The 110,855-nt window shown below is 42.8% G+C and overlaps 1 protein-coding gene across 1 annotated transcript; it reads right to left on the bottom strand.

Annotated features, from left to right (window-relative positions):
* Positions 1–3,779: 3,779 nt before the first annotated feature.
* Positions 3,780–90,461, bottom strand: LTK (leukocyte receptor tyrosine kinase). Its single transcript, XM_063118458.1, has 29 exons — positions 90,446–90,461; positions 86,643–86,753; positions 80,467–80,619; positions 76,946–77,162; positions 72,458–72,597; positions 69,480–69,617; positions 68,342–68,491; positions 66,407–66,507; positions 63,664–63,830; positions 59,314–59,408; positions 54,607–54,708; positions 48,305–48,482; positions 47,323–47,473; positions 43,415–43,546; positions 40,928–41,084; positions 38,133–38,315; positions 36,989–37,087; positions 36,059–36,211; positions 35,505–35,606; positions 32,878–33,064; positions 28,679–28,769; positions 24,210–24,274; positions 19,159–19,288; positions 15,231–15,328; positions 11,675–11,767; positions 10,617–10,718; positions 7,319–7,453; positions 6,622–6,712; positions 3,780–5,758 (listed from the first exon to the last, which is right to left on the bottom strand). The coding sequence occupies exons 1-29, from the start codon at positions 90,459–90,461 to the stop codon at positions 5,003–5,005; spliced, it is 4,293 nt and encodes a 1,430-aa protein (XP_062974528.1). The 3' UTR covers positions 3,780–5,002.
* Between the last annotated feature and the right edge of the window lie 20,394 nt (positions 90,462–110,855).

Raw genomic sequence — 110,855 nt, 5'->3', positions numbered from 1 at the left:
CAACCACACATGCTAAATGCAAATAGTAACTTGCTGGGGGAGAATAATGAGGAGTAGGATCCCAGGAGGCAGAGGGGAGGAATTCAACCATTCCCTCTCCTGCTGTGGACCAGAGGAAACTCCATCTTCTACATCTGCTATTTTTATTAGAGCAAATCCTTGACTGTGAGCTGACACACTCCAAATAGGCTATGATGTCTTTTGCCACCAAATGACTCAGGGTGAAATCCTATTCAGGTTTAGAAAGGAAAAAGTCCTGTAACTTCCAGCATGCCTCAGCCAGCGATGCTGGGAAATGTAGGATGTTTTTCTTGTCTAAACATGCATAGGATTGTGCCCTAAACAGTTTAGTGGCAATGCCAATAGTTTATTTTATTTATTAAAATAAATATCACTGGGATCTCAGGGCAGCATTACTGTGTTATACCATATTGACCCTGTTCAGACAACACGCTAAACCATGGTGGTTAAGCATTTTGAGCTAAACGTTCGGGCTCAGCGTGTCATGTGAACAATTTCTAACCATGATGGCTACATAACCATGAGTTAAACATGCTCACTAACCATTTGCTACAAAAGGGTTAGTGGCTTAACTATGGCTTACTGTGTTGTCTGAACAGGTCCATTGACAAACTGAGCTCTTACCAACCCCTCTGGACTAAAGAGTGCAGAGAACTGGCTTTGCTAGTTAAAGTTGCAAAAGTGTTCAACAATATATACACTGGAGTGTCACAAACATCTGTCAGCAGTGTACAAATGTTAAAAATAGTTCAGCAATAAAATCATTCTCTTAAATGATAAAATAAGTCTGAAAATTTGTGTTTGAATACTGCAAACGAAAAAAGAGATGAAAACTTTTTCTTTTCTTTTCAGAAATGGCATTCTTCTTATTTCCTTATATCCATCGAGAGTTAGTTGTCAACAGAGAAGACTGAACAGCTGTGATAGGATGTCTTTATTTCTGTGTTGCAAATATAGAAGTATACATCTCTTATCTGATTTGAAATTGCATAGAAGCAGGCTTGTTACTCACATATTTACAGTGACCCCAAAGGCCAAGATGGCAAGCAGTGTTGCCATTCTTAGAGGTAATCATAGATCAAAAGCAATTTATGTAAGTATAAAGTGTGAAGAGGGCGGAATCTCTCTTAAATTCATCATGGTACGTTGTAGTCTGGGTTCTTTGTGCTAGTGCAGAAAAAGGGACAGAGGAAATGCAGCTGATCACAGCAAGATTTAAAGGTGAGGGGGGGGTTAACCTGGAAGAGAGATGGAACAGGGTTGTGGTTTAAATGGTGTCCACATAAATTAAATGTGAGTGAGAATAACACAGGACATAGTGTAGTGTGAGGAAAAATTGGGAGAAAGGGAAAATGGACTGTATGGGATGGGAGGAAGTCATGATGCAAACAGGATTTATTAGAAGGAATCGCACAGAAAAAACCCCCAACAATTTAAACTCCGTTCTGTGTGTGTGTGTGTTAGTATCTCTGTTACAAAGCCTGAAATGTATTTTACAAAATTTTAAAGCTTAGATCACACAAACATAACATGGAACACATAGTGCGCTATCAGCCAGGGCCTTCTTTTCCCCGAAAAACCTAGTACAAAATGGTCCTTCATAATTGAGTTTAGCAAAGGAAGGAAAAGTGCTTTTGCACCATAAATGTCACTACCTCTTCCCTGAACCAACATATGACTTGAATCAGATTTGATTACTTGTTATGTATTTGGGCCTGATCCACCTCTCTCTCTGAGAGCCAACTGAAAGAGGCCCATTAGTGTCAATATGGGTGATGTAAGAACTTTTAATCTACAATGAAAATGGCACACAAATATTATATTTAATACCAAATCATGAGATAAATAATACCTTAAAGGATCTTAACTGAATGCACAGATAGTTCTCCCTTGGGGGTGTTCTCAAACTGAACACAGTAAGAGGAGTCTGCTTTCTGTAGTTTTAGGAAGCTTCACACAAAATAGGTACAGCAAAGTTTATTGTTGTTATTGATTTTTAGGAAAAGCCAGTCTCTTGGCTTGAAAAGCTGTCTCATTGCTATAGTAGGATGCTGAAAGTACCTAAGTTCATTTACTATTGATTTCAGTGGATCTTGTTTCTTCTAAGAGGACAATCCTATGGGGGTGAAAGAGGGAACATCCAAGGCAAAGGAACCATTATATTCAAAGCCCTGGTGAACCCACACCTCTAGGGCAGGGAAAGTGTCCTCTTTTCACTTCCATGGGTTCCCCCACCCCCGGGGTCGCGTCAGGGAAACAGGAGGGCTTTGGATATGGCACATCCAAGATCTCTAGTAAGCCCATGGCATGCTCTCATTTGCCCATTACTGCCATTGGTGCACCCACGCTGGAGTGGCAAGAGCATTGGATACTTCCATCCTGTGCGGAGGCAAAATGTCCTTTGCCCATAGGCAGAGAGAGGCTTCCAGGGACCACAGGGTTGTATCCTAAATACACTTAAGATTGTAACCAAAATGTTCAAAGTTTGGATTAATGGGAATGTGAGAGAGAAGGTCAAGGAGGCAAATAGCCAATTCTGACAAGCAGGATAATTGGCAATGGGATATTAGGGGCATTAACTACTTGCTCCCATGTGCTGATTGCAGGACCTGGAACACCGTTATGCAATGTAATGGCCTTCGACTGGAGGTTAGGGTAGTGTGAGGTTCCATTTAATAATTATGGGGTATAAATATAATCTGTGTGAATGTAGTTTTTCTCAATATAAGTTCCTTTTTCAGATGCATGGCTACTATACTAACTGGTGATTCGAACAGGTAATTTTGAAGCAAGTGATCATTCTGTACCACCTGCCGATGTCAAATAACCAGGTGAATGTAAAGGCAGGTTTTCATCTGCAGAGAAACCTGGCACTATGGAGTTCTCTTTCTTTGTCTTTTCTCTTTTCTTTTTTTGCTAGTGTGATCCAAGATTCCCCCCTCCCCCAGTTCTGTGTTTTCCCATCATGAGACTTATTCTACTAGTACAGGCGAAATGGAGCACCTGCACCACAGAGTTTCTTCTGCATGCTGTGGCCAGTTATGTGTGAAAGCCACGTATGTACAATATGTGTTCTGTGAGATGAACCTACCTTCTTACCTGAAAGATATAAGCTAAATTTCTTCTATTATGTTGGTAAAGAGGCTCATCAGAGGTGACTTTCTTTCAAAATCCCTGGGTTCAAAGCATGTATTTCAGAGATCTGTCTGGGCCAAGGGCATTCTGCATTTGGCAAAACACTACATTCTCTTCAAATGTGTGAGACACATGAACATACAAGCCACTCCAAAGCCACTCCAGAGCTCTGAAATGGGTGATACTCGCCTACAATGATGGTCACCCAGGCTGGGTTTTTTTTTCCTTTTGTAAAATTGGGGGGGGGGGCAGAGGGGGTAGTATCCCTGCAGAGACTTGTGCAATAACGGGGCTTTCCATAACGATCCAAGGGTACTTCCAGATAAAGCTTTTATTATCCAATGTCCCTGCCTTTATTCATGAAATGTTATTCAGATGATGGCATCTTCCAATTTTAACCCTCCCATGTTTTCCCACCACTTCTTCCAACTTTTTTACTTTCCAAAAAAGAAAAAAGAGAAAGAGAAAGATGAAATAGCTGCACAAAGTCTTTTGACTGGTAGCGCTAGGAGCCTTCCGTCTGAAAGTATTCTATATTTTAAGGAGCTCTTCATCAGGGCCATGCTGGATCAGATCAAGGATAATAATAATAATAATAACATTAATAATAATAATAACATTTAGTCCAGCATTCTGTTCACACAGTGGCCAACCAGCTGTTGACAAGGGACCACAAAGCTGACCACAGGTGCAACAGCACCCTCCCACCCATGTTCCCCAGAAACTGGTGTAAATAGCATTACTGCCTCTGATACTGGAGGTATCTATTTAGATCAACATGGATTCAAAATATCTTTTCATGCCCCAGCTTGTCTTGCCAATAGCAAGTACGTATCATAACCCATGGTTAGTAGCTATTTGATAACGAGACCAAAACAAATACCAGTCTCGACTTATTAAATCAGGGTAACTCCTTAAAAATTTGACCTTGCACCGAGCAATGGCCTTTGTCACATTTCACATTAGAATAACTTTCATGTTATATACATATAAAAATTGCACCCTAAATTTTCAGTTTCCAAAAAGTATTCTTACCGAAGTGTGAATGATTATTGTTGAACTCAAGAGTGCTTTTAAAAACAGTTCCGGGTAAGTTCATTGAAAGAAAACGTCCAGCTCATTATAGACACTGACAGGTAACTCCTGAGACCTCCAGGGCCAGGCATTGGGAATTAAATTGGGCTGTGGTGCAGCTTTCAGTAATGAAAAGGATGTTATCAACTCAACTTGCTCCTTTAAATCTTTTGGGGGTGGGGCAGGGTTCTGAGTGTTTAATGCTCTTGCTGAAGGACCCAAATATTTGTCTGTGGCCTCTTTAACTTCGGCTCCTTTTTATCATGAATACACTAGTCTCTCTTGTTGTTACTATACTTTTTGTCTATTGTGTCCAATACAAACCCAGTTGATTTGATTTCTTACTCAGTGCACCAGCATGACTGTTGAATCAGATGGAAAGTACAACAGTTTACAGGCCACTCTGGCCTATGTGGGTAGATCAGAGTTTTGCCATTTCTAACCTATCCTATTTAAGAATTGAGACAACTTTTCACTAACGATGATTGGGTGTGACCATCTCTACGGATATTAAACCCAGAATCATTGTAACAAGGGCATCATTGCGTCCTGTAACCCCTGGCCTTGGCTTAACAGGTTGGAGCCACTTTTACCATTTTGAAGAACTTCATTGGGCATTCACACTGCTGGAGGCCAGAGCAAGACAACACAAACCCATCTGTTTCTAGAGCACGGAGGGAGGGAGGAAGACAACCACAAATGCCATTTTGATTGCTCTTGCAGACATACTCACTCCCAGAGCGAAGGCCTGACCCAGGCAGAGCATTCCTTGTTATACAGGTGTAACGCTCAGGTCATCCGACAAGGAGAGGCCAGAGTCTCTCTCTCTTGAGGTTTGCTCTGGCTTCGAGGAAAGCTTGCCACTTCTGTGCAGGCTGGCGCTCCTCAAGACTGTAGCCGGCTCGGCTGCCAGAGGGAACGCCTGGCCTGTTTCGTAGCACAGATCATCATAAGCATAGTTCACGTTGCCACAGGGGAAATTCTGTAGCTTCACTAGTTCAATCCCACCAATGTCAATGTGAGGAGAATGGCTTTGGCCTGGAGATGACGGTGATGCCCGAGAACTCGGGGAGGAACTGCAGTTTCCGTCAAACCCTGAATCTTCTCGCTCTTGCGTCGGGTGGAGTTTGGAACTGGGCTGGCAAATGCTCTCCAGGACCCAGGACCCATACGTTGGGTTCCAAAGGTTTTTGGTTTTATTTTTCAACTTGGGTGCTGGCTGGCTGGTGGAATCCAGTTTTGGCTGGGCCCACGCCTCGCTGCTGGATTCACTGAAGCAAGGCGTGTTCGGCCCTCTGGTGATCCAGTTGCCAAGGTTCTCCACTAGCAGCTCTTGAGGACATTGTCCATATTTGTTCCCTGAGTTATGGCCTTCTGGTGCACTGGGGTTCATGGGAGGTGTAATGGGAGGGTTCCCTAGCAAAGGACCCATCCCAGTGGAACTATTGGGATGCAACACAGTGCTTCCTTCATCCTCTGGTGTTGGGGTGCATTCAATGGGCAGTTCTGTATTGATCACATCAGGATCCTGAAAGACAAGTAAGTATGTTGGATTTCTCAAGTATGAACAGTTAACACTTTCTCACGCGTGCCTAGTAGACATTACTGACGGCTGCATGACCCTTTTTTCAATTTGGAAAAAATGGAGACTGGAGAAATGATGGTGTATGTGTGACTGCTTAACCCTTTCCTTACCTGCCATTTCCTCAGGGGTGGAGAGAACCATCTCTTTCCTTCTTGCTACAGCAACTTGTGCCACTGAATGGCTGATCTGAAACATCATTCAGTGCCGGCTCCAGGTATTTGAAGACCCTTTGACAAGACACCCTCAATAGCTCTGGTCCCTCAGCAAGTCCCCCTTCCTGCTGCCATTGTCACCGGCTGCCCTCGCTCCTCCTCCTCCTCTTTCTCATCATTGCTACCACTAGCTTGCTTGCTAGGCAGAGAGCCGGTGAGCAAGTAGACCGTGGCATCTGCTGCTCTTCCTCCTCACTCCCAATGTTGTCTGGGCCTGAGCAAGAGGCAGCTGAACCAGCAAGTGGCAATGGCAAGGAAGAGAAGCAAATCCAGGGGACGCTTGCCAAGAGGCCCCTGCTGGGGGGATGGAGGGGGCTTGCTGCTGGCTCTGAGGTCATTGGCCCTTCAGAAGAATCTTCTCAGGGGTGCAAGAGACTGCATTAGGAAGGAGGGTAAAGGCTCCTGGTACAGTTCGCGACCATCAGTGGGCTAGATGGACCAATAGTATGGCCCCAGTGTAAACCAGCTTCATACAGGCAGGGGAAGCCTGAAATGCCATGGTGCACATGAGGACTAGTGTGACAAGAGGATCCCTTGGGTGCCTACCACTACACCAGATTAAAGGCAGCCATATTGCATAAGAAGAACACTTACCTGAGTGCAATATTTGATTCTTTCCAGAATGGTGGTGAAGTTGGGTCGGTACTCAGGACTGTGCTGCCAACACTGTGTCATGATCCGATAACTTGGGAGAAGAATTTTTAAAAGAATGCTTAGCATTAGAAAGATGAGAGGGGGAAATTACCTAGTCACATTTCCTCCTTCTCTCAAAGAGCTGGCTTCTGAGCTTCAAAACACTGACTTTAACCAAGATGCATCCAGCAGGGTAAGGATTCTTGCCAAAATCAGTTCCTTAGTGGATATGTCTTTGGGTCAAAGAGTGAGAAATTATGGAGGCCCTCTGGCAATTTCCCAGTTGGTGGGCAAGTGGCCAGATTTTAGACTGGAATTTAAAAATGAGAGATGCCAAAAACTGTGAGAGCATCTGCATTACAGCACCAATAAGATACCCTGCCAGTGAAAGAGGAATGCTATTAAGGAAAATACGAAGCTGAATTCCCCCGCCCCCATGCCCTGCACTGCAAACTGACGCAAATTCGTACAATCTGCAATTTCTGCAAAGTGTGTAGGTGGTAAATGCAACATTTATCAGTTGCCAGGGATTTTGCTATCTCCGTGGGCTCTTTGAAGTCTGCGTGTATTTTATCCTCGATGTAGACTGTGTAATCACTGTAAATATTTTCTTTTCTTTCTTTTCTTTCTTTTTTGTTAAGAATGAAGCTATACTCACACAGGTCCTGGGCAGTTTTTTGGTGGATCCATTCGCCCCCCACTGGTGACAAACTCTAGCACTTCCTGGTTGGTTTTGCAAGGGTAAGGCATATAGCCCAAGGAGAAGATCTCCCAAAGCAGCACTCCAAAAGACCTAGGAGAGAACCAGTGAACACAACCCCATTACCCTTTGCTCCGTACCTTAGCAGCCTTCTGCCTGCAGAGCACATGGCAGTATGTTGCCCGTTCCTTTGCTTTTGTGGCCACTGCCTTGGCTGGTCTGATCTCCACTGTCCCAGGTCAATGAAATTCAGAGAAACAGAAATATGCTGGCAGCACACTCTTAAGGGCATGCTTTGGGCCAGGCAATTTGGGAACCTGAGATCATCCAATGATAGCTGAATAGTGGGAGATTCAGGTCAGACAAAAAGAAATAGTACCTCTTCTCACAGCACGTAGTTAAACTATGGTCTTAGCTCCTTCTAGATGTGGTGGTGGCTGCCAGCCTAGACTGCTTTAAAAGGGGAATAGACAAATTTATGGAGCATAAGGCTATTGATGGTTACTAGTCATAATGGCTTATCAGTATCGGAAGAAGTGGGTCTCGCAATATTAGTTGCTGGAATGGCACTACTGCACTCCTATTCTGCTGTGGGCTTCACAAAGGCTTGGCCACTATGGGAACAGAATACGGGATGAGACAGACCTTTGGCCTGATCCATACAGCTCTTCTTAGGTTCGAACCATTGCAAAGTGCTGCTGAAATTCTCATCTGAAATTCCAACTCAAGAGTACATGGAAAGACAGCTGATGAAATGCAGTTTCCTCAGCAACAACCTGGCACTTCTACTAAGGCTGGCAGCATTTTGAATTTCATTGGACCAGCTTTAAAATGCATAGGAAGCTGCCTCTGATTGTCTGACCATTGGACTATCTAGGTCAGTATTGTCTGCACTATTGGCAGGTTTTCAGACAGAGAGATCTTTTCTAGCCCTCTCTGGAGATGCCAAGGACTGAACCTGGGAACTTTGGCATGCAAAGTTTGTGCTCCACCACTGAGCTATGATCCTCCCCTTAGGTAACAGAGGAACAACACACACCATCATTCCAACAGCAATTCCACAGAAGCCATAAGCACTCTTTTCACCCCAGAGAGCCATGCTGCATTCCGTGGGAAGCAGGGCTGGGCAGAGGGGGGGGGGAGCGGGGCCAGTTGGCATGGGCCTATGATTTTGAGGAGGCCTACTCTGAGTCCCCCTGGGCAAAGTTATTATTATTATTATTATTTATTTATATAGCACCATCAGTGTACATGGTGCTGTACAGAGTAAAACAGTAAATAGCAAGACCCTGCCGCATAGGCTTACAATCTAATAAAATCATAGTAAAACAATAAGGAGGGGAAGAGAATGCAAACAGGTACAGGGTAGGGTAAAACTAACAGTAGAAAGTAACAGTAGAAGTCTGCACAACATCAAGTTTTAAAAGCTTTAGGAAAAAGAAAAGTTTTTAGTTGAGCTTTAAAAGCTGCGGTTGAACTTGTAGTTCTCAAATGTTCTGGAAGAGCGTTCCAGGCGTAAGGGACAGCAGAAGAGAATGGACGAAGCCGAGCAAGGGAAGTAGAGGCCCTTGGGCAGGCGAGAAACATGGCATCAGAGGAGCGAAGAGCACGAGCGGGGCAATAGTGTGAGATGAGAGAGGAGAGATAGGAAGGAGCTAGACCGTGAAAAGCTTTGAAGGTTAACAGGAGAAGTTTATATTGGATTCTGTAGTGAATTGGAAGCCAATGAAGAGATTTCAGAAGCGGAGTAACATGGTCGGAGCGGCGAGCCAAGAAGATGATCTTTGCGGCAGAGTGGTGAACAGAAACCAGCGGACTGATGTGAGAAGAAGGAAGGCCAGAGAGAAGAAGGTTGCAGTAGTCCAACCGTGAAATAACCAGCGCATGAACAAGCGTTTTGGCAGAAGAGACAGACAAAAATTTGTTTTATATTTTATGATTTTATCTGTACGCCACCCTGAGATCCTAGTGATAGAGGGTGAGATACAAATGTTTTAAATAAATAAATATGTGCTTGTTGTGTTAAATAGAACCCAGGTAAGTTATATGGCAGAAAGTGAGTGAGAGGTGGGAGGGGCTTGTGTGTGTGTGTGAGGAGACAGAGAGCAGTTAGTTAGATATGAGACAGAGATCAGATTTGGGAGATAGGTCCTTAAGAAATGATGAGGCTACAACTAGTTAGTGGGAATTAGAGTAGGCAGGGTAAGACTGAGAACTGAGTGACTGGTTCTATGATATAACGTCTCTTGTTTTAAATAAACTTTAATTTGTTTGCTTTTAAATCATAAAATCCTACATCTTGTTCATCTTTCTGCGCTATCAATAGCGTTCATATTTCCCTTTACCCTCTCCTGGTTGGTTAAAGGCAACCAACATATTGGGTGTCTCTTTTACCTGGTGAATATAGGGGCTGAAGCTTGTGGGGCAATGAGGACAGCTGTCCTATTGCAGCTTGATTGTTGCTTGATTTTTCTGTTGATGATGAATTTTCCCAAAGAAAAGCACGTAAAGCATTTCTGAATGTGAAGAAGTGATATCTTATATAGATCTTGAATAAAAGTGCTTGCCATCACCTTTTTAATAAATCATTCTAGTTCATATGTATTTAGAACTGATTAAAAATACTTAATGAGCAGTTTGAAATGGGGCCTACATTTCCGATCTGGCCCGGGCCTATTACCAGCTTTGCCCAGCCCTGGTGGGAAGGGGTGGGAGGGGGGCTCGCGCACAAGGTCTTTACTCTGGAATTTCTACTATTTGTCCTTGCTATCTATATGACAACATTTTCAAATTGTCGTACTCATGTGTTTTTTCTGTGCTGCTGCCGTTTCTCTAAGGAAATCGCAAAATGACTTTTCCATAAAACAGCAACTCAGCACCTTGAAGAGGTGTAGTTTTGACGTCTGCAGCACCATTTTAGCCAGTTGAGGCCTATTGCCTCTTCACCTCAGCACACCTTCATTCTTACCTTTCCGGTCAGTGCTTTTTTAGCAGCATGCTTGTTTCCATTCCATTGATTTTTAAAATTTTGCACTCAAATGCTTTTAAAAAATTTTTTTTGACTAAAATATATGCACATGAGCACTCAAAAGAAAAGGCATTTAAGTTACAATTTTAAAACTGAATTATAAAAAATAACCCTTGTGACTTAAGCTGCAAATCCTATACACAGTTACTTGGAAGTAAGCCTCATTGCACCCAATGGGACTTACTTCTGAGTAGTCACACAGAGGAGAGTGCTGTTAAAGGCATTTACCAGGTGTCAGTCTTGGAGGTGAAGATTCCTTCTAGGAAAGCTTCTGGGGGCATCCACTTCACTGGAAGCATGGCTCTTCCACCTTTGCGATAGTAGCTTGCCCTGGAAGAAAGAGAAGAATTAAGGCCTACAAAAAGAGGCCTGTATGAAAGTAGAAGGCCCTGCTTTTCCTACGTCCCAGCATATATATTTTTACTGCAAATGCAATAAATCCAAACAGGTTTGAGTGTCTGTTCCTAAAACCAGGAACATACTTCTCCTTCATTACCATCAACATAAAGCCATTTTCATAGAATCATAGATATAAGGCCATCAAGTCCAACCCCCTGCTCAATGCAGGAATCCACCCTAAAGCATCCCTGACAGATGGCTGTCCAGCTGCCTCTTGAATGCCTCTAGTGTGGGACAGCCCACAACCTCCCTAGGTAACTGGTTCCATTGTTGTACTGCTCTAACAGTCAGGAAGTTTTTCCTGCTGTCTGGAAGATGCATGCTGCTCTACCATTGTGCAATGCCTGCCTTCCAATCTTTCATGCAGGGCCAGCCCAAGACATTTTGCTGCCTGAGGTGAAGAACAAGAGGTGCCCCCTCCCATTCCACGTACAAAAGTCAACTTGAGGGGCAGTTGGATTTTTCTTCAACACTGACAATGGGACAGCATCCTCCACCACACCTGAAAATAAGCTAGCTTAGGGGATACAGGGCAGGCCACGTGGCAAAGAATCCCTCCAAGACCTTGCTCCTGCTTCTCTGCGCTTGCTGCTTGAGGCAATTGTCTCATTTTACCTAATGATAGGGCCAGCTCTTCTCCATAGTCTGCAGCTGAAATGCCTGTGAGACCAAACTACAGGGGAAGGTACCTTTAGGTACCGCTGTTACTACTGTGAGGGAGATAAGATGTATTGGGGGAAGGAGGAAAACAAAGAAAAGGTCACATGGTTGCTTTCCTAATTTTATGTTTTCAGATAAGCAGATCAATCAATCAAATTCATTTTGGGCATCCCATTAATGGGATGAAATTTCATTCAGGCCCCTCATCTGCTGCTTTCATATCTTACCTGTAGATATCTCGAGCCATTCCAAAGTCACCAATTTTGGCCACTCGTCCAGGTCCAGTGCAGGTTAGAAGGCAGTTTCTTGCAGCAATATCTCTTTAAAAAAGCAGACATGCATAAGGTGGAAACCAGTCGTTTTGAATCTCAAGTGGGCACAATAAAAACGCACTTCAAGCAATCCTCCAAGCATTACATAAATGGGTTATTTCTGCAAGGATAGGCCCTGCTGTACTGTTATCAAGTGATTTACACTTTCTCATTCAAATGCCATTTACCATTAATAGACTCTGTGCTGTAACTTTGGAGACTGTCAAAGAGTGCCACAGAATGCAACAGCTGCTTCTTTATTTTGGAATGCTGCACCTTCATAGAACCAGAGCAGAATATCAAGAGTCCTGTGTTCTGAACACTCCCAATCAGGTGACGATGGGAGTGATAAAGACTCCTGCAATTTGCACCACCCATGAGTTTGTGGCATTCACATACATCCTACAGCAAAACCAGATCACACTGCAGGGAAGTGGTTCCCATGACACTGAGGGTGGGTGTCAAGCGGACCACTACTAAAAGCTTTAAAGGGGTGTTGTCCATTTCCCAGTCCCTACTGCATAAGGAGGAGGAACTGAGTGAAGCATGCCTCCTCCCGTATGTACCTGCCTGGACCCTAAGGTCATCCTCAGGGGTCCTTCTCCGTGAGCCCCTGCCAAAGGAAGTGAGGCAGGTGGCTACCAGGAGGAGGGCCTTCTTTGCTGTGGCATCCTGGTTGTGGAATGAGCTCCCTAAGGAGGTTCGCCTGGCACCTACACTATATTCTTCTAGACGCCTTTTTATTCTATCAGTATTTTAACAGTTTATAAATTAATTTTAACTTTGCTGTTTAAAATTTGTATTTTAAATTTGTATTTCTGCACTGCTGCTGATTTTATCCTGGTTGTGCTTTTATATTGTATTTTATATCATGGTTTTATACTGTTGTTTTATACTTTGAATGGTTTTCATTTTTGTGAACTGCCCAGAGAGCTTCGGCTATTAGGCGGTATAGAAATGAAATGAAATGAAATGAAATAAATAAAATAAGGATCGCCTTTATTGATTGCATATGCAAATGAACAGGATGCAACCAGTTGATGACTACATGAAAAAATGAGTTTAGCACTGAAGTCAGCATAAAGGGATCAGATATGCTGAGGAAGCTGTTAATATGCTTAGCCATAAGTTTGGAGGAGCAGCACACCTCGAGGCAAGATGTGAAAACCTTTTCTTTTTTAAAAAAATCTAATTCATTTACATGCAATATAGCAATTACAAAGGGCAAGATAATCAACTGTTGCTTGTAAGACTTGCAAACTGGCTGTGCTGATCGCTTTCATTCAGCCGGCTTCCATTGCTGTAGAAATAAGCAGTCTCTTTGATTACACGACATTCATAGGCAGGCAAAATAAAAAGGGTCACACTTCTCAGTAACCCCACTAAGAAATGTGTATTTTAAAAGAGTCAGAATACTCCAGCTGAGTGGATTGCATATGTACACATTTACTACTTTAATTAATAATCCTGTCATTGCATGAATTGCAGGAGCAGGGTGAGATTACCCCAGTAGTTACTGTTTTTAGGAGAGCTACAAGTAGTGGCAGTGGAGACTGGTGGCCTCAATGTCCGTGGGGCAGTGAATCTGGTCCAGGTTTCAGTCAGAACCGGTCGGAACTCTAAAGGAGCCCTCCAAGGCACACCTGAGATCGCTTCTTTAGAATTCCGACTGAAACCCGGAGCGGATTCACCACCCCACTGACGTCGGAGCCACCGGTCTCCACTGACTGGTGGGGGTCAGAGGTGGGGCTTGTGGAGTTAATCAATAGCATGTCTTATCTTTTCTGCCATCATTTGAGCCCTGACGTTAATTTGTACTTATTTCATCACAAGGGAAAGTGTCTGTAAATATTTGAAGACAGACGTACAAATAATCTGTAGACAGGAATTGCGACTGCAGGGTGGTGGTGGGGGCACCCCTCTGACACAAACTTCCTTTCGGATGTGGTTTAGCATCTGAAATGTTTAATGCAGGTTGGGTTTGCCACTGGCCAATTTCTGATGAGGTGGCCCAGTTTTTTTAAATATCTGAGCAGGTGGGCAATAAAAAAAGGGTCTGTTCCCTTGCCTGAGCCACTCTAACAGTTTCCCTTCCCCAGCAGCTGAGCTGCACTGTGACCAGGACCAGCCTTGGATTGTATGCAGAATTGCAAGAAAGAAACTCATCTACCCTCGATCAGTGCTCGGTTTTGAATGGCACACGGAGATTGAGAGAGAGAGAGAGAGAGAGGTTGGAAGCAAGAAAAGGACACTCCTTCCAAAGTCACTTCACTTCACGTTGGTCCTGACTGATGGCACATCGGTTAGGTGGTGGTGAGGACAAGGGCCTGGACTGAATCTGGATTCCCCTTTCCTACCCCACATTAACTCAAAATGATGCACAATGTAGAGAAAGTGGACAGGGAGAACATTTTGCTTTCTCTTTCTCTCATAAAAATAGAATCCGTGGTCATCCCATGAAGGTGATTGGTGGGAAATTCAGGACAGCTTAAAGGAAGGACTTCCTCACACAGCGCATAGTTAAACTATGGAATCCTCTTCCACAAGAGGTAGTGATGGCCACCAATTTGGATGGCTCTAAAAGAGGATTGGATAAATTCATGGAGGACAAGGCTATCAATGGCTACTAGTCATGATGGCTGTATGTTCCCTCCAGTATCAGAGGCCATGTGCTCTGTATTCCAGTTGCTATTGAACATGAGTGTGAGTGTGCGCACGTGTGCTGCTGCACTCATGTGCTGCTTATAGGACTTCTCACAGGCAGCTGGTTGGCTATTGTGTGAACAGAATGCTGGACTAGATAGGCCTTTCATCTGACCCAGCATGACTCTTCTTAATGTTCTCAAACCTTGTTAGAGATGCTAATATATATCAATACCTACACACACACACACACACACACATTCATCTGCTAAAGGGAAAACAAGGCGGAGAAGTACATTATCTTAATCCTACGATGTAACACTACCATCTAGTGGGCAAAGGAGAGAACCTCACAGAGTTGGTAGAGTTGATCAAAGAAGGCATTATCAAATCAGATGTTTTATATCAATACAATATGCTGCCTTATACTGAGTCAAATTGATCTCGTAGCCCAGCATTGTCTGCTCTGACTAGCAGTGACTGTCTCCAGGGTCCCCAGCAGAGTTCTTTCCCAGCACCTACTAACTGAACCTTTTAACTGGAGATGGTGGGGACTGTCTTCAGGGTTTCCTGGAATTCATGGTTCTTCCTAATACATATGGGATGATTTTAAAGCTGATCTCAGAAAGAGCACTTAAGTCACAGACTCCCACAGTTCTCTCAAAATCAAGTCAGAAACACATTTCTCTGGCAGATGATACAACCCCAACCGTCTTTGGAGACGTAAGCCCATTTAGGGCCAGTGTACTGAAGAAGACATCTGGGATTCCTTGGGGAATAAACCAAGGAAAACAACATGAAGATCATTACGTGGAGGACCCTCTCTTACCTGTGGATAAAGTGGTTCTCCTCTAAATATTTGCAACCACAAGCAATGTCTCTGGCTATATTTAGCAGGTCCTGCATTGTCAAAGTGGATGGTTGATTCTGCATGAGAAAAAGGAAAACAAAGAAGGTGAAATAGAGAAGTTTGGAGTGAAAGGAAAACATACAACGCATGCTGAAGGGACCACTTGTCTTGTATGAACCTGTCCTGTTATTTGAAGCTGCAGGAGTGGCCGTGAGAAGGTTTTCTCCTGTATTGCTCCCAAACTGTGGAATGCGCTCCCCTGGGAGTTAGGATCCATCACCCCTCTCTTTTATTAGAAAAGGTGCCAACATGCATCTTTGTAATTTGGCCATTTAAAATGTTTTCAGTGGCCTTTATTGTCATCTTTCATTTTATAATGAAGGCGGTATTGCTCATTTTAACATTTACGTTGTTGTACACCGCCTTGATGGTTGTTACAGAAAAGCAGTATAAAAATACTTTAAATAAACAAATCAGCACGCAAGCAAACTAGCAAGCATAACAAACAAGCTCTGTTGACTTCTGCCCCATTTGGGAAACAAGCATTTCGCTCATTTCTGTTTATGGCAAGATCTGCTAGCTTCCTGTTGTGCTAGTGGTGGGTCCTGCCAGCATGGGGAGTGCTGAATACCGCCTGTTAAATATTGACTACTTGCCACCCCCTACTTGTGCCCAGGACCTGCTGCTTGAGGTGGCTGCCGCATTCTCCCTTAAATTAAAAATGGGGTTATACAGGACATGAAAGCAACAGGACATCTGTCAATTCCAACTCTGAATTAAGTAAAAACAAAAACCCAGACACATCATCAATCCAGTCCTGCAAAAGGTGTAAAAACAAGTCAATTCAAAAAATCTCTTCTGTCAGTAACTGAGCTGTATGAAAATAAAGACAGCTTTTGGGCAGGGTGGGCAGGGCTGAAATCCATTTTGGATTAGTTCTCCAGATTCCAGTGGTGGGCGAGACCACAGGAAAAAGGACAAGTGAAAAAAATACCAGCCCGTATTTTAGCTTCAAGCGCTTTCTGCCAGTAATTAAGCCCTTCAGGGGGGCATTTCAACCTTTTAGAATCGGGCAAAATATGCACAAAAGCTGGCAAACCACCAAATGGCAGACTGTCCAGGGAAAGGCAAAGGGGAACCCAGAAGGTTTACTGAGGTTCTGAACCACTGTGTTTGGAGCCCAAAAAGAGAGAAGGCAGCTGGTTTCCTGGACTGCTAAGTGGCTATGGAATGCTATAAAACACGCCTTTTCATCAAGGGCGTGCCAGCAGCATTATAGATGATTAAAGCATTAGTACACCCAAACATGCAAAGTCTATAGACAGAAAGACCCCTCTGAAGTTCACGTTGGCTCTTCAGCTTGCTCACAGGGGCAAATAAAGAACAGGGGTGGGTGGCCACATTAGCAGGCTGGTTCGCTCTTGCCCACAGCACTGCAGAACCAGCATAAGATGTCAGCCCAAAGGAATCCAGCTTCTCAAAGGGGAGCCAATGGATTCCGCTTAGCTGCATCTTTCCCTGTGGGGGGAATTCCTTGGTGTATCACCAGGAAAGCCCTTCTGCTTCAGTGTGCTCCCACTGCTGGGTATGGCGGGGTGGGGAGAGGAGAATTACCACTACACTGAGTGAAGTCTCAGAAATTGACGGAGCGGAAAGGTTCTTGCCCTGTGCCTTTAGCTATGCATTTAGCACTCCAGGGGTTTCAAATGGGTGTATTACACCATTGTGAATCATGCTGCTTTTTCTTCTTTAACAACAACAACAAAAATCCTGGCTTGGATGTAAGGATGCCTTGCATGAGTAGAAAGGCCACTAACTGAGCCATAGGTGAAGCCTTTCAACCTTTTAGAATGGGGCAAACACTGCACAAAAACTGCGAAGCCACCATTCACGTGAGGCCTGGACTTCGCTCATCCCCGTTGCCTCCCTTCGCATGGAGTCCCCTCAACCTGCAGGAGCAGCTTCTGGAGGGCGTGTAGGGACCAGGTCAGCCCTGTAGTGGGAGGGGAGTTCTGCTCGTGCGTCTCTGAACCCAACCCATGGCTATTTCCTACAAAATGACATTGTTATGGGATGGAGGTTGGACAAGATGACCCCTCAGGATCCCTTCCAACTCTTTGATTCTTGCCCCTAAGATTTTTTGTGGGGAGAGCTATCAGTTTGGGTTGCCTTGAGATAATACCTCTTAATACTTGATAAAGCCTGGTTATTGAGAGCTTGTAATATTCATATCAATATTGACATGTCTCAGTGGGAGCTAAGATGACCCAAGGAGGCCTAGGTGACTCATCATTATTCAGTGTCAGTGCCAAGTTTTGGAGGGTCCTCAGTGGCCCTGCCTTCTTACTGGCATTGTCAATGGCAGCTCCTCCTCCCGGTCCTCTTCCTCATCATACAGCCAGGCAGAGAGAGTGCCATCCACTGCCATTCCCTGCTTCTCCTTCACACCATTACCACTGCCAGGGCCAGAGCAAGAGGAGAGTGAAGAAGTAGGTTGCAATGGGAAGAGAAGGAGTAGGCTCAGGGAGCTCTTATCAGTCATCCCCCTGCTGGGATATAGGCCAATGGCAGGTGCCTGACAATGCCCACCCTTAATGTCAGATCACCATCATCCCCACCAGTGCACCACTAAACAAGGATTAGCACCAAGTTACACAGCAGGAAGGTGAACACAACCATGCCCTGCTATTCTGGGCATTTTTAGTGTGGCCTTGTGCTACTGTAGCACCTCCACCTGCTATGTGTAGTAAGGCTGCTCCTACATTCCATACAGAGACTTCTGAATTTACGTTGCCTTAATTCTCCTGCCTTTTGTTGTCCTGGGTCTATGTGATGGAGAACCATTTGTCTGGATTTCGACAGGCTCTGACTGCCAAGGCTGGCACACTTAAACAGCGATAAAGCCTGGGAGAGCCTATCTAGTTCTCAGCAGAACAGTATGGACACCAGGCAGGATCTACACTACTGCTTTAAAACAGTTTATAATGGTATTGACAACTGTGGGAGCCCAGGACACATTTCATATACCGTTTTCAAACCGTTTCTAGAGTGTTATATCTTGCTTGGTGTAGATCTGGCCCTGATAATCTGTTAGAGTTGGTAGTGTAAAAAGTGAGTAGCCTGGAGAGTTTTGGACTACAGTGTGTTTACACCTAATGGAAATGACCCCATTAATGGCCAATTTAGTCTGTAATTTGTGTGTGTGTGTGTGTGTGTGTGTGTGTGGGAGAGAGAGAGAGAGAGAGAGAGAGAGAGAAACAGGTTTGGTGCCATGATCAATTACATAAAAGGACTTGGGTCCATCCTCTGATTATCAGTAGACTTTATCCTTTTGTTGTTGTATAACTCTCCACTTTCTAACAGAATAAACTCCGTAAAGTCTGTAACAGATCACTCCTTTGTTAATGCTCCCTCATGACGTGCTCCCTCAACCATACACCCAATGGACTGGATCCAAGATTTGTCTTCCATTGGCAGAAGAGCTCCTCTCACAAAAGGCGCATCTGCCTGATTCTCAGGGATCTACCCTTCTCTACCCACAGAGCTCACCCCATTGAGCAGGACACCCTGACCCTCTGCATAGTATTTTCAGGAGGCTGGTGGGGCTGCTATGGAGGAGGGGGTGGAAACATCCGCTTCTACCAGTGGAAGTAGTGGCTCTGATGTCAATGGGACAGTGAATCCACGCTGGGTTTCAGTCAGAACTCTAAAGGAACTATCCAAGAACTCTAAAGGAGCTTTGCACCTTGGATAGCTCCTTTTGCATTCTACTGGTTCTGACTGAAACTTGGAGCAGATTCACTGCTCCATTGGCTTCCACGAGCCCAGTTGCACAACCCTAAATCTGGATCCCATCTTACATCAACAAGACATCAGACACCCAGGGGGAAAACTAGTGCTGACTCACCATTCGAGGCCGATTCTGCCGAAGGAAGCTCTTCATATCTCCACCAGTCATAAGCTCCAACAGGATGAAGCGAGGCAAGGTCTGCAGGCTTACTCCAATACACTGCACAATATTCTGGTGACTGAACTTACTGCACATGAGACACCACACAGCAGCACGGCAGAGAGAAGAGAACATTGATATCCATGTGAGATATTGGCCAAGAGCCTTAACTAAATCTCTGGCTAAACACTGGTTAATGAAGTGATATTGTCCTTGCAAAATTCTATGAAGCTTAGAGTTTTTAGACCTGGGAGTTGCTCCGCTAAATGGATGTTAATTAATTTTTACTGGAGGCCTAACTTTAAGTAGGCCAGGCCCTCATTACCACTCCCCCAAAGCAAACTGCCATAGACCCTTCTTGCTTCTGGGTTGGCAACTGAGAGATCCGTCATGGGCAGAATTTGGCCTAACCTACGCCATTTTTTTTAATGAAAGGGAAAACTGTGGTGAATATCTTAAGCTCTGCTACAAAATGTTACTGCAGACGGAGCTTATGAAGCCATTAGAACTTCCAGAGTTGTGTTACTCAGGTAGCACCTTAAAGAGTAACATATTAATGTGGAATAAGCAATTATGGGATTACACTTGATGAAGTCCACAAAAAGCTTATGCCACAGAAGTTTTAGTCTTTAAGGTGCTACAAGACTCTTTGTTGTTCATGCGTGAAGAAGATATTTATTGTTTTCTTCTTCACACAAATATTTATGGAGATATTCATTTACTCAATGGAATCTAGCTGTCTTCCCTCAAAGAAGTACTGTTGTTTGTTTTTTATTTATTTACAATATTTATATACCACTCCCCACCCAAAAGCTTTTGAAGCAGGGAACAACAAATAGAATAAAAGAATAAAAACACCATATTAAAATTAAATTTTAAAAGAACAATTACATTTTTAAAAGAAAAAAAGTTCTGATGAAAACCATGGCCGACTGTTCAAAGAAAGCTGCAAACATTTCTCAAGCTGCTAACATTTTTAATCTGGGAAAACAGGATTCCTCCCCAGCGAGTGTCTTCTTGGTTTTATAAGTGCTGGGTTAGATCTAGATTTATTCTTAGTTAAGAGTAATCCCATTGAAAACATTAGGACAAATTAGTCATGATTAACATATGTTTCATTGAATTCCACAGATCTACTCCAAGTGTGAATAAATCTGGATCCAAATTAGTAGTTACAGTGTGATTAGAACAACACACTTGGAAGGGACATCAGTGTTTATCTAACTAAGGTCTTGCTGATGCAACAGCATTCTCGATAGGTGGCCATCCAGCCTCTGTTTAAAAATCTGTTCTATGGTCAAACAGCTCACACTGCCCAGAAGTCCTTCCTATAGCTGAAACCCATTTTCTTGTCATTTTAACCTGTCGGTATAGGTCCTACTCTCTGGAACAACAGGGAATAAATTTGCTTCATCATCTATGTGACAAGCATTTGAAAACGGAGATCATGAAGATGGTTGTACATGACAATTAGTGCATGTGATATCATCTTTGATAGAAATTACAAAAAATTACAACACTAGTAACATTTGAAAGAGTGGTATATAGGCGCCATTCATGAATAGATTTATATTTGGATATTTGGTCTGTCTTTATTGAAGTTTATATGTAATTTACTTTTTTTTTACTTTTTTTTAAGGATATTTTAATATTTGAAATGGAGGCCTTTAAAGTATGTTGTTACACTTGCAGGTGTTGTTGTTGTTTTGTTGAAACTTATAATAAAAAACTGATTGAAAAACCTTTGAAAAAAGTTCTAAAAATAATTTTAACTAGTGCTGGGGTTGAGTACATCCTTGGTGCAGCACATCAGCACGGGGCTTACCCTACTGAAATACCCTACTATTTCACAAATGTTGGCTTTTAAATAGCTTTACTTAACCATCCAAGGCTATTCCCTGACTGTCCCCATATGCTGGTATGTACACTTGCCCTTGGCCTAATATCCTATGCCCAGCCCCTGCAACACACATACATTTAGTATACCTGGAGGTGGTGGGCTCTCCCACACTAGAGGCCTTCAAGAGGCAGCTGGACAACCATCTGTCAGGGATGCTTTCGGGTGGATTCCCGCATTGAGCAGGGGGTTGGACTCGATGGCCTTGTAGGCCCCTTCCAACTCTGCTATTCTATGATTCTATGCCTGCCAGTGATACTGGAGTGGAAACTTCTCTCCCAGGGCTAATAGCAGCTTTGGGGGAAAGTCTGGTAGGACTGTGGCATGGGGGAAAAGAGTGAATACATTTTAAAATGTTTTACCAATGTGTACGTGTGTTGTGCAGAGTATCACTAGTGCAAAGTATTGATTCAAACAGAAACAGTATCTAACACAGTGTAGCGATGTAGCACTATTCCTGTGTTGCACAGTAATGCTGCAATGAAATTGCTCTTTGGGGAAGTTTGCTCCAATACTGGGAGTAGCTACTTATGAGAGGAGAATTGCAATTTAGGGTGATTCATATGCTGTGAAACAGCAATTTAATGCTAAATCGAAGTAATGGCCCCCATCGGTTGTTTAGAAATGCTGAACTGAGATTCAGTTGTTTGGATGAGTAGAGGATAAAGACATATAACAATGTAGTGAGTGGAGAAGCAACAGTAGTGAGAAGTATAAACACAGGGGAGGGGAAATAAATAGAGATAGCTCTGACTTCTGCTGTACCCCACTACAGAATGGCGCTCAAAACCAACCAGGGGGGAAACAAAGGGACGGAACCACCTCTTGATCAAGGTCACCGAGGTCACTGCCAGGTGAAAGACACACCCTAGGAATGCCTAGCGTGGTGACTGTAATGGGGAGGAGTATGGCACACAGCTGCTTAACCACATGGGAGCCAGGATTAAACATTAAAAACTGAGTAAAGTACTCTTCAAAAGGGAGGGTTTCCCCCCCTTTCTACAGAGGGGGGCGGGATAGAGGAGGGGGGAGGGCAAACAAGGATCCCAGGATGACACTTATACAGGCTGTTGGGACGCCACTTAAATCTTTGGAAAATAAAGTGGAATAGAGTGCAGTGTGACTGCTGTAACTGCCTGGTTTGGGAGAGGCATAGCCCACTTTTTCCAGTTCTGTGGGACCGTGTTGGAACAGAGCCCAAATCAGAATAAAATGGAGAAAAGGTGCAAGTGATTCCCGTTGCATTGCCATGACGAAAGCCCCACGGTCTTGGGGAAGGAGAGAAGAGATCTGAGAAGAAACCTGAGGGTGGAGAGATCTTGAGGTGAGGAACTAATTGCCCCAATCCAAAAAATCCAGTCTCAGAGGAATATGTCATATATATTTTCATTGAATTGATACCCACTCAAAGTCTCCAAGGTTAGGAATGTCAAGAAATACAATTCAATTTCTTCCAATACAACCTCTACTTTTCTAGTACTTACAAGGCAACGATGCCTAGAAAAATATCCACAGCAGCTAGGCTGCGTTAGATGTGAACTTCTGGTTCCCTCATGAGATGGGAGTAATGAATAATTCAACTGCATTTGAAAGTATTTGCACGGCAGATTGAAAAAACACACCAACAACAACAACCAGGCATGAGCACTCCTTTTCATTGAGTTGTCACTCAAAGCTCTGTCAGTTTGTGAGGGAGGCAGACAGTGGTCACTGGTTTAGTCCCAGAAGCTTGTCTGAGCCAGAGGCGGAGAAATGGCAAACTCCCACAAATGCCTCAAGGCGTGTTTTTACTCCAAACATTCAGGGGGAGGCAGAGAGCAATTAACGTGGATTAGCCTAGCCATAAATCATGTAATCACTCAGATTTACTTGGTAGTTTAACGTGTAAAAACTTGCAAGAAACTTCACTAAGGTGTGTCTCACTCTTGTAGTTAAGGAGAAGAAGAGGCAAAGAGTCTCACAGCTCAGCTTTGGGACTCTCTGTTAGGTGGAATCAGTCCTGCCAACAGTTTTACTCTAGAGTAAGCACAGGGCTCCTGATTCAGATTGGGATTCTAGCGGCTGGGGCTTTAACCCTTTCGTCCCCACACTAGCGCCCATCCAATTGGTCCCCCTGTACTTGCAATGTATATTGCCAAATGTTGTTGATGTTATTTACAATATTTATATACTGCTCAATTATCTAACACAGATTCCAGAGCGGTGGACAATAAAAAAATAGTGGTGTAATGTAGTGTGGGCTTTGGCCCATTAGCTAAAGGGCTCCCAATCTGGGCGTAATGTGCATTTTGGTGCTCACACTCACCTGGGATGCAGGACCACATCTCAGCGGAGGCTGGTGGCTCCTATTTCAGTGGGCCTATGAAATCTGCTCTGGGCTTTGGTCAGAACCAGCCATAACTCTAAAGGAGCTATCCAAGGTGCTGAACCCATTTTAGGGATAGGTTTCAGCACTTTGGCTAGCTTCTTTAGGGCCCTAGCTGAAATCCAGAGTGGATTCACTGACCCAGTGAAATAGGAGCCACCAGCCTCCACTGACACATCTCATGTTACACAAAAGACAAGTTCCTCTGCTCATAATCTAATCTCCATAGTGAACACTGTGACATGTGAAAAGTGTGCACACAGGAGCTCTGGCTAATTTGGACAGACTCTTCCTCTCCACCACATGTTCTGGTATCTACCACAGAGTGATGTAGGAACAGCAATACATTCAGCATGGATGTTTGCAAAGGGTCACCTATGTGCGAGTACCTGAATGTGCACAGGCATGTGCATGTCCACGTGGTGCGGAGCATCAATGCACATGCAGCAGATCACCTGTAAGCACCTCTTTGCACACCTCCATGCTGAACCCAGATGCCAAGGGAGCAGGGCCAGCGGAGTGAGAACCCACAGGAGTAAGGATAGCCATGCAATCCAGCTGCCCGTACTCCATATGATAGCACTTCATGTGAGTAATGTGTTAACAGGGTTAGGGCTCCTCAGCTGGGGCTCTGCTAGAGCTGGGTGAGCCCTTCGCCCCCTTCATCAGAACAAAGGTGGGAGGGGGGACTTGGTCACAAAGCTGTTAAGCAGTCGATCCTTCCAAGGAGGAAAGTTTGAAACGCACCTGATTATCAACGCTTCCATTAGGAAATCCATCTCATCTTGCTCGGAACAGATTTCTGGCAATGTCTGTTGAGAAGAAGAAAAGTCTGACTTCATTATAAAGAAACAAAATGGCATGAGATCATAAGAAGTCAGAGCAGCTGAAGTCTTTTGCTAGAGTATCTCTTTGAGGTTCTTCAGACGGGGGCAGAGGGGAAATCATGCTTCCCTCCCGTCGCTTTGAATCATGTTTGCGGGAGGGAAACTACACAGCGTACTGAAGGCACACGCAAGCGCCTTCAGTGCGCCCTGAAAACGCCTGTGTAGATCCTGCCTTCCGAGCCGCAGGAAGAGGCGGAGGAGGAGGCAGCTGGGGAACCGGCCGCGTCCTGGCCGCCGCCTCTCCACCGGCCTCCTGCTGCCGGGGTAAAAGACACCCGGGTTGGAGAGCTCGGCTTCCGCTTCCGCCGAGCTCTCCGACCTGGGTGGCTCTTACCCCAGCAGCAGGAGGCCAGCGGGAGAGGTGGCGGCGGAGGAGGAGGAGGAGGAGGAGACGGCTGGGGAACCTTGCTGCCGCCGCCTCCTCCCCGCCAGCCTCCTGCTGCCGCCGAGCTCTCCGACCTGGGTGGCTCTTACCTCGGCAGCGGCAAGGACACGGCCGGTTCCCCAGCCGCCGCCTCCTCCTCCTCCTCTTCCTGCGCCTCGGAAGGCAGGATCTACACAGGCGTTTTTGGGGCGCACTGAAGGCGCTTGCGTACACCTTCAGTACGCTGTGTAGATTCCCTCCCTGTCCCACAATAGGGACGAGCAGCTTCCTCTTTCTTCAGACGCTGAAGAAAGAGAAGCAGCAATGATCACGTGGGCGTCTTTTTCGCGCTGCTTTCCTGAGCACAGCAGGAAATGGTGGCAAGTTTCCCTTCAAACCAAAAAAGACGCATTTTCTGGGTCTTATTTTTTTCACTGAAAAAGGACCAGAAGGAGCAGGAGACGCAGGAGAGGCAGACGGCGGTGTCAAAAGGACCCATGGACATCTGTAAGTGGCCAGCAGCGAGCATGCTATAAAACGCTCATCTGATGATTTTCTTTGTGCATTTTTTAAAATTCTGCTTTTAAGCCCAAAAATGCCACCAAGGTAGCGAAGAAAACAAAACTATAACAAGATACCTAACCCTCTAAAAGCAAATGAAAACAACACTATCATAACTTTAAGTTCATGATATTGGAGGTTAAATACAGCAGCAGTATCTGCAGTAAACTATCTCCCAATCCAAATAGTGCAGATTGTAGCAGATCGTTCTGTGGAGTTTCTGAGCGGGAACGATGGGGGAAGGGGAGAAAGCGGGGGTGGGAGATGTACATTCAAGTGAGTTTTCAAAGAATACTTATGCTCACCCACACAAAGGCTGGCTACAGTCTGTCTCTACACATTATCAAAGCTGAAGAAAATAATAAAATAGGATAGAATTTTCTCTCGTATCTCCTGCTAGTTTGCTCTGTACCTCAGGGGTGGGCTGATCTTCCTTTTGAATACTCACAAAAACCAGGTGGGTTTTCCTCACCTTCTGTCCCATATGAATTTCCCATTCCAAGCAGGGTGGTGGTGAGTAACCTGGCAGCAGGAGGGCACACAGTCCCCTTTCTGCTACCCCCTCCCTTGTCCTCCCATGGAAAGACCCTTTTTCCAGAGGGGAAAATACTCTCCACTGTCTGCAAATGAGTGGAATCTCATTTCCTGCTAGGGATGTAGCCAAACTTTATGATCCTTGGAGGCAAACGGCACACAATCTTTACTGCTACGGCTTGCTCAACCTCTCTGGAGGCCTCCACACCCTGGTACCCCCCTCCCCAAGTCTCTAGAGCAGAGTTTCAGGGGACACAGGGAATGGCAGAGGGTGGGGGGGGAACTGTTAAAGATTGCCTCGTCCCCTGTTCAGCCAGCAGAAAAACCGCTGGATCAAAAGTCTCCTGCAGACAGATAGAAGGAGCCCTTCTGTCTATGGGAGGCTTTTCCTGTATCCAACATATTGACTGGGCCTGCACGATTATTATTTATTTATTTATTTATTTATTTATTTATTTATTTAATTTATTTATTTATATAGCACCATCTATGTACATGGTGCTGTACAGAGTAAAACAGTAAATAGCAAGACCCTGCCGCATAGGCTTACATTCTATTAAAATCATAGTAAAGCGATAAGGAGGGGAAGAGAATGCAAACAGGCACTGGGTAGGGTAAACAGGCACAGGGTAGGGTAATGCAACAATGCAACGATGCAACAACCCATCATGGGCAGCTAGCCATGGTGGGTTGTAGGGCTGGGCGAACTCACCCGCATCTGATTTGTCGCATGCTTGTCCCATAGCCACCGACATTTGCTCCTGCTTGTGATACTGCATGAGCTTCTGTTCCAGCGCAGCAAATTATTTTATTCATTTATTGCATTTATACTCTACCTTTTCCCTCCAAGGAACCCAAGGCGGTGCACATAATCCTCCCTCCTTTCTATTTTATCCTCACAACAACAACAACCCTGTGAGGTAAGCTGGACTGAGAGTCTGTGACTGGCCCAATGTCACCCAGTGGGTTGAGTGGAGACTAGAATCCAGATCTCCCAACTCCCAGTCCAACACTTTAGCCACTACACCACACCGGCAAGTATCTGATCCTCCATTATGCACAACCATGGAGGCTCCGGAAATTGCACGTTTCCCCTGTTGAGGAAATGACACCCGTAAAAGCCCCATTTACACAGCTGGGGAAATTACATAATTTCTGGAGCCTCCATTCCATGCACAATGGAGGCTCCAGATGAGGAGCTCGTCAGCCCACGTGAGCACTCGACCCATGGGCACCTGACTGGGGGTAGACAGGGGGAGTCCATCAGTCTCCCAGACCCAATTGGATGCCCACAACATCCCCAGTTATCGTGTCATCCAGACCGAGCACATTCTCTGCAGGGTGGCATATTATTTATCGTGAACAATCAACCATTGGAACGCAGTAACCGCAGCAGTAACTGCTCAGAAAAGGAGCAGCAAAAAGAGGGAGGGTTAATATCATGCCTTTCTGGAGTAGCTGGAAACTCATGGAATTATTGAAAAAGTGGAGGACACTGAGAAGTGCTAGATCAACCCTTAAAAGCGAGATGATTGATTGCTCAAAGTTGTTTTTAGATTTATGTAGTCTCTGCTTAGACTGTCTGTTTGTGTGTGTTTTTGTAAGTGTTTTTTGAACTTTGTATACTATATTTTAATGATTTTTAATCTTTGTAAACTGCCCAGAGAGCTTCAGCTATGGGGCAGTATAGAAAAGTCAGAGATCAGCATCAGCATCACCACGACCACATTGCCAGTGCACTTACTCCATTTGCCTTTTTAAACCATTTTCAGTGCTTCTGAATTGTGCTACTGGGTCCATCCTTTCTCTTACTGTTATTTCTCCTCTGGTCCTTCCCTGGTTCTTCACAATGGTGTGCAAATTAGCCTCTACGCAGCTTTGTCTTGCCAGTTTCCTTGTATGTTACCTACCCCACTTCCCTGCTCCCTTTGACAGCAGAAATCTTCAAGGAACTTGACCAGGCAAGACCAGACACATTGGACAGCCATTAAGTGGATACATGAGTCTCCGCTGTGGCACCCCGGTTGTGGAATGAGCTCCCCAGAGAGGTCCGCCTGGCGCCTACACTGTACTCCTTTCGTCGCCAGCTGAAGACCTTTTTATTCACTCAGTATTTTAACACTTAATTTTTAACTTAAATTTAAATTATACTGTTTTAACTCTGTATTCAACCTTATATCAATTTTGCTGCATGGTTTTATCCTGGTTGTGCTTTTTATATTGTATTTTGTATTTGTGCTTTTAACTTGTTGGTTGTTTTATGATGGTTTTAATTTTTGTGAACCGCCCAGAGAGCTTCGGCTATTGGGCGGTATAAAAATGTAATAAATAAATAAATAAATAAATTGTGAAAGTATGACCAAAAAAGGACCCCACTTGCACATCTTTGAGACACCTCTTTTTTAAAAAGAAAAGAAGGCGGAGAATCAAAAGGGGCAGCAATCGGAGTTGGGAGGGGGCCAGGGTGAGGAGACAAGATGGGTTCTGCTGCAAAGGCATCTGGGATATGTGCTGTTGCTGGCTGGAAGACTGAGGGAAAAGGAGGGGGAGAAGCAGCCATGGTAAGTCCGATCATCTGTTGGGCGTGCCCTGGATTGTTCTGCCAACAGCCAAAACACTGTGGCTTATTCACAGAGCAGCTTAGCGTGACGTGTGAACCCACCCATGGTTCTGTGTCCATTTTTTGCTGCTACTTTTGGGGTGATGGTTAGGGTCATGGGTTCAAAATGACTTGTTATTATATCTATCTATATAAATTGGTTTGTAAGCTACCTTCACGGATATTGTGGTGGAAAGGCCTGATAAAAATCTCAGAAAGAAAGAAAGAAAAAGAAAAAGTGAATTGCTGACCATCAGCTGTAGACACTAACCTTGATAGCAACTTGCAGAGGGCTGGGATCTCCGGTGATTCCTACCACTGTGCCTTCATAAACCTCACCAAATGCCCCATGTCCAAGTGCCCTGTAAGAGGGGAAGGAGAGAGAGAGCGCAAGAGAGAGAGAGAGCATGCATGGCGTTGTGCACAGCCCACATCTGTGTCAAACAAACACTATGTATTGCAAAAAGTAGGAAGATCCAGGGCTAGAGGATGCATGCTCAGCTTCCTTGTGGGGAGAGTACCAGGGGCCTGCCATGTTTTGGGCTTTTTATTTACAAATATACAAGTTAAGCATCAGGTAGCAGATAAGCATCCAGTCAGCACTAGATGTTCAGCAACCATTCCCCCAAAAGCAAACTGTATGCACTTGGGGCCTTCCAGCTGGCTGTAAAACTCTGGCTTTTCTCTCCTGCATTCCAATTCCCAAAGTGTTTGCTTCCAACATGTACAGGAGTGTGTATATAGGGAGGGAGACGGATCGTCAGTGGAGGCTGATGGCTCCATTGTCAGTGGGGCAGTGAATCTGCTCCAAGTTTCAATCAGATACAGTCAGAATTCTGCTTACACACCTTGGATCGCTCCTTTAGGGTTCTGACTGAAACCCAGAGTGGATTCACTGCCTCGCTGACCTTGGAGCCACCAGACTCTACTAGTTCTCACAAATTCCTTTAGGTAGTAGATAGCGGTTATTGAACACTACTAGACAAGCACCTTCATTTAGGTTTAGAAACATCAGGGTCCCGTTATAGAGAATAAGACCAGCTCTTCACTTGACACAATAATATAGCTTGGTGCAAGAATGCCTATTGTGCCTTCTTATACAACCAGAAGTCAAAATCACCAGGCCTTTTTCGTCAACACCTCTGGAGTTATATTACTGACTGAAACAATATCTATTGTGCTTCCCATAGTGTTAAAATTAGTAGTTCCTGTTATTCTAATAGTCCAGTAAAAAGGTTTAGTTGAACATCATCCAGGAAACAATCAGCCTTCGTGTGAATGTTTCTGGAAAAAACACCATCTAGAAGCTCTTCACATGTGGCAAGCCAATCACCACAAGGATGTTTTATGCTGGCCTAAACACTGCTCCAATGTCTAGTTACACTAGACTAGGCACTTCTCCATCTGAATGGAAACCTATGTATAAGGAGGCAGCATTTATGTAGGACAATTTGGGGCCAATTCATGTATTACAGGAGCCCTTCTCCGTGAGCCCCTGCCAAAGGAAGTGAGGCAGGTGGCTACTAGGGGGAGGGCTTTCTCCGCTGTGGCACCACGGCTGTGGAATGAGCTCCCCAGAGAGGTCCGCCTGGCGCCTACACTGTACTGATTTCATCGCCAGCTGAAGACCTTTTTATTCTCACAGTATTTTAACACTTAATTTTAACTTAAATTTAAATCTTACTGTTTTAACTCTGTATTTTAATCTTATATCAATTTTGCTGTGTGGTTTTATCCTGGCTGTGCTTTTTATACTGTATTTTGTAATTGTGCTTTTAACCTGTTGGATTGTTTTATTGTGATTTTAATTTTTGTGAACCGCCCAGAGAGCTTCGGCTATTGGGCGGTATAAAAATGTAATTAAATAAATAAATAAATATTAGCCAAATGGTGTGGGGGTTACTTTTATGTGGCTGGATCCTAGCTTTCTCAGCTAACATCTGACAGGAAGAACCATATTTGTGGATGAAGGGAGACAGTGGGGGGAAAGAAAAGAAAACATTATAATTGGATCTGTAAAGGCATTTTGACAAGAATAAATGGCTTAAATAAAGCTAAGAAAGAAGTGACAGTCAGGTATCCAAGGAACTTTCTCCATAGGAAACCTTATCAACCAGACAAATGAGAGCTATCTGTTCTCAAAATTTAATATTTTCTTAAAATGATGTCTGGATTTAATTCTAACATTTGCCTAGTAGGGGCATATCTGTATTGCTACCAAGTATATCCATGGGCAGTTGTGGAATAGTGACTGTAAGAAGCAGTGTGTCGTTTCTCATCCATGTACTGACAGCTTCACCTGTGAAACTTGTGGCAGGTCTTGCAGATTCAGAATTGGCCATTTCAGCAATCAAAGGATGTGTATAATGAGTTTGAAACCAGAAGAAATGGTGAGGAGTCAGGTCTGGGGTTGAACTTACACAGTTGTCCTAAATGCCGTTTATTAAATGTTTAAAGGCCTGTTAAAATGGCAGTTTTCTGGCCCAGATATATTGGGCAACTGTGTTGGGTACCAAGTAAGCAGGCATCAACACACATGATAGCAATTGCTAGCTGTCTGTCACTCATAAGGGTGCAATCCTCATGTAAGCAACTGTCTAATTTCTTCTGTTTGCTTTACTTTTCTATCGCACTGAGGAAATGAGGATTCCCCCCCCCCCAATGTTGGAGTGTTGGGATCTACTAGTCATAGGGAAAGGTGATTCATTTACCTGCCCACAATGTTTCAAACACATACAAAATATTGGAAAAGGGTATATATGATGGATCTGAGGCATAACCAATTTGGATTCCCTCCATGGAGAATGTGCACAACCAACCTGGAGAACTTGGGATTCTAGGAACGATCTCTAATTGCTGTTGGTTTGGAGCTCCAGCAAATGCCAACTCTTTGGGAGTAGCTACCTCTGTGGGCTAAAGAGATGTGTGAGCTTTCTTTGTTTTTTGTTATTTTTCGTCCATTTTCTATCGAACTGTTATTTCTTTCACAAGTGGACTATTTTCATCTTGGTAGTCTAAAGAATTTACTCTGAGATTCATCAGATGAGCATTTTATCGCACGCTCACTACTGCCCACTTAGGTAACGACGTCCGCCTTCCGTGCGCCTTCTACTCATTTTCCCATTGCAAACTAGACCCTTTTTAATCCAACTTTTCTATTAAAACGGAATGTGGCGCGATCTCCTGCTGTGTGCAGGAAAAATGGCGCAATAACAACAGCCCCTGGATGGGCCATGTGGTCTTTGCTTACTTCCTCTTTCCCCTCCAGGCAGAAAGAGGAAGTAATGAGGGACAATAGAGGGGGCGGAGAAGCGATGGTAAAGAAACACGATTTTCTCCTGTGTGATGACGCTCTCTGACTGGGTCCTGAATGTATCAGGCCTCCAGAATAACACAACATGCAGTTCAAGTCAATCCACACTCTCCAAAGAACAACCCATTATCTTACAAAGCCAGCTTAAGAAAATATCAAGATGATGCACAGGTCTTGTAAGTAGTAGATCTAGAAGTCAAGGTCATGGCAGCACCTCTAATTCAAGATCTATTGATTTCCATTACAATAGGAGACCTTAAAAAAAAGCAACATTTTAACCTCAGTTGCTAAAGGGAAAAGCTGGAGCTGGTTCTTTTGCTTAACCCAAAGACAACAAACCAACACATGAAGCTACTTAAATCCCATTGAAATTTCTAGTTAGAAATGAGAAGAAATGTAGGGGGGAAATTAAGACAATCACTACAACAACAACAACAACAACAACAACAATAATAATAATAATAATAATAATAATAAATTTATTTGTTACCCGCCTCTTCCTCTGGATCGAGGCAGGGTACAACACTAATAAAAACACCATAAAATACATACAACTAATGCAAACGCTTAAAACCAGTGCATCAAATAATAATAATAATAATAATAATAATAATAATAATAATAATATCCTCGCTTAGAACAAATTCCAGTTCCTCCTTGTGTTCCAAATTCCTCTTTCTCTGCTCATCTAGGGTCAGTTAGGGAGAGTGTCTCCTCAGTGGTGGCACCCTGTTTTTGGAATTCTCTTCCTACGGAGACTTGCCTATACCTTTTCAGTGCCAGGCCAACCCACCACCCCTTTTTTACTCTTATGAACATTTTGTGTCCCAAACTTTCTCTCTCAGCATCTGGAAGAAAGGATATCCAAAACTAAATTCTTCAAAGACATCCCAGAACAATACACGCAACCAAAAGATGCATTCAGACTAAGTTAATGAATACATCTGCTCCTAATTGAGGGCATAACTGTTGTTTGTTTGTTTGTTTCTAAGCAAAGTACTTGATATATAATAAGTGCAGAATGCTACGCCTTCTGGTCAACACATTGATATCAGAGTCACTAGAATTAAAAGAAATTGCCACCGCTGCTGACCCAAGGCTATGATTCCTCCACCCAAATGAGCCAAAATGCTCTGTAATCAGTAGTCAGGCCTTACCGAAGCAGGGAGATGTTCTTCCGCGGGATCTCCTTGAGTTCGCTGAGCGTTGCTGCCTTCCCTGCAAAGCTGTAGTTGGGGTTATAATCTGTCATGATGGTGGATGTGCGGATTTTGCTCAGATTATATTCTGGACTTTGCAGACGGGCTCTGGCCCCTTCTACTTGCTGCTTCTTACGGTGATAAACTGAAAAGAGCACAGAGATCAAGGGGGAAATAACTCACAACTGGAAAGAGCAAAGGAGAAATGAAGCAATGCAAGACATAGTAATTTTCCAATGTTCCCCCTGGACATATTTTTTGCTCTTAAAATCCTGTTTTTGGTTAGTATTTTCTAATATGATCATGGCCTTTTTGTAGAATCAGAGGGTTGTGAGGCAGACTCATCTAACTCATTATACCCAAGTAATCTACCAGAATGGTGTTGAACTTATTTCAGGCCAAAGTCAATTCCAGGGAAGCTTGTGGGGGCCTCATTCCAGTAGTGGGTGTGGCCAAAGTCAAAGAAGGTGGGGCCAAAATATAAAAAATAAGAGCATATTTTACCTCAAAGCTCTTACTGCCTTCATTTCCACCTTTTAGAATGTGAAAAAACTCATGTCAAAATCAAGAAGCTACCCAATGACCAGATGGTCGAGGAAAGGGGGTGGCCTTTTTGGGGAGCCCCAGAGAGCCAGCTTGGGGCATGAGAATGGTGAGATTTGGCCCGTGGCCTTCAGGTTCTGCACCCACATACTACAGTATGTGACCCAGGTAGAGGGCAGAGTTATATGGTGTGAGGAGACAAATTAAATGCCTGAAAAAACTGCAATGGATGTTCTATTTTGCAAAAATTTAAGCAAGCTGTGAATCTTTGACTGTTTTGTACAAAACAGCAGTAGCATACAAAAATGACAAGTGCTGTTATACTTTATGAATTAATGGTGTGGACAATATTATATATTATTGTTGTTTTCTTCAATGTAGGGTTATTAGAGTACCTAAAGTCCATTCAGATAAGAATCATGCTTGATTGTTTCTACATAGGATGTATTGAGTTGTAAAGCCAATTCGGTGTTTTAGTCACACAATGTGATATATGTATTTCAACACTAATGGTATGAATATATAACTTTATCAAGTATTATATCTATAAAGGATTACACCAGCTTTGTCATCCACTGTTTGCGGTCCTTTCCTATTTGGGTTATACATGTTTCAGTTGAGAGTTCCTTTTTCATTTTCCCATACAAAAATGTTAAAACATAAACCCACACTCTTCAGGCCAGCTTAAAGATATTTTCTTTCTGCTTCTGTGATATCCCTGGTGCTTTGGGGAATGTATGGTCTTTTTGCAAAGGTGAACAAAAGAATTCAGGAAGCTCCAAACACACACCAACTGTGTGTTGTCTGTGGTTAATAGCATTGCCAAAGGCTGTTTGGATTGGGGCCATGGTGCAAAGGAAAGGATTAATGACACCATACCAATGGCTCTGATCAAAACTGGGGGCCCTGAGGCTACTTTAGAAGAAAATGATCTCCACAGATCTAATCACGCAAAACATCCACTTAGGCCTGAAAGGCAAATTGAGGTTTTAAGTGACTACTGAATACAGCTTACTGAATTATTTGTTTATCCTAGAAAAGGGCCATTAGACCAAACATTTATCAGGGTTTTACAACAGCAAACATGGTATTTTAACACTTGATCAAACAGTGTGGGTTTATAACAAATACTTTATATTTCATAATTTTGGGACACTGCAGCTGTTGTAATTCAGATGTCATCTGTTGCCAGAGCACTGTTGACCCTGTTTTTGAACCGTGGGTTAGTGTGTTGTCTGAACCCAGGACATATTCCACAGTGTGGCCTGTTAACCACACAGTGTAGCTTATTTTTCCTTGCACAAGCCACCTTGAGAACTCATGATTTCTTGTCGGATTGTTCAGGGTGGATAACAAGCCACAGTGCATGGTTAACAGCCCAGCCTACTGAAAATGTCTTGGGTTCAGACAACACGCTAACCCACAATTCAACAAACAATCCATAGTTCAACAACAACCTATACTTTACCACTGAGCCTGGGTTAGTATGTTCATAGAATCATAGAATCATAGAATAGCAGAGTTGGAAGGGGCCTACAAGGCCATCGAGTCCAACCCCCTGCTCAATGCAGGAATCCACCCTAAAGCATCCCTGACAGATGGTTGTGTAAACAGTCCCATTGAGTTGGATGCAGAATGTAACTGGAAGGGCTCCTTCTATTTGCTGTGGTAACCAGGATCCAGCAGAGGATGAAAGCTAGAGAAAAGGGGTGAAGAACTTGCCATTTTCGCCTATTCCCCCTTTCTCCTGCAGCCCCCTGCACCACTTCCCATGCTCTGTTGACGGTCCCCCCAACCCCATGGAGCAGCTTTTTAGAGGGCACAGGGGGCTGCAGAGAGAAAGGGGGAATTGGCAAATTCTCCCTTCCTCCAGGACCAATGGTGCTCCACTGAACACAAGTCTAGATCCAACCCACTGTTTTCCAGGCACTTTCCTGTTGGGTTCAATATTCATCCACGAGAATCGTGAAAAAGGCCAAGCCAGAAATGTGAATAGACGAGGTCAGCAGACGCACACACAAAGTAGAACAGATGCTTCTTACCAATTGAGAGGCTGCCACAAGTCAGGGTCATTCCGAGCACCACAATAACAGCAACCACTGCCAAGAGGAGTGGGAGAGGCAGGTGTCCTTGACCACGGAGGACTGGTCAAAACACAATAGGTACACATAAACTTATCAGCATGTACACAAAGCATATATCACAGTATTTATAAAGGAGCTCATAATATTTACAACAATTATTAGCATGTAAAAACTCAACAGAAAAACAAGCAAAACTTAGCCAAGACTTTCAATCTATAGCCACTCAGTTTCAAGAGTTCTCTTTCCCTGGGGAAAGAGAATTATTATTAAATCTATTAGGACCTAGGCTGATGTACAATTTAACTGATTTAATAATAGTTAAATCATGTGGCACAAAAAGGAAGGGATGTGGGAAGAAACAGGGCAGTCGCAAAATATGGCCAGATGTTGTGGCCATGAGGTTGGCAGTTTAGGTCTTTACATGCATTTCCTCTTTAATCTGTTCCTGGTGAGGCTAGGAGAAAGCAAAGATGAAACAGCATTTTATTTGGGTAGAATGCTTAATGTTTTACCTGTACATGATACATTGTCACTAGCCAAGATGGCCCCGACTGCACAAATGCAGACTGGTAGGTGGGTGTCAGTGTTTTGCTTGCAGATACCTGATTGGCAGTGATTACAATTCAAGTAGACTTCAATCACCACTTCACCATGACTCTCCATAACTGAATAAGAAGGAAGTGGATGGTAACGAGACTTTAGACTCACATCGCAAACAAGAAAGTGCACTTGTCATCCGCTAATGAAGAACAGATGTAACTCGTTGCAGGAAGAAGGAAATGAGTGAATAGTGATCATTTCCTCATTATGTCCTTGTATCTATGCCCTTCCTCCTACCAAAGTCAGAAATATTTAATAAGGCTACAATACTGATACGTATTTGTGAAGAATGCTCAGAACAGAGTAAATGTATACTGTGGAGGCTACTAAAAAACAGCCTTGCATAGCAGCACAAACATGTTATAGCATAAGCTTAAGTAGGCTGAAGTCCACTTCATCAGTTACATGAAACAAGCTAATCCCTAATCCATGAAAGTTTATGCCATAATAATCTAAAATCCACAATTGGGCAATATTTTTATTAGGACCAATGAAAATGCTACACAAGTGTGCAAGTGGTTGAGTTTCCTGGAACTCTTCAACAGCCTCAGTAGTACAAAATGCAGGGGATGGGGGTAGAAATAGAAAAACCTAAAGATTTGGTCAAATGTTGTAGTTACGAGGTCTGCAGCACAGATGCAGTCTCAATTGTGAACCGCCCAGAGAGCTTCGGCTATTGGGCGGTATAGAAATGTAATAAATAAATAAATAAATTGGCAGACTGAATGAATTAGTCATTGATAAGTGTTCAGGTATCAGATTATTATACCTCTATCCCAGAATGGATTGCTACGTATAATTCATTCAGTTTCCATTGCTGAGAGAGTAAGTATCTCTCTTACCTGCCAGGGGATTCAAGAAGACCTCCCCCACTAAATTCACAAAGGAAACACCATGACGCCCATCAGCTGTGAGGTCATCCATTTCAGAGGCATGGCCACCTAGATGAAGAAGAAAGGGTCACTCTTTCAAATGTTCCTAAGGGATACGATGGAGGATCAATCGGTTGTCTGGACTGCACATTTATCTCAAGTCTTTTAAGAACTGGAATTAAGACATGTTTTTTGTAGTGAGATCAAGTTACTGGTCCTTTCCATGCTGGGCCCTTTAGTGCTGCTGAGGCATTGCTCTTCTTCATTCTGCTAGAGACAGATGTATCACTATAGTTCAACAGAGCCCTTAAAATAGTGCTATATTCTCCATTCTAATCTCACAGTCCCTATTCCCATGGCAAAGGTGGGAAGCTAAAAATGATTGATTTTTTTATTCAGATTCATTGCAACACCCATGGTTTTAACTTTCTCAAATGATTGAACACTATCCAAATACTGTTTTGCCTGTTTATCAGAAACGGAAAAGGTTAACATTGTTTGCTGACGGCTAAGATTACAGTGGTGCCCAACTGTTTTGGGTCAGTGGGCACATTGGGAATTTTGAACGAGTGTGTGGGCATTCTCACAAAATGGATACCATAGGGGAGGTTTGCTCATTGATAAAATGGCTGCCATGGTGGGTGTGGCCAGTCACAAAAGACCCATTTCCCAAAAGGCAAACTGGTGAGGCTAAGAGAAAAGTAACTTGCCCAAGAACCTAAATACTTGGCAGAGGTGGGATCCAAACCACAAAACACAAAATTACTCTTTTAAACCCAAATAAAGATAGTGCTGGAGGGCAGCACTTTATTTTATTTACTTTAATTGGGAGGGCAACCTTCCAATTATATTTTTTTTTAAATCTAAAATAAAATTAGATTCAGGAGGGGTATGTTGGGTACCAAAAGAGGTGCCTGTGGGCACGCCAACACAATGGAGACGCCAGTTTATACAGTAGGATTAAATGAGTATCCGCATCATGCCTTGTCAATACATCATTCATTTCCCTCCTTCATCGATTGCCCTGGATTTGGGCCAGCACACTAAACATTGAATGAAATAAAATGAAAGTTGAGCCTGACATAGTGCGAAATCAAAGTTTTGCCTAACATACCCTTATAGCCTCCACCTCCTCCGCCAGATGTACAAGCTCCTCCTCCACCACCAAAGCCACCTGAGGTGTCCCAGTGAAGTTTCTCTATCGCTTGGTGGCAGGCCTCACCACCTTCTCCACCCTCTAGAAGTGATTTCCCAGCCCAAGGAAACTGGGCAGTGTCTCCCCAACCACCACCTCCACCTGTAAAAAAATGAACATAAGGGGAAAGAGAGAGATCATGGCTTTCACAGGCAGAGGTATTTAGGTTAATTCTTTCATAAATGTAACAAATTGAAATTGTCCATCATTTTGACAGTTCTGGAGGACAAAAAAGCACCTGCAAATACTTTTAAGAATAAATAAATATCAGTTTCCCAATTTTTTGCTTCTATATTCTGATAATACTAAGAACATAAGAAGTGCTATGCTGGATTAGACCAAAAGTCCATCTAGTCAAGCACTCTGTTCACACAGTGGCCAATCAGCCATCGACCAGGGACCAACAAAGCAGGACATGGTGCAACAACACCCTCCCACCCATGTTCTCCAGCAACTGGTGCACACAGACTTACTTCCTCAGATACTGGAGACAGCACATAGTAGCCATTAATAGCCTTCGCCTCCAGGAATTTAACCAACCCCCTTGTAAACCCATCCAAATTGGTGGCCCTCACTACATCTTGTAGTAGTGAATTCCATAATTTAACTATGCGCTGTGTGAAGAAGTACTTCCTTTTATTTGTCCTGAATCTCCCACCAATCAACTCCATGGGATGACCCTGGGTTCTAGTATTTTGAGAGAGGGAGAAAAATGTCTCCCTATCCACATTCTTCATACCATGCATAATTTTGTACACCTCTATCATGTCTCCCCTTAGCTTCCTTTTTTCCAAGCTAAACAATCCCAGCAGTTGTAACTTTCCCTCATAAGGGAGATGCTCCAGCCCCTTAATAATTTTAGTTGCCCTTTTCTGCACTTTTTCCAGCTCTATAATATCCTTTTTAGGTGTGGTGACCAGAACTGTACACAGTATTCTATGTGTAGTCTCACCATAGATTTGTATAAAGGGAGCATGATACCAGCAGTTTTATTCTCAATTCCTTTTCTTATAATGCCTAACATGGAGTTTCCCTTCTTTACAGCAGCCGCACACTGAGTTGACATTTTCATCGAGCTGTCCACCACAACCCCAAGATTTTTTTCTTGTTCTGTCTCAACCAACTCAGATCCCATCAGGTTATACTTGAAGTTGGGGTTTTCTGCCCAAACGTGCATCACCTTACACTTGCTTACATTGAACTGCATCTGCCATTTGGATGCCCACTCTCCCAGCTTGGAGAGATCCCTTTGGACTTCTTCACAATCCCTTTGTGTTTTAACAACCTTAAATAATTTGGTGCCGTCAGCAAATTTGGCCACTTCACTGCTCACTCCTAATTTCAGTTCATTTATGAACAAGTTGAAAAGAGTTGGTCCCAATACTAATCCCTGCGGGACCCCACTATTTACTTCCCTCAATCGGGAGAATTGACCATTTATTCCTACTCTCTGCTTTCTGTTCTCTAACCAGTTACTGATCCATAAGAAGACCTCTCCTCTTACTCCATGATTACTAAGTTTGTTCAGGAGTCTTTCGTGAGGGACTTTATCAAAAGCCTTTTGGAAGTCCAAGTAAATAATGTCCACCGGATCATCCCTGTCTACATGTTTGTTGACATGTTGTTGTTGTTGTTGTTATTTTTATTATTATTTCAATTTATGCGTTGCCCACAAAATGAAGCTCTCAGGGTGACATACATAATAATTTTGAATTAATTATGCTGTTTTTAAAAGTTTAAGAATTCTTTTTAAAAATGTGTTTTATCATTTGTTTATTTGTTTTTATTTTGTATGTCACCGTGAGCAGCTAAAACATAGGAAAAATACTACTTGTAAACATATCATTAAAAATTAAACAAAGGCCTTTCACAAAAGTTGCCTGTTGCCAAAAAAATAAATGACAAAGCAGGTGCGAGTCGGATCTCCTTCAGGAGGGCATTCCACAGTTTGCAGGACAGCACAAGTTGTGATAAAATGATAAGCTTGATTTGGATTTCTTTGGGGAGAGGTTCAAAATTCAGTTATTTAAAAAGAAATCTTTGCATGACTTCCTGGAATTATGGGTGCATCTTCTGGAAACAGAAGTATCACTACTGTTTGTTAGTTATTTATTTTTGAATTTATTAAACTCATAAATACATTCTCTAGGCATTTCTCAGCATACACTGGCAAAAGTAATGAAACGCCATTACCGAAATTTCCATGTGACGAACACAAATTCTAGGGACCTTCTGTAGAAAGAATTCTTCTGAGAAAGAATAGCCTGTAGTTTTTCTCCCCCACCTCACAAATGCTTTAGAACTGAGAATTCTGAGCATTGCCTCTGTAAGCACAGACTCAATGTTGCTGTCCATACATTTGAAATCCACCGTGGTTTGCCTTGCCATTGAACACATTTGTAGCGATGGATCATATCCCGCCGATGAAGCATTTTCCCCCATTGTGAAATATGATCTCATTGTTTAAATCTGACCCAGTTCCCTAATTACTGCACAACTATCCCCCTGCCATGCCCAAAGGCTCCATGGATTTCCCTTGCTCTCTGTATTGAAATATGGGGGGCATTTTTGCAAACTGCTAAATTGTCCACCCCCTCCCCAAAACTTACAGCAATCCAAAATATACATAGTTTCAGAGACTAGTTTCTAAAATCTGCAAATGTTGTTTGTTCAGCTGCTAAATCTACTGCATATGATCACCTACGGATCCTCACCTGCTGCCCCAGTTCTCCCACTGACACCAGGTACTGCTGTGCTGTTCACATACTGTTCCAGGAACACATCATCCAGGGAGCCATCCTGATTTTTCAAGTAAGCCTTCCCTCCACCTCCTGCCGCAACAAGCAAAGGTTCAAAAGCTCCATCCTTCTGCTGTTCAATGCATTAAGGAAACAGGGTGGGGGGAAACACAGCAGGTCCAAAGTCAGACTCCAATTTTAAAAAAAGAAAACTCAGATAGGAATGCCTGGAAAATCTATGAAATGCAATGCAGTAAGGCTTGAGCAATGTTGCATGTGAGTCCAGCACCAATAGATAGCTGCAATCATGCTGTGGAATCTGTGACCCTTCAGATGTTGTTGGACCACAACTCCCATCACCCTTGACCACTAGCCATGCTGACTGGAGCTGATGGGAGTTGGAGTCCAACAAGATCTGGAAGGTCTATATATGATATAGTATATTTTTGTGAACTGCCCGGAGAGCTTCAGCTATTGGGTGGTATAGAAATGCAGTAAATACATAAATAAATAATATAATGAATAAATAAATAAATAAAATCATGTGAAATTTCATTACTTAGGATTTTACAGTTTTTGGTTCATAAAACAATAATAACGAGCCATTTTCTTTGGGGCATAGCTACTCCACAGAGTTAAACTGATTTATTAGACATTTTCCTATCCCAAGGGAATCCTGGGAACTCCAGCTCAGTGCTGGAAGGCATGCATGCATCATCTTCAAAGGACAGCACAAAAGTGTTGTGAGTGCTGGTAAAATTTGATATCCCTGCAACAGAAGCCCAACCTTGAGAAAAGAAATCTGGATTCCCTATAAGAAACTGGTAATAATTTTCCTGGAAAAACTCTAAGACATCCAGAGTTAGGCAAATAACTTTGTTAACCCAGGTACATGCAATGGAAAATGGCTGAAGCAAATGGATGTTTTAATCATGTATTCTATGTCTTTATTCAGTTTTTAATGTGTTTTATATTCATTGTTGTTCCCCGCCTTGATCTGGTTGGAGAGGTGGGTAAGAAATATATTATTATTATTATTATTATTATTATTATTATTATTATTATTCTGCACTAAACATTGCTTTGTTTCTTTCTCATAACTTCACATTGGTCACAAAGTATTTGTAACTGGATAGTTGCTCTTTCTACCATTTCTGTATTCAAAGCCTGCCCAGTGTTTTGTTTCGTTTTGTGGGACCACAGGGCTGCCCCTAAGGAAAAGTGTGTTCAGTTTGGTATCTGCCACAGTTTTAGGGCCCAGCTTCTGCTTTATACACTCCAGAGAGAATTGTATGACTGCAAATTTCATGTATCAGTCTCATGTACTTGTAAGAACATAAGAAACACTTCTGAAATCTCTTCATTGGCTTCCAATTCACTCCAGAATCCAATATAAACTTCTCCTGTTGACCTTCAAAGCTTTTCACGGTCTAGCTCCTGCCTATCTCTCCTCTCTCATCTCACACTATTGCCCCGCTCGTGCTCTCCGCTCCTCTGATGCCATGCTTCTCGCCTGCCCAAGGACCTCCACTTCCCTTACTCGGCTTCGTCCTTTTTCTTCTGCTGCCCCTTACGTCTGGAACGCTCTTCCAGAACACTTGAGAACTACTAACTCAATCACAGCTTTTAAAACTCAGCTAAAAAAATTTCTTTTCCCTATAGCCTTCAAATATTGAGTTTGTTCTGACTCTATACTGTTAGCTTCACCCCACCCGATGCCTGTTTACACTTCCCTGTGCCTGTTTGCATTCTCTTTCCCTCCTTATTGTTTACTACAACTTTATTAGATTGTAAGCCTATGCGGCAGGGTCTTGCTATTTACTGTGTAATCTGTACAGCACCATGTACATTGATGGTGCTATATAAATAAATAATAATAATAATAAGAAGAAGAAGTACCTTTCACAACATTGCAAAGTTGCTCTAGCTACTTTGCCTCCACACAAACATACACACCACTGTCACCACAACACACACACACACACACACACCCCTTCACTTTTTGAACCAGACAGAGTGGACAAAGATCTGCAGGTCCAGGGAGGAAAGTTTGCATCAAAATGCGAACGGAATGTATTCCTGCCCTCCCCACTGCCTTGGTTAAAAACTGCAGGCTGCAGAAAAACAAAATTAGTTGTCATAAAAATACTCAGAGGCCACCTTCTGGCCCTAAAAAACATCTACGTGGTTCCAACTTGGAGCTTCGGTGCAAGCTGCTTGCCATGTGGTTTGGGCTGATGACGTGGAGAATCTCCACATCAGTGCTGAACATTCCTGGTGGCCTCCGGTGTTATGACTCTTGAGAAAACAGGCCGAATTGTTTGTGGTAAACCAGCATGATTTTAAAAAGAAACAAAAACCCTATCTCCACATGGGTGCTGCAGTGTTTCCGTTGGCCTTTACTCAAATACTACTACTTTGATGCTTTTGGGGACGAAGTTAGAAAGAAACACGAAAACTTACTCTAAAGATGTAAGTGGCTCCTCCACCTCCACCCCCTCCTCCAGCCCATTCAGTTAGTCCCTTTTCTTTCTTGTATTCTTCTTCAATTTCTGATGATTCCCCCAGGCAGATCTGCTTCGTCTGAGAGTTACTCTGAAAGGGGAAATAAAAGCAGTAGCTCAAAACTGGTGAAGCGGGAATGGTAGGTCATTGATAAAGAGATTTTTCTTCTTGAAACCAGGGATGAAGTTGATTAATACATTTACATACTGCAAGACTTCTGTGAAGTTGCCTTTCTGAGAATCCTGAAGAAAGATAGTGATAATTTATTTTAAATGTGAGATTAAAAATAAAAACAAAATTTAATAGCTGTTTGATGAAAAGGGCACTTTTAATACTTCCCTTTTTTCTACACGTTTTGAATGCAGAACGTTTCCCCAAAACACACCAGACACAATTGTTTTAGAAATAAACACGGTCAGGACCCATCAATATGGTGAACGATTTGGGTTGAATGATGTCTAATTTTGAGCTCAATCAGATGAGTGTTTTATTGCACGATCGTTACTGGGCACTCACGGATTTTCACGGGTTTCTCTCATGACGTCGTCTGCCTCCCGTGCGCCTCCTGCCCCTTCTTGCTTTCTTTGCACCACAAAAAAAACACCCCAGGAAGTCTGATTTAAAATAAAGATGGAAGGTGCCTTTATCTCTTGCTGTGTGCAGGAGAAGCAGAACGATCAAAACAGCCCACTGAATGGGCCACTGGCATATTGTTTACTTCCTCTTTCAAAAGAGGAAGTAATGAGGGACAAATGTGTGGGCAGAGAAGCGACGGTAAGTAATTGTGATTTTTCCCTGTGTGATGACGCTTGATGTCTAGTTTCTTTTACTTGTTGTTCTCATGTGTAGAAGGAGGGTTGTAGAAACTGAACCATTAGTGGCCAAATATTTCAAAGCTTTGGACAGAAAATGGAAGGAATGGCAGTGTTTAAGTTTCCATGAGGCTGCTGGTGAAGATAGCCAAGAAGCTATGACTGATTCAAAACAAGGCTGCCCTAATGGAAATTGAAAGGTGACATTGATGGTGCTATATAAATAAATAAATAATAATAATAATAACAGGTTGCCATTTTACTTTCAGGATGAATTCAAGGGACTAGTCTTTACTTTTAAAGCTGTTCATGGTCTGGGATCCACGTAGCTTTGAGACCACCTCTCCTTATATGGCCACCACAAAAGCTTCCCTGCATGGACTGAGCTTTCCTCCAAGTACCTTTATGAGCTCTCCTCCAAATACCTTCTAAGCTAAGAATATCTGTTCCATGGAGCGAATTCACAGTCACTGTAGCTCTGGGATGTCTTCCCTAATGAGGTATGAAGTTCCGGCTTATGCTATTGTTGCAATGGTTTAATTCTCTTGTATTTGTTTGTTTGTATCATTTTATCTTTGTATTTTGTTCATCTCCATGAGCCTTGGAAAGGGAGGGTAAAAATATCTTAAACAAACAAACAAACAAACATTAGGCTCAGGTTCTGACACCATTTCATCACATTTGGTACTGGGAGGAAAGAGATTGCAAATCTCTGTGGCCTGGATGGTGATGAGCCCTGAAAGTAGGGACTGGCATCTGGTAGTCCACAGCAGACTATGGGCCACAGAAGGCTGCCAGCTAGTCCTAAAAGTGGATGTTTGCTGCTGCTTAAATTAAGGTACAGTGGCACTGCAAAAATTTCATCTGGGTTTATCACTGATGGGCTGATGAAGTATAACTGGAAAGGGAGGTGGGGGGAAATTATGCACACGCTTGCTGTTGAGGACATGCAACCGTACACAGGGGCTCCTTAAAGAAAAGGGAAGAGAAATATAGAAGATACCTCTGCACATATCTACCACATGTCCTTGTTAATTTCTCCTTTAAACATCACATTTAGCAGGGCACAAATGACACAGAATTGGCAAACTGGTCTGGTTACTTCTTTAATGAGCCCATGAGTGAACTTTTGATGCAATGTCACAGTACCACAAAGTACATTATAGTAATAAATTGTTTCCTAAATTTAGGTTTAGTTGTGACTCTAACCATGTTCTGTTGTTTAGTATTTTTAGTATCTCTTTGTAAAGAACATCCAAATGCTTGTTAGAATACTGAAAAGACCTCTATTAAGTTTATGTGATAATAATTTATGGGATCTGGATATGATCACTAGACTCTATGTTCTTTGTAGACAGGAAGTAATTTTATTTTCCCTTTCTACAAAGCCAAACACAATGAGGAGTTGACATTCCTGTTTAAATAACAGTGAGGTCAGCAAAATCCAGTTTGGGGAGAAAGATGTTTTGCATGAAGGCTAATGTTCAGATCACAGCTCTTCACTAAGTAGGATTGCTCCATTAAGGCAAATGAGAAAGGAGCAAACTTTCCTTTGAACACAATGGGGATTTGATCCTGATGGCAACATTTCAATGCTAATGTGTAAGTAACAGTAAAGACCTACAATTCCTTGGCAGAAGATGCAATTAAGTCCAACCTAGAGAGCAATATGGTTTACATGAAGGACAGTATGTGGTAGCTTCATTAAAGCATATATAAAAGAAGGAACAAAGCAGACAAGTCAATTTTGGATTCCAGAGTCAATATTTTAAAATAGACTTGCTGTGGCTATTTTTCTTTTTGCCGTTTTTCCACAGGTTTGTTGTTATTTTAACATCTCCTAGAACCAATTTATGCATTCAGCAGAATCAAGTGATAAAGTTCTTCATGGGTTGTACCACTTCAGGCAGGTGGTAGGTCTTCCCCATGCAAAACCATCTCTTCCCTCCCTACACATCGAAAAACACAGCATGACAGGCAGAAAGCTTGGCTGAACCTTCCCCCCTGAAATGCTATGTATGCATGTGCAAGGTCTTATTTCGGGCGGATATCCAAGCAAGCGGTCCCCCACCTGCAGTCTGAAAGTAGGCTGCCTCAGGCCTGGGGTCTCAATCTGGCCCTCTGGGGTTTCTCAGAAGGCCTCCCTTCCTCTGCCCACTCCTTCCTCCAATCACTGATCATTGGATGGTTCCCTGGTTCTTGTGCAGTCCCCCCCACTTTATCCTAAAAGGTTGAAATTCCTCTTCTAAGGCCTAAGTTACTGGCAACAGGAGCCTTAAGCTAAAACAAGCTAGTATTTTGGGCTCACCCCTTTTTGCCTTTGCCCCCCCCCCCCCACCATTAGAATGCATCCACCTGAGAGCCTCTCCGAAATAGAGTTCCACCCTCGGGCTAAAAGAGCTCCCCCACCCCTGTGTTACAGCCTGGGAAAAGCTTTACTTGATTATGCTGCATGTATAACATTGCTCTTGCAATTCCTTCTTTTGGGATGACTTGCTGGCTCCTCCAAGTCTCCCAGTGCAACAGCTCCTAGTCCAAGGTAGATGGAAATGAACCCGAGGGCATATCTACACCAAATACTCAGAAGTGATACAACAACGTGTGTGCGTGTAGGAGTCTCTAAAGAGAATCCACAGCACTTCACGCAGCTACAATTCCAATGGTTCATTGGGGGAAGCCATAGTGGTTGCCGTCATATGTAATAGCAACGAGGGTTTGTAGTGTAGATATGACTTAATAGCCTGTTGAGATGGAAGAATCGGCACTTTTGACACCTGCGATCCAAAGGAAAAGATTTCTATTGCTACTCCAAAGTGGCTAAAATATTCTGCACAGGAGGCACTTGGTGGGAACCCAGCAAAGCTAGTGCTGAACCTCCATGCTAGGGAGTGCCTCTCCGGGGAGGCACTTCCTGTCCCACTTCCTGTTTAGGCACCACCGTCACTGGGAAAGCTGCTTTCTGCAAGGATGTTAACCCTAAATCCACCTAATGCTACAATTTGACAGTTTGTCAGGAGCTATTGTGCTTAGTGTGGCAAGTCTTGTGTTCCTCACCCCTGGGCAGGCGTCTTCCCCTTGTTGCCCCACCAAGATGTAGAGGAGCTCATCTTTCTCAAGTTGGAAGTTAGCAGAAATAAAGACGCCATGGGATCGCATGTTGTGGTTCTTGGCTCCTTTTCCGCCAGCTGCTCCGTATGCTGAAATCCTGAAAAAGAGCAGCAGCAATTAGGAAGGAACGCTACAGCACCACAGTCAGGTCCCAAAGGAGCTCCAGCTGTGAACTCCTCATAGCCACACCAACGATTCAAAGCCTTCAAATTGACTACAGCTAGGTACTATCATAACTTCTCTAAACAAGCAATTTCTAGCAAGCTTGTGATTGGCCACACACGGAGGTTTGAGGGTCTATAACACAACCTTGTTAGGAGCCAGGACATCTCCCACATTATCCCCTGGAAATTACACATTTGAAAAAAATCACAGATAACGTGGTAATATCAGGCAAAAGCGGGTGCTGTCTCATTAAACCACAATGGGGCCTTCTTCGGAAGGGAACAAATCACGTGGTTGTGCTTCAAGGTGCGCTCACAATGGTGGGATTACTGTGAGGAGGAAAGCTACAGTAAGGCTCAGGATTTTTTGTATGTGTACAGAAGCTGTCAGTATCCTCACCCTTCACCCCATCTTCAATATGGGGATAACAGTACGGGGATATCTGACAGGCGACGTAGACCAATAAAACACATAAAACTAATCAATTATTAAGAGCACAATAAAACAGTGAGAACACAGCAAAGCCAGCAATGAAATCAGCAACACAAAAATACACTTAAAAACAGGGGTGCGGAACCTGTGTTGCTCCGGATATTGTTGGACTACAACTCCTATGATCCTGACCATTGGTCATGCTGGCTGAGGCTGATGGGAGGTAACAGTCCACTACATCTGGAGGACCACAAGTTCTCTATCCCTGACCTAAAAATGACGGCATGAAGGCTAAGGATCGCTATTATTGCCACACTACAACAATACTCACGTATACCGGTTTGATGCTGGCACTTTCCATACTTGCACCCCTCGTAGCCGTCCCTCTTTTTCCACGGTCACTGAAACGCTGGTGTTGCGATAGGCGCTATCACACTGTGCTTGCGTTGGCCCTCGAGGCCCACTGGCCCCACAGGATGAAAACCACCAAGAAATGCCACGCCCTTCCCCTAGGAGCAGGAAAACATCCAGAGTTGTGACTTGACGTGCCAAGCTTCTGTATATTCCCCAGGCTATTGCCGCATTCTCACAAGCTGCCCATGATAGCAAGGAAATCCATCATTTTCACAACAGTCATCCTCCCAGTTCCTCATTGGCTACACCAGGAGGCTCATGAACAGACAAGCTTGACTGCAAATTCCATTCCTTGGCCAGCAATGGAAACTGTTATTTGTAACAAGGTGACTTACACCAACACCATCGGCTACCTGCCAAGTTTTTTTTAAACCACGTGCCATGTAGATTTTCATTGTGTTACAGCCTCGTTGCAACTGAAATCAAAACCGGAGAGTTTGGTCCATCAGAGAATTGAGCTGAAAGTCAATTGAAGTCTAAAGAAGTATAATTATGAGCTTGTCTATTCACTTCGGCAGACAGATCTCAGATTCTGATTGATAAGGATTCTCATATTGAGGGCCAAAGAGACATTTTCTTGAAGAGCTGGGTACGAAGTCACCTGCTACGGCAGAATTCATGTTTCAAGAATCCTATCTTTTGTCTACAACATACCTCAGAATTGTTCTTGAATCTGCATTTCCTTTGGGAAAACATATTTTGTTCAGAAAGAAAACCCATCATGGGTTGCTTGAGGGTAAGTATCTTTGAAGTATATGGTACTACTATTGTCCAACATCTCTTTTCTGTTAACGCAAGGGTGTTGGACTGTTTCAGCTTGAGGGCCAATACCCATTTTGGAGAAACTCTATGGGGTCATGTTCTAGTGGTGGGTGGGTCTGGATAAAATGGGGGTGGGGCTAAAATACCAGCTTATTTGAGCTTAAAGCTCATTCTGCTAATGATGAAGTGTTAGGAGAGTCATTTCAACCTTTTTGAATGGGGAGAATTGAACAAAAGTCAGGAAACCATAAAACAAGTAGTGGTCTGGGGGTGGGGTCAGAGAAAAGGGGTGTGGCCATCTGGGAAACTCTGAATGGTCAAAGAACACCTAATTTCCTTGAATGAGTTCAAATCTCCAGGGCCTGATGAACTGCATCCTAGAGTAATGAAGGAGCTAGCGGAAGAACTCTCGGAACCTTTGTCTATTATCTTTGCAAAATCATGGAAGACGAGTGAGGTGCCGGATGACTGGAGGAGGGCTAACGTTGTCCCTATCTTCAAAAAGGGCAAAAAGGAGGAACCTGGGAACTACAGACCAGTCAGTCTGACATCCATCCCTGGGAAAATTCTGGAGCAGATTATAAAGAAGTCAATCTGTAAACACCTTGAAATCAATGCAGTGATTACTAGAAGCCAACATGGATTTGTCAGGAACAAATCCTGTCAGACTAATTTGATCTCATTTTTTGATCGGGTAACCTCCCTTGTGGACTGTGGGAATGCTGTGGACGTCATATATCTTGACTTCAGCTAAGCTTTTGACAAAGTGCCCCATGATATTCTGATTAACAAACTAGCTAAAAGTGGGCTAGATGGAACAACTATTAGGTGGATTCACAGTTGGCTACAGAATCAGACTCAAAGAGTACTTATCAATGGAACCTTCTCAAACTGGGAAGAGGCAACAAGGCTGGAGTGCTGGGCTGAAAACAACAGAATGAAATTTAATAGAGATAAATGCCAAGTTCTACATTTAGGAAATAGAAACCAAATGCACAGTTACAAGATGGGGGATACTTGGCTCAGCAATACCACAAACGAGAAGGATCTTGGAATTGTTGTAGATCACAAGCTGAATATGAGCCAACAGTGCGATATGGCTGCAAGAAGGGCAAATGCTATTTTGGGCTGCATTAATAGAAGTATAGCTTCCAAATTGCGTGAGGTACTGGTTCCTCTCTGTTCGGCCCTGGTTAGGCCTCATCTACAGAACAGTCCAGTTCTGGGCTCCACAATTCAAGAAGGATGCAGACAAGCTGGAGCGTGTTCAGAGGAGGGCAACCAGGATGATCAGGGGTCTGGAAACAAAGCCCTATGAAGAGAGACTGAAAGAACTGGGCATGTTTAGCCTGGAGAAGAGAAGATTGAGGGGAGACATGATAGCACTCTTCAAATACTTAAAAGGTTGTCACACAGAGGAGGGCCAGGATCTCTTCTTGATCCTCCCAGAGTGCAGGACACGGAATAACGGGCTCAAGTTAAAGGAAGCCAGATTCCGGCTGGACATCAGGAAAAACATCCTGACTGTTAGAGCAGTACGACAATGGAACCAGTTACCTAGGGAGGTTGTGGACTCTCCCACACTAGAGGCCTTCAAGAGGCAGCTGGACAACCATCTGTCAGGGATGCTTCAGGGTGGATTCCTGCACTGAGCAGGGGGTTGGACTCAATGGCCTTGTAGGCCCCTTCCAACTCTGCTATTCTATGATTCTATGATTCTATGAATGGCTGGGTTGGGACCCCAGGAAGGCCAAATTTGGATCCAAGGCCTGAGGCTCCTCCTACATCCTGCCATCCTCCTGCCATCAGGTTTTCAGCAGCCTCCAGAGTACAGGACATTTTTTCTGACTGAACAAATGGCCCCGTTCTTTAGGACACACTGCAGTCTTGAATATTCTTCCTGGCTTTAGATCAGGGCTTTCTCTGTTCTTGCTCAAGTTAACTTTCCTTCCTATCCTGCCTCATCTTCCAGCACAACCTAGTTATCCTTCTTCCCTGCTGTGCCTTGTTGGATCCATTTCCTAACTCTCATATTTACTTGCCAATCAGGCTGCTAGTGAAGAGTCTTTTTTTTGCAAATGGGGCTGCACACATTTTTCTGATGATACTGATTACAGCAGGATATTGGCCTGGCATATGGGATAATGCATAATGTTCTACACTGGTTCTCAACTTCTGCATTCAGGCTGAAAGAGAAAACAAAAAGTAGAACTGTTCAAAAAATTATGTATGATTTGTAATCTGATTCAGGGTCCGATTCATGCATGCCATCTACTGCAAAAGTGGCCACTTAAAAATCAATTTAAAATTGCTTTTGAAAGGATTCCTTAAATAGTTCCATCAATTAAAACATGCTAACGCAAACTATAAAAAACCAAAACAAGACAGGGTTTGCATATTTTGTAAGTGAAATAACTTTCACCGCAAAAACTGGCGCCATGCGGAGCGGTCTTCATTTCAATTAGCCACCTATGAGGCAGGTTGCCTATATGAATTTTCTTTAGGTTCACAGCTCTGTCTTTTGAACAAAACAAAGTGCTCTGCACCAAAATGTAAGCATGTACAATGGATTAATCTGTTTGAGGAACAAACTAGATGCAATGCCATTCATGGAATTAGCAACGGTGCAAATGACATTTTAAAAATAATAATAGAATAGTAGAGTTGGAAGGGGCCTAAAAGGCCATCGAGTCCAGCTCAATGCAAGAATCCACCCTAAAGCATCCCTGACAGATAGTTGTCCAGCTGCCTCTTGAAGGCCTCTAGTGTGGGAGAGGCCACAACCTCCCTAGGTAACTGGTTCCATTGTCGTACTGCTCTAACAGTCAGGAAGTTTAGGTGGGATAGGAGGCTCCTATCCAGATTAGGACTCTGGCAGTAGCTAGTGAGGCCTTTAACCTTTTGCCCATTGCCCATCCTTCATATACACACATCTGCTATTTATTTATTTATTTATTTATTTATTTGTTTTTAAAACCATTCATCCAAATGACATGTCTAATTTGGCCGTCAGAAGATAGGCTTGCGGGACACCTAATAGTGTTAAGAGCCAGAGATACCATAAGGGTAAATTCAAATCATAGTATGTATCTTCAACTCATAGTATGTATCTCTTCATTCTACTGACTCGAGAGGTCTAGGATCCTTTCCCCTCACCCTGCTCAGATGTGGCCCTGCACAGGCATTCTAGGGTAGGGATACTGCTGGAATATTCCCTGGAGTTTTAAATTACCTTGTCTTTTTTCTGATTTGGAACTGATGCATCAGGAATTCTCCATTGTTCCTTTTTTTTTAAGCCCCACATTTTTCTTCAATGAGCTGGGCATGCTCAATTTGCTGCAGCTTTCAGGTCCTTTGTGCCTCCCCATCCTCCACACTAATGATGTATGTGTGAGCATTGACAGAACACCGCAAAAGCAATCTCGACGTGAGAACACCTATGACTACATCAAAATTGGTTTTTTTGCAGCGTTTTATCAATGCACTCATTTGCATCAGTATCACAGAGCTGGGGAAAAGTCAGGAATTAACTGGAAGAACTGAATTGGTAGCAAAGTGGTATATGCTCCAATTCCAGAATTAATCTCCAATTAAACAGGAAATCATGAGAAGTTGCATGGAGGGGCAGAGGAAACCTATGAAACAAGAAAAGGGTAGGGCAGTGGTGGGTGTGGGGAATCCTTGATTCCACCCCAGCTTCCTTATTATTATTTATAATAAATAAATAAATAAATAGTATTGACCCTTTTAGGACCAAAACAGCATGATGGTTTACTGTTCATACATCCAGTATGCTCACATACAAGCTGCTGTCTTCATAGCCATTAGTCATAATGTTGGAAGCCAAGTAAAGTCTTACTTCTTGCTGAGCATCTGAGAAGAATACTATCTACACAAATATTTCTTTATAGCTCTGCTAGTAAAAGCCAAAGTAGATGTGACTGGGGCAGCTGCATTTATTCTTCAGGTGTCTGTCCCAGTTACGTATGAAGTGGAGAGTGTTGAATGTGGGTGGGGTGTCTGCAATTTAGAGATGGGCGGGGATTTATCTTTTGGATGATGCACTTTTCCAGATTTTGCAATGCAGTTCCTGACGGCAAGAACATGCATATTAGGAAAGTTGCACACAAAGATGTGTATACTAAGGAAAGCTGCATGCACAGAGTATTTGAATTATGAAATGGTGTATGAAAATAAATGCATATTTTCATGCTTTTTAAAAGACAGACTGATGTGGAAATTGTACAGAAAGGAGTTATGATGAAATACATGTGAAACTGACACAGACTGGAAATAGACTGATTTGTCCATCCTGGTGTGATAACACCTTCACTTCAGGCACTTTCCTCTTCCACTATCAGCAAGGTTGGGAGAAAAGTGCCTGGTTTGGGGTAAAAGCTCCATCGCACTGGGGGGAAACACGCTCCCTACCGTCGTTTCTCCGCCCCAGTTTTTGTTCCTCAGTTACTTCCTCTTTCAAAAGAGGACGTACGCAATGAGCACACAAGGCCCATTGAGTCCACTGTTCTAATGGCGCTGCTTCTCCTGCACATAGCCGAGTCGAGTGGAGACATGTTAGCAATGAGATCTTCAGATCAGGGTCTCATGGTTGCCCCATTGCCTACCCAAGCACATCTGATGACAACCAGGGGGGCGGCCTTATCTGTTGTGACACCATTTTTGACAGTCTCTCCCCACTGCAGTGTAGCAGGTGCCATTCTTGACTGTGTTTAGGCACTTGTTGAAAACGTATCTGCATACTCAGGCATTTCTTAATCTAGCTCAATTGATTTTCTTTTCTGCTGGTTTTAAATTGTCATTTTAATACATTTTTCACACCATCCTGTGATTTAAATAAGTAAATAAATAATAAGAGATGTAAGCGGCTGAGGGAGGGGAAGGCATTTTCTGGGCCCTCACACAGGTGAGTTTCATTTCTATACTAAGCACAGAGCAAGGGGCTTCCCTCCTCTGGCAGCCTGCTTGGTTTCTATGCCAGAGGAAGGATGGGAGCACTTCATCTTTGCTCTGCCAGCCTGCTGACTCACCTGAATGGAACGCCTGGGCACCTTTGGTGGACAAACTAATGCTTAAATACAAGGCTCTTAAGCAATCTGCATCTCCTCAACCACCAAACCCTTTGTGCCGAAGAAAGTATCAGGGCTATTTAATATTCTCTTACAGGAAATATAGAAGAGGCTGCAAATTAAAAATGACAACACTCTTTCCAACTATTTCTGTTCAAGAGGACAGAAATAGTTTCTGAGGCCTGAGCTGTCTTCACTGTCCTTGAAAAACTAGTTTATCTCAAATGTCTAGATCTACTGCCAGCTCTTCAAACAGTACTTACATAAGATTTAGCATTGTGAGCATATTAATCTTAACATGGAAAGATAAACTTAGCTGTAAGCTAGTGATAAAGCCATCCTGTGGATACACAGCTGGTAAACTAATCACCTAAAGAAAGGGGCTCTCCCAATGGATTAAAGTCATGCTCATTGGGTACATCGCTTTCCCATGGGTAGTGTTGCTTTTCGTCAGGATGACTTTGTCTTCTTCCTGCCAGAATTTGAGAATGAGTGAGATGAAAAGATAAGAGAAAAAAGAAGGGGTTAAGGTAAAGAAGCAGCCGCTCCATTTTGCCTAAAATCAAGACATCCTAAAATCAAGAAATCAATGACTACTTGTCCTGATGGCTAAATGCTACCTCCAGTATCAGAGGCAGTATGCCTATATACATCAGTTGCTGGGGAACATGGGCAGGAGGGTGCTGTTGCACTCATGTCCTGCTTGCGGGTTCCTGGTTACCAGCTGGTTGGCCACTGTGTAAACAGAGTGCTGGACTAGATGGACCCTCAGTCTGATCTAGCATGGCACTTCTTAAGTTCTTATGAGTACTCTAACTACACCCTCTTCTAAACCAGAAGGATGGTAAGAAGAGGGTGGTGGGAGATCCTCACACCAGGTGACTCTGCAGTTGCCCCTTACAGTTCAGACACATAAGGGACCAGAACAGGCTAAAGTTCTTGATCCTGTGGGATGCATCACCAGTGACTGGCCATAGCTAATAGGCACCCATGAATTGCATGACCATATTTCATACTTTAGTCTCAGATAGATGTATCAGCTGGAAGGGGCCAAGGGGCTGTCTTTATGCAGGGAGAGCCCTGCGGTGGCTGCGGATCTGCGCTGCATCAGTTATATGGCGCAGCTGCAGCTTCACAGCCACCGCAGGGCTTTCCCGCGAAGCTGTGCACTGAAAAAGTCAGGGAGTTACCCTGACTTTTTCAATGGGATCAAGGTCAGTACGGCTCTTCCGTCATCTGACATCACTCCGGTCCTTGGTGGAAGGTGACTGGCGATTGGTCGCTTTCCACTAGGAAGAGGGTGGGGAGGCTCCGGTACCTGGATGGCCACTGGAAACCCCACACTCCTTCCCGACAGGAGAGGAAAACCGTGGAGTTTCTGAGAGAGGCAGTGCCAACTCGACGTCGTGAAGACAGCCCCTGGAGATGCATGAAATGTGCACCGAATCCCTGTAAAATTCCCCACACAGGTCGGTGATAGTAAAAGATACTTGTGCTGCACAGTTCTCAGTTCTCATACTGTATCTAAGCTGTGGCCAATGAAAGCTAGCTTTTCCAGTAGGGCTATCAGGCCACCAACTATGACAAGAAGTGAAATTAATGTAAAATAAACTATCTGGATGAAAGGAAAACCAAATAAAGTGACTTTACACTGAGCACAAAGAGGCTCTTGGTCTTCTTGGCTTTCAAATGAATTTCTTAGGAAGCTCAAGGTCATGAACTCCTTTCAGCTCAGCTGCTGATATCCAGAGATGCACAATAAACTCAGTCACTTTCACAGGATGTGGATCACTCTTCAGAACACTGCCTTCGTCTGTATTTCTGGTTCTGTCTGTAATGCAGCAGCAGCCCAACCGGCTGTCCTCAGGCAGTTCTTCTTCTCCAAACAAACAGCCTTTCCTCCGTTTCCTAAACAGCCCCAAATCCTCACGCATTATGTTTCTTATGGGGTTTATTTATTTAAAGCATTTTAACCCCAATTTCACCTGGAAAAGGTTCCTGGAGGGGCTGTTCCTAAATAGCCCCACATCCTTATGGGTTCTCTGTCTTGCTCACAGAGAACAAAATATTCCTGGCCCCTGCTGGGGACTGTGTTACCCACGCTCATGATGAATTCTTAGAATTGTGGGGTTTTAAACAGAGAATGAGAATCAATCCGAAGAAACAGCGTGCCTTGCCTTTCATGATGAGCATAGGCTGACCACAGCCTATTTTCACAAGCATGTTGCCTGGTGCTGTGACAGTGGAGTTTCATCCTCTGCCCGACAGTTCCAGAGACAACATTTCAAGCCCATCCATGTATGTGGATCTCTATACCCCACCCTTTTCAACACACACACACACACACACACACACACATACTTCCTGCATCTCATTTTGAAGACAATGGTTGTGAACTGAACATCCGGAACTCGAGGAAATTAGCATTTCCATCTGAGCAAGAAGTAAATTTTGCTTTCCTTCCTGCTTTCCTTCCTTTCTCTCCCCTTCCCCACTACTCTCTTCCGCTAAGTTTCCAGCATAACCTCTTTGCCTGCTCGTTAATTGGCTCTATCATGACACCCAAAACCTCTCCTGGCAAAGGGGGATGTAATTTTATTTACTGAAAGCCAAACAGAGCTGCTGGGCTTCTCCAAGACCTAATTGAATTAAAAGGATGAGATGATGAATGAAATGGCTTGTATTCAGAGGAAAGACAATGCCAGCTTACAGGAATTCAAGTAACAGTTACAAACTTGGGTGTTTTGAGAACCATGGATCCTTAGCTTGTACGGAGTGTCAAAAACCAACAACATACACACTAAGGCTGGCTGGGAACGCTCAGAGCTATACAGTCTTTTTCTGTCTAAACATGCATAGGATTGCGCTCTATCTTTAGCAGTTACTAGGGACAGTTCCTATTTTCTGGTACCTCTCCTGGAAAATCCGAGTTCCTATTTTTCCTTTTGGGGAGATGCTGGAGATGACCTTTAAAGCTCCTGGTAGCACATACACACTTCAGTTCTTCAAGTTACATTTGTCACCTCCTTTGTAAAGCGCCAGTGGGCTTGAACCTAGGAGCCATAGGAAGGTGCCTACAGCAAATTAGACTATTTGTCCATCTAGTCCAGTATTGTTTATTCTGACTGACACCAGGGGCATGTCTACACCAGCCCTATATCCCAGAGTAGTCCCTGGATTGTCCCTGTGAGCCCAAATGACGCATAGGGGATCCCGGGGGAAACCCAATACGACCAGGGACTTTCCCAGGGTTATCTGCTTCAGGGGGAGAAATGCTGTTCCACCAAGGGTGAGCTATTCCACCTGCTCCCCTCCCCCCCAACCTGGAGACTTTAAAAGCAAGGCTGGAGCTGAAGGGAGGCGCTGTTTCAGGGGGAGAAATGCTGTTCGAACCAAGCTTTCTTTTCCTTTTATCTTCTTATCTGGTTTGTTTTGCTGTGAACTTGTATTTAGTATATTTTTGAGTATTATTGTGATGTTGTTGATTAGTACATTGTTAAATATTGTTGTAGTTCTAATTTTTGTAAACCACCCAGAGAGCTTCGGCTATTGAGCGGTATAAAAATGCAATAAATGAAATGAAATGAAATATCTGGGACCGCAGAAAAGCCAAGTTTTCGGTGGTCCTGGGACCATCCTGAAGAGCACGGGCCGTGTGGCCGCTGCTCCCAGGTCAGCCCTTCCTCCCCATGAGTAGAGGGGCTCTTAAAATGGACATGGAGCTGTGCAGGGGCAGTCCATGCCCATCAGGGGTGAGGAGGTGGGGAGCGGGTTCGGGTTGTTGTTGTTTTTAAAAACAACCTCACTTTTTTGGTGTAGCGCAATTGTGTTCTTCTCCTTTGTTTTTAAAAAATGGTCCCTCTTTCCTTCTGGGATGTTGCGCTGCCGTTTGGACGCTGGGTGAGGATCGTGGAAGCAGGTAAGTCCATGATCCTCCCCCCTCCCTCCCTCATGCCCGAACTTTCCAAAATCTCAGAGAACTTTCCTATCCTCTACTACCCAATGCTTTCCTTCTTCTTTTTAACAGGACAGCCTGTGGACAGGGCCTGGGAACTTGTGCTGGCAAAACAGGTGTTTGACCACTGCTCTTTTTTGGTGCTCTGAGCCAGATTGAACTGCAGCTTGTTAGCCCAGCCAGATCAGATGATTTGGGCAGCTAGAAGGGGTCCTGCTAAGTCTACATAATTGCATCAGGCTTAGCTGCCCGGTCTTGAGCGACTTGCCTCCAACAGTAGTTGCTCTATGGCAGCCTCCCCCAGAGGTGTTGAACTACATCTCCCGTCCTATTTTGATGTGAACTTACCTAATCCCGCACTTTTGAAGCAATACATGAATTGAAACTCAATTATCCTTCAAAATGCACACTTTCCCGAATAGATTGCCAAAACTGTGTACATTAGGCAATTTTGCATACAATATTAGAAGAAATTTGCACAAAAATATGTACAGATTTTCATGCAAACTTTGAAAAAATTCTCAAAGTTTAGAACAAACCAAACTTAAGACTGGAAAAATGAGAAACTGCAAGAAACTGAATTTGACAGATTCATCTATCTCTAGCAAAAACTATCAAACCACTTTCTCTTGTATGCTGAGAATATAAACATAATAGAGATTACTTGAATTCCTGGCATGCTGGCAGAGCACCTCTCTTGGTATGAACCTACTGGTATACTACAATCAACATCTGAGGTCCACCTCCGAGTGCCTCCTCTGAAGGCAGTTTGGAAATTGGCATCAAGGGAGAAGGCTTTTCAGTGGTGGCTCCCTGACTGTGAGGCCTGCATGGCCCCAACATGGTAATCTTTTCAGCACCAATCAACAATTTCCTCAACTTCCAGGCATTTAAAGGCATAGGATGGGCTTTTTATGCAACAGTTGTTTTCGCTGTGGTCTGTACTGATGTTTAAGAATAATTTTAGCTGTTTTATATATTGTATATTTTAATAAGTTTATTTTTAGTCATCTGGGAGTGGTTAAAAGAAAGGAAACCAAGAAAATAATAATAATAATAATAATAATAATAATAATAATAATAATAATAATTTCAAAGTTTTCTCAATTTGAAGAAACTCACCATCAGAAAAGCAATCGAGACCAAATGTAATATTGTCCACAGCAATGTCAGCTTGGGAATTCCAGCCCCAAGAGGCCAGGAGCTGCAGGTAAAAGCTTTTTAAGGAAGCAGACATTGGAGAAGGAGAGAGTCAGACAAAGAGTAAATTCATTAAAACATTTACAACCAATATATGACAGTAGACTGAATCAGATGTGCCAAAAAGTTAGCGACTTCAGATTACTTCTTTAGGGTTGCTCAAGTGTTGCATAAGGATAAGCCCCTCACAAATGAAAGCTACAAATCATACAAATTACTTGAAAAATAAGCATGTTCCATACATTGTTTGCATTTCACTGGTTCCATGTGGTAGAATTAACCAGTAAATTAAGCACCGGAGGGTGGGGGGAATACTTGAAAGCCCTGAATTTTCCTATCACAAAGTAGAGGTCAACAGAATTAGATGAAATCATCAAAAGGACCCATACTTGAAAGTGACAGAAGCCCTATGCAGCTATTCGCCTGCTTGTGTGGTGAGCTAAACTGTGTAGGGGTACATGGGTGTGCATGTAAGCCCCACCCCAACATCTCCGCACACCCGGCTTCCATGTAGACCTTGGTACGCTGAGCCCAAAGGTTTGTATAGGGTTGTGTAATCTCGTTCAGCTGAACACCATTACAGAGTTCCCATGATCAGAAACCATGATAAGGCAGGGTTTGCAGTCATAGAAATTCTGTAACTGTGTTCAGCTGAATGTGATTCCAGAGCCCTATTAAAATCTTCAGGCCCAACAACATGCAAAGCCCTAGTCGCAAGCCAGGCATGCAGTGATGATTGTGGTGAGGCTTACAGGCTAGACATTTGTTTTTGTACAATATGCTATTGCACTTTTAATGCAATACTATTGTTAATCTTAACTTTTTTCTTGTACATTAAATACTATTGTTCTACTGTATATATATCCTTAACTTTTTGTTTAGTATTACATGGTTGTTTGTTAAAGACTCCACCTTTCTTTGCTCTTGGCACGCCCATGTCCCCCTACACAGTTTAGCTCTACATGTGAGCAGGCAAACACCTGCATAGGGCTTTAGTATTTGCTCACATTTGTGGTCAGTAACGCAAACTAGTACACAGGAAGGAGTCAATATCCTCTAAATAGCTGCAGTAGCCACAGCAATAGTCCTAGGTCAAGGTCTGCACATTAACTTGTTTATCTAGGAGGACAGCAAGATCAATAATGCACCAAATAAAGACACAATTGTGCACACTGCTGATTCAGAATGGCTAAAAATAAGTCCCCTTCCTAATGAAGAGAGAGCTGAACAGTTTTTGATTAGGATCATAAACAGACACAGATCCTTAAATACGTAATACCCTTGGAGAATATTGAAACTACTCAGCACAGCAGACTTGTATCTGTTAGTGAGGATGATGCCACCAGTGATTTATGAGGGAATGCTCCATTGATAAGAAGTGCTAGTGCTGCTTAATGTATTATCCAACTAGGAAGCAGTCTTGTTCTAAACAGAGGAGAGAGAGAGAATATATACACACTCGACAAAAACTGGGCAAGCCCAACAGGCTGGGACTTCTTATGGGAAAAAGCTCTCCGTGAATAAAATCTAACAGGCCAGAACATCCAACTCATAATAGAGTGAAACTCAAGAAGCATTTCTTAATATGACCAAATACATTTATGTGAGGTATTTTATGAGGCGTATTTAATCTCACACTTCAATAGCCAGCAGACCTTAGAAAGGATGGGAGAGGGTCTATGGTTTTGAACCTCTCTATCCCAACTGCACACATTTCAAGATACCCCATAAAATAATCAACATAAATATACCCATTGAAGGGGCAGAGCCAAAACAGGAGTCCTTTTAGCAAATTGTTTTACCCTCTGCAAAAGGCACCCTACAGGTGCTGGGGCAGAGGGTTTGAAAAGAGGCAAACATATCATAGAATCATAGAACAGCAGAGTTGGAAGGGGCCTACAAGGCCATCGAGTCCAACCCCCTGCTCAGTCCAACTCCTTGCTCATGGTGCTAAGTGTCAAGGGGGAGGGGGAAATGGTGATTTTGATCTGGGATGAAGAAAAACTCAGAAGCTTTAAAAGATTGCCTCCCATTAGAGGTGGGTTTTTATTAGGGATGGGGGACAAATGAGTTAGGTTCACATTTAATGTGAATTTACCTAATTTCTCACTTTTGAACCACCCATGTGAACCAACCCAGTTATCCTTCAAAATTTGCACTTCCCTGGATTTTTCAATGGCCTTCTCCAGTCAAAAAAGGCATTCAAATATTAGCGAAAATAACATTTCCCAAAGGGGTTATGTTAAGAAAACTGCTTGCAAAAATGTGTGCACTAGGCAAAAACGCATACATGCGTAATTTATTAGGAGAAATGTGCTTTAAAATGCTTACGAATCTTCATGCAAACTTCTTTTTAAAAAGTAAGATTAGAAAATGAGAAACTTCAAAGGAAAAGAAATTGACAGAATTGCCCATCCCTAGCTTCTATAAATCCCTATTTGTATGTGAGCCTGTCTCAGAAGAACTTCAGTGGCACCTCTCTGTATATCACTGTAGATGCATCAACCCCGATTTCTAAAGTTCTAAAATTATCGTTTATTGTATACCACTTTCCCAGAAGATTGTGCTGAGAGTGGCTCACAACATATTAAATGAATAACAATAAATAGTATAATTCCAAAAAACATAAAAAGAACAATCACAAATAACCACAAATCACAAATATTGTACTGAATAAAATAATACAAATAAACTGACCTAATCCAATAGGAACTAAACAGGAAAGAGAATAAAGCCTAACACAGGAATAAAAAATGTACTACATAAAAGGCCAAAAAGATATCCATTCCACAAAAACAACACAGGGTTCTGCACAAATAACCTACGAACACTGGCTGGCAGCCCCCATCTCTCACACTTTTGGCAGGCTTCCTTCTAGCTCCCACCTGGGTCTCCTCTTTCAGTCCCTTCCCCACCTCTCATTTGAGGAGCTAAAGATTGCCAGTCCTCCTTCAAACACCACATACATTCATAGTTTAATATTCCTCCCTCCCTCCACCAAGCACAGGGCCGGCGCTTCCATAGAGGCCAGTTAGGCGGCCGCCTAGAGCGCCAAGGTAAGGGGGCGCCGAAAGGAGCACCCGGAAGTCATCCTCCCACTCCCAGAGCCGCTCTGGCTGAGTGAGGGCAGCTTTTGGGCGCGCCGTTCCGAAGCCTTCCGCCCCGCCCCCCAGCGTCCCTGGCTTGGCTTCAGCTGGGCGCCCGCCCAGCAGCCAAAGCCAACCCGGGACACTGGGGGGCGGGGGCGGATGGCTCCACATTCTGACGTCCAGTGCGCGCCGAAAGTCAGAACGTGGAGCCGTCTGACTGCCCTCCCCCAGCTTCCCAGCTTGGCTTTGGCTGGGCCCTCCCAGCCAAAGCCAAGCCGGGACGCTGGGGTGGCGAATGGACAGAATTGGAACTGCCCGCCCACCCCACCGCAATATCCCACCAAGCCAGGAGGACTTCAGGCGAGGGACAGGTAACCTGTCTCCGCCTACCTGGGGTGGGGTGGGGATATGGTGGTGTGTGGTGTGTGAAAGCAGCTCACCTTGCCTAGGGCACAAAAAAGCCTGGCACCGGCCCTGAGCAAGCATGCCTTCCAGTGCTATCTTCAAGGCAACTTGAAGGAGGAGAAGGCTATCAATGGCTACTAGCCCTGATGGCTATGTGCTACCTCCAGTATCCGAGGCAGTAAGCCTGTGTGCACCAGTTGCTGGGGAACACGGGCAGGAGGGTGCTGTTGCACCATGTCCTGCTTTGTTGGTCCCTGGCTGACATTTGGTTGGCCACTGTGTGAACAGAGCGCTGGACTAGATGGACCCTCGGTCTGATCCAGCAGGGCTCTTCTTATGTTCTTAACTTTATCACACTCAGCCCCTTGATGTTTGTCTCCCTCCATCAAGCACCATCCAACACACCTATTTACTCTTGTTGCCCCTTATGCCTGGACCACCCTCTCCCCCTCTCTTCCTTCAAAAACCCTTCTCAAAACACACCTTGATTGTGTGTGAAGTCTTTGACACAACCTCGTAATCCTTACTAAGCCTTAATGTATTTCACTGAACTGAAAGCACATTCTTCTCTGCAGTCGCTTGAGTGTCAAAGTTTGGATTGTAAGCTTCTTAGGGCAGGGACCTTTCTTTTCATCATTGCTTTGGAAAGTGTCTTGCACACTGACGATGCAATATATTTTATTTTATTTATTTATTATTTATTTATTACATTTTTATACCGCCCAACAGCCGAATTTTAAGTTATGTTCATAACGAATACACCAGATAGTATGCTTACTTGTTCTGAAGCCTTGGCATTTCTACACTTATGAGAAACCAGTGATCACTCCAGCTTCCTGTTCTTTCCCACACCACTGGTGTGGCATGGATTCCCTCTGCCTCTTCTTGAACAATGAGCGATACGGTGCCATTGTAACTGCCAAAAATGTACACTGAAAATTGGACCTAAAGTGAGGGACAAAGGCAAAATAAAGAGCGGAACTTTCAGTAAGATTTTTTTCCCTGATCTGTGTATCACATTTGAAGACTATCTGCTTGATTTGTATATCAAGGTGCTTACTCTGAGGGAAGCTTGGAGGACAGCAACAAGGGAGAGGGCCTTTTCTGTGGTGCCCCCCCCCCCAATTATGGAATGATCTCCCCAATGAGGTCTGCATGGTGCCAACGTTGATGTCTTTTTGGCACCAAGTTAAAACTTTTCTCTTTTCCCAGGCATTTAGTAATATGTGATGCGCTTTACTGATCCTAGATTTGTTTTTAAAGCTGTTTATAGTTGTTTTAAATGTCTGTTTCTGTGCATGTTGTATATTTTTGTAGTTTTAAATTTTGTACATTGTTTTTAAGTGTTTTAATCTTATGTAAACGGCCCAGATAGCTTTGGCTATGGGGTGTAATAATAATAATAATAATAATAATAATAATAATAATAATAATAATAGAGAGAGGTCCTAGGCAGTGGAGGCTGGTGGCTCCTATTTCACTGGGTCAGTGAATCTGCTCGGGGTTCTTACTAGAACCCCAAAGGAGGTATCCAAAGTGCTGAACCCTATTCCTAAAATGGGTTCAGCACATGGATAACTCCTTTAGAGTTCTGGCTGGTTCTAACTAAAACACAGTATGACATTATCACCCCTTCAAAACTGGAGATACCAGACTCTACTGGTCCTAGGCCTACTCGCATGCAGGGGGATCCCTGCTGTTATCTTCAATCTCCAATCAGAGACAACCTGAGATTTCTCCAGAAGGTATCCACGGGCTGGATGGGGAACCTCTTCAGGCTGGATCAGGCCCACAGGCTGGAGGTTGCCCATTCTTGACCTAGGGCCACAACTATGGGGAGGAAGTAATGTATAGGCTGACAAGATTACATAGTTTTCAGATAGTGCTTCATGCAAGTATGGGAAGTAAAACAAATCGATTCCACACTCATGCACATCAGCTCCAGAGAGCTGTGCATTTTCCTTGATCCATATATTACTTTCTCCGTGTGGCTGACAGCAGGCACTGTAAGGGTGTGTAAATTGGGATTGAAAATTGGGAGTTTAGGATAAAGTGTTTACACATGTTAAAATCACCCAGACAGAGCAGTTCCTGAATTCAGCTGCATGGAGGAAGTAATATATGAGTTGTATACACAGTTCTCTAGAGCCAATATGCATGAATATAGGAGCACACCCCATGCTCGTGCAAATCTGGAAAACTGTGGGATCTTGTCAGTTTATACATCACTTACATGGATGTATGTGCACAAAGTGGGCATTTTATAGCACAACTTGGACTGCACATGGTAGGAAACCTTGACAAATCTTTAGGATGTTTCTAAAATGTTTTAGGATGTTTTAACAATGTATATTATGTTTTAATTCAGTTTTATGTATTTTATATTTACTGTCATTCCCCGCCTCAATCAAAATGGAGAGGCGGGTAAGAAATAAATTATTATTATTATTATTATTGTTATTATTATTATTATTATTATTATTATTACATATTTCAGAAGAATCCAGGTTTTCCAAGGTTTATTTTTAAACAGATTAACTGGGAAAAGGAGCGAGTGAAGCACAGGAGACTCACAACATCATCAAAATTACTTGCAAACTTCCCTGAGTGGCCAGTCACAAGCGTGCTAACAATCACTCGTTTGAAATGCTCACTGTGATCCGGGCTGGGGAAAAGGCTGGCTGGCTGCATACAGCTTATCGGACTAGTGCCAGTTCTCTGTGTGTTTATCACAGTAACCCCAACATGCAGAAAGTATCATGTCTTGATACAATCTGAACAGAAATTCATTTCCAGAGATTAAAAGGGGATTGTTTCCCCCTCACTTTATTATCAACTTTTGGTTTTGCCATACTACCAAGACTATGGCTGAGTTCAGATGTTCCTGTCAGTAAACTAAGCTCACTAAGCTGAAATATGAATGAACATTTTGCGACGTGAGCAAAACAAACCAGGAAACTTCGAATTAACCATAGTTTTCCATTTTGTCCAAATTAGGACAGCTTTGGGACTAGCTAGGATACTAAACCATGTTTTGAGACTGATTTAATATCCTGCCTTATTCCAAAGCTAGTAGCCATAGCTTCCTGGTTTGGATAAAACAGGATTTTTTGTTTGTTTGCCTTGAGCACAAAGGGAGGAATGAAATGGGCATCCTACTAGGGGTGTGCGCTCTGCCCTGGAATTATCTGGTAACCGCGATCATCTGCGGAGCATTCAATCTTCCAGAGCAGAGATTGGCTGCTTCCAAACCCTTCAATTAATATCAGAACGGAGACATGTCCAATCAGAGCTTCTAATGTCTCCAAAATTATCTGACTGTTTTTCAGGCATCAATGGTGTGTGTGTGTGTGTGTGTTGACTGTCTCCATATTTGGAAGACGCTGACTGGGGTGAGGGGTAGCTTTCATATTAACATCTGTGGCTAACCAATTAGGAATTGCCACAGCACTGTCCGTGACTGTGTTTTCCTCCAATTGCAGTGTTCAAGATTAATTCCATAAGAAGGAGAAACAACGTACCTGATAGGTTTCACTGGTGAGACTGGCTGGGAGACTCGTGCTGTATGCCCTAGCAACACCACCTGTGAGATTGCTATCTACGCGCAGATACAAAAAGTGACCTGGAAAAGAAGTTTTAAATGGATTTCAGTGGTGGATTTGGGTCTGCACTCTGGTGGAACTCTCAGCAAATTAGACCTAAGATTTGCCATTGACTGCTAGTGGGACCATCAGCTTCCCAAGCCATTTCAGCACCAAATGATGCATTATTTGATGGTCAAGAGCACCCATTCTCTATGGATTGAATAGTCTTCCACATGCTAGAGTGAGTTCAACTCTTATTGCATGGCCTCCCTTGGAGACACCTGATGACACAGTCTTCGCAGTAACTTAGGTTCATACCCCAAGTAAGATCCAAATAAAGTATTGTATTTATTGATTTCATTTATTTATTTCTTAGGCAGCTTTCAAGACCATTGTCTTCTTAAGTAAAAACAGTACAATTCAGCATCACATTCATAAAGTATCATTAAACATAAACAATTAAAAAAACCAATTACAAATTTGAATACTATATAATTTCAGCAGCAAATACCAAAACAACTTTCAATTAAAAACCAAAGAGAATAGATGAGCGGCTGTAGATGGGGCCAGAGGTGTATCTTTTCCATATGGTAAGAGCCACCACTGAGAAGTCCTTACTGATCTTAGTGGTGGCCTCCAAACATTATCTAAAAACACAGTTGCTTTGGAGGTGAGAGAGGCTGAGACTGCCAGGAATCACTGTAGACCCAGTGTGGTGTAGTGGTTAGAGTGTAGGGCTGGGAATCAGGAGATCCAGGTTCTAGTCCCCACTGAGCCATGGAAGCTCACTGGGTGACTTTGGGCCAGTCCCAGATTCTCAGCCCAATTTACCTCACAAGGTTGTTGTTGTGAGGATAAAAATGAAAAGGAGGAGGATTATATAGGCTGCCTTGAGTTCCTTGGATAACAAAGGCAGGTTATAAACGAAATAATTAAATAAATATGTTGCATACTCATAACCTTTCATATGGAGCTTGACCTCTAAGAACATGGCCAAAAATCAAGCTTTGAACACCAGCTATTTACATAATCTAGCTAACATTGGTGTGATAAGCTATTAAAGATAATGCCTTTCAAAGATAATTTAGTCTCTCAGCTCTTTGAAAAAGCTAAAATAATAATAATAATAATCCAGCTTGGCTTTAAAGATAGCTGTCTCATCATGGAGGCTGATGCTTTTCTCATATAGAGCCCTAGGCTCAATTAGTCTTTCAAAACAAAGCCAGCCTGCCTTCCTGTTGTATGGCTTCACACACAGGACTCCTTGTCTTCTCCTCCTTCCACCACCCCTTCCTTTTGTCCATGATAAGTTTTATATTTTTCTCTTTGGTGTTGTACGTAGTACATTTTTCTGTTTGTGGCCTGGCCTCATTAGCTGCCCGTGACTGCCAGCTCCCACCGCCTTTGGAAATGCTACAATTACTTCCAGGGGCACTCCCACACGTCATACTCAGGGCGCTTCCATCCGCCCCCAGTGCACCCCGAAAACGATCGTGTAACTTGCCTGTAAAAGAGACGAGGAAGAGGCGTCCTTGCCAGCGGTGCCGGCGCCACCCACCTCCCTCCTCGCCGGCCGGCTCAGAGAGCTCGGCAGAAGAAGGCGGGGTGGAGAGCCGCTCTCCACCCCGCCTTCTTCCGCCGAGCTCTCCGTCCCGGCCGTCGAAGAGGGAGGTGGGTGGCAGTGGCGCCGGCGCCGCCGGCAAGGACACCTCTTCCTCGTCTCTTTTACAGGCAAGTTACACGATCGTTTTCGGGGTGCACTGGGGGCGGATGGAAGCGCCCTGAGTACGATGTGTGGGAGTGCCCCTGGGGAAGTAGTGAGGCCAGCCAAAGCTCCACCCATGCATGGAAGAGGGCAAATATGGAACTTACCTCTAGTGGTGTGTAAGGCATTTCCTCCAAGCTGGTCTTCATGCACTTTTGAAAAGCCAGTAATACTCCAGGAAAAAATCACATTGCCCTCCAACATCCAGCCACAGGGACCTTCCTCAAAAGAACAATGTGCCCCTTCTGGTAGACTGTCTGCAAGGAAAAGAGGGGTGGTAGTGGAGAGAAATAGAAGTCTCATTAAGAAACAAAGCAGGATGGCCCTGTTCAGACAACACACTAAGCCACGGTTAGGCCACTAATCCATTTGCAGTAAATGTTTATTGAGTGTGTTTAAACCGTGGTTATGTAGCTACCATGGCTAGGAATCGTTCACATGACACGGTAAGCTATAATATTTAGCTCAAAATGCTTAACCAAAGTGGCTTAGCATGTCGTCTGAACAGGTTTCATGTGTGTTGTACACTGAGCTATGGTTTCTCTTGTTGAGTTTGGTTAGAAAACAAAAGCAGGTACGACTTACATTTCTACAAAGGGGTTATTTAAGGTCTTATTTCATCTCATTCTCTATGCAGTGCTACAACCAAGTTATCCTACTGTCTTGTTTTTAGCAAGGCCCCCAAGGCAGATTACAGTAAAAACAAGATTATTATTTTTAACAACAACAACAGCTCTCCAAAACACAGTCCTGCCAAAAGGAGGAAACTATCTCATGACTTCTTTCTGGGGAGCAGGACTCTGGTATTGGATATGGAGAGGGGAGAGCTTCAGCTATAGACCCTTCAGGTGGTGGCTGCAAGGACTTAGGGGCCTTTCACTGGTTATATACTACCTCTAGTATCAGAGGCAGTATGACTATGTACACCAGTTTCTGGGGAACATGGGCAGAAGGGTGCTGTTGCACTCATGTCCTGCTTGTAAGTTTCCCGTGAGTAGTTGGTTGGCCACTGTGTGAACAGAATGCTGGACTAGATGGACCTTTGGTCTGATCCAGCAGGGCTCTTCTTATGTTCTTATGACAGGGTCAAGCAATATCTGCTTTTCTTCTACCATAGCTAGTTTCCTTTGCTGCCTTTAGGGGATGAGTAAGGCTGGAGGGAATGGGATCAAAATTCTCATGCAACAAAGTTGATGAGTGAGAACCCATCGCAAGAGCATATGAGGTAGATAGAATCATACTTACCACAGACAGATTCATCATCTTCTTTGGTGGGGCAATCTGTGTTGAAATTACAGATGTGCAGGTGGCTGACACAGCGCCCATGTGTGCAGGGGACAGTTGAACTCTTGTCATATTTGGAAAGATGAGGACCTTCTTTGCCTAAAGTGAATCACATTTATTATTATTATTATTATTATTATTATTATTATTATTATTGATTCAATTTATATCCTGCCTATATACAGGATACCCAAGGCAGCATAAGAATGCCTAGAACAAAGTGATGATAGGCCCATTGTGACGTCCTCTCCCCTTTACACACATGGCAGTGGAAGGAGATGGCAAGGATACATTGATTGAGATGTACACAAGAGTGAATTCTTGAAAAAGCATGAAAAGATCAATTGCAGTTATTTACTTTGTGTAAATAACTTCAACCAAATCTAAGCTGCAAGGATGGATACATCCACAGTTAATGTTGGATTTTTTTACATATACAGAGCTCGAAGGCTGCATGGTTGGTAAAGAAAATCTGTATACAGAAGGAGTCCTGCATTTTAGGCATGGGATTGAGGTGCTCAGATCTCTCCCAGTCTACTGGAACTCTAGCAACAATTGTATCATAAATACCAGGAAGCACAGCTAATGTTCAAGAAGAGCAAATACAAAAACATTTCACATTTTTGTCATCCCCTGGCTCTGCACTGAGTGGGAAACTGTTCAAAAAGACTTTGGTTGTGTTGACACGGAAAGCAGTAATGAATCTGTGATGGCTGATTCATACATGAAACTGATAATTTACATTTCATGCAGGGGTGGGGAACCTAGATCCAGGCCCCCATTTAATTTCATCCACCTCCAGCTCCTCCCACCAGGGGAAGGGCCACTGAGGAGAGTGGCCAGTTGGGAGACACTGCTCGTAGGCACTCTGAGCACATTTCAACAACGGTGTCCAACCCTACCCTGCACCTTTCGAGCTCCAGTGGAAATATTCCCTGACAGAAGGAGCAGGTATATGTCTTCACCTGCCTCCTTCTCTAGGGATAATTATAGTCTTGTTTCTGTTGGATAGCAGATCACAGTTTGAGTAGCCAGAGATTCAGGGAGAAGGTACCTCAGCACAATCTTCCTAAACATTAGTCTTTATTTGTTTATGATATTTATGATACAATTAAGAGCATACAATACAATTAATTAATGCCATGTGACCCCCTGATTGATTTTATTCTGTGGGACACTGAGCCTTATTAGAAACAAAAAGGTTAAGAGCACATGGGTTTGCATTGCCTCCCACTCTGGTGCTAACAAGGAAGACAGTGTTATAAAGTTTATTTTATTTTATTTATCTTTATATCCCATCTTTCCTCCAAGGAGCCCAAGGCAGCATACATGATCCTCCTCCTCCTCTGCTCCGCATTCCCTCAAAACCTTGTGCTTTTATTCCTGAGGGGTTACGCCAGATAATCCCCACACCAAGGTAGCATGGGGCATTCCGGCATCCATTCTGCTTGCCGGCCGGCCTCCCCCCCCCTCCCCCCGGCAGACAGCGACCACACAGGGGTCACCATCTGCCACGAACAACCCTGGAGCAGCTCCGGAGCATGGACAGGCCTGCAGAAGAGCCGGGCTTCCCTTACTCTGGCTGGAAAAGTCAGGCTAAGTCCCCAACTTTTCAGCCACGCATTTTTGGCTCTTTGCCCCAGGGTAGCTTCGAATCTGTGGCTGCATCATCTAACTGATGCTGCACAGATTCGGAGCCGCCCTGAGGCAAAGAAGACATCAAGACAGCCGCCCAGTGAGGTATGTAAAGCTGAGAGGCAGTGAATGGCCCAAAGTTACCAAGTGAGCTTCATGGCAGAGTGGGGAATAGAACCTGGATCTCCCAACTCCCAATCCAATACTCTAATTACTATACCACACTAACTTGCAGACCATTTCTTTCCATTGTTGAACGGGCTGTACTGTGGCTTTCAGTTTCCACACTGAAATTAAAGTGTAGTACTGGAAGACATCCTTTCAGAAAGATAGATTATTATTATTATTAAAGATCGAGATGATATGTAAGTAAGTAAGTCCTAGAAGTTCAATCCATGGATAACAAAGACGTGACCTTTGCAGGTGCTAGATTTACCACTGCTTCCCAGCACAAAATCCCCTTGGGGTGGCAGTTGAGTAATCAATGAGCAAAATTTATAGTTCTCTTTTTCAGTTCTTCCCTCATCCTGTCACAATATTTCTCTGTATTTGCATTATACTCCAATTAAAGACATCATTCAGTTTGGCTTAAATCATTCAAGTTCCCTTCCACTTTTATATATTTTTCACTAAATAATTTCCTGGCATAAATATTTAAAGTATCTGACCCACAGGAAGAATAAATCCTTTACAAGTTATTGCTCCTAAAAACAAATGTGCATGCATATACAAAGAGAGAGAGACATAGGAAAGGAAGGGTAATAAATAAATAAATCTAATAAAGCCAGAATTCCAACTATGACATTTTGAAAGTAGTGTATTTATTTTAAGTTCTACTAAGTTTGCATTAAAATTATGTCCCTTGTCCATGTATCTACTGAGAATTGCTGATTTAAAATTTAAATGCAATTTTGGACCTAAAAATTGTTTATGCTTGACTTAATTTAAGAAGGATATACAGTATGTAGAGTATATGTATATTTTATATATTTATGCTGTAGCTGCACCATTACAACATATGAATGGTGTTGTCTTTCTCTCCTTTTGTACATTTTAAAATATATTTAAGCAAAAGAACCAAAATGAATCTCTGAACCCAAGCATATTCTTCTGCAAAATATCCCTATAAGAAAAAAATACATATTTATTTGTTTTTACGACAATATTGGGGTTCATAAGCAGATTTTTTAAAGTTGCTCCATCTCATTGTGGAAGCATAGCCATTCCTTAGGTTTTTCTTGTGCATTGATTATTCAGAGCAATGTATTGACTGCCCAAATTTGAACAGTTATATTAAGACCTACCATGAAAGCAGTTTCTCAGTTGCAAAGAGCCCAGTGCCAAAAGCCCAGAAGTCTTTTCTTTACAGCTTGAATATAGCAAAGTGATCTCAAAGGGCCTTTCCATTTGTCCAACTGAACCTATCAGCACTTTCCACTTTACCCTGAAAATAATAATAATAATAATAATAATAATAATAATGTGTTGTAATGACTCCCCCCCCCCGATACTTCACATTAATATAGAGCTTTAGAGTGCTCAAAGTATTTCACATACACTTGTAACCTCTTGAGACTCCTTTGGGTTTTAAAAACAACCACAACTCCTCCAAACACATCAACTAGTTCTAAAACTACCAAAAGCAGAGAAATTCACTGAAGCCTCAAAGTTCTGTTGTAAACAGAAGGACACCGCTAGATACAACTATATATATTTATGTAATCTATCTGCATGGGAATACGTATCTCACCATATTTACATTCTGTTGTACTCATGCTTTAGTAAAATTATAAAACTATTCATTTTATACAGATATAGGCAAACTAGATAAGAGTCATGGTAGATTGGTGATGTCGTCCTCAGAGAACATGTTGACCAGCTTTTTGCACTTTAAACCATAGCTGTTATGTACTAGATCCTCCAGTACTGGAGGACCAGTACCCTTTTTGTTGCTTCTGCACACTGCCCAGTTCACCAGGTCTGATTTTTCATTGTATAGGGTGACCATATGGAAAAGAGGACAGGGCCCCTGTATCTTTAAGGGTTGTACAGAAAAGGGAATTTCAGCAGATGTTGTTTGTATGAGTGCAGCACCCGGTGAAATTCCCTCTTCATCATAACAGTTAAAGCTGCAGGAGCCCTGCCTATCATGACCAGATACAAAAGAGGGCAGGGCTCCTGCAGCTTTAACTGTTGTGATGAAGAGGGAATTTGATCAGGTGCTGCATGCATACAAATGACACCTGCTGAAATTCCCTTTTCTGTCCAACTGTTAAAGATACAGAAGCCCTGTCCTCCTTTCCATATGGCCACCCTATCGTTGTATCACTTGTGTTATAGTGCATCATAGCAGCCAGAAACCTGTAGCATTGAGTCACTCCACATTAAACTATTGTAATTTAGAGCAAAGCAACCAAACAGCCTTCAAAATGTAATCATGAGTACATTACATTCGGAATACAATCACAGCACTCTATCTAGTCAACTCCAGTAGCATCTCTGCAACATGATCTTAACAGCACAGCATCCAGAATGTGAAAGAGCTTCGCATTTCCAAAAATAAACTTGTAAACAACCTACCACTATCGTGGAGCTCTGGTCAAGGATTTGCTTGTGTAGCTGGATTCTGACAAACCCTAAACTGCTAAATCTAACTGCAGCAGCCTCTCTCCTGTGCCATAAATAAGGCCCCTTCTATACTTGGTCCAAGCAGGAACACTTTGAAGCCAATTTAATTTCCTTAATGGAACCCAGAACAAGGCCCTTTGTATACACAGTAGAAGATGGATTGTGGCAGCACTAATTCAGATGAACTCAGCCTGGCAATACTTTTACTATTGATTTTATGTCAGGAGGACACATCTTGTTAAATGGGCTAATATTACTCCTAGTCTAAATACAGACATTAAAGCTGGTATGTTGTGCTTAAGAAGTCTCTGGGCATTGCGCATAAAAAGAATTTTGGGGCAGTAAACAAAGCTCAAACTGAGTCAAGTTGAGGTAGATAGATTTAGGGTATTATGCTGCAGTAGCTACTAGACCATGTTGCTGGGGAGTGGGGTGCACGCACGCACACACACACACTATTAATATGTTTTCAGCAGTTGTCTGTAACTCATACAAGAGATTCCAAGATGCAGTGTGAGAATGCAACTGGCTGTTCTACCTTCCTTCATGGGTTGTTTCATAATATCGGGAGCCTTGTGTGTCTTCTCTGTCTCCTAACATTAATCTAAAGCGCAGCGCAAGCTAAACTCAGGCCGTGTCTTTTCAAGCAGAGACAACTACCAAATTGGAAAAGTTAAGGGCATGATCTTATGCATGTCTAGAGAGATAAAAAGGCCTACAACTCCTAGAATTCCCCAGCCAGCATGGCTGACAAAAAGACAACCACTCGACATGGCTCAGGGAGTTGCAGCAAGGTTCCCCATGTCACATCAGGATGGTTGTCTCTTCCAGCTTTGCATTCCTATGGGTGTTGGCTATGCAAAGCTGTTGAAAGGCAGTGCAACATGAGAATCTTCACTGGGACTCCCCTAAGCCAGGCTTTCTGTACCCTGAATGTGGTGCATGGGTGAGCTCTCCAAAGTCAGGCTGTGATAAGCAGCAACTATGCCTTGGAAGACCCTGGACTGACAAAGGGACTCACGGGAGAGCTTTCCGGATAAGTGCATACTCATGCGTTTGTTAGACTCCCTGGCAATTGATTCTATGGACTGCAGTTTTTCCAGGAATCAAGGTTCTTCATAGGGGGGAAATGTGTAATCGACTCTGCATAGAATCTGGGAATGTAGGCTCCCCCAACTCAACCCAATGCATTTCCTCTGACCCACATAAGACTTTGCCATAGTTTGTTATAAACTCAGTGTAACTCAGTTTAAAACAATTTCACCTCCCCTGCTATAATGAGGTTAACTCCATCATACCAACATGCATTGAAAATAAAATTTATTATATATATCGCCAATACTATCAATAAAATCAATAAAAGCAGTAACCAATTATTAAAACCAAAAATCAAAACAAAAAGAAAGACCCAAAAAGAACAAAAGAAAGGATCAGTCCTATCTCTCTTGCTTTACATTTCTCAATGGAGCAATACAGCGTATTACAGGCTCCTCTATCTATAATGTACTATTACTCCATACCTAGCGCACACACACGCACACACACACACACACACACACACAGAGAGAGAGAGAGAGAGAGAGAGAGAGAGAGAGAGAGAGAGAGAGAGAGAGAGAGATTTATTCTCCTTCAGGCTTGAGGTGATGGTGGTTGCAACTCAGCGTTTCTTCAGCTTCACTCCCAATAACGTCATGTTTCATCCTCAACTGAAGGAGGGGCACAGAGACAGTTTCCAGCAGTTTATAGTGGCTTGTAGAGATTTATGAGATTTCTCATAGTTACTGCCCTCCTTCCTACTCCAGACTGTTCTATACACAAGATGGTTCAGGGAGTTCTCACATTGGCTCTTTTGATTTCCTTCTAGTTGGAGGAGAATGATGTCCAAAAACCTGCTTTAGTCAAGAGACAAATAACTTCTCTTGCAAACACATTTATCTAGACCTTTTGCTCCTTCAGTGCACTGCAGTTAATCAAAGTGCAAATGAGAGCTTCTAAATTCCTGCCTTTGACCACATAGTAACTAGAAGGATCTAATCCAATGGCTCTGTGTTCAGCTTCGTCAAGCTGGAAACTCCATTTTCAAACTCATCGAAAATATTCCCTCAAATACAAGCAGATATCAGCCAGGTAAAGTAAAAAAAAAAAATGCTTTCATCTAGCGAAAATAATTAACACAGCAACCCTTGCTCAGTTTCCTGCACATGGCCATCACCATCTAGTTAATCCCAGCAGCACTGCAACCTCCTAAAACTGATACGTCCTTCTTTCAACCGTTCAAATTTCAGGTTATAGGATTCTCATTTGAACAAAACCTACTGGAGCCATTCCATGGATGCAAAATACTAGCCTAGGCCTGAATCAAAGTTATTTAACTCCTCCTCGGGAAATGAGGTATATGTGACAATGATAAACTCACAACATCTGTTAAAAAGGCCCATCCTTTAGATGGCAACAAATTTAATATATTATTTCAATTCTATTAAGCCTATTAAAGATCCAAGTGTTTTTGACTGTTAGAAAAGAGCAAACATTATTAGATCTACAGTTGCTAATAAACTCCCATTTTTAAGTTGGATTTGGGAGGATCTGGTCATTTTGGTCCAATTTCAATTGCCCAGCACAGGGATGGAAAAGACCCAGACCATTCCCTGAAGCCACTAGTTCCTAGCATGTGCCCAGGAGGGAAGAAGGCAATAAAACTGGGCAACCTGGCTCTGTAATTAATTCAACTTACTCATCCCTTAGTTAGGACTAAGAGCACCATCAGATGGGGGAAATCATGCTTGCCTACCATTACTTCTCTGCCCCCACTTTTGTTGCTTGATACTTCCACTTTCTCTCAGGGAGAGGAAACAGGAAGTAAACAATGTGCACATGGCCCATTCATGGGCCGTCTTTATTGCGCCGCTTCTCCTGCACACAGGAGATAGCGGCAACTTCCATCTTTAAAAATAATACAGACTTACTGGGGGCTTTTTTGGTTGAGCGAAGAAGGCTAGAAGAGGCGGGAGGTGTGTAGGAGGCCAGAAACGATGTGAGAGGGGACCGTGAAAATCTGTGAGTGCCCAATAACGAGCGTGCAATAAACTGTTCATCTGATGGAGCGCTAGAGCTCTTTGGGGGAAAGTTATAAAAGTCTAATACATTGCAGGGCCAAGTCTTACCCAGCATGTTGTTCATGTCCTTCTTGCAGATGGATGGTCAAACTCTGATTAGTGTCCACATATCGCATTTCAGCAGAAAGTCCTCCTAGACTGGTGCCCTGTGAATACACAGCAAGCTCTAACAGGCAGGAACTGGAGCTCCAAGGCAGGATAGGGCTGTGGAGACTGAACGTGCACCTGTCTGAGATCCTGCTAGTGTTCAGGAGAAGGATATCTCCTGCAGGGGAGGAAAAAAGAGAAATAGTTAGGAACAAACAAACAAATAAACCAACGTAACTCCAAGAATGAATGGCTGAAAGCTTGAGATCTCAGGAAACAGAGAAGAAAGCATTCAGAGAAAGGAGGATGAGAAGCAGAAAGATCCATTTAGTTTGTAAAAACAATGCATATTAATAAAGAAGGCAAAGAGAAATTGACGAGGAGGAAGAGGAGGAAGATGATGAGAATAAGCAGGAAAAAATGAGTGAAATCATGTTTGGATTCATGTAGGGATCCAGATGTTCTGTGGCAGGGATTCTGAAGGATGCAGTCTGATCTTATGGATATTGGGGCAGAAGTTAAGCCCCACCAAAGTCAGTAAGACTGACTCTCACGTAAGTGTGGATAAGGTTGCAGTCTTAGTCATTAAATCAAGAAACCAACATTTTAGAATGTTTTAAAGACGTTTTAATGTTTTAAAGATGTTTTAATCATGTATGGTATGTTTTTAATCAGTTTTTAATGTGTATTTTATATTATGTTTTTATACTGTTTGTTTTATACTTTGATTGGTTTTAGTTTTTGTGAACTGCCCAGGGAGCTTCAGCTGTTGGGAGGTATAAAAATGCAATTAATAATAATAATAACAACAACAGCAACAACAACTGTTTGAGTGTTCTGCTATCATAACGAGAATCAAGCAAAAGTCAGGATGGGATTGTTCTGAAAGGGCATCTTATGACTTAGTCAAAATATTAGCAGGGAGCGCTCAAGAAGGAACTGTCTTCCTGGGTAACTGTCTGTTCTTCCATAGAAGTTAGCTAAAAGCAAATTATCTTAGTTTCAAGAAAAGTAATTTAAATGAGACTGATTCAGAACCAGGCCAGATCTACACCTCGTGTCATATGGCAATGCTATACCCCTCTCACGCATTTATACCTCGTACTGCAGACAATGACGTCTGTTGCAGTGTTTTGGATAATACAGAATAAAAAGCAGGAAACGATGCTAGAAAAGTGGTATATGGAAAGTGTAATGTGCTCCAACTGTTATCAGTGCACTGCAATACCGCTAAAAAGCACTAGTGTAGCTCTGGCTCTAGTGTGGGTACCAGAAGCTTGTACTACCTGTAATACGTTTCTCCATGTAATGTTTTCAGATAATGAGAGACATTATCCCCATATATAAAAATGTATATATGCATCCACCTTATGCATGCAACGGTTGTGGGAGCTGGTTAGAGTCATCAACGATATTATGGGATGAGAAGTGAGTGGAAGTAAGACCAAGCCAAGAAGATTACATAGAATCAAATGTGGCAAGTCCTGAAGAGTGCCCTAACACCTGCCAGAAGATTATTTAAGTGCAACCAACCTACACTTTAAGGTTTCAGGGGGGAAATCCACTTGCCAGAGACAACCCAGAGGGATGGAGATCCCTTCATGAGAAATTCACAGAGGCTATAAAACAGCCTTCCCTAATTTGGTGCCCTCCAAATGTGTTGGACTATAGTTCCCAGATTCTCCAACCAGCATGTAATCCCAGAATTCCCCAGCCAGATTCAGAGACTTGAAGGCAGCAAGTTGGCAAAGGCTGCCTTAGAACCAGGAGGAGATCTATTATGTCACACTGAACATTGAGTCTTCTGCCTGCTTCAAAGTTCAGAGCAATAGAGGAAGTCACTCCCAGTCCCGCTTCCGAATGGGAGAGAACGGGAAGGAGGAACTCCCCTGTGTCCCTCCGCCCCCCCTCCCCGAACCAGTTGAGGACCCACAATCCAAGCACTCGCATGGCCTGACGAGTACTCATCAGCCTCCACTGTGTGTCACTATGGAAGCTACAGAAATTGAGCATTTCCCCTGTTGTGCAAATGGCGACTGTAAAGGCCCCATTTACACAATGGGGGGAAATACATCATTTCCAGAGTGAGGGCAGATGGCTGCCGAGCACTCGTCAGACCCTGACGAGCCTCAAAAGAAGCTCACACAGCCTGATGAGCAGGGGCAGATGGTGTCAGGGAAGAGGCGAGCGTCCGATGAAACAGATGCAGGTGAGTTTGCCCATTCCTAAGGTTTATTCTGTCATGATGAGCTTCAGAGCTGAGCATGACAAAGTGAACGGCTCCTTCCCTGTTCCTGCACAGAAGAAGGATGGTACCAGTTCTTGGTGTTGAATGTTGGAAAGTCTGGTTTGTGACTTACCTTAAAGCGTGGCAACATATAGAGAAAGTGTGACAACACAGCATTTAATATTGGAGGCAATACATGCAGGCTAGAGCCAATTTAAAAGAAGTTCAAATCAACTTACTTTATTAGGGCTTTTATACACAATCATCAGAGAAGGCTATCAAACACTGTTTAACTTCAAGCACCCTCTAAAGCTGGGTGTGTGAGCGTCAGTTATTGAAGTCATGAGATAAGGTTACTTGCTTCCGTCAGGGAGCAGAGCTGCATGGCACTTGTTGCAGAGGTAGAGGAGAATGAGGAGGAGGAAGGGGGAGTGAGCAAGAAATAGGGACTGATTAAGCTACAGAACATTCTCTACTGCCCCCTAGTGTCTGGAAGCATGTGGAGCTGTTCCCACTATCCAACTTTGTGCTGAGCCGTAAAGCAGGAAAAAGTAACATGGGAGACTCGGACTGTTTCTGGCTAAAGGCAACATGTCACAACAGACCCCTTTTTCCAACCCAAACTCCTCTGAGGACATAGGGGAAAGCTCAATGGTGAACACAAAAAATGGCTGGCACTGAGCTAAGCCAATGTTTTGGACCACTGGACATTTGGGGGGGGGGGATGATTTTGTACTACCAGAACATTGCCCAGGCAGGATGAAGGGTAATAATTGCATGACAAGGAACCATTTCCTTGAACTGGGCCATATGGCTCCTGGATGTGGATACTGAAGCAGTAACATATGAATTGGCCCTTAGTTTCAGCTTTCTATGGAAAGAAACGTGAGGATTCTAATAAAGAAAGGAAGAGACAGTTCTCCCAAACTGAGTTTCCATATAAGAACCTACAATATGCCTTTTGTATTCATTATAATTATTTTAATATATAAACAGCATTTAGCACATGATATAGTATAATGAATGGAGAGTTCTCATTTAGAAAATATACTATTTGTCTGTGCTATGTATGGGAGCCAATGACTAATAGGCATGAAAAAAATCAATTTGCGTTTCAATTCATAACTTTTTTTTAGTGAGATGTACTCAAGACTACAGTATTGGATGCCATAGTGTATCCAGTTAAGAAAGAAAGCAGGCTATGAAGGCACGGATGCTTCGTCATAAATGTGAGTGTAGTGCACAAATGAACAACCTTCTCGATCTCTGTTGGATGAGCTGTTCTCCATGATCTGCTGATCTTCCTGAGAAGTCAGATCAATAACAGAAGACAGTAACCAGTCTGGTTTTCCAGAGGCATTGGTAGATGTAACCCAGGAGCAATTCAATCCAAATTTACATGGGATTTCTGTTATAAGAAACAAAGAAGAAGCATTAGGCTCTATGATTAGAGCAATCAGTCAAGTTATTATTATAATTGATGTTGATGATTTAAATATCATTTTAACGCTTTGCTTTTACAAGACAGGACACAGATTTTTTTTAATTACTGTTGTGAAATAAAATACTAGATATGGGTCTGACTAGATATGCAGACAAAACAGAAGGCAAGCTTTGCTCCAGTTTACTTCCCAGTATATCTTGGAGAAGTAATAAAGCAACCCAGGAAATGGAGCTACTGCATTGCTTTCCAGCTGTTATCAACCAAGATGTGATTCAACTGAGAAGAAGAACTGAACTGCAATGGCTTAAATATGCACACAGAGCAGTTGTGCTTTCTATATACATATGCTCCTACGGCTTCTGAAAGAATGCATCTAGAATTCTAGACTACTGATTCTAAAGGTAAAGATACACAAAACACATTTTTGTGCTTCTCTGGAAGCACTGTGTTCCGTTCCAAATATTTCTTCCCTCTCTAGGATCAGGATCTGCCAGAGCAACTGGGGTGGGATTGGTTTTGCAAGTTTGGAGAAGCTAGCTGTCCATGGTCCTGATTGCACACCCTCCATGAGGTCAAGCTCCTCCTTATCCCCAGAGCGGTTGTGCTCTTTAAAATAATGTCTCAATTTAACAAGTTAACCAGGCTGAAAATGAACATATAAATGTATGAATGTTCATGTGAAACATTTTATAGAGCTAGAGATATATCAAGCTACGCATCTTGCACAAATTATGTTGGAAGGACAGGTATGATGGCTGAGTCAGTATTTTATTTATTATATTTATATCCTCTTGCAAGGAACCCAAGTCAGCTTATATGGTCCTCCTCCTCTCCATTTTATCCTCACAACAAGCCTGTGAGGAAGGTTAGGCTTAGAGTCAGTGACTGGCCCAAAGATACCCACTGAACTTCATGGTCAAGCGGAGACTAGAACCTGGACCTCCTGAGTCCCAGTCCAACCATCCCACTACTGCACTACACTCGCTCTCAAGTTTGTTGGCATACACATCTGACACTTCACTTGGGAAGAAGCTGAGTTCAACCTGCAGCTAAATGACACATCAAGGACTCTTTTTTTAATTTTATGTTTCTCTATCCTTAAGCTGTAATGTGAATTTTCCGGGAATCCTGGGCACCACAGTATAAATCAGGGGTGGACAACTTGTGGTCCCCCAGATGTGTTGGCCCTCAACTCCCATCAGCCCTAGCCAGCATAGCCAATGGTGAGCAATGAGTTGTAGGCCAAAATATCTGCAAAGCCACAAGTTGCCCACCCTTGGTATAAATAGTAGGGCAAAATTAAAGACTTAAGAACATAAGAAGTGCCATGATGGATCAGACCAAGGGTCCATCTAGACCAGTATTCTGTTCACACAGTGGCCAACCAGCTGGCGACCAGGCACTAACAAAGCAGGACGTGGTGCAACAGCACCCTCCCACCCATGTTCCCCAGCAACTTGTGCACACAGGCTTACTGCCTCAGATACTGGAGGTAGCACATAACCATCAGGGCTAGTAGCCATTGATGGCCTTCTCCTCTAGGAATTTATCCAACTCCCTTTTAATGGCCATCCCTACATCTTGTGGTAGTGAATTCCATAATTTAACTATGCGCTGTGTGAAGAAGTACTTCCTCTTATTTGTCCTGAATCTCCCACCAATCAGCTTCATGGGATGACCCTGGTTTTAATATTTTAAAACCAGGGGATATTTTAAAAATGTCTCTCTATCAGCTTTTCCTAATGCAAATGATTATTGAGCACCAACTTAAATCTCCATGCCTTCTGCACTCCAGTATTGCCCCACTGAACATGTTTTCACTGAGATGTTGATCAAAACAAACACTTTATTTCTGGGCTGTTTCTTACTTTACAGCTGCCACATGCCAGTGACACCAAACATATGCAAACCTAGCAAGTGCCTCCTGTCAATTTAACAAGGCCTCCCCTTTCCCTTTACTCCATACATTGGCTGGTATCCAGTGTTACTCCTACTTAAATTGGTCCCATTGAAATGAATAAGACTAATGTTAGACTAACATTGGATATGACCCATTAGATACAATGGATACACTGGTTGTGATACACATGACAGCTGCACTAGAGTGCAAAAGACACACGTGAAAAGTTTCCTATTAAAGTGTGGATCTGAAGTCCAGTTCTAAAGTCCAGTTCTGGGCTCCACAATTCAAGAAGGACGCAGACAAGCTGGAGCGTGTTCAGAGGAGGGCAACCAGGATGATCAGGGGTCTGGAAACAAAGCCCTATGAAGAGAGACTGAAAGAACTGGGCATGTTTAGCCTGGAGAAGAGAAGATTGAGGGGAGACATGATAGCTCTCTTCAAATACTTAAAAGGTTGTCACACAGAGGAGGGCCAGGATCTCTTCTCGATCCTCCCAGAGTGCAGGACACAGAATAATGGGCTCAAGTTAAAGGAAGCCAGATTCCAGCTGGACATCAGGAAAAACTTCCTGATTGTTAGAGCAGTACGACAATGGAACCAGTTACCTAGGGAGGTTGTGGACTCTCCCACACTAGAGGCCTTCAAGAGGCAGCTGGACAAGCATCTGTCAGGGATGCTTTAGGGTGGATTCCTGCATTGAGCAGGGGGTTGGACTCGATGGCCTTGTAGGCCCCTTCCAACTCTGCTATTCTATGATTCTATGAAAGGAACAAGCAAAGCAAAGTAGTAGTCCTAAATGCATCAAAGTTTAATTGCTGAAGTATATATTTTGGCTATGAAATAAGAGACTAGAGGCTGGGTATTGTTTGTTTTACCAACATCTTTTAAAAATAGATGCTCAAAAGGTCCTATATCAAGGACATGTTTTGGTATGTTACACATGACATAAGTCCATTTCCTTGACTACAGTCACTTCCAGAGCAGATCTACAAAGAACCCACAGAAAGAGACCAACTTATCCAAGCATCTTTAGCCTCAAGCAAAAACTGTTCATCCATATCGGAACTTATATGGTTCCCATTAGTTTTATCGCTGGATATCTCTCAGTTGTTCAAAACACACAAATTACATTTTTTTCTGTTTCTTTTCAATCATATCCAGATTGTGGCATGAAGGGGGAAATACCTTTACAAATATATCAGACCTGGAGGGGGAGGGGAACCTGGGGATTTACTTTTATTTGCAAGTCAATCAATCACATCCCACCACACAAATCTGGGATTTTGCTAAGGTGCTTCATGGCCCAGTGAAATACAGGCATTAAATTAACTGCCTGCCTTCTCATGAATTCGCATTGCATGTTATATGGAGAATGCATGCCATCTGGACCCCGGCCCCAAACAAGAAACAACCCTATTCTAATAATTCCTGCTGAAAAAATTATAGTCTGTTAATACAGAGCATGTTTAAACAATGCTCTGTATTAACAAATAAACAATTGCTGGGGAACCAATGGATGGGTAAGAAATGCTTCTCTAAAGCAGCATGATTGAATTACTCCGATCCTTTGTAGGAGTGAGGGAACAGCTGAAGCAGACTACAGAGAATGTATAAGTTGCAGGGAAATTATTGAAAGATTAGTGTTATTAGGTTACATTATATGCCCTCCATGTCCAATTCATTTCCTGACTACCAAATGCTACTCGCAAAATATGGGTGCACTTGGGACAAAATGTTAATCAAGCAATTAGATCCTAAGACTGATACTGCTAGTACATCACTGCATAGGATGAGGGACTGATACTTCTATCGTTCTATGCTAGGGATGTAGGAGAAATCCACAATGGATTCAAATTAATTTGAATTTCTATAAATTTGACTTCCAGATGCTACAGCAGAGCTGCTTTTTCCAAGTCGTAACGATTTCACAGACCTGTGGACTGGTTTTTCATTTTTGGAGGGGATTTGCATTAATTCGCCTCAGCACTAAGACGTATTTACATAAATGCATTAATGTGCATTAGCGCACGCAGAACAAAATTCTGTTTAAAATAATTAACAAAATCCATGCATTCCTATTCTATGCTGTGTAGTTAAAAATAACCATTTTTTTCCTATTGGCATTACAGGTTTGCTATATGTACATCTTCTCACAGCACATAAGTGCATAAGCATAATTCATACAACACCATTGTTATGGAATATGCTGCCACAAATTATGATGGCCACTCACTTAGATAGCTTTAAATGGGTACTAGACAATTTCATGGAGGATGGGCCTATTGGTACTTCTTGGCCAGGATATCTAAATGGAACTTCTAGGTTCAGAGGAAGTATGAAAGCGGATACCAGTTACTGAGGAGCCAACCAAGGAAGGAAGTTGCCTTCATGACCACTTTTGGTCTTCCAGAATCATATGGCTGGCCACAGTTTGAAACAGGAAGCTGGGCATGATGAACCCTTGGTCTGATCCAACAGAACTCTTAGGAGAGGATTGAAAACCTTTCAGAAGACTTTGCATTACGGCAAATAATACAATCCAGTCTTTGTCCAGAGCCATCACTCATCTAATTATGACACAAGTATATCTCCCACATGTCATCCTCTCACTGGACTGAGTGTCAAACTGTTCATCCTCACACAGCCTATTTATATCCCAATAGGATAAATTGCACAGAAATTTCGTGTCAGCTGAAGATACTTTGCTCTATGAAGTAGAGCTCAGCTGTTGCCCCTGCTAGGGCCAATATTTTAAAAAGGCTTTGTCAGCTCTTCACACACCAGTGCCTGCCTTCAACTATCTCCACCCAAGGTACACCTCAATGTACTGGGTTTGTTTATTTATTTATTTTAACAGATGCTTCTTAAAATTCATTTCTCTAGGCCTTTATAGTAATAATGATCATAATACAAATAAGATCACAATTAAATCGACAATATAAAACTAATAAACATGCTAACACAGCATAAAATACAGTGTCACATTGCAGGACTAAGATAATAAAAGACAAAAAGATTTAAAAAGATTTAAAAGACTTAAAAAAAGCCTGGGAGAACAGAGAAGTCTTAGCCTGGCACCAAAAAGATAGCATTGTGGGTGGCAGGCGAGCTTTCCTTGTGAGAGCATTCCTGAGTTGAGGGGCCACCATGACAAAGCTCTCTCTTTTGTTGCCAGCCTCCAAGCCTCAGAAGGATGGGGCACTTAAACCTTTAAATCCAACATCACATAAGCAGACTTCTGCTGGTGTATTGGAACTTCCCTGCCCACACCTCCAATCCCTGCTCCCCACATGTATCCTCAGTCTATTCCAAGGGGTCCCCAAGACTCCAGACCAGATTTGGGGGCATGTGGTGGGCTGCAGGGAGGGAGGGGAAATCTGTTCCATTAGCTGTTTCTGTTTCACAAGTGAGTGACCAGCATTGGATTCAACCTATTATTTATTTTTATTGTTTAGAATATTTCTAATCCTCCCTTCATCAAGATGGATGCCAGAGTAGTGTACAAAACCATGAAGGAAGTTAATCATGCTAATATAAATACAATACAATAACATGTCAACAACAATTAGAACAAACAAGAGGCAGCAAAACTATAAAAACCATAGAGAAGGCAGAAGCAACATAACTATTTCAAAAGCCTTGGCTAGTAAAAAACACAAACCGGTCTTAATCAGGTGCCGCAGTGAAGCAACCTGGAAAAGCTGGCTGGGACTTGTGAGAATTACAGTCTAATGCATCGGGAGGCATGAGGTTGAGGAAGCTGGGCTAGAAAGCTATGGAAGAGACAATCACTCAAATGAATGCTAGGGTATATATAAACCAGGTACTCAAATAAAGTAAAATAAAAAATACCCTGTGATGTAGGAATATTTTTAGCTACCGTCCCAAAACCAGCTTGCACTCTTCTCCAAATAAAGTTTTACTGCTTTTATGCATAAACTCAATTTTGGGAGCAAATTAAATTTGCAGGTGAAGGAAAGCCCACCACAGAGGATCAAATGGAGATCAAAAATCAACATCACAGTACCATAGAAAATAGCTGCTCTGATTGATGGAAAGTTTCTAAAGAACATGTTATAGTTACCTGGATGGGAAGATTGATCAGAAGAAACCATCCGATTCCTGCTTGGAGACAGCTTAGGAGGTGCGTACAGAAAAGAAAAAAGTTTCTCATCTGATCTGGCAGCAGCAGCAACTGCAACAAAGAAAAAAGTGCAAATGTAAAATGAAAAGAATCAAAGATTTCATAGATTATATAGACAACTGGTTACTGCTGCCAAAAATATAATAAATGATGCAACAATTGCTACAAAGGAGAAAACAAGTGCTCTTCATTTTCTGGGCTTTGATGCAGAGAAGCTCAGCCATGGTGGGGTGTCTGCTTATATGAACTCCATTCTCAGTCTATATACTACCAATACTCCAAGTACATTACTGTGCTGAGGAAACTGCAATCTGAGCAGGTCTTTTCTATGGTATAACTATGATGTTGCTCCTTTATCTCCGTTTGGTCCTCTAGCTTCCCTGTCATCAAACAGAGGACTGTTCTCTGTAAAGTAGGACACATAGCCACCTTACTTCTCAACCCAAACACTGTCTCTGATTTTTTTTTTCAGGCAACAGGCTTTGATCCTTCTTATTTTCTTTCAGCTCCTTTAAACAGAGAATCCAGATAGATATCAACCAGCAGCTTTAGCTTAGCAAGGAGGGAGGAACACACCATTTTTATTCACCAAAGGTTACAAATCCTGGGCCTTTAGGAAGCTGATAAGGAAGGAATATGGCTTTAATTGGAGCCGCATTACAATGGCTAGGGAGGAATGAACAAGGCAAGATAAGGGACTGGTTTGTCTTTAATGCAGAAGTGGATATGCTTTGTGAGAGTGGAGGTGTGAATTCTGTATGATAAGAGAGCTTCAGGCTTTTGAGAAGCAAAAGACACATGTAACACCTTCCCCTTTGGTTAGTTACAGCTGGGGGTGGAGAGGAAACCCCAGTGACTCCATCTTGCCCTGACAATTTGACAATTGGGGCAGCAGTTCTCAGTAAAAACAAAACAAAATAGAGATTTCTTCCCCTGCCCCCCTCCTCACCAATACAGAAACATAATTATTCAACTATACATGATTACTAACGTTTAATGAGCTTGCCTGCAGAGAGGGGACGGTAGCATAAACAAACAAAGCAATTCTCTTGTCCCCTGACAACATACTAATGGAAACCTTACTAATCCAAATTTAAACCCGGAGGGGGGGGGCAGAGGGGAGGGAATCTTCATGCCAATAGAAGATATGGAGGGAGAAGTCTAGCAGGTGGGAAGTGGCTCTGTCTTGAGAGGTCAGGCTCAATGCGAGGTATAAATTGTCCTGTGAGGACAGAGAGGAGAAGAAGCAGACAGAAGAAGCTGATTTTGCCCACTGGGCAGGGCCCCTCATGAAGGTTCTCAGTTCCAATTGCCCTGTGAGGAAAAGCAGCAGCAGTTTCCAATTAGGCCTCAAAATGCTGAGGCCCCATCCTATAACAAAATAAGGTGGAGACTGGATGACCCCCACCCATCTATCTGGCAAGTGATGGATGTGGATGATGGGAGTTGTAATCCTGACATATTTGGAGGGTGCCAGGTTGGGAAGGCTAAGTTAGACCTTCGACAGTTCTTAGGCAATACATATGTTTCTGGAGAAACAAATGGCAAAATGGCCCTTTGGGGTCAATTACGAGAGTAAGAGCAAGTTTTTCCTATCTTCCATCTTTACTGAAGCCTCTTTGGAACAAACTGGATTAGAGGAACGGTCTCTTGTTCTTGAAGGAAAAACACCTAATTACTAGATCTTGGTTTTGAGAATTTGAAGTGGCAGCAATAAAGACAATTATTTTAGATGAAAGCTGTTAACTAACAGATGTCTGCATGTTATCCTTTGGGGGGGAAATATAGCAGATGCCTTCAGACATATCCTCTAGTGAAAGTTAGTAAAAGTATTCCTCTGATCGCTGCCTTATCTCCTTGGGGGGGAAAAGTATCTTAAGTCAGAAGAACTATTGTAAATATTTAGTAGCTAAAATATCAACATTACATCCCTTCAGGCTATCTGTTAATTACAGGAATGTTGACTCTGATAGTAAAACGGCTTGTATATTTATTGTGATGAGTAAATCTTTAAGGATAATCCTGTTCATACGCTGCCACATGCCTTTTGGCCAATTCTAAGTAATCTGCACAGGTGTGTTCTATCTCAAGGTGGAGTCAAACAAACAGAGAGACAGTGGTAGGGAATACAAACCAGAAAGTGTATGAGCTTTGATACAAAGAATGATGATGAAAAGGGCAAAAGGTAGCATAATACAGCTAAACCAGGCCTACACAGTTAGCCAAATGTAGCCCCACAGTCATGTATTGTAGCACTATAGGGCCTTGTTGGTGGCTGCTCCAAAGTCGTGAAATTCCCTGCTGAAGGAGGCTACATTTGTTCCCACTCTGCTGTCTTTCCAATGCCAAGTAGCGCTTTGGCATGTTATCAGGTCTGTTGCTGTTGTGTTTTTAATTGTGTTTAATACATTTATTTTTATTATTGTTTTAATTGAGTTTTATTTGTAAGCTGCCTTGAATGCCATTTTTCAAATCAAATCAAATCATCATAGTGCACGGGTGGAAAGAAAGCAGATCAGGAGGATGTACTGGTAGATCTGTGGATAATTTGCAGTAGATCTGCAAGGATTTCTGACTTTGAGCTGTTTATCAATAGCTGCAACAATATGATTTTCCCACCTCAGTTAGGCCGCTGAAATGAGGACAACCTGAGATAACCAAGAGTGGACTTTTGTATGAAAGGTGAGCTCAGTTCAGTTCTGGTACGGAAAAAAACATTTCTAGGCTCCAAATATGCTCAGAAGACTAATTTGTCCTTCAACAGCCCAGGGAAAGGAGGAAATGGAAGATATTCTTTCCATTTCAAAATATTTTGCAAGAAACTGACAGAGGAGTCCTGTTCTTGAATTTTGCTGGCTGAGGGGCTACATGATTTGGTGGAAGTCCCATTAAATCATTTGGCACAAAAGATACATTGGTGGAATTGCCCAAATACACTGAAGGCACAGTCTGCAGGTAGTTCTGATAACAAAGATACACCAGAAGAATGGCTAGAATTAGGCAGAATTGTGGATGGGATTTAGGCAGTACAGTGAAAGAGCACACTTAATGTTTTATAAATATACTCAGTTTGAATACTACACTTACATAACATATTTCGTTTGGGGAATATAGCCCATATTGCATTACCTCACTACGATAATTGCTGTCTTCATGCAAAGATGTTGATTTCCTTATGAGAAAATGAAATCTGGATCAGGAAGTTCTGCTTGCTTGTCAAACAAAACCCATGGATTTGAGCAAAAGCAGAATAATATGGTGTAATATCAAAATACTGATGCTGAGATTACATGCAGTGTAAGCTTGTATTAAATATAACCCTCATGAAAATTTAATTTTAATAAGTCTCAGACTTCTTGACTGAGAAATCCTACTGAGAAATATGGTGCAAAAAAGAAGTGGAAAATGGACTTGCTTCGTAAATGATCACCAATTGTTCTAGGAGATGTCATCACAATGGCCTGGTTCAGACAACACACTAAACCATGCTGCTTCACAAAATGGTCAATGTATTCCGTTAACCATTTTGTGGTTAAGCAGCATGGTTTAGCGTGTTGTCTGAACCAGACCTTTGAAGAGGAATGGATCTGAGCATGCTGAAGTAAAAAGAATTTCAGTCTGGACTAACAATTTGACATCTAATTTCTGTTCATCTATAAAATGTTTTATATGACTTTGGACAAATCATCTCCTCACTCCTTCAATTCCTTCTCTGTAAAATCTGGTTTGTTACAGTGACTTACCCAACACATTAATCATGATAACGAATGAGATAGTTAACATAAAGCACTTTGCACAATAAAAAGTGCTACAGAAATGAATAATAGGAATTAGTATTATTTATTATGGCATATGCAATACAGCTCATTTGCTAAAACCCCAAGCCTATGCATTCGCCCAAGAACAGGAGTAAGCTCAAGGTAAGCTAGGGGTCTGGCCCATATCCAATATACCCATGCCCAAGGGCCAGAGCAGTAATGCCCCTAACAGCTGCAGCAGTGATGAATGGGCATCCCACCTATGCAACTCATTCATGCCCTGCTTCTATCACATGGAGAAATAATCATTCTCTTCCTAGTATTGGGTGCAAGTGGGTGGGTACAATAATTGAACACACACACACACACCAGGGCCAACATTCAAATGTAGGCATGGTAGGGCAGTTGCTGAGGGCCCACATCGCAGCAGGAGTCCACTGATAAGAGCCCCCTTGACTTGCTCCTCTTCTCCGCTCTTGCAACCTGCTTGTTTTCTGCTTCTCATTCTGGCCCAGGCGATGGTGGTGGTGAGAAGGAGGAGCCGGAAATGTCTTGGCCTACTGGACCACGAGCTCTCCTTGCTTGGCAAGTAAGCAGGTGGTACCAGTGATGGGGAGGGGGAGCAAGAGCAGCTGGTGACCATGGTGGTGAGAAGGGAGACTCATTGAGGAAGGGGTCCCATTGCAGGTGTCTTGCCCAAGGGCCTTCCAAAACCTGGAGCCAACAATGACACACAGCTCTAGCTGCTAGCACTGATTACCAGAGGAGGATATAAACAGTTGGGATTGGTACCACTGACGTAGCATCCCTTGTTAAGACCCATAAGCAGTCCAAAGTAACTATTTTCCCCCATCCTAATTCTGAGAAAAGAAAATTACCAGTTAATGAATTACCAAACATTGAGTCCAGGCCAGCTGATGAGAGTTTGGACTGATCATTGGGCCCTCATTGTATAATGAAGCCCCTGGTGAGAGATGTTCCTGAGAATAACCTCTCCTTTCCAGCACAATAATTCTACAATTAAGAACTTGCTTACTCTGTGTGTGTTCTTTTACTCTTCGTTTGATCATTGCTGCTGCTTGATTCAGAAGTCTATTCAGAAGTAAATTCTAATGCATGCAATGTGTCTCACTTCCATGCACTAATTTGAAGGGGTGTGTGGATTTTGTTGTAGTTGCCACTGGAAGTGCTGTGTATTTAGGGACCATGGCTTTTCATGAGTGAAGGGTTTAAGCTTCCTTCCACCCCTTCCCTGCAATTTCTCTTTTAAAAAGTCCCATGTATTTGATTTTTAAAGAATTTTTATTCCTTGAGTCCCTATCTGACATCATAGTGCGAAGGAGCCACTTATGGAGCCTTAGAGCTGATCAGAAGGGAGGGGCACAGGAGAAGAGCCCCATTGCACTGGGAAAGTGGGTTGGACCCCGTTTCCCAAAAGGATGGGGGGTTGTTCCTGGCCTCGGGCCATGCTTCTGAAACACAGCATGAGATAATGGGGGGAAATCTCCTGCTCCTCTCTACAGCTGTAAGCTTAGACTGAGGGTACGGGGCTGTAAAACAGCTCCCACTCTAAGGCAGTTCCAAGCTGGAGGGAAGGACAGAGGCTTGCTCTGCCTCTTCACTTGACAGGTGCTCTTACTTGGGAGCACACGTTGGGTGCAGAGGTGGAGCAAGCTGAAATGCATCTACCTCCGCCTTCCAGATCGTACCTTCCAAACTGCCCAGAGAGCTTCGGCTATGGAGCGGTATATAGATGACGATGATGATGATAGGGGTGCTTTGGTTTGGGTTGCCTCTGTGCTAAATGGGCAGCTTGGGCTAGGAGCAACTCTGAGATTCAGCGGCATGTCCACAGGTCAGTCTGGAGTTGCAATGGCGATGCAGAGGTGCATTGGCTTGGCTCTGCACCCGACTCAGAATCTAAGTACGGAACAATCCCCCATCAGGCCTAGAGGCAGAGCAAGCTAAGGCCCTCTACCACCTCTCCCTTCTAGTTCTGAGCTGAGGGTGGGAGGCAGAGGCATGTTATGGCCCTGAGCCTGTGCTCACCTAGCACAGAGCCAAAACAAACCTCAGGCTTCAGCAGAACTTTGGGGCAGGGGAAGAGCAGGGTTCGTCGCCTCTCCACTTTAGCTCCAGGTTTGGAAGAAGCCTTGAGCTCCTCTTTCTCACCAACACCTGGCTCACGGTGAGGGGTAAAGCACGATCATAAAACCCTATGAATAACTATAATATGGTATGTTAATCATTTTTGTCCCTATATTATGAAACTTTGCTGGAATCAATGTGATTCAAATGACGTTTTTAGTACATGAATGCAGTTACCAGCGCCCTCTTGCAAAATAAATAAATAAATAAATAGTTTCATTGAAAAAATTAAAATTTACTAGCTACTATAGCAGAAATACTAATCAGTTTCTCTAAGAATCCAGAATGAAATTTTTAGCTGGCATCTTATAGCCAAATGCAAACAAAATCTTTGGAGCAGAGGTGGCTTGAAATGGACAGAAATCCCTGCTGCAGGTCAGTGTCTGATATTAGACACAGACACTTGATGCTCTTCTGGTAAGCAGTAGAACCAAGCTATCGGTAACGCTAGAATTATTGTGTTGTATCCAGTGGAAGCTGGTGGCTCCGATGTCAGTGAGGCGACGAATCTGCTCCGAGTTTCCGTCAGAATCACGGAACACTAAAGGAACTATCCAAGGTGCTTTCCACAGCCAAAGACAACCCCCCTCCCTCTCTCTGCTTGTCACTTTTTGACAAGGGACACAGTCTACCAGGATGTTCTCCTATACAAGCCCCATGGTAATGTGCTCATGTGTAGCTTCCATTTATTTCCATAGGGTTTACACAGGAAAACCTCCTGATGGACTGTGCCCATAATTCTCCATTGTTGAATAGCACTAGGACAGAGAAAGATTTCTCCTTAGTTTTCCAGACTTTCTCTCCAACCTGCATTTTCAAAAACAATTTAAAGTCAGTTTAGCCTTAGGAAAGAAGATCACCTAAGAAGAAATATTCCTGTTGAATCTTAGGGCTTTTTTTTTACATGAAGCTTTTAATCCATACCTTTACTGAGGCTTCTACTTCTGGATTCTTTGTGGGATTAAGATCAGCTTCTTTACACTTTTTTTTCCTGTTGTGTGTGTGGGGGTGGGTGGGTTGTGGCGTTACATCCCACAAGTCAATTCCAAATATATGTCTGCAGTTTGTAAGTCTGTGGTTTTTAGAATGTTGGCCTGAGTGGGCGGAGTTAGAATGTCTTGGGATGGGGGAGGAGTGATATAAAAGGGAATGACTGAGGGGATTGAGAGATCTTTTCAGGAAAGCTTTTCAGGGAGACTTGTTAGGTACTTTTAGAGTCTGTAGTGCTCTCTGTGATTATGGTACTTAAGTTCTGGGAAATTTGAGAGTCAGTGTAGTGAGTGGTGTCTTTAGAGTGTGGTGTGCACGTAGTGGATGTATATTAATCAATACTGAGAATAAAGAAAGTTCAAGAGTGATTGTGAGAGAAAAAGGAAAGCGCGTGTGAATGAGTGACAGGATTTTATGAAAAGTTTCAAAAATATTTTTAAATGTTATTTGAAACAAAGCTTATAAATTTTTAAAAATAAATTTTGATTGTTTTGTTTTTAAACTACCACAAAAACCCCACGTGTCTGTTTGGCATTTATCATCTTAAGTTTACACATTTAACACCCACTCTGACAATCATTCACCTAAGCAGATATAACTCATAGCGCATTATTATATATATTAAAATCCTTCTCCATTTTAACCCCTTTCTCCACATAGTTTGGAGGAAGGTAGGCTTTATCCCTTGCCTCAGGCGTATCAAGCGGTGGTGCTTGGCTGGAGCAGGGAGTAGCTGCGTCTGGGTCTGGTGTTCAGAGCCTGTGGCAGGGGTGTCTCTGCCTTTTCTATATGTTTTATTATACAACCACTAGGTGGTACTGTGGTATAGTGGAATTGTGCAATTACATGAGATTTCTGTTGTGTTATAAAGGTTATTTAGGAAAAAAATGCCACACTTTCCCATTAAGAAAAAAACATGATTGCAAAGCACGGGAGAGGCCCCTGGAGGATAATAACATCATGAAAGGTACCATGTGTGAGCAATCATGAGCGCCCCATAAAAGCCTTGTGTAGAAACGTTCTCAATGCTGAACAGTTGCTTCTGACAAAAAGCTTTCTTTATACCAGTTCTTGTACGGTTTGGCTATCTGATCATTTGCATTCCTGCATCCTTCTCCCAAGAGATGTCACCAGGGAGGTCATTATATAACTTACTGGGTGGTATAGAAATATTTTGTTTTTAATCCTTCTTGTTACAGCAAACACATAGGTCCTGTTTCCAAGTGTGTGAACTTGCTTGGGCAGGTAGGGCACACCTTCATTTCAGACCATCTCCTGAAAGGATCTGTGGGGAACTTCTTTGCCATGCAGATCGCCAGGTCTCTGAATGTGGACCATAGAGCTCCCTCCCAGCACATGTTCCTACTTGATGATAGTCTAGCTGCTGCACTCTGTGACTGAGATTACGAGCTCCCACACCTGCCTCGGCAAAAGCAAGGAGAACAAGGACAGATGTACACCTTGTGTCATGTCGTTATAATCCCATCATGGTGACATTAGATATCCCTCTTCCACATTTACACCTCATGGCACACACAATGTAATCTGCTGCAGTATTTTAGATAATACAGAATAAAATGCAGGAAATAATGCTAGAAAAGTGGTATACAGAATGTATAATGTGCCCCAGCAGTTATCAGTGCACTTCAATACCGATAAAAAGCATTAGTGTTGATCTAGCTCAAGAGAGAGATTGGAGGAAGACAGGTAAATGCCAAAGCTATTTGCCCATGGAGAAAACATACAGGCTCCCATATAGTACTGGTATGCTTCTCCATGAAGTAAATAGCAGATTTTAGTTTGCTTTTAATCAGTTTACTTGGGAAAATGGTACTTGGTAAAGGTGTGGTCCAATTCTTACAAATGCACGCACATGTACAACTGCTATTGAGTTTTTGTTTTTAACTGTGGGAGATCCTGATCAGTTCACGGTTCTCTTATCATGTCTCATTTGTACATGCTCTACAGGGAGGGAAAGTGTACTCAGACTCATATTAAATGAAAAAAAGATACCCAAAGACATACTTTCTTCCATATTATAGAAACAGAAGGGAAATTTCCCACAATTAAAGTAGCTCCCTTTCTATGGGTAAACACAAACAATCTAAAAGGTAGAAAGGTAAAAATCGAAAGGCAGGTGTTGTATCTCCATTAAGGGGAAAGCTTCACCTGTTGATTTCTGCCTATCATGATGCTATTAAAGACACTGAGGGCATGTCTAGACGAGAGGGTGGAGGGGTATGATCTCATGATTTTCTGTTTATTTTAATATTTTATGATAGCACCACGTGCTACTGAGTTAACCTATGCTTTTGACTAAGAAATTGTTTCTTTCTTTCTTTCTCAGAAAACTGTGGGTTTTAGGCATCCAGACATTCTGTCTCTATTCTTTGTTCTTTCCTTTTCTCTCTAATGTATGTGAAATGGGCTGGATTTTCCCCTAGCCTAATAATATAATAAAACAAACATACAGACAATGTGACTCAACAGTGATACTGCCAAATTGGGACAAAAGACACAGGACCAAAGAGGAAACTTTACAAATCACATCAACTCAGCCTACCATTATTTATATATTTCTTTTGATTGATTGCTCAGCTTAAATACTACTCAGCTGAGTATAGATAGCAGAAGGTGACCAAAAATGCTTCCGGAAGTTGACCTACACCCTAAAAGGGAGTGAGGGCATGAGGCAGGTCGAGTCTATGATGTCACACTGAGCTTTAACGGCACTAGAAGTCCAGCAGAACTGTGGTAAAAAGCTGATTGGATGGGAGGGGTTGTCTTCTTGTTGCACTCAGCTTCCCACTCACCGGGGATAGTCACCATGGCAACTGTGCTGAGCAATTTGTGAACCCCTGAAAATGAATATATAAGGGACAGCGGCTTCTGAGTCCAGTTTTAACAAAGTTGTAGCTGGTTTGTAACCAGCTGGTAAAATTTTATATTGTGTCTATAGTCAGAGAGACGTCAAAAACGCTAAAGTTGTTTGAAACCCGCAGGCAACACTGCTGTTTGTTTTGGTTTTTAAAAAATGGCTTGTTCCCTGCCCCCTTCAACCCTTCTCTAAACATAACTGAGGCCTTTCTCTGCAGATTGGTCTGTAAATCTTGTGTTTAATGTCCATCACATGTCTGACAGAACATTGAGCTGTTTTCCTTCTTCATCATGAAGAAAGGCTTTGTTCTTCCTCCCTTCCCTGGGGCCCTAGCAGTTTTGACTGAGGGTACATTTGATTTCCATTCCTTCACTAAGAATTTTTTCAAGATGAGGTGGTATCTAAATTTATCCAGAAATTTCCTCAGTTTTCTCTTTTCCCTACACACCCACCCGATCACATATAATGTCAGTTCAGCTGACTTCTCCCTTAGGGTGTCTGGCATGTTTCTTCTGTAGTGTGCAGTAAAGAAAAAGATTGACAGGTCCATCAGTTTCCACTCCTGTACACTTTCCTTCGACACTTCTCTGAAGGTCCACAACCCAACTCATTCTTTATTTGGGTGGAGTCAGTGGTTCCATCCTGAAGAACAGTCATGCTGAAATCCTCAAAGGGACTAAGAGCTCCATCACATCAGCAATTTATCACACACTCACCATGCCTGGTATGTGGTTTTACAACCTGGTACTCACATGATATCATTCCTGTACTGCACTCATCTCACCTCTTTTCCTCCATGTTTCGTTTCTTTTTGGAGTGGGGAAGGTCTGGATTATTTTCCCCAAGCAACTTTAATGCACCCTTACGCCACCGTGTAGTGCTTTCCCCTCGCTTTTTCCTTTGTTGGGGGCATGTGCTTTGAATGGAGTCTTGCTGATGAAAGGGGAGGGTGGGGTGGTTCTCCTCCTCCAGCACTCCATGTGGAATGTTGGAATGAATTGATTTTTTACTGCTCCAACCCCACCCTCCTTGCCAGCAGCTCCCTCATTTTTAAAGATAGAGAGATGAAACTTGGGACCTTGAGAGCTCTTAAGTAGAGCTTTCGACATGCCAAGTTTGAATCAGATCGGTTCATTCCTTGATTTTTTAGGAATTTTTAAATTCCCTCTTAAACCCTTTTCCTGATAGTCCACTACTGCGTAAGACTACATGTTTGCAATTGTGAAGGATCTATTTTCCTTTACTTTGATCATGTGAAGCTGTGCATCTCCAGTTTATAAAACAGAGATCTGCTGGTTCCCTTACTCAAGAGTAAATGCCATTGAGTTCAACTGTATTTACATCCAAGTCATACTAAAATCCCATGCATTCTTACCTTTGAGTAAACCCCATTGAACAGAGAGAGACTTACTTCTGAGATAGCACATATAGAACTGACATTTAATAGTGTGGTCACTCAGAAACTTTTTTTAAAACCTGAAACAGCAAACTGGAAAGACGTGCTCTGCTTACTTCTGTGGTCTTACTTTTGTTTACTCTCTCAGCGTCAACTGGAGTAAGTGCATAAAGGTTCGACACATGGGACATAGACTGTGGCCTGGTTATTGCACCATAACCACCGAATTGTGTGGCTAGTTAGTACCTCTGCTGAAATGTGAACAGCAATCAGAAATAGTGTGTGTGTGTGATGTGTTATGATATGTTGGGTGGAAAGGACCCGCCCAATTCACCTGGCTTGCTGGGTTTTCCTCAACTCTCCTCCCCAGGGGCACAGCCCACCAGTGAAACAGAGCTTGTTGCTAAGAACTGGTATAATTTGTCTGGCTAGTTGTTTTGGGTTCTTCTAAACTACCATAAAACCTGGATTTCCTAGCTCTTACGGATGATGAAACAGCTGACATTTTGTATCTGAAAGGTGAAAAATACAGGGGATTGGGTCAAGCAGATCTACAATGGCAGGTGAAAACAATAAATTAAAATTAAGAGAGCAAAGAGTCACCCCACCCCCAAGCTGATTATGACCTATAAAGTCCAGGTTATCTGAAATACCATATTCTCCCTTATGAGCCTGCCAGTGCTTTGAGATCTTCTGGGGAAGCCCTTCTTTAGTCCCACCACCATTACAGGCATGCCTGGTGGAAACACTGGAGAGGGCCTTCTTGGTGGCTGCTCCAGTGCTCTGGAACTCTCTTCCCAGGGAAGCTAGACTGGCTCACTCCTTGATGTGTTTACAGAGGCAGGCAAAAACTTTTTTGTTCCAGCAAGCCTTTGGTGATTAATCTGGGCCTCTGTCTGCACTAAGGACTTTTAAAATTGTCATGTATTTTAAATGTTTAAATGTTTTAGTATTGGAATATATTCTAAACTTTTGTATATTTCTATTCATACATTTTAAAATATATATGTTTTAAATTTTGTAAGGCCGCCTTGAGGTCCAATATTGAGCAAAAGGCGGGCTACAAATAAATATAATAATAATAATAATAATAATAATAATAATAATAATAATAATAGGTCCATATTTAGGCTTAAAGTAGTTTCTCTGAAATCCTCTTAACATTATTCTTTTTAAGTTATTTTTTAAAATATTCTTGCCTGTAACCTGGAGGGCTCACCTGTATTTATTTATTTATTTATTACATTTTTATACCGCCCACTTTTTATACCGCCTCACTTCCTTTGGCAGGGGCTCACAGAGAAGGGCCTCTGTAGATGATCTTAAGGTTTGGGCAGGTACATATGGGAGGAGGCGTTCCTTCAAATAACCTGGCCCCAAACCGTTTAGGGCTTTAAATGTCAATACCAGCACTTTGAATCGGGCCCGGACCTGGACTGGCAGCCAATGAAGTTGTAAAAGGACTGGGGTAATGTGATCTCGCCGGCCAGTCCCTGTTAGTAAACGGGCTGCCCTGTTTTGTACCAGCTGAAGCTTCCGGACCATTTTCAAAGGCAGCCCCACGTATAACACATTGCAGTAATCCAAACGAGAGGTAGCAAGAATGACAGAGAAATATAGTTATTAGATACACTTAAAATACCACAGCCCTTCATATGGGGAAGTCCTTCCTTTCTTCTGGCTTGAGAGAAATTGAGCATTAGGACAATGCTGTATCTGTCTGACCCCTTTCGTGGGCAAGCTGAGGCCAAGCGAAGTGACTTCACACCGGGGCTTCTTTCAAGGGCCTTGTGGCATTTCCGGGTAGCAAAGGGTCAGGCAGACCCTTCTTTTGTTCCCCCTGAGCTGTGCAGCAAGGTCTTAGGAATTGTCCTGGGGGCATCCTGATCTTTTAACCTCATTAAGCCATTTGCAGTACTATCTCTGGGAAATTTCATTAATGGTGTCAGAAAGAAAGCCTAGTTCATCTGCCTCAAAGAAACCATTCTAGTAATCAAGTTGCCAGAGAACAAGAAAGGAAAGGATGGTTTCTAGTTTTTCATTGCTCAATGAAGAGTTGGCACAAAGACACATGGCTAGTTCCTCATTTCCTCAGTGATGGCACCGGAATGCAACACTCATTTCGGGAAAAAGAATAAAAGCACGTTTGAAGTAAAACTAAGCATTACTTTCAGCCGTTGTGCCCCAAAGCAGCTCTTCTTCAAGGAATGATGTTATTTCAAGCAATAATAGCAGGGCGTGTGTGTGTTACAGATCACAAGCCTGTGTCAAAGGGGCATTGCAATGTAGTGGCTAAACGTGGAAGAAGATGCGCTAAGGGCCTGATCCCATGCATGTTTAGACAGAAAAGTCCTAAAACTCCCAGCATGCTCCAACCAGCCATGCTGGCTGGAGCATGCAGGGAGTTGGACTTTTTTCTGTCTAAACATGCATAGGATTGTGCCCTCAGAGACTTGGCAGTACTGCTATTCCTTGTCTAGTATGACATCTAGTTTGACCCATCATGCAATATTAAATATGTATTGTTCTGAACCTGTATTACTGACCCAGGTCAGGATTATTAAAAATTAATACGCTTGTCATATGAGAGGAAACTCCATTGTTACCTTCTCAATCGGCTATTGTTACCTTCCCGAACTTCCAAGTCAAAGGCTGAATGTAAGATAATACCAAACAACAAAACCAGAGCAGCTGCCATGTGAGATTCTAATCGGCAAGACATACTAAGAGAAAGTGACACTTGATGAAAGACTTCTTCTGGTTATTTATTGGAGCCATGCTGGATCAAACCAAGGGTCCATCTAGTCCAGCACTCTGTTCACATAGTGGCTGACCAGCTGTCCACCAGGGTCCCACAAGCAGGATATGGTGCAACAGCATCCTCTCACCCATATTCCCCAGCAACTGGTGTATATAGGCTTACTGCCTCTGATACTGGAAGTAGCACATAGCCATCATCAGTAGTAGCCATTGATAGTCTTCTCCTCCAGGGATTTATCCAACTCTCTTTTAAAGCCATCCAAATTGGTGGCCATCACTACGTCTTGTGGTAGTGAATTCCACAGTTTAACTATACACTGTGTGAAGAAGTGCTTCCTTTTATCTGTCATGAATCTCCCACCTATCAGCTTCATCAAGTTTCCCTTTAGCCTCCTTTTTTCCATTCTAAACAATCCCAGCTATTGTAACCATCCCCCATAAGGAAGATGCTCCAGCCCCTTGATAATTTTAGCTGCTATTTTCTGCACTTTTCCCAGCTCTGCAATATCTTTTTTTAAAGTGTGTTTGCACCTCATGCCCTGCAGATGTTTTAGACAACAACTTATGTAAGCTAAGCCTGAGCCAACATGGCCAGTGGTCAAGAATCATTGGAGCTGTAATCCAAAACCTGGAAGGCACCAGGGCCAGTGCAACATGCTGGAAAACAGCCACTGGACCTCAACTTCCTCCATGAAGACTGTTCTCCAGCCATTATGACTGTTCCCCATCAGTTGCTAGAAACCACTAGCATCTAAAATAACTCCTCACGACCAGACTTAAAAAATGGCTGCCCATAAAACCCACTCCCTGGGTTCCAGGCCAACCCATGTTGAATTCAGGCCCCTTCTAGAACTCCCTGGACTGACTGTCCGCTGCCATCATCCCAGTTGCATCTGGCAACGGAAGCTAGGGTGTCTGAGCCTAAGTTTGTTTCTTTGTAGCTTGCGTTATCCACTCTGCCTGTACTTTTAGTTCTTGATTTGAGCTTGTGACACACCTGAAGCCTAGATTATGTTAGTTGATCTCTAGTGGCATGATACCATGAATGAATGGTATGGCTTGGTAGCAGGTGCCTATAAAGACATGTAATCACTATTCACATTGGATAAACAAAGCATTTTCTGTGCTCCCTAACTGTACTAGTGTCACAATATTGTCTTGGTCACTATGATCCCAACTATCAAGACCTGAAGGCAGGCCCCCAATTGGCTTTTCACAACTCCAGCCTTGTCTGCAGTCTTGATGGTTCTTGCCACCAAGGGTGCAGTAGAGACAACGAGCATCCTCACATGGGGGGAAATCACATTTCCTTACTGTTGCTTCTCCACCCCTGCGTTTGTCCCTCATTACTTCCTCATTCTGCCCTGAGGGGAAAGAAGAAGTAAACAAAGACCACATGGCCCATTGAGGGGGAATTTGCATCGTGCCGCTTTTCCTGAACACAGATCACGGCACAGACCTTTTTTTAAAAAAAGAAGAAGTCTATTTTGTGATGGAAAAACAAGCAGAAGGAGCGGGAGGCAGATGTCATAGTCCATCAGTAGCGAGCGTGAGCGAGCGTGGGATAAAACGCTCGCCTGATGGACCTAAATGTTTCGCTTGTCTAATCATGAAAGACTTAGGGTTAGTTGTATTATTTCTAAAGACGACAGCTCTGTAATCTTTTAATATCTCATACACTCTCTTCCTCACTTTACCTAATGACTGATTAAAGAACTCCTCTCCCTACTGCCCCCTGTGCACCCAAAATATGCCCCAGAGAATCCTCCCAACCCTCCAGAGCAAATTTTGAGGGCCTGCTCAAGGCTGCAAGGGGGAAAGGAAAGTACCTCCCTTCCCATTCCATTGACAGAACCGGTTCCATCAACCGGATAGTTGAATGCCACTCACTATAATCTATTGTTATTTCCACATTTTATGATAAAGCCTGCCTGGATCGCTTGGTTCTACACATTTTACTGAATGGATTTTTATGGCCAGGTTAGCAAGGGAACCCTAATTGTAGCAGGTAATGGGCTGGTACCAAGTCTTAAAGCAGTTCTTTTCTTCATAGTTTGCGGTTGGTTAACAATGCTGTAATGCTCCAGTGATGACAGTAACGGAAAAAGTAGTCTTTCCTAGCCTGTCATGTATTTAATAAACTGAGTGCTCTGTTGGCCTGCAGCAGAGGCGCATGGGGATTGGCAATGCAATGGCAAGTCCTTCTCAGTGCATCCAGTTTCCAAGCATTGGTGGGTACATCTCTATGCAATCACCCCCAAACACCATTCTTTGGATATCTACCTGCGCTGGAGCAGGTAGTATTTGAAAACACTGGGCCAGATAGGAATCTTGATTTCAATATTTTGTCCTTTGCTAGCCACCTTGATTTTATGTGGCAAGCCACCTTATTTTGCCCCAAAATATCTTGTTATGGAATCAAGCAGAACCACACTGAATCAGAGCAAGGGTTGATCTAGTCTAGTATTCTGTCCATGCAGTAGCCAACCAGCTGCCTGGATGATAACATTTAAATTGCGTGTACAACAGAATTGCCAGAATATACAATAGTCAGCTGTGTTGCAGGCAATTATCTAGTATTAACTCATTTGGAATCCCATGATGTGCAAACTGTTGTTTATAATGTACTATTCTATGCATGATTGCCATTTTGTTTATCAGGTTTGTTTTGAAGAAATGTACTTCAGCCAACAAAAGCTATCCTTTCACAATTCATTTTAAGAAACATGCACTAATCTGAGACTGAGAAGGGGAATCTCTTGTGGGTTTAATCATGCTTTTTATATTGAGCTTTTAGTATTCATTTCAAAGTTTGCAATATACTTAGCATTGACAGGAACTTTGACACACAGTGAGAATTTTGCAATCTGGTCTCATTCTCATACTGTCTGAAATACATGAGACTTGTGACTTCATGGTACATAGGGTTCACCACAAAATTCCACTGCATACAATTATTTTGCTTAAGAAATCCATAATTAGACTTCAAATGTTTGTAAGCCCCTGGCCAATTTTAGTTGGCTAACTTTTTGTGTGCGCTCAAAATCAAACACGTCTTCGTCTTCGTCTTCCTCCAATTTTGTCTTCTTATTCCTTGAAATAAAGGTACCACCGGCCTATCTTTATCTCAGACTCTTATTACTGCAGTTTCTTGTTTTCTTTGTTTGCAGCTTCTTTAAAATGTATGTTCGTTACATAAAGTTCACACCTGGTTTAATGAGTATCTTCACAGTACTACAATCATTTTTGAAGTGCAAGTGATAATTTGCATTGCAGGTTTCCATAATATAGTATTCTGCAGCTTATAGTCTCTTTCAAAACCCTGTAATTCATCCATACTTTCTTGATTCAGTAAACTTCTACCAGCAGTGAGTAAAGCCCCTTTGTCTATACCACATTTCCAACAGTGATCCATATTATTTGATGGGCAAGATACCATTGTAGTATCAATGTTGTTTCAATACCAAAATTTCCACAGAGATATCAAGCTTATTCAATAGCATGTGATCGTTTAAGAAACTTTCTCCTCTCTTTTTTTGTTAAGTTACGTTTTGTTTTATTGAATTAACAGTGAAATCCTATGTGTGTCTTCTTGGAAGTAAGCCTCACTGAGTTCAATGGAATGTATTCCCAGATAAGTGTGTAGAGGATGGCAGCCTAGGCATATAGTTATTTATTTATATCATGGCCTTCTTCCTGCAGGAACTGTCTGGTTCATCATTGCCATTTGTTATAATGATTTAGGGTGCAATCACAAGCATGTTTAGAAAGAAAAAAATCCTACTATTTCCAGCACCTCTGCACCTGGCTGGGGCATACTGGGAATTGTATGGCTTTTTTCTGTCTATATGTGAATAGTGTTGTGCCCTTGGAAATGGGAAAATTGCTCTTCTGTCTTTAATTTTGTAAATTAGCACGTTTTACAAATCCCACAGCAGTTCCCAAATTATCAGTTCTCTTACATCAAACTTTTGATAAATTTGCTTGAATTGAACACAGCCTTCTCTATTTGATTTGATGAGGTAAGCCGCTGTCTACAAAAGCTCCTGATAATAATAAGCCAGTGTGGGGCAGGAACATAGGAAGCTGCCCTTACACCAATGGACCATTGGTCCATCTAGCGCAGTATTGCCAATATTGACTGGAAGCATCTCTCCAGGGTTTCAGGCAGGATTCTTTCCTAGCCCAACCAGGAGATGCTGGTGATGTGATGTGATCATTGCCCCAGCAGATTAGAAATACAATCCTTGTGGAGAAGGTTAGCTGGCTCTTTGAAGAAATATTATTTATTTTCTGTATTTGCATTTATAACCCACATTTCTGGAGCTCAAGGTGACGTATATGAGCCTTCTCCTCCTCTGCATTTTATCCTCGCAACAATCCTGTAAGGTAGGTTAGGCTGTCAGTCAGCAACTGGCCCAAAGTCACCCAGTGAGCTTCATGGCCGGGTGGGGAGTGGGACCCTGACCTCCCAGTCAAACACTACACCATACTGGCTCTCAGTGTTAGAACAAATCTATTATTGCTAAATATTTTGAACATTTTGAATACTGAGGATTTCACTGCCCCACAATATGTTTGGTCCAGGCCATGAGTCATTCATTTAGGAAATTAAAAGGTTGGATCAATACCATTACTGGGAAAGCAGTGATTTTGTCACAAGAGCAGTGAGCTTCAGTCCCAGAGCTGCTGTTGTGACAGAGTTTCATTATTTCCCTTTTTTGTCACAACGTCTCTCAACTTAAGTGGACTTGCATGGAATTCCTCCAAGCCCCATTAAAGCAGACTGACATCAATTTGGGTTAGGAGCCACAGATTTAACGTCGAAGTAGAAACAGATATATATTAGCAAACAGTTTATACTTCACAAAGTATTTGGTTTTTAAATTAAAAGCCTGAAAGAAGCAAAATAGTTTCCAAATAAACTTCAGCCACAATTATTGTATTTCAGGTAGAAGCAATCCAGGACTTTGGTAATTATTAGTTGCTGAATAGTAGACCCAATGTAGATAAGCTGTGATGCCTCAGAATACATGCAGTTTCTTTCACTCCCTCTTGAGCAATTGTAACTTTTCACCACACATAGTCCATTAAGCGTGAGGAGAGCAATTAGGTTCCATGCAGGCCTGAGCCCTTCCACCTCTGTTTATAAAGCATATCCCAGCAGGGGACCACTGACAAGAGCTCTCTGGAGTTGCGCCTCTTCTTCACCATTACAAGCTGCTTGTTTAGCTGCCTCTCGCTCAGGCCCACCACGATGGTGGTGGTGAGAAGGAGGGCGCAGTAGGTGCTCACTGGTCCTCCTTGCTTGGCAAGCAAGTAAGTGGTGTCAAATCTGATAGGAAAAGCTTTAAAAGATATTTATGTGGTTAAACTTTTAAAAAATGTCAAAATCCTGGAAAGTTTTGACAAAGAGAAAAGTGGCAATTTAAAACCCATGGTAATTCTGACATGGCTGTATTTTCTTTCTTTCTTTCTTTCTTTCTTTCTTTCTTTCTTTCTTCTTGATCCTTTATCTTACTTTTTTCTCCTCAGGGATGAATTTAAAAATCTGAGGTGGAAAGAAGTTATCTGGGCCAGAAGTTCCATTAATATCGCAAACAGATGCAAGAGCTTTATTAAAACAGAAAGCATAACATTGATAAGTCAATGCCAAAATTATATGTAGTGTAACTATATTCAATATAACGAGGGATGTACAAGAGTTTTGTTTCAGTTCATTAAACAGCAGAACCTGCCCTACTAGCAACCCCGAACGTGAACACAACCATATTTTTTTGGGCAAAGCTTGCATATTCCCAAGCTTCCAGTCATATTAGTTTGATAGAAAATAGGTGCAATGGAAAAATGTGCATTTAATAGAAAAATATGCACTTTAAAAATGGACATTTGGTGGGAGGGAGACTCAGACGGGGGGATCACAATTCCCCACTGTTGCTTCTCCACCCCCACGCTCCTGTCCTGCGATACTTCCTCTCTCTTCCCAGAAAAGAAAGAGGAAGTAAACAAAGACCACATGGCCCATTCAGTGGCCATTTTTATCATGCCACTTTCCCTGCACACAGCAGGAAATGGCGGCTCATTCCATTTCCTAAGAAGAAGACGGATTAAAAGGGGTCCACTTTGTGATGGAAAAAAGGCAAGAAGGAGTGGGAGGCACGCAGGAGGTGGACGGTAGTGTCTGAAGGACACACAACAAACTATGAATGGGCAGTAGTGAGCATGCGATAAAATGCTCATCTGATAAATCCCTCATTTTCATGCTTTAGTCAAGGGAGGAGAGTATGCATTTGACTGCACCCTTTTCCTACTCGAAGAACAACATGCTCACATTTGAGGATGGGAACAAGGTGAACTGAGCTTTGAGGTGAACATCAGAGAACCCCAACAAGCTTGAACCTCATCGATTCTCCTATCCCTAGATGCAAGTCTCACAAAGTGGACTGAACACTCAGTCCAAAGAAACCACCAATACATGTGTGCTGTTCACAACTGATGTGAAGCACATGTAGTTTTACTTTGGGCAACTGTACCCAAGAAAAAGAGTAAAAAAAGGAATGGAGGGATACAGCAACCCTCACAAATGGTGAACTTTGGAGCTGGACAACTGCTGTAAACATCTGTACTTTTAACGGGTATACTTTTTAAATACACCCACACACATTGTACACACAAATCTTGCACTTTTATTGTAGTGATGTCATAAAAAAGGATTGACCCTGGTAATTATACTATAAAAAAATGAAAATGTTGGACCACTCAGGTTTGCTTCTCCTCTTTCACAGAAGTGCTCCAGCCAGTGTGAAAGAGTTCTCATGTCTCCTTGGACTGGAATGGCTACCACTTGCTGGAGGGCAGCCAGAAATCTCTGGCACATGTCCCTGGTTCCCATTTTAAAAAGCAGTTAGCTCTATAGACTGGAGATGAAGTTTGCTGAGAAAATGTAGCAGAAAACTAGATTGTACCAGTGCTAACCTGATCCTTTTGAAAATATCTCTCTATATATGGGCCTCTCTGATACGAGGTTCTTTTTTTATCCTTCTGATGCTCCAGGCCGCCTGAGCAACGTGCAGGAGACAAGCGTCAGAGTGTCACATCAAATGCCCTTGACCTCAGCATGAAATCAGCACCATAACATCAAAGAGCGAGGAACACAGAAGGAGTGTCTGAAAGAAACAAAGACTCTTGGGAAAATGTCCTTATTCATTTCTGACCATGGCTGAATCAATTAAGCAAAATGGTACCAACCCATCCAGCTATTGGAAATTGCTCTTCAAAACAGCAGTGACCTGCTCCTGTTGCAAACCCTAGAAAGAGTACAGCTGATCATTTTCCTGTGTATTTTCAGTGCTCCATGTGACATAGCAGTATATGCCAAAAAACAAAGACAGAAAAAGAACATGGGTGTGGAATCCCCTGCATTTGCTTCCTATATGCTATATATCTACACGCGACTATTTAAGGAAGAAAGGAACCTCTCGTGCAAGCACTGAGTCATTACTGACTCTTGGAGGGACGCCAGCTTTCGCTGACGTTTTCTTGGCAGGCCTTATAGCGGGGTGGTTTGCCGTTGCCTTCCCTGTCCATTATTACCTTTCCCCCAGCTAGCTGGGTACTCATTTTACCGACCTCGGAAGGATGGAAGGCTGAGTCGACCCGAGCCGGCTGCCTGAAACCAGCTTCCACAGGGATCGAACTCAGGCCATGGGGAGAGTTTCAGCTGCAGAAACTGCTGCTTTACCGCTCTGTGCCACACGAGGCCTAAACATGGCCTAAACACCATATTTGGCTAGGGATACATATGAGTATTTATTATTTTATGCTCTTCTTAATTTTATATATTGGCTATTGTGTTACACTGAAAATATGAAAGTAAAGTGTGGAGAAAAGTTTTGAGGAAGACTGTTTGGTTAGAAATGGCCAGAAATCAGCCAATTCCATAGACTGTGTGGAACTGAAATGGGGTCCTAATCCCATATTTGCCTCATAACACTTACAGAGGAGATTGAATGGGTAGAAGGTAGGTGTATAACCCTTCCCCTATCAGCCAATCCTTTCTTGCAATTAACACTACCACTAACCCAGCCATTTTTACCTAGCTGGTTTCTGAGATCAGAAATATACCAAATATTTGTGTGTGGGGGTAATAGTTTGGGGGAGCGTTTGCAGGGGGAAATGGCTAGGCATGGAAAAAGTTAACCCCTCCCCTGCTCCTGCCCATTGATTCTCCACTGCAATCCCCCTCCCTGCACACACTGGCATTACCTTGGCAAACACAGATCTGGGAACATCCATTTGCCAAGGTAATACAATATTTCCCCACTTATTCTTTTAAAGGTTAAAGGCCTGTTCTTGATTATATTTAAGATTAAATTGCACAAAGCAGTGTGTTTTAAGAGAATTTGTTGTGTTTTTCTTTTCTCAACAAGCCTGCATTTTTCATACTAGAAGAGTTATATCTATTCAATCATGAGCAGGTACCATGCATGCTTTCCAGGGCATTTATGTCCATTCACTAGACTTCTAGTATGCTTGGAAGGAGTCCTCTGCTGCAAGAAGCTTCAGCAATCCCTGAAACAACGTTGGGTACAGCATTTCCTATTCCACACCTCACACAGGGCTGCAAGTGGCATCTTGCCTCTCCTGTCTAAACCTTCCACTACGTTGATCAGCATAGCAGAATTGACAAGCTGTGGGGAAAATAAACTGATCTGATATCAAGTGGCATAGGTACTTAACTGAAAAAGGAGAACATCAGATTCCCTACCTAGAGTGATTATTCAACTCCTGCTAAATGAGACGCTTTTTAATCCAAGCAGGCTGTAAATTGACAATGGACCTGCAGCAGCACAGCATCTTCAAAATACCTTGGAGGAAGTTTCCTTAATCCTACAGACTCCCTCATTTTTCACCCCAGGGAGATAGGAGAGTAATTGCTTACTTTTCTCCACTATATCTAGTGAGTTGTCACAGTCACAACCTCCCTCTACCTTTTCAGTAAGTCTTGCTGCTGGCTATTTACCCAGCATCTGGATTTTAAATTTTCAACCATAAATAATCTGAAATGGCTTTAATTGACAGATTAGTCCTATGCAAGGAATAAAAATCCTGAAAACCTGGTGGTGGTAGGGAGGGGAGAGAGAGAGAGACTAGTAGTGGCTGAGCACTGTGTTCCTGCAGTAGTTTAGTAAGGAAGTGTAGAGCCATTAATTTTTCCCTCCAGTATTTTCAAAATATTGAACAAGTTTAATCAGAACTAGTCTGTCTGTCTGTCTCTCTCTCCCACACACACACACACACACACACAGTCAGAGTTAGTAACACACACACACACACACGATAGTACTCCAAATCACAAAGGACATGATGTATGTGTTTACATTTTCCTAGTAGCAAAATATTGTTTTTGTGGAAAAGCTTAGGAAGATGAAGAAGCCACAAAGTCCTGTTCTGATTCTCTCCAGACTAGTACATCCAGCAAGATTTTTTCTATGTCCCTATATCTTTTGACTGTGCTTAACATTTGACCATTTACCCAACACCTGATTTTAACTTTTTTCAATCATATATAATCTAAAAGGGTTATGATAAACAGATATGCAAGAAAAGATTTGAAATCTCAACAGGAAGTGTGGAAACTATTCTTATTTCACAATGGCCTTGTGCTCTCCCAAGTAATCAGGGCAAGAAGTGTCATGTCTAACTCCAGCCCCAAAACAAATTCTGCTCACTGCTAGTTAGTCCATTTTGCTGGCAGCCAAGATCAGTTGATTTTGGCAATGCACAAAAGAGCTCGACCCTGACCAGAACATGTAATTAATTTACTTTGGTCACAGATCAAATTCTGGTCACCACTACCAATCTGCCCGTGGAGGACTGGCATATCATCCCTAATGTTACATACTAGCTTCTTATGTACCGGGAATCTTTTACTTGGAGTAAGTGTTCAAGCATGTAAACCCTCACCTGCACTCTGAAATAATTTGGCCTAGGAACTCTCTCTATATGTTTCAATATGTAAACATTAACAATGCTACCTATTTATGCCTGCTCAGACATTAGAACCAACAAGTTCAATGGGACTTACTCCCAGATAGGTTAGTATAGGACTCCAGCCGGAGTCACTTCTCCAGCCTACGTAAGTGCTCAAACCAATGCTCACTTAATGTAACTAGTGCTGCCTAGAGCAATGGGGGAAAGCAGCAATGGGGGGGGGGGAAGCA

The sequence above is a fragment of the Elgaria multicarinata genome, chromosome 2 (assembly GCF_023053635.1).
Source record: "Elgaria multicarinata webbii isolate HBS135686 ecotype San Diego chromosome 2, rElgMul1.1.pri, whole genome shotgun sequence".
Classification (NCBI taxonomy): Eukaryota; Metazoa; Chordata; class Lepidosauria; order Squamata; family Anguidae; genus Elgaria; species Elgaria multicarinata.
Note: the sequence above shows the minus strand (reverse complement) of the source record. Positions and strands in the feature narration are given on the sequence as shown.

What these genes read in the sequence shown, in the direction of transcription:
- LTK (XM_063118458.1), bottom strand. An exon ending in TTGTGGCAGCCTCTCAATTG is followed by an intron (nt 33,065 to 35,504) that starts GTAAGAAGCATC and finishes TGCTCTTTTCAG; the next exon opens with TTTATCACCGTAAGAAGCAG. An exon ending in ATGGCTCGAGATATCTACAG is followed by an intron (nt 10,719 to 11,674) that starts GTAAGATATGAA and finishes TCTTTCTTCCAG; the next exon opens with GGCAAGCTACTATCGCAAAG.